This window comes from Anguilla rostrata, chromosome 19, assembly GCF_018555375.3.
Source record: "Anguilla rostrata isolate EN2019 chromosome 19, ASM1855537v3, whole genome shotgun sequence".
NCBI lineage: Eukaryota > Metazoa > Chordata > Actinopteri > Anguilliformes > Anguillidae > Anguilla > Anguilla rostrata.
Window position 1 is genome coordinate 8,738,115 of NC_057951.1, and position 123,717 is coordinate 8,861,831.

The window sequence follows — 123,717 nt, forward strand, 5'->3', positions numbered from 1 at the left end:
TCAAACAGTTTTTGTTTTCTGAGAGTGAATGAATCAGACAATATGAGGGGCCTGTCTCTGCGCCAGCGTCGACCGCGACTGGCGGTTCAGCAGGGGCTGAAATTCAAATGTTTTTAAAATTCAATTCATGGAGTGAAGGCGCCCGTAATGTTCTTACGTTTTCGGCGAACAAACTGAATTTCAATCCATTCCCTGAATCTTAATGGAAGCGACCCCTCGACCTGCCGCACCATCCGAGAGCACAGAACGGAATCGGAAACTTTCTTTCATCCGTTTAGTTTTATATGCGCTTTATTATTCAAGCAGTTTATTTCGCACGCTGTTTTTTTCCTCCAGTCGGCACATTCTTCAGCATCACACATTCGGCCACTGTAAGCACTACAAAGCGCCGCGCAGGAGATAATGCACTCCTGCTTTTCAAGTGAGACGTCTGAGGATGTGCCAAAGAGAGGCAGGGAGAGGGAGAGAGAGAGAGAGAGAGAGAGAGAGAGAGAGAGAGAGGGAGAAAGAGGGAGAGGGAGAGAGAGAGAAAGAGGGAGAGGGAGAAAGGGAGGGGGAGAGAGAGCGATGGCTCGGCCATTAAAATTCGGCAATGGTCTGAAGAGTGGATGTTTTCCGGAGACAGAAGACTAGAGTTGGGACGCAGTGCTAATTTTCCTCACAAGGTTAATTAAGAGCCCGCGGCGACACACCCAAAAGCAGCGGACCGCGGAAGCTCTCCTCTACGGCGGGTTTTTAACCGGCAATGGCGGCGGCGGCGATCAGGCGTGACCTCACCCCTCCCATCACACATTTAAAAAATAAATATAAAAAATCAATCCAAGGCAGCCCAGCTGAACCCAGCGAATTTCCCCAGTGAGAGCTAATTTCACAGAGAGCTCCACACGCTTCCTAACTGCATGCTGAACCGCAGTCAACAGCGAATCTCCCCTTTTTCCCCCACCATTACAAAAAAAAAAACAGCTCAGAGAATCAATTTTCAGAGTAAATTAAATCTTTATTTTCAACCTGGGGACTGACAGACAAACAGGAATGATTTCTGCTGGGCGGTGGGGGGGGGGATGGGGGGCATCTGAGTTGAAGACAAGGTGGATTTAAGCCGGTTTGTATTAAATCAGCAGAACCGGGGAGGGAGAAATTGATCCGGCATCCAGATCAAGACTAGCCTACTTATCATTGCCATTTCTATAAGCTCCCACTCCCCAACCCCGAAAAAGCCTCTTATGAGCCCCGAGACCCCACAAGCCTCACCCCCACCCACCCGCCCACCCCCCCACCTCTAAAATGCACCAAAGGTCACTGCGGTTTGACTGCGGTGGAATTGCAGTGTGGGGCCGAACGCAGGCGGGGGCAAGGGATGAGGAAGCCATAAGAAAACAAGCCTGTGAGAGACGCCTCGGACTTCGAGGACTACATCACCCAGAATGCTCCCCGGGGGGGAAGGCGGCAGGAGGGTTGTAAATGACGGCTCCTCCTCCCTGTACCATCCGCACGCCCCCGGGGGAATCCCCCCGTTCCCCCCCCATCGGGGCCCCCCGCACAGCTCCCCTTATTAAAGCTCATTATCTGAGAGAGGCCTCTCGGGCTGGGAGAAAGCCACTTCATTAAGTGGCGATGGCTCTTAATGCGCCAACGACGCGGCGTCACACGCAAATCCAGGAGGGGGTAATCTGAGGTTAAACACGAGAGCAATTACCCAACTTATCCTGGCCCCCTTGTAGGGGGGCGAGAGAGGGGGGTTTGATTTACGGCGAGACGCCAGGGGTCTGAAAACGTGTCTTCGCTCTGTACCCCGGTGGGACTAAGAGGCAGCGACACGCGTGGGCACGATCTGCAGGATACCCGCCCCCCCGGCAGGAACGAGCCGCGTGTCTGCGCCCCTCCGAGCCGAATAAGGCGAGGGGAGCCTGTCCTGGCCTCTCTGGAATGCGAGGCATTTCCGGTGCCTTCCCAGCTCTCCGTTATGAGCTCGCTCCAACGGAAGAAAGATTACATAACGGCAGGAAAGTGAACTCATGTACCCAGGCTCCCCCGGGAACTGGAGAAGAGCCGCTGAGCGCCGCGGCCTATTCACAGGTTTCACGATGATGTCACGTCCTGGACGTGCCGGCGTGTGAAGTCTTAACAAAGGGACTGGTAAATGAGGCGATGCTGAGGTACAACTTTTTGAGGCTTCTGGTTAAGCAAACACAAGTTTCAACACAATCCTGAGCATTTTTTTTTTTTTCTGGACAATGAAATGTAAAACGTGCGGAGCCTCAGAATGCAGCCTCTCTGATTGGCTGGCTCAAGGGCTTGTGTCTGACTGAGGAACTCCAACAGTGCTCTGCAAGGGCGTGCACCAGAAACCTTGAGATGTTCTCACCCATACTTTCTGAGGGCGGAGATACTCCGTGGAAGGTTAAGCAAGTGGGACTGTGAGAGTTACCGTTAAAACACACAAGAGCAGCACAAAACACAAAAACAAGGTGTCTGCTGTGGGGGGTTTTTCTAGCCACGGAAAAGATTTATATTCACCCCGAGGAGAGGAAAGCTGCTCAGACTGAACCATCGAGACCTCACCGTCAGAAGCCCTCCGTGTCCCCAAGGCAGCATGGGTAATGACTGTGCTAAAGGATCGCCCCCTTCCTCGGCAATGGAAAAAATGAACGGGCCATATCTGGAGATACAAAACATGGGGGGGGGGGGGACCTTCATCTTGGTTTATCCATCATCACAGATAGCACACAGCTTGGCAGAGCCTTTCCACTGCTTCCCCGATATCAGCCTCACTGTGAGATGGTAAGAGGGCCGGGGCATGACGAGCGGTAATGTTGCGCGGATGTCAGGATCGCCACGGAGACGGGACGGGGCCTAAACACTGAGCGCAGCGGGGTACGACTGATTAACCGAGGACTTTCTACAGCGCGAGAGAGAGAATAAAAGCACAAGAGAAGGAGTACAACGGAGAAAGGGACAGGCACAAGGAGACAGAGAGGCTGAGAAACGGAGTGGCAGGGGAGAGAAAAGACAGAAAGAGAGCAAAGAAAAAATGGGTAGAAAGAGATGGAAGGAGCAGAAGCAACAGAGGAAGGCACGAGAGAAATAAATAAGCTGGGTGAACACTTGACTTCTGGAAGCTTCCGGAAGCCCGGAACAGCCGAGGAGCGGGGGCGGGAGCTCGTCCCGTCTGGATTAATTACACAGGGCTCATCTGCGGCGCTCATGTCCGACGGTGGCTCTTAGTCTCAGCTTTCAAAGTGGCGCGCCGGCCCGAGGTGTGATTACGGGCGAACTGGCTGGGGAGGCAGAGCTACAGCCCCATTACGCTCCTCACAACAGACAACAAAATCTCAGAGGCCTCCGGGAGACTCATCAGAGCTGAGAGGGCCGAGGAGGAGCCTCGGGAGGGATCTCCTCTCTGATTACACGCAGTGAGTAGTGTGTGAAATCGCGTACAGCCCCGCAGATGACACTGCATTATTTATACCCACACACACTCTAGTCCCAGCTCCCGCTCCACACACTAACTACATGTACAGGAGCGGGATTCAAACACTCAACCTTCTACTTTTGTGCACCGGTCCGCATTAGCTGCTCCACACGACCGAGACATAATAACCTGCTATTAAGGCCTAAAGCCAAAAGAGAAGGATGCAGAGAGGTAAGCGCAGTTGTCATAATGAGCCACACAGAAGCCTCATACATAAATGATCTGTGCGGGATTCATTTTTTAGAGTCAACTGATGTGCAGAACGGCGTACTTTCACACAAATCACTTTAACAAGAGAGAGGAAAACAACACAACAGAAACTCATTCACCGAAGAGACATTCCAAACAGCTCAATTTACAAAGCTCCCCTCTGCTAAGAACACAGAACAAACTTCCCTGAGGTCCAACCAAACCAAAATAATAATAATAATAATAATAATAATAATAATAATAATAATAATAAATGATGAATAATAATACATTTCACTTATTAAGAGCTTTATTAGAAGCCAGTTTATAATTATCCAAGCAGTAAGACTCAGTGCCTACAGTGCGATAACCGCAGAAGCCACAGAACACTCACAAACTCTGAAAGCAGCAATTAAAAGTCCCAGAGGATCCCAGCTGGTAACAGCCCCACAAGGGGAGGCCTTTCTCAAAACCGCGCCGCGCCGCGTCTCGCTGATGTAAATGGGAATAATTAAAACGCAGCAGAAGGTGGGCGTCTGAACGCACGGCACGGCTACCGGTGCCACAACTGAAACTGCATAAAGAACCCCCCCCCCCCCCCCAAAGACTCAAAAACACGGGCGCTCAACGATGCCAGACAATTAAGGTGAACCGTCTTGACTTCCTCACCGCGAAACGCGCAATGTCAGGATCGTCAAGGGGGGGAAACCACCTGGGCTCGGATGGAGCACGGAAAGACAGGAGGAGCGAGAGGAGGAGGGGGGGAGAGGAGCGAGAGGAGGAGGGGGGGAGAGGACGCCTAACCGCAGACTACCCATGAGCACCGGTGCCTCCTATTCGACCCTCGGCAGCCCGGCTCGGCCGTCAGTTTGGCGGCGACCGATGACAGGGTTGCTCCGAATGACGGGGAAGGATGGACACCGCCCACCCACGCTCCTCAGTCCTGAACGGGTCCAGTAAGCGGCACAGTGCGCTTACGCACAAACCCAGGGAGCGTCCCGGACCGCACCGCGCGTAGCGTCCGCAGACTGTGTCCTGCCAGGGCTGTGTGATTTACTGCTTGTCAGCCGCGCCCAGCTATAGGCCTTGGGTTTCATTAAAAAAAAAATACTCACCCTCAAACTCCAGAAAGTTACAGTTTAAACGATGATTTTCAAAAGTTTGTAACAGTTTTTTTAACAGACTCCCCCCTCCCCCCCAGGTGGCAGACTGGACTACAGCAGAATGGAGCATCAGCAGTGTCTGACGGCCGAGCTCTGATTGGCTGTTGAAATGCCTCAGAGGGACCAGGGGCCTCTTCCATCACTCTAACAGGCCAAGGGCACAGTCCCCCCCCCCCCCCCAGTCCACAAGACACAGGCGAAATATAAATGCAAGCCTCTCGCCGGGCTTCTCCAAATAATGCAGAACAAAGGACCCATTTCCTTCTGCATGAGAACCGGCAGAACTCTGTGTTAATGAGAGGAGGGGACTTGAGAGCCTCAGCCTGAATCTCCACAATGATGAGAAAAGCAATTAAAATGGGGGGGGGGAGAGACCAACTGAAAAGGATTTTTAAAAAGCACACGTTTCAGCAACTCTAATGAGGAGCGTAATGGAAGTGAGAGACCGGGTCCCCTTATGGGAGTTGTCCTTCGTGCTCAGCGAGGTACAGAAGGGGGCACAGAGAAGGCAGCCCTGCCCTGGGCTCACACAGGCAAATCTGCGCAGGCAGGTGCCTCCGCTTTAAAAGCCCACATGCACATCTGTTCCCCAGTCAACAGAGAGCCAAAAATCTCATACACTGAAATCTCTAAGATCAGTCCTTTCCTGTGGTTTTGGGGGCGGGGGGAGTTTGAGTGTCAGTGTGTGTCTGTGTGTGTGTCTGTGTGTATGATTGTGTTTGTGAGTGTGTGTGAGAGAGAGAGAGTATGTGTGTGTGAGGCGCATGTGGGGACGGGAGATTTCCACAGACCACCAGCTCCCCCAACTGAGCATATGGCTGAGAGATAGAAAGGCAGAGGGAGAGAAAGAGACAGAGACAGAGAGAAAGAAAGAGAGGAAGAAAGAGTGTGAAACAGAGAGATAAAGGGAGAGGAAGAAACAGTGGTAGGAGACAGAGCACATCGCCATAGCAACCGCTTCTTCACCCGCTGGGATGGAGAAATGGTCCTTGACAGACGCTTTCTTTTTTTTTTCTTTCTTTCTTTTTTTTCTTCACTTTCTGGAAGTTTTCAAAGAGAAGCGCGACACCTCCCCTCGTGAGTCCACAAAGCCACCGCACCGCCGGAGAAACCCCCCGCACTGGCAAAAGGGCTCATTGCCTGCTGAAACTCCCTTTCACTACTTTACTCACCTGCTCGAGAGGCCACGCTATTCAGGGCAGGCTACAGGGCGAACGGATTCACACACATCCTGTAGCAATCGAGCGGCTGGGTTTTTACTGGGGCCACTCAATTCAAGGCTAACAATGAGGGCAACAGTGTGGGAAGGCCCTTTCCCTTGTGCACAAAGCAAGGTCCACAGTGAAATAGTTTGCTGAGTTTGGTGGGGAAGAACTTGACTGGCCTGCACAGAAGACCTAACCTATATCCCATCAAACACCTTTGGGATGAACTGGAACGCCCAACATCAGCGCCCGACCTCACCAATGCTCTTGTGGCTGAATGTCAGTGAACGTGTGTGTATATATATGAAAAAAAATGCTCTTGTGCTTTGGGCTCCACATAACCCACCACGATAAAGGGCAGTGCTGACACTGGTGATGAGGGCTATTGACCTCCCCTCAGCAGCAGGCAGATTTATGAATGGCGTGGCCCCGCACCCCTGCTTAATAACGCGCCTGTAATTACGTTCATATTTTATCCCGTCGCCCCGTGTCCGGGCGAGTCAGTTTGTATATCCAACAATCCATCAACAGCTAAATTTAGCCGTTGACGTGATGGCCGCACGCTGGTAATGCGAACTGACAGTTTTCGGGATTAATGCCAACACCCCCCCCCCGCCCCCGTGACCCGCGGCGCCTTCCGCGCATCGCTCACCGTGGGAACACGCGTGCGCCCGGTCACGTCTACACGCGGCACGCCGACATCGCCCGACTCCGGGTCAGTGCCGGGTCGGCACCTGTCATCAGGCAATCTGACTCACAGAAACGAATACACGACTCACACGGTCACACAGTCCGACTCAGTCTCTACGCCACTCGCTGAGCGCCCCCTAGAGTAGGGGTGGTGCTTTCGGAAAACTGCAGCGCTGGATCTCCCAAAGGGGACCCAATACAGCTGATAATAAGGACCAAAAAAGATCATCTCCTGATTGGAAATAACAGATGAACCCAAGAATCCACACATGGGTGTTATATGTAGCCAACATTTTAGCAAAGGGTCTCAATCCCACCTCCAGCACTGGAATCCCCCTCCCCCACCCCCCCACATACAGCTGGGACATCTGAAAGCCAAATCAGCTCAGCGGACTGAACGATCAGAATTCCATTTTCGGACTTGCTAAGGGGAAAATCCAGAATCCGCTGCGGTCACGGAGTCGTGTCCTGCACACGGACAGTCCAGTGGACATTCACCCCGGCTGCTGAGGAGGGATTTCATTAAAGCTAGCGCTGGACTGCTTTGGCAGCGGTTTCTGCTGTGAAGACAAAACAAAAGTGAAATGCACATTATGCAAAAAATGGGTCTGGCTGGCCTTCAACCGAACCACTTCCCCGATGCCAAAACACCGAAGGATGCTTCCGTCTCGAGGACTCGGATGCGAAACAGCTAAATTTAACTCCTAAGTGTCGACAGTTAAATCTGCATCTGAACACTTCAGCAACTGTGCGAACGGCAGCTACTCTCAATTCCTCAGCTACTTGTTGCACAGTCGCTGAACTAGCTTTTAAATTAGTCATAGTTTAATAATCAATCGTTATTTAGAGAGTTACGCGTGAATGTATGGGGTTTCTTTTGTTCGTTTCAGGAAGCAGAATCAACATCGACTCCGCTGGATTCGGGAGTGAACACCACAGGTGAACGGGCCTCGCGTCAGACACAGGGAATAAAGGAGGCTAAAAGCAGAACTTATAAACACTTTTAACAAATGACAATTCAGCGAACTCACGTATTCCTTATTGTGTTGTTTGCTTGTGGCATTAGCCGATTAAAACTCAAAACGCAAATGCTGAACTGGACAAAGCCACACTTTTTGCCGCACGCTTTTGTAAGGGCTCCAAATTAAAGGAACATCAATTTACAGACCTTGAAAGCACACACATCTGAAAGAATTAAAAAGAAATGAAACCTACATTCCACAGAGACAACCCACGCTGCTACCCTGTTCTGAGAACTTCCGTGCGGCTTTTAAATTAAAATCAATCACATTTTTTTTTTTAGCTGCTGAATGCCTAACTGTGAAAGAGAGGCACATCTTTTTGAAAAAAATAAATAAATACAGAGCAAATTAGATTAGGCAGTCTTTTCTCTCTTGGCCAATATCTGCAGTATCCTGGCGCATTGAAGCCTGCAAATCAATGGAAAAAAAAAAAAAGTGTTTCGTTCTTTATTCTTTTCAAAATGTTCATTACCATAACAATATAGAAGCAAAGTGTGCATTAGTCTTCAGCAAAACCTTCATTTCATAAAAAAAGTTAAAAAATTCTTTTCTTTTTTTTTTTTTTTTTTTTTTTTTTTAAAGTGGCCTTGCTCCCTCGTATGGAAATTCAATCTCAACCCCCTTTGGAGATCCTCATTGATTGGACCGTTTATCAGACAGTACAATACAAAAAGAAAAAAAGGGGGGAAAAAAAAGTCCTAAAAATATTTCATTTCATATTTAAAAAAAAAAGAAAATCAGTTACATCAAACTACTACTGTGTGGTCTCAGCAAGGCACACAGGAAGTAAATGAAAGGATTTAGTAATTAGTTATCGTGAAAAGTCTGCTGGATGGAACAATCCCCCTGGAACGATGGGGGGGGGGGAGATAAAGAACTGACTGCCTGGGGGGGGGGGGGGTCAGAGCTCATTTCCTGTCTGAATTAACAGGCTCTGCGTGCGGTTCGCTATTCCGAAAGGAACCCCCGGGGTAACGGGCTGGGGTGAAGGAGGCGAGCGTTCGCCATGCCAATGAGCTTTCACAGCGGGCTCAAAACGGCAGAGCTGCTGCCTCTCATCGCCCAGGCGGGCCGGAGAAGATAAAACAGGATCACACGCAACGCTCCCGTCCATATGAGAAGCTGGTGAGAAACAGCATCGTTTTGCTTTGGAATCGAACACCGTTTGTTTCATATGTGACTATTTTTATTTATTTATTTTGTCAAATGTACTACTTAAACATCACAGCATTACATTACTATCACTTATCAGACACATCGTTATTAGTTCACCCTCTGCAATTCTGCCAGAGATTGAATGGCCAGAACAACACTAAAGATGAACTGTCATATAAAAAAGTAATCAAACAATCACATATTAACATGTTCAATGTTGAATAGCGAATCCAACAATGCTGCTAGACAGCTAGTGTGCTACAAACACAAGTAACCATTGTTTTGATTGGTTAGCTCACAAGTGTGTGTCATAGACCTGCCAGTTGCCTTACTACTGCTGTTGGACACTTTCTGCCTATTGTCCTGTATTTTTAATAAAGCAGGGGGAAAAAACAGGCCCTTTAAAGATCAGACGCCCCTCGAAAGTATTCATTTACACCATTTACACTTCCTGCTGATATACATTAGAATGTGAAGATGAGACAATGAGGTGTATTTACCGCTCCAGGATTCAGTCTCACGAACTCTCCAGTTGTACATACGGGTCACGTCCTATTAAAATTTTGATCAAAAGGAATACGAATGTGACACCGCTGCAGCTCACCTGCCATTTGTTTTTACCTGATCAAAGAGGGCCTGAGCAGGAAATATGAATTATTTTTTAATTATCTTTTTTTTTTTTAAACAGGTTTCAAAGAGAACTTAAGATCAAACTGGCTGTGGTGGCACCAGTGCACTTCTGAAAATGTTTGTGAATACCATTGTTTGAGGGACCATATGGCTTATAATTATAGGAGCCATCTGCTTTAGTCAAAAATGACTAATGTTCCTTGCCATAATGGTAGGTTTCCAAATTTTCTTTCAGCATATATTTTCCAAATCAAAAACTATGAATAAAATTGTCAAAGTTGTAAAAACTTTGTTTAGATCACATTTTTAAGCCTTATGTAATACTGCCATTATCATTCTTGAGGGCACAGGGTTCAGCGATTAGTTATAGACCTAATATAATATAATATAACATAATATAATATAATATAATATATATAGGGCATTGATCAATTATGATTTCAGGAGACAAACTGGGCCTTTCCGTGCACATGTTAAATTCTCATTTTACTATGGCTGTTCTTGGCAAATCTGGTACAATCTTGCTGCAAACCTTTTGTTTGTGTTTATTTACCTTTGGTATTTTAATTTATTTGTATTTGCTGTTGTGAAATTCGGAAATTGAGAGCAAAACATTTACTCGGTTTATGCTACCATTTCAAATCATTGAAAATATTCTTATTTGTTGCTTCAGGGCTTGTTTCAACACTCAGCTCTTTTGATCAGCGAAACGAGCCTCCCTTTTAGACGAATCAGCGTAAAGAGATTAGCATACGTCATGACGCCTCACGCCGTGACAGACTGTTCTGTGTGAACTAAGAAAACCGCTACGCAATCTTGAGCATAGCCTCCGGTGAGAAGTGCAACGCTGTCATCAACTGTATATGGCCTCAGGTAGCAGATAAAGTAATCGCAAATAGATCTAAGAATGAGATGACACAACGTTTCGTTCCTTCTTCCGTCCATCGCTGGGACATACTGGTGGAAAAATGGAAAAGCCACCAAGGTTACTGTCGCATCCTCTTTTACTGAAAAACAGGGTCTATGAAGTCACGTTAAACAGTGCGCAACTGACATGGAAGAAGCTCCAGACAAAGAAAAAAAGCGTCTCGAGAAGCTTACACAATTCTCGCAAACTCGGTAAGTGATCGGAGTACAGGGGAACAAATGTAAACGTGTCTGTCATGTGAATTCTGTCTGTGTAGAGTTGAGCTTCTGCGGTAGGATGTTGCACAATGGGCTACAGATGGCTGTATTCAGTTAGCTTCCTCTCTTTGTTAGTGATGACTGCTTTGGAATAAATGCACGAGTGCCATCTATTTTGGCAAAAAGAGAACTCTATTTGCTATTGTAAGATATCAATACGATGCGAATTTGAAACTCGTAGATGCTGCTCATTTCCATGTTCATGTTCTTTATCAGCACGAGCTTTTTGTGATTTTTTTTTCACGTAGCCTACGTCATTTTATCTGAGAAACCCAGAGGGTAAAGTGGTTTTGTCCCTCTAAAGAGCAGCCGGAGGTGTCCTACCAGCTCCAGCGCTGACTAGAATAACTTTAGCGCAGTCCAAATGTGTGGATAAAAAAGATGGTTAATGTTTCCACCATTGTTAAATACTCCGTGGAGAAAAGCACCGTGACGATATGCCTCATATCGCATCTTGCTGTGGCTAATGTGATAGCACAGTAACGTCTGTTGGTGTAATATTGCGTTACACAGCACTTATTCAACTGCCGCTTCACATTGCACACGGCAACTGAATATCCAGCCATGCATATTTTAGACGTGCAGATTTCTCTACAGCGGCTATGCTTTTTTAGATGGCGATCCGGGAACATCAGTATGGCACCGTGTGACTAAAGGATGATGCTATTTATTCTCCGACATTTTTTAATTTGACAGATTGATCTCTGGCATTTCAATGGATTGTCCTCATGGACAGGTCAGAATGGGGTTTTGAATGAAGGCCCACAAAATATGTTAGCCAGAATAAGGCCTCTCCAGATCTTTGTTAACTATTACATTTTTTTTTTAGGAGTTAAAAATCTGGCACCAACAAGTGTTCAGTGTTAGGTCAGGTCTGGGTCAGGGGGTGTGCGTAAATATCTGGTAAGTACTTCACAGACCGGCGGCCCACAATGCAGCTGTTCTGTGCCGTTCTGTGTTTGTGCAGGAGCACTTCTTCAAGGCTACCTGGTCCGTTTTTCAAAAGAGCGTTGCTGTTGCAGAACTGTCGGCAATTACTTGCAACAGCAATTGAAAACATTCCCTGGACAAAGAAGTCTTCTAGAGTGTGCACACAAGCACACACCTGCAGAGGATGGTGGCATTTTTATCAAAAAGCTACAGGTTGAACTCTCACTGTCATCACGCCTTTAAGCAAGCGAGCTAAAATCATTTTGGTAAATGTGTGCACTCTATGCAGCCATGCAAATGGTCAAATCTCAGCCCCCTAACGGGCAACTTGCCAAGTAAAATATACGGATAAAACAGCCTAAATTCTTCAATTAAATAATAATAATAATGATGATGATGATGATGATGATGATGGTGATGATGATGATGAATAAAAACCAAAACAGTGAACGGACAAAGGCCATTGCTGTTGACACGCATGTTTGAGTATGAATGCCTCAGCAAGAATTTTGGAAGGACTGATGAAAGGGAGAGGATGGGGGAAAAACCAAAAAACTGATCTGGCCAACAAATACGGTCTCTTTCAATTGGGCTTTAGCCTTCACTCCATTAGGGGTTTGACGGGCAGACAACCATCCCCTTGTCAGAAGCGTATTATGAGTGAATAAAAGCCAGCGAGATAAGGGCTCCTGCCCTGGAAGGGAACAAGGCTCTCCCTGTTTTCCCCACAGACTTACGGAACGGCGCTAAGCGGACGGCGCACTCAGGCTGCGCGGCTCTGAGCGCGGCACTGCGGGCGGCTGAGTCTCGCCTCGGCGTCCCTATTTGCATTTTAAAGAGCTCTGCCTTGTCTTAAGAGGCGAGGGGAGGCGGCTTCGCTTGGAAGGCAGACAGACTTCATTTGGCAAACTTAATAACATAACACAACATCACCGCCCCGCTCTGAACTTCCTGTAATGTCTTTTTTTGCCCATCAGAGCAAAACATTTTCAGAAAGCTCTGCGTTTTAGTTTTTTTTTTTTTTTCTCAATTAATGTCAATGTCAATGCTATGCAGGAACCCAAAAGACACTACTTGCTTAAGTTCCTAAATTCATTATTGTCCATTTCAGGACGCTGTAATGTGGTTAAAGTGCATCTAATCTATTCGTCCCTATATGATTGGTCCATGCGTACTGACGGATTACTGCTTTGTCAGGGCGAAACACCAAGCAGTGGAAATCAAAACGTGGACAACTGCAGAACAGGGAGGTCACATGACAGGAAGTACGGAATGCACCATTGACTATTACGGAATCCAACACGCAGAAGCCCACTAAAAACCCAATGATTAAGAGCTGTTTACGGTGACTGTTAAACATTTCAAATATATGGTCTGTCAAATTAATATAATGCACCAAGCTATAAAATAATTTGGCCCTTGAATTTTGGCCATTCACCTTTCGCGGAAATCCAAAGCGACCAATCGCATTATCTATAGAAGAAGATGGAGGAGTTTGTTGGCGCAGGCACACAGTGGAGTCATTTATGCCAAAAAAGGTCAGCGGCTGGCCAGCTGAGGACAGAGCTGGTGCTGTTATGTCTCTGAACCCGGAAGGTGGCTGCACACTGTTTACCCTACAGGATGTGTGAAAAAATTCCACCATCGCAGAAGAAAGACCGTCGCCTGTGGAGCGTGAGAACAAAGCTCTCATCTGTTTACGCCCTCGTTTGCTACTGTGCCAATGGCCGCTCTGACCTTGGGCAAGCCTCTTTATGAATATTCATGAGAGGAGTCCATTTGGAAAGTCTCAGCTTCACCGGTCAAGGGAAAATCTTTCATTTTTTGTTAAAAAATACAGAGCTGACCATCTGCTTGATCTACAGTGTATGTGCCAGAACCTCTCAGCATAACCAGGGAGGGACACGGTGTGTAACCATAGCGATAAACATTTGTGCCCGTTTCGTCTGTCTGCGATCCTTTTAGTGAAGAAAGGGGTGAAGATCATTCATACCATAATATAGAACGGCCCGTAAACTTAGCTGCTGGTACCGCTGTGATTCTTTTATTCCCCCCTGCTGCTTGTTAGTAATATATGGGTGCAACACTTGATCTCCAATACCACCACTCTCTCTCTCTTAACTGCCTTTGCTTACTGTTAGCGTGTGTGTGTGTGTATCAGGAGTGATGATACGGGGCGGTCTTTTATCGAACTGTGCTCATGAGCTTGTTACCAGGGTCACTGCACCCACCCTTGAGCAAAGTACCTATCCTGACCTTCCCCTGTAAATTCACGGGCGTACCATATATTACCCGCGTTTAATATTGGAGGCATGTAGGCTGTAAACTGAGATAAGACGGTCTGCTGGGCAGATGTGTGACCTCATCCAGTGCACCTCTGCCTCTTTAACACACCCCCCCCGCACGTCACCGCGAACGTGCCGGAGCCGTTCCCCGGAGCGTTCTCGCGGGCGCGCTGTGGTCGAGGGGCAGTGTTTGTTTGGCCTGGGATATTTTATTTATATATACATTTTATTTATTTTTATTTTATATATGTTGCTAGATTCGTTGCTTGGGTCTTTTTTGAAAGTCACCAATGGGGTCTGAAAAGTCACTAAATCTAGCAACAAAGTCACTAAGCAACAGCGCTCTGGCCTCCTTTATGAAATCCTGCTTGATGAAAAACAGTTAATATCTAATTTTTTTTTTTTAATGTTGTACGCAGGAAGCGTCTGTGTGCCCGTATCCGAAATCCTCGCGGTCAGAGAAGCGGAAGTGGACGGCCGGACCGAGAGCGGCGGGAGGTGGCAGAAGACGTCCCAGAGGCCCGCGGAGGCGTATCCGTACGCATTCACAGGTACGAGTACCTGACGCGCTCAGGGGTCCCTTTTACTCACGGCGGCCGCTCAAAACTAACCTATCGCCATTATCGCTTGCACTGGCCGCAAAAAAAGAAAAAAACCATAACATGGAGGCTCAATTAGATTCTCTGGGCCAAGTGATAAAACATGATCTCAACATGTTTCATCAAAGAACATCAAAAGTCCCCCCCACAATTCAATTAAAATTGATGCTGTTTTAGTAGCAGAACAGCTATAAGCTGTGTTTCACTATTAAGTCACATACTGTATGAAATGTATCTAAGAACTGCCCCCCTCCCCTCTGCATTAGGGGCCCATGAACAATCTGCACGTTTTCAAAGACAGCGAGTTTCTGAGGGAGCAGTGTAACGAACCCAAAAGCAGAGGAATCTACTCTTGTGCAACAGAAAATGCATTTTAATGACTCCAGAACTGATGTATTACTCATTAACGGAATGACTGCAAGCATTTTAAGCTCAGCTTGGTAGTCAGACGCTGCTGTTCCCCTTAACATTTAACTTGTTCTTTTTAACATTTACCATGTTCCCCTCACCATTTAATATGGAACCCCTTAACATTTAAAATGTTCCCCTTACCATTTAACATGAAACCCCTTAACATGAGGAGCTAGATCTTGATCTCCCTGTTTCCTCTCCCTCCCTCTCCTTATATTCTCTCCCTCTCCCCCCACCTCTCTGTCCTCTCTCCTTCTCTCTCACTATCTGTCCACTCCCCCTCTCTCTCTCCCCCCCTCTCAGTGTCCTATGTGTTGAGGGTGAAGAGGCACCGCTGGCGGTGTAGAGACGTCACCTTCCAGTGTGCGGACGCGGCGGTGCGGCAGCAGTGGGTCCAGGCCGTCAGGGATCAGCTCTCAGCGCTGGGTATGTCAGTCACAGGCTCCCTCACTTCACCCCCACATGGCTCTCTCTCGCTCATCACTGGGAAATAAGAGGAGTCCTGTTAAATCCTAATGTCTGCAATTATTTCCATACCATATATCTGACACTCCCCCCCCCCCCCATTAACACAACTGGGCATTTCCTTGTGTGATACCAGTTGAGTATCTTGGTTGTAAAAGGCAGTGTCTTCATTAGTTGTTGTTATTTGTGTGAAGTGTTCTGAATCAGTTCAGCGGTCATGTGACTTTTTTTTTTTTTAACGAGCGCCCGTGGCCTGTCGCTTTCCCCAGCGGGGCGGCCGAAGCACCTGCTGGTGTACATTAATCCCCACGGAGGACGGAAGCAGGGGAAGCAGATTTACGAGGAGAGGGTGGCCCCGCTCTTCTCCCGCGCCGCCGTGTCCACCTGCGTGATTGGTGAGTGCGGCGTTAACATCTAAATAAAAAATGAGCGTTTTTTTTTATTTTACTCGCCGCGGATCGATCTCTGCGCCGGGGCAAGAGGGGCCCTGGCTGCCGAACACGGCCGGGAACGGGACTTTATTTACGGGCTCCATCCGTCACCCACGCGCTATAATGGAGGATCTGATGATCGATAAACACGGGGGGGGGGGGCATCGATCACCCGCCGGCGGCTCTTCAGAGGGGCCGCACCCGTCTCCGGGCCTGGATGGCAGTGCCGCTCCCTCCACACTGAACGGTTAGCTAAAATGGCCGCAGCAGCCAGTGTAAAAAACCTCGTTCGTCTCTCCGGCTGCGGAGACGAAAACATCTGCTGCGGCCGAGAGCCGTAAGGCCGGTCCCATCTCGCGGGCCTGAGAGGAGGCGCTCCACACGCGCATGATAAATGCTGTTTTGTTTCCATAGTTACCGAGCATGCGAATCACGCCAGGGATCACTTGAAGACGGATGCAGACCTAAAGAAGTATGACGGGTAAGCGAGAACACTCCCCCCCCGTCCCCGCCAGGCTGAGGCTGAGCGGGCAGGCGGTCATTCCGGCTCAAGGCTCCGACTGCAGTCGAGGAGCGGCCATTTGTCAGCGATAACGAGTTAATGATCTGCTCTACTCTACCGCGCGGTGGTCTGAGGGAGAGCAGCCATTTGCTGAAGAAGATATTAATGTCGGAGCAGAGACCTCGCTGGGCGAGAGCAGGAAGTTAATATTCCAGTCTGAGTCTTCAACATGGAGTTGGGCCCCGTTTTCCATCCAATGAGGGAGGGGGGGCTATAAATGTGTCCTACTGGGACACTAATGCATAGAAGGAGAATTTACCCCTTTAAGATGAAATTCTAAAAACAATATGTGATTAGAATATTCTGAACTGTGCATTTTAATGCTGATGCCACAATCACTGCTGGTAATTTACAGTAAAGCAGTGGAGTTGGAGAACACTGGCATAGAATAGAAAAAATAAAAGAATAATTCCAAAATCCTGACCCTGATCTAGCGTGGTGTGCGTGGGGGGCGACGGCATGTTCAGCGAGATCGTCCACGGGCTGATTGCGCGGACGCAGAGGGACGCCGGGGTGGACCAGAACCGCCGAGAGGAGAAGCTGGCGCCGTGCGCCATCCGGATCGGCATCATTCCCGCCGGTGAGTCCGGCACCGTGGGTCCGCGTACCTCCCTCTCTGTGTCCAACCCTGGTCCTGGAGAGCTGCAGGGTCTGCTGGTTTTTGTTTTCACCTTAAAATCAGCACCCAGTTGAGACCCAAGACACCAGGTGAGTTGAGTTAACAGTGTGATCAACTGCTCCAATTGAGTCATGAAGTGCAGAGTCACTATGAGAACCAGCAGACCCTGTAGCTCTCCAGGAGCAGGGATGGAGACCAGTGCTTTGGGGGTTTTGGAAGATTTCCATAGTTTCTCCACACATAAGTGCTGAAAGAGTTACGGTTTCACGAGGGCAGAACAGCGCAGAAGCCCGAAAAACATCAAGCGTCGGGGATGATGATGGATCGTGTCTGTTTCTTATCGAGCTTCTGTGGTCTCTACCGAGAACGTTTAAAAAAAGGGTTGAGAAACGCTCGGCGCCAACGTGGACCCCGTCGGTGGGTTCCATGGCAACCGGGCGGGCCGTGGCGACGACGCGGTCCGGGGAAGCACGCGGTTCTCCGCCATTTAAAATTCTATTACGGGGCGCACGCACGCGCGGCGCATTAATTTTTAAACCGCGGGAAAGGTGGCGTGCGTTACGCGGCGTGTCGCGCGCTGCACTTGATTAATGGACGTGCTGCCGTGGCTGGGCAGCGTGTCAGACAGCCTCTGTGCAGTGGAGTGCCTCTCCTCCGGGCCACAGAAAGCCCAGGCTCTAATAGCTACATATTTAGTTGCAATTTGCTGCCTCCCAACCCCCCCCCCCCCGGCTTGTCTGAGATCCTAAACTATTAAAAGGCTGGCAGTTGCTGCTTGTCGCTCCGTGCTTTCAAAGACATTCCATCTGAAATTAGTTTTTCTACCAAACTGAGGTACAAGCGATGACATTGGATTAAAAACACATCTCAAACTGGGAGAAAAAGAAAACAATATCGATTAAAATTATTATTTTTTTTAAATGAATAAAAAATATAAGAATGTCTGCTAAATTGTTTCCATCCATTTGCGCATAGTTCATTGCCACAAAGATTCAGCTCCTCCCTTGCACTGTAACACGGATGGAGGTGGCTGTAGTTCGGACACGTTGCACACCACAGGTGAACTCCAGTAACCCCGAGTATCACTGCACTTTTTAATTGCCGCATAGGCTATGTATCTCCAGAGTGCTGATATCAGAGTGATATTAAGCCTTATCGTAACTGCAATAAACGCGCGGACTCTCCCAGCCTCCCAGGGCTGCCGTTGCCGCCGGCGCTGACTCGTAAATCTTTTGATCTCTGGATCCAGGGTCGACGGACTGCATCTGCTACGCGACCGTGGGCGCCAACGACCCCGTGACCTCTGCCCTGCACATCATCGTGGGTGAGTGCGCTCGCCCCTCCTCCAATCAGAGACGGTTTTGCGCAGACGGAACGCTGGTCTGATTGGCCTGACTGACGACGTGGGCGGTCCTCACAGGGGATTCCCAGCCTCTGGACGTCTGCTCGGTGCACCAGGGCGGCAGGTTCCTGCGGTACTCCGTCTCCTTGCTGGGATACGGTTTCTACGGCGACGTGCTGATGGACAGCGAGAGGAAGCGGTGGATGGGGCCGGTCAGATACGACTTTTCGGGTGAGCTGTGGGTGCGGGGAGGGCGGGGGGAGCAGAAGCTCCTCCTTTTGTCGTGTGCTCCACCGTGGGGCTTCCTCCCCCCCCATTAACAGACTGTGTAAATCGCATGTTGCACTGCCTCTGCCGCAGGTCTGAAGATGTTCCTCACGCACAATTACTACGAGGGAACAGTGTCGTTCCTGCCAGCCACAGACGGGTCGGGGACCCCCAGGGACAAGACTACATGCAGAGCTGGGTAAACACTGTTTTAGCTCTTTCCCTCTACACGCACATTAACATGAGCATTTAACAGACGCTCTCATCCGGAGTGACTCTAACCAGCCTGAAGCAACAGTCTCTCACCCTTTAAGGTGTGTTCGTAACGGAACATTCTAATGCTGATGTAACAATCACCACTCGTAATTGAAAACAATGGTGTTCTAGAACACCGACTTAGAATTTAAAAAACCAACCTTTCAAAGCGTTAAGTTTCAGACAAAACAAAGTAAATTGTAGGCAAATACAAAAACCTGTATTTTTCCTGTATAATCAAGCTAGTAGGGGTGTGCACAGACACCATCCAGCCAACAAATTCACAATGTCTTCGTATCTGGAAATTGCTCATTGCGCACTAAACAATTACCCTCCTTTCATTTTCCATTTAACGATCACCATTTTCTGCTAAGCTCATTTTCTGAATATCACTGGTCAACTTCAAGAACAGAACAAAAATCTGCATGCAAAGCAGTGTCTGTGTACTTCTAAATAGGCTATTGGGATTTAGATGCACGCCTACAAGCTAGTCATCATAAATAGAATAAAGCTTCTGGGTTTTATTTTGAAGTGCTGCCCGTCTGGTATAAAGAAGGCATAACTACTGCTTTTGTTTCTATGAGATCATTTGTATTGTCTGCATTACTGCAGTCATGAAGTGTGAAGGGGTGTTAAGAGAAAGGTTACAGGCTTAAATCCCAGTTTTTTAGTGCTTACTATAACCTGAACCGACCCAGTGAAGGATCCATGCCGATAATTGGACTTAATGATTCTCAGTTACATTTTTTTATTATTTTTTTGCTGTAGAATGGCCGCAGTGTTTTGATTGGTTTGTATCACTCTGTGAGTGACAAGCAGTGAATGGGGGTTTACAAAGCCTCGCTCTCTGTTCATTAGCCAGGACTACTCCCCCTATGGGTTTACAGGCGTGTTCATTATTACTGGATCGATCAGCCCTACACTCTGGCTATCATTTCACACGGCTTGTTTAACTGTGGTGCTGACATCGTCCACCTGCTGACTCCACCCCCTTTGCCCCGCCCGCAGGTGCTCCAGGTGCCGGTGCAGCGGGCCGCTCGGCTCCGAGGACGGACAGGCCAGCGGGACGGGAGAAGACGTCTCCAGCGGGGGTGAGGGAGCAGCCATCTTGGTTCTTACAAAAATGGTGCCATAACAGACGTCTCACGTATGCACTCTCCCTGTATTAATCCCTGCATAATTGTGTCTCAACAATGGCACACCTGTTCCAGAGACAGACGCCCCCTCCCCACCTCTGTCTGTCCTCTCATCTAGAGCCAACATGGAGTCATTCCTTAGTGCATATTGCCATGTGAATTGATCATCTCTCTTGGTTGTGTGTACTAGTATAGATTATAGTCTGATCATCTCTCTCTCTCTCTCTCTCTCTCGCTGCGTGCCGTAGAGCACGGCGGTGACTGGCGGACGATCCGGGGGAGGTTCCTGGCGATAAACGCGGCCAGTATGAGCTGCGCCTGCCCCCGCAGCCCCCAGGGCCTGTCGCCCGCCGCTCACCTGGCCGACGGCACCGCCGACCTCATCCTCGTCCGCACGTGCTCCCGAGCCAACTTCCTGCGTCACCTCATGCGCCACACCAGCAGGGACGACCAGGTACGGTCACTACCGCTCTATACCTGCTGTACAACACACAGTAAACATGACCAGGTACGGTCACTACCGCTCTACACCTGCTGTATAGATGACCAGGTATGGTCACTCACACAGTCTACCTACTGTAGAACATACAGCAAAGACGACCAGGTAAAGTTACTCCCACTCTCTACCTACTATACAGCGAACAGCAAAGCTGACCAGGTAAAGTCACTCTCGCTGCCCAGAGGTATCACAGAAACAAAGCTGACTAGTCTTTATATAAGGAGTGCACATATTTCCCCAGGACAGGTAAGTATAGTGCAAAGACTTACTGAGAAATAGATGCTTATACTAGGCTATATGCTTACAAGCAGTGTAGCTGAGACACTGTGTTCTGTATCCAGGGTTCAGCTGAGGTCAGGCACACACTCAGCACAAATATCTCTGTTCTGTTAAAAAATATAAAATAAAAAAACCACAGATCATTTGATAAGGGCTGCAGGCTGGAAAAGGCAGCCGCTTGTGCACAACCTGGAAGGCCTTAATGAGAAAGTAATGACTACAGCACCCAGAGCAGGGAGAGGAATGGAGGGGAGAGGAACAGAGCAGAGAGGAATACAGCAGAGAGGAACGGAGGTGGTGGGTATTTAGGAAAAACCTAGTAAATAAATGCTTCAGTTTGCCAGAAATGCTTTGGGACAGGGCTTGCAAGCGTATGGACAGGCTGTGCGTACAGACACACAAAAGGGGGATTAAGCACACAATCTCAACAAGCACAGCAGGGAGGAGGAAGAGGAGGAGGAAGAGGAGGAATTATAAGTGGAGTAACGCTGGACACGTTATTCACGGCTCTACTTCCTGTCTAACCCATTTGGCCCTTTCTGATCCCCCCCTCTCGCAGTTTGACCTGTCCTTCGAGTTGACCTGCTCGGCGTGGGGTGCACGCAGCGGGACGTGGCCGCACGCCCGGGCGGCCAGCGAAGGGGGTTCGGCAGTGGCCAGGCCCCAGGGGCGGCCAGCAGCAGTGGCTGCGGGCAGATGTGCCAGCCCGCCAGCTCGACTGGGGCTACAGCCTGACTGGCGCAGACTCCCCGCCCATCGACGTCGGGCTAGTATTGCGCTTCACAAAAATTAAAAAGGTTTCACTAAAAAAATGCATTAAAAAACTAAGCGGCCTGTGCTGGGGGCAGAAATGCTGCAGGGCGGTAACAGTGAACCCCTCCTCCTCCCCCTGTGTCCTCAGGGTGCACCGCCAGCTGATCAGGCTGTTCGCCCGAGGGATCGAGCAGGCATCCCCTCTGGAGGACATCGGCTCGCACTGAACCGCGCGCGCAACAGGAGTCGCCCCTGGAGTACACTGGGGTTCAAAGGTCGCTTCGGTGACATTCTACTGTTGTCTTAGTTACAGAGGAGAGCAACCTGCAGTTTAGTCATCAACCTCAGCTCTGGGTTTACGTGTGTGTGTGTGTGTGTGTGTCTGTGCTTGAAGTCTCAGGTCACTGTGTACAGTGTTGTGCGTCTGGGACCACCGCAATGAATCTCCAAACATTTCATGAAAAACATCTGAGCGGACTACAAATGGCCGTGGAGGTTTTCCAGAACTACGATGAGAACGCCGTGGTGAACGACAGGCAGTGTGCGCATCTGCACGCGCTCATACTGACTGAGATAGACTGTCATACGCTGTGGGCTCTGATAAAATGAAACTGCCCTGGTGTGGCTTCGTCAGCCGACAGAAGGCGTGTCCGTGAATGTTTAGTTGTCCTCACGCCAGACACTGAAAATGAAACTTCTTTTTGTTTGCTTTTCTGTGACAAGCCACCGTTAGAAGTGGAGTTTGCAGTTCCGTGCTTTAATGGATTATGACTGAAGATGAAGGGCCGGGTCCGTTATATCGAGCTCCCTCTTCTTTGGTCATGTCTTATTAGTCATACTGCATCTGCCAGAATGGGCACTCTATTAAATTGGCTGTTAAAATAGCAGATATTAAACTGTGAGGGTTAGCATTCATGGACACGCCATTTAAGGATACGTAGAGATTTTAATCTTGTGCCACGCTCGTAAATGCGAAACAAGAGATACTGATATGGTTCTGACAGGTTAATCAGTGTTTACTGTGAGCAGCTCACTGGTGGAAATGCCAAAAAAAAAACTACCCCCAATATTGTGACAGAATTACATATTCAGTCAAACTCCAGAGCAACTAGTACAACCTACTGGCAGTTATCCTACAGAACAGTGCTGAATGTAGATGGAACATTTACCCAGTGCTCTTAACTGTGATATACAACTCTTCATTGCATTTCATGTGTTCCAGACAAGATGTCACTGTGACATCACTGTGACATCATGTGGAACTGTGGCACACTTGTGTATGGCATGGTTTGGAGTGCTCTATTTAGCCTGTCGTATGAACAGTTCTTCAGATTCTTGTGTTGAAAAAAGTGTGACTGTGTCACGTGGGTGGCAAAGGGACAGAGCAACACATTCAGCGAACAGCAAGCATCGCCTTTTCTGGAGTGTCCGTCCCAGAAGTTTTTTTTTTTTTTTAAATGGACATTTCTAGGTTACCAAAAGTCATATAGTGAATTATGCAGGTGCACTTGTCTTAGAAGCTCTCTTTGAAAGGAAAGCTGCCACAGTTAGAACAGTGACTTCCCCTCTTCAGTCAAACCGGTCTTACTGTCACTGGGGGAAACTGTCCGTGGTCCTTGTTTGTCTCTAAGGTTTTACCCTGGGCCGCTGCTGCATAAAGTTATAAACACATTGCAGTGTCTAACGATATCTGGAAGAATCCGGATGAATCCAGATGTCCAGAAGGGTGGAAATCTAGCTTGAGAAACGTTGTGTCATAAACGGACAAGGCTAACCCCGATGCAGCTCAGGTTTTACCCAGATATAGCCTGGCTACGTCCAAGTCGGCTAGAAGATGTTCACTTCTCAGCCTAATGTAGCCCCCAGCATTCACCGACTTTTCACCACAAACATGTCCACTGTGTATACCAAAGTCTGCCGAAAGGAGTCAATGCAAATAAACACTGATGCTGGCCTTTAAGGACTCAAGCAACACCAAACCCTACATCCATGCTGGCAAAACAGTACGTCTTAACATGCTGAAATGGTTTTGGTTGGACATTTCAAGTATTCAACCAGCAATGGTTGATTATGAAATACAAAAAGAAAAACATTTCAACTAATTTTTTTTTAGATGAAATGCAAGGTAAATGTAAATTGTAAGGTAAACTACTGACTTCTTTTCTTTAGGCCTAATCTGCCTGTGTAAGAAGAATGCTCAAAGGGCTCCCGACCTTGGTGGCATTTTCAAGTAAACTTCACTGATGCAGCTGATATGCAGGATTGTTAATAAGCAATACTTCTGAAATGGCACTTTCTAAATAAGTCCCGTTGGCCTGCGGCGTCTATAAATTTATTCCAACCAGGCCCTCGGTAACCTAATGTAGCAAAAAGAGCCCTCTTGCTTCGACTACTTCAGTTTAGTGCTTCAATAAAGAACTGGAGAAACAGCTGGACTGTGGCCCTCCAGGATCCTGTGCTGTTGGCTCTGTGTTTATTCAATGCATTATGGGAGACTTCTTGCCGCACTTTTGAGTTTCATTATCACTGTAAAGCATGTTAACTCTGCGGCAGCTGTGGCTGCGATTCTGTCCTTCTGTGTGTGTGTGTGTGTGTGTGTGTGTGTGTGTGTTGTCCCCTCTGTATTGAACTGGATGTACTGGATGCATGTTTGACTGTATTTCAGGACTATTGTTATAAAGAGAGAAAGAGGGACGTCATTACTAAAGTGATATATCTTGATTTGTTCTGCTGTGTTCTTTAAATTTATTATTATTATTTTTTTACATTTTACATTTTTAGAAACCCCCTAACTGTGCTTTATTGTTATGGGGCAGGCCCAGAGCTTGGCAGAAGGCTAACTTGCCATCCCAATATATTTTCCAAAATGGAACAGTAGCAGTCACTGCATGTAATAAACAAGATTTAAGCCGGCATCATCCAAGCTGGGATTCTAGATGATGAGGCAATAATTTTGTAGCCTTAAGGAGCATTTTTAATTTTTTCTTTTTTTTTTGAAGACGAAGCCAACTGGAGCTCTGTTTTCTTCTCAAAGTCATAATCATCAGTGAGGACGTGATGAGAGGGGGGCCGGCAGTGGTTTAGGCACATACTCATGTCTACCCTTCATTGGTTTGTTCACTCTTTCCTCCCCAGACCACAGGGGAAGCCCACAGAACTGAAAAGTGGTGCTTTGGCATGACAATACAGATTTGCTGCCTCTGCCCAGGAGCAGCTAATTTAAACACCTTCACTGGAAGTCTGACAGCGATGTAGGTTTAAAGGTCCAGGAAACCGGATTCAAATTATTGCGGTTGTATTTCCCAGGAGTGACAACTGATTGTTTTCTTAATATTAGTTTTTTAACCCAATTATGGCCATTAAATTGTAATAAACACTGTTAGATTATTGTTAGATATTGACCTGTTCGGCAGACAAGGACAGGGTGGGCGTGTATCCTGCGCTCATTAACCTTCATATCCCTAAGACATGCACACGCAAACCATTCCTCATCATCACTAAGTAAGCCGGTTAGACCAGTAACCCTAACTTCCAAACAAAACACACGGAAACAACGTTTACTAGGCTTTACTAGGCTTTATCGTGCAGTTAAACCTGAATGTGATCATTCAATGCGTAATAACATTGTAACACTGAACATTAGAGTCTACAGAAGTCTCAAACTCCGGACATTACACCCAAATAAAGAAAGTCTTTGGTTCTGTCCCTGGGGTGCCATCGTCCCTAAGCACGTCCCAATGCAGAACTGTGGGGACCTTGAGCTTACAGTCACAAGCACTCGCTTTGCATCGTAGCTCATCCGGTTAAAGGGGGCTGTGAAAAGTGGCATTCCCTGCTAGTTTTCAGTGCGAGCCCTGTGGGTCTGGCTTTAGATTCTCACTGTGCTGGGCACTGTCTGTGGCCTGCAGCCCCGCAGGTCAGTGGATAACCGCCCCCCCAGTGTGGCCTCGGGAGGGAGGGTTTTATTCGAATCGACTAATCCCTGTCTCACCGGACGCCTGGACAAAGTGAAAAGACCGGAGGCAAGAGCTCCGCCTCTCCAGCCCCCACTCCCCACTCTCCCCCCCCCCACCCATAAGACAGACATTTCTCCCCTCCTGCAGCCTCTCGTCTCACTCACTGCTTTGATGACGTCCGTGCGTTGCGCCGCGCTAACAAACCCGGCTAACTTTCCAATCCACCCGTCTCCGAGAGGCAATCTCTCTCTCTCTCTCTCCCTAACCCTCTCTCTCCCTCTCTCTCTCGCACACGCGCGCACGCACACGTCACTGCTTATTGATTTACCCCGCCTCTCACGGGCGAAACCATGCGGAGCGCCCAGCCGTAGGCCTCGCCCCTCCCCTCTCTCCAGAGGCAAATAAAGAGACAAAATAAATGAACAAACAGCTGCTGCTGCTGCTGCTGCTGCCGGCTCTTAAAATGACGGAGCAGAAACAGGCTCCACGTAATTACACGCTCTGTACTTTCTCCTAATCGCGCAGCGTTCACCTCCAACCGGCTCCACCAGGAGGGCCCAGAACTCCTCCAGTCCTGGTCTACGGCCTGTTCGCTCTGTCACGCAATGTTGGGGGGAAGGCTGCTCAGACCCACAGTGGCCAAGGGCAGTGCGGTGTGGCACGAACTGGGACCTTCAGTGTTGATTACGCATATGTGATGGTGTGTGTGCAGCAGTGTGTGGTTCGGTGTGTGATACAGAGTGTGATACAGAGTGTGATGCAGTGTGTGGCGGTGTGTGGTGCCGTGTGTGATGCAGTGTGTGGTGCAGTGCGCGGTGTGTGGTTCAGTATCTCTCTCCCTGCCTCTCTCCCTCCCTCCCAGTGTTTCCCATCAGTCTTGCTGAAGACCGCACAGTGGGTCTCAGAGTCGCAGGCAAACAGCCCCAGACACACACGCGCCGGCGGCTCTTCATTCAGCCTCGTTCTCTTCATTATCAGGGAGCTGCAGGGTCAGGGAGCCGAGAGCCACACAGAGCGGCCTCTCCATCACTCAGCGCTCTGACACCGCCAAGAACAAGCCCATCGCCCAGGACAAAACCACCAACGCCGACAAAACCGCTGGGGTAACAGCTCTGCCCAAATGTGTCACCTGGATCTTTTTTTCTTTTTTTGTCGCGAAGCCTGTCCCCCGTCCAGCCACTGATTTAAAAAAGACAGAGTGCCCCTCTAAAAAGCTGTAGTACCGCTCACCTAATGATGCTGAAAGTAATTACACTTCCCAATGTTACCTTTTCCCCCTCTTTTCCCTCCAAAGGACCCATCAGAGCTGATCTCACACACACTGCACATTGTTCCACTAAATGATCCAATTAACCACATTACACTGGCTGACTTGCGGGCAACTGAAATGGGACTCATTTAACAGGGAGTCTATTGAGTGAAGAAAAAGGTCTGTTTGAAATGCGTTTCGACACACACTTCCTTAGCGGATGCCCTTCGCCAGAGCAACTTACCCCGGCTTGTACTTTTTACCCACAATGCAGCAGGATAATTGCAGAAGTGCTGAGGGTGACGGCGGGTGCGCTCCTCGATGGAGCATCAAAATTAACCGGCCTGGGAACATCACCTTCCCTTCCTTCATCAAAGCTTTAAAGGAGTACCATGGTGATTTTCACACTTTCTCTATTTTATGTGCTATTTGCACAAGAGGCATTGAAGAAACACAATGAGCAAAGTATTAAATATGTCCGTTCTGTATTTTTGGAGAAATATGCGTTTTAAATTCATCGTCCCATTTTCAACCGGTTGAGAAAGTTGTCATTTTTCTACGTCACGAATACAGTAACCACTCCTATTTCCACGCCCCGTAAAGCAATCTGACAGGACACACTGTCCTGCTGTTCAGACAATGCAAATATTTGACTAACGTTAGGTTCACTTAAATTAGAGTTCCTTTAGATTATTTCTGGTTATATTCATTTAGCTAGCTAGCTAACGTTAGCTAGCTAGGAGGTTTGCTTTCATAAGGCAATGTTATCGATAACGTTAGCTTGCTAGTTCGCTTTTATGAGGACGTTATAGTTGTGCTTTTATCTTAACTTGGCTAGCTAGATAGCAAAAATTGTAACTGGATACAAGTCAACGTCCTTACCTTAGCTATCTATCGATACTTGATATACTACTAAGCTAGCTAGCTTGTGAAAATTCAGTCTCCCAAAGAGCGCGTATCATGGGGGTAGCTATGGTAACGGGGAACGGTCTGTCAATCATAGCTAACTGACAGTTCTCATTACCACGCCCAGATGGTTCGGGTGAATTTTTATAGTGGGAAATTTAGGCTTAGAAAAATACGTTTTAAAGTACATTGAAATGACTGAAGAATAAAAAAATTATGCACATTTGTTTTGTTGTTGCCTGAAGACAACTGGGAAGTGTCACGTTCAACCACCATGGTACTCCTTTAAAAAAAATAATAAAAATCATTATGCAACACCGCAGCCGCTGCTGACAGGGCCTCTGCCTTGATGGCACTGCATGTGACAGAGAGGGTCGGCTACCGGACCACCGCGCTGTTGCTCCAGATGCATTGTGGGACGCAGCTGGAGGAGCCCCGAGTGAGACCCCAGCAGTGGCCCCCAGTCCGCCCTCCTCCCCACTTTGAGCAGTCAGGGGGACTGCAGTGAAGAGACTGGGATGGGATCACGACGCAGTGTGCGCTGTGGTAGAGCATCGAACCCCAAGCCGTGCGGGGGGATTGGTACATGGGCTGAGAGTCAGCCACCATCCAAGATTCATAATTCCCAAAAGGGGTTCAGGCCCAGGAATACATCTGAGAATATACGCCTGACAGCCAGACCCTATCCGCCAGGACCCACGGCAACATTTGCTGGACCCCGATGTGGAGGATCTCTAAAAAAAAAAAAAATCTATCAAAATAGGGATGAAATACACTTTATAAAAACTAGCCTAGTATTTATCATTATTCATAGAAAACTTCCCCTAAAAATTCACTTCTGTGACGCCCACTGTACAGTAACCTCTTGATTTTCATTTGCGTTCCCACGTTGTGTCGAATCCTCAACGGTTCAAACTGCTCCGGTACATCTTCCGATTGCACCGATTTGGCAAAGAGGCCTTCGGTTCACATTTCAGGCACTGAGCAGGAACGGAGCGAGCGAAGAAAGCCGACGCAGCTCGGTCGAGCGAAAGCTGAAACATTTAGATGTAAAACACACTCAAACGGTTCACATGCTCCGTCACGCTCCGCCGGCGAAAGAGGAGATGCCCGCCGTTATCGGCATCTGCCATTGGCTCCCGCTTGACCGTGACCTCGTTCATCTCGCGTCTCGCAGATCGGCCAATCAAAGCGCCCTATTCCCCCCCGGAGCGGTTTCTTCTGTCAGCCAATAAATCAAGTTTAATCATACTCATGCCCGTACACGGGCTTGCCATGAATAACCTCTGTCCTTAATTTTTGATTACATTCTTGAGCACAAGCTGAATTCAATTGTATTTGTATTGTACTTCCTACAGAGACACTGTCGACAAAGATGCTTTAAAAATAACAGGAAATGGGGAAACGTGACAGACTGAGCCTGAACCTCACCTTCCTGTTTCCTATCATACATACATCAATTTTTAATTGTCCCTGTAACGCATTTTAAAAATGGGCCGGTCATCAAACTAACTCTTCTGTCTTCTCCCATTAGGGACCGTCCATGGGTGGGTCATGACAGGAGAAACACCAGAGAAATCACTGTAAACAGATAAATAGATGAAGAGGCATATAAATACTGGCATTGCGTGACAGGGCTTAACGTGATACGTGATTTGCCTCAAAGAGGTTTTATCGCAGTGCCTTCTGCAGAACCGGGGGGGGGGGCTTGGTTGTCTCAGCAGAACACAGCTGTTCCACCTGCTCTCTGGCACTTTGTCCTACAGCACCCCCTTCTGGTCACCAGAGACAGCCTTTCTCTTTTTTTTTTTTTCTCCCATCTTACCATCGTTCCTCCTCTCTGCGTCTCTCATCCTCATCCCTTTTTCTTTCCCTTCTTCATTCCCCTGTTCTTGGCCTCACTCTTCCTTTCCCCCTTTCTTCTACTTCCTCTCTTTATTTCATTCCCTTTCTTTCTCGGTCTAATTTTTTAAAGCTTTAATTCTTAACTCCATGACATGAAAGCAGTCAGACAGTCCCGTGCACCAGGGGCACAAACGCATCACCCTGAGCAAACCTTCACACCCCTCGCCACAGAGCTCTCTTCCATGAAAGTGCATCCAAACAATTGCACTGTGCCCCTAATTTTTATAAAATGGACATGACAATGTACATGCAGTTATACAGGATATTTGCATTTACCCCCCCCCCCCCGTTCAAAAATAATAATATTTTGAAGAGACTGCCTCACCCTCTCCAACACTCTGAGGAGTGAGGTGGGGGGCGGGCGGGCGCTACAAGGCTCTCAGGCCCTCACCTGTAGCCACCTGCTGCTCAGAAGCAGGGCTTTCCTGTGTCCTGATTAATGCCAGCGCGCCGCGTGGCGCTCATTACCACCACCGGCGGCAGGACAGCTCACTCCCTCCACAGTCCATCTCCCCTTAATTTGTACAATACATTTGAGGGGGGCGGGGCGACCCACTTGAGCCCCGTGAGGAGCGGTAATGACTGCATTGATCATGCCGAAACAGCCCCCCCCTCCCCCCCCCACAGCCCCCACCATAAGACCGAGCAGACAGAGCTCCCGTCTTCCTCCAGCCTCTGCAACATCAAAAATCCATCTTCTTCTTCTTCGTACCACACCCCCCCTACCCCTCCCCACTCCTCCATCCCCCCTGCACCCCAAAGCTAATCAAAATCTCATCTCCTCCACCACTCCCAAAGATACTGGGATAACAAGACATTAATCTCCCCTGCTTCTCAACGGGGGGGGGGGGGGGGGGAGCTGGCGGAGGGTGCGCGTGGCGCCGCATGCACAATCTGTACCCCGCCGTACCCCCTGCCGCCCGCTGCGCTCCCTCTGAAGAAAAAGTAAACTGAAGCATTCGCCCAGCGCCAAACACACAATCCCGCCATTGTGTTTCGACCGTTAAAATAAAAAGTTTCAGACCTGCTCTGAAATCCAGTGTGTTGCTTGAGACGAGCATGAGGACAGTTTAGCTGCAAAATAAATAGGATTTTGGGCCCAGTGAGCGAGCGAGCATCTGTCTCTCTCTCTCTCTCTCTCTCACACAAAAACGGTTTGAATCACTTTTCAGTTGCTCCGGTTCTCTAACCTCTGCACCGCACTCCCACGTCCGCGCGCCGCTAACACCCACGGGTTATTGAAAATAAGCAGTTCCCTCAAACGCACGGCACCGACAGCACAGCCGCATAATGAATAAAACAATGCAGTCCTCTTCACCTCTCCATGTGAACTCTAAAATGTGAAAAATAAATGTTTTTTTATTTTTTTTTTAAAGTCCCTCAGAAAGTCCACTTAGTATGACAACCGACAACCGCGCTGACAATCCGATTCTCACCTTCCCTCTCCCGTGAAATGGAACCCGAAGGCACCCAGGCGCGGCTACAGCACCCCACGGTGAAGGCTGAGGGAATGCTGTGAAAGTGCTGACACAACGCAATCAGAGGACAGAACAGCGGACAGAACAGGTAGGAAAACAGGTGCTCCCCGATCCTGGCTCATAGACCACATAACAAAGGTCCTGGGACTGGACAAAGACTGAAACACTGTCTGCCCTGTAGACCTGGACCCTGGTTCGTGAAGCAGGTGAGTTACCTGGATAACTGTGCTGAGTAAAACCCGGAGCTCTCCATAATATGGAACATTGGACTGAAGTAAAAACAGCTGTTGTGGGTTTTACTCCGTGCAGTTATCCAGCTAGTTCAGTAATCCTGCTTCGTGATACACCACCCCCAAGGCTGCCCAATCCCGTTAAAGACATTAAAAGATCAAAAGATATTATTCTAAGATATACACACACATGCACACGCACACAGACTAACACAAGCGCGCACACACAGAAACAGACAGACAGACAGACACACACACACCATGACTCAGGGCTAAGGAGAGGGCTGTGTGGATGATGAATCTGGAGATGGACCTTTAAATTGGCTGTACCGCCTCAAACCATCCTAAATTTCCCATCGGATACCCTGCAAACCAGACCGCTCTTGCCCAGGGATAGCACTTGAAGAATCTGCTGAAGGATTTAAAATCTCACAGCTATGGACATTCCTAAATGCAGATCCCACTTCTTAATAGTTTGGATTGGGGAGAGGAATAATATTTTATTACGCTATTGGTTGTGAAGGACAGCATTTCGGTCTCCTAAGTGAGCACTACAAAGCCTTGGGCAGAGACTGCATGCCCTTGATAAACTGCATCAAATTCTGAGTTCACCACCAGTACTTATTGTGCACTTAATGCGAATGAATGTGAATCTTCCCTCTGAATTTTCCTCCACATTGCATAGAGCACTTGCACATTTTTTTCTTTGTGTATTTTTTTTAAGATGCCAGGCATTTTGGGAGCAGGGATATCAGCCCGTAAAGGAGGCGTCGCGGTGCTTAACCAGCACAGGAGACGAGCCGATGGCGGCTGGATTCAGCAGCGGCGCGGCGGCGGCGGCACAGAGATTAGCCGGTGATGAATGGGGTGCGGGTCGTTACTTGATGATGCGGCAGGGTGCTTTTTTGATAAATCTGCCCCTCAAGGTGAAGCGCCGGGTTGGGCCACTGCAGTATTTAACATTCCGCCTCTCGCTGGGGCTATCGACCCGGGGTGTGTGTGTGTGTGTGTGTGTGTGTGCGCGCTCGGAAAAAACCAAACCGCACGCTTTTTCCCCGAGGTTCATTTTCAAATACTTATTGGCTTATTGACTGATGAATTTTCATAGAAGGATCCTTGGGGGTCTGTTAAGAGACGGCAGTTTTTTTCTCTCTCTCTCTCTCTCTCTCTCTCTCTCCCCCCCAACCCAAATGCTTCAGGACAAAGAAATAACTTTTAAGAAAATCATTAAGCCATCCCTGTTCCCCCCACAGATCTCCAGGGTATTTTTAGGCGAACTGAACGTGCCTTGCAGATCCAGGGTTGTTAATGAAGCTGATCAGTAACCAGCGCTGCACTGTAGCAGGCAGACTGGATTGGCCACAACAGTGACTGCCAACCAATGGCAGCAGAGCACTAGTGGTATGGGGATTAGTGGGGTGTGAACTTATCGATGGCTTTATCCCCATATTATTATAATTTAATGGAAGCAGTGAAGTAATTTTATCCTGGGCTATACATTATAGTGTGGCCACATGAGGTTTTGTGTGCGATTCTAGAAAAAGCTGGTCAATCATGTCAGAAGTACAGTGAGAAGGCGAGGAGGTCTGACCAAGGGATGAGTTCATCTCCCCTCCATCTCCCCTCTTATCAGTTTCTTTTTCTTTACAACCTTCCTTAAGTACTTCAATGTTTCTCTATGTATGGAAACACACCAGAAGCCCAGAACTTGGTTACAACGAAACTAACAAATGCTAACCCCTCCCAGCATCAGTGAAGGTGGCAAATGTCCCCATCCTATCCTGGCAACAACCCCAAAAAAAAACAAAAAAAACTGTCCTAGAGCCCCAACCCAAGGGCGCTTTGGGATCTCCTCTGACAGTGGAGACCTTGAGCAGAGAGCCTTGGGCACAGCCGGGCTAAACGTGCCATTCTCTCCACATCCACAAGGGGCAGCGGTAAGGCCGCTCCAGCCTGAACCACAGACAGAATAAGTAATCAGCCCCATTATCTGCAGTCCGGGGGACAAACAAGGACAATTACGGTGCTAACGCAGCCCAGACATTCTGCTGCGCACCCCTGCCAAATCCAAAATCACCAAAAGACAAAAAAAGAAACCCATTATTTCGTTGGAGAAGAAAGAAACAGGCCTCCCGCCTGACAGCGTGAGCCAGGCCCTGATTCCACGTTCATTCTCGCTGCGCACGTAAAATTGTTCTCAAAATGGTTCGCCACATTAAAAAAAAAGTGTAAGTGACATATTTTTATATATTTTAAAATTATACTTCACTATTTGTAAATGTATATTAAATTATTTTAGATATTTAGACATTTAACCATTTTTAAATCCAGAAACATACTGCAGTAATACATCCCAGCTTCCTGTAGAGCTTATATAGCTATAATAGTGTTCATATTTGGGCCACCAGAAGTCTGAGAGATCCACTGTCTCAAGGTGTCATTGGTTTTTAAAAATGTGTTCTATTGGCCAAAATAGCATCACATGTGCACATCCTTACACGTGCAAACAGATGGCGTCTGCTGAGTATTCTGCAGCTGGCCACCATGGAGAATAATTATGGGGCGAGTGTGTTTTTGACACACTCTGTGGGGAAGCAGAAGAAGCATTAGAATTAAAAGGAAGAAACACAAAACAATAAAGGTGTGTGAAGTCTTATCTGAATTCTGTGCATTTATGTGAGATCAGAGGGTACAGAAGCTAACGTCTGGAGGCAGAGGGGGCCTGTGGGTACTGTAGTTATTTGCCTGGAAAAGGGCCACACTCGTGGTAGTGTGCGCAGGTTTGGCGAGGTGAACTGGGTCTGAGGGACCGCGTTCCGCTCGACCATGGTGGGCTCCCATCGTTTCCCGGGTAACGGGAGCTGACTGGAGCCAGATTGTGATTTATGGCTTGGACAGTTGTGCTTTGGGGGGGGGGGGGGGATGCTGGGGGAATATGCGGCCCAACTGCAGGAGACAATCTGATTACTGCATGGACAGCCCCTTCCATCCTCCTGCCCGCCGCAGGGCCGCCAAAGGGAGGCCAGGACAGCCGCCTGCCGCCCGCAGCGCCGAAACCTCCGCATCGCACAGCCACGACCCCGTCACTCACAAAAACCCCAAAATGGACTCCGCCGCACACATAGAGGAGGGTCCCGTTATCCCATCATGCTCCACTGCGCTCAGTCGCCGGGCCTCGCAGGCCCACATTCCGTCAAGCTCCGGGATTAAGAGGGTCGCAATCGCGAATCCCCCCCCCCCGCCGCGCCCGGCTGTCTTTGCTAACGGTGCCTCTCGGGCTGCGTGAGCCTTCTTTTGCTACTTCCCATCGGCATGGCAACGCAGACCGGGCCGCAGGCTGCCCTGAATACGGGACGCGGGCCCAAATAAATAACAGTAATTACAGCACCGCGGCCCATTTATCACAGACAGGTCCCGTCATGGGAAAAATGAGGCGCCCCAAACGAGAGGAGCGCCTCTCTCTCTCTCTCTCTCTCCCTCTCTCGCTGTCTCCAGGAGCCCCACTGCCTGATGGGAGGGCTCGGTTCTCACGCTGTAAACTAATGACCAGGGTGCACTGGGGCAGGTAGGCGCCCAGAGCAATAAATTCCGCTCGCCGGCGGTGGCAAGCCCACACTACCTGCGCTACTTGGGTGAACTCTGGGGCACGTTACACGCACCTGCGATGGGTAACGCCCATTTATCACGAAGCAAAAATCTGCTGAATTCACAATTTGGATTTTTTTTTTGTTCTTTTTTTTCAAAAGGGGGGGGAAACTGCGTCAAACCGAAAACCGGCGGTCAGGCTGGAGGCAAAGTTTCCACGGAGACGCAGATCTTACACACAAATGCGGCTGAAAGATAATTTGAACCGCCGTTCAGGAGTCATCTCAAACTGCAGCCGGGTCAACGGGGAACGGCCATGTTGTCTTCTTAAGACGCAACCTCAAACAGAGGACGTCCCGTTCCCCCTCGAAATGAGTATGAATCTACTGTGCATTTCTCTTCGGACTGCCATGTCCTCTTGTGTGTGTGGCTGTGCCTGGCAGGTTTCTCTGTGTGCTGATTTAGCAGAGCAATGATAAGGCCCTCAACTGCTTCTTCAGGAATAGCTTGGGTCCCTGTAATGGGTTTTATGTGAGAAATGCGGGCTCATTTCACTGCAGCTCTGTTTATACGGCAGCCAAGAAAAGGGGGTGGAGGGGCCCTCTGACACACAAACACACGCACGCACGCACATACACACACTGATTCACTCTCAAACATAGTTTCTCTCTCACACATTCTCTCTCTCTCTCTCTCTCACACACACACACACACCCAGACACTCTCTTAGCTGCTGTGGAGAAGCAGGCCTGTCTCCTCCAGCTCTGTTTGAGCCACACAGAGACCTGTGTTCCCTGACAGTCAGGAGTGGGATATAACTGTCCATTTCGTGCACGCTGAGGATCGTTCATTATGGGCAAGCGAATGTTTAGCAAGAGACCATTTTTTTCTACTTGGGTAATTTGGTTAATAGCGTTCTCTGTGTTCGTGTCAAATAATTTAAAAGATCAGTGTCTGTTTAATCATCACAAGGACCACTTAACAATTTTAACGTGAAGCTCTGTATCTTCTCATTAGCATGAGTAAGACGCATTACACGAGTAAACAAAGCAGACGCCTAGGTAAAGCTTGCACAGCTATAATAACCGCAGTATTAATAATCGTTCTGTCATTAGTGGGAGGTAATGCTGACACCGAGCACATGCAGTCCTGAACAGTTCATTTTTGATGGGAATAAAAATGAGTCTCCTTCTGGAACGATGAAAGGGTCAAGAGCACCCCGATGGCAAACTACTCTTGGACCAGCTGAAGCACCCCCACCCAAAAAACGAGGCGACCCATCGCCCACAAATCTACATTCTAGGGCCTCATTTACACACAGCAGAACTCTATAGAAACCAATTTGGGGTGCGAGAGGGACATGGCACAAACACAAAAATATATACACACACACATATGTGAGTGTGTGTGTGTGTGTGCGCGTGTGTGTTTGTCTGTATGAGAGAGAAGGAGTGGCACTGCCCATATGTAGTATTAAGTCATATTACTGAACAAGACCTCCATTAATCTGCATTGTGACATAGTAACGCGATAAATCTTTACGCGCGGTGTTCTGTAAATCAGTGTAATGTCCCTGCTGCACATCAAAGAGGCAGCTTTGTCTGGCACCCCGCAGACAGCTCACACACACACACACACACACACACACACACACACACACACAGCGCTCATTTACTCTGAGCATGGACAGGCAGTCACACACACACCAACCACGACCCTCTCTCTCTCTCATCACACACACACACACCAACCTGAGTCTCTCACAAACACAACAAACACACACACGCTATTTATCTGAGCATGGACAGGCAGTCACACACACACACACACACACACCTGACTCTCTCTCACAAACACACACACACAGCGCTCATTCACTCTGAGCATGGACAGGCAGTCACACACACACCTGACTCTCTCTCACACACACACACACACACACCTGACTCTCTCTCACACACACACACACACACACACACACACACACAGACACACACACCTCTCTGTGTCACGGCTGGCCCTCCTCGATCCCCCGGGAGGCACACAGACACAGTTTCCCGCACCTCTGCCTGTGACCTGGGCCGGGTGAAGTAGGCCAGGTTCTCCTAAAGCACGCTCGCCTGTCCCCCTGACGAGGATGACCAAATGCCACCGAGCATCGCGGCCCCGTTTTAATTATTCAGCAGCCAGGAGAGCTCCGGGCCCGAATCAGAACAACCAGCCACTGCTAAACGGCGAAGGAAAGGGAAAGGCCTTAGCCTCCCGGAGCACAAAGCTGGGACAGAGGGACTTGGCCCCCCAACCTCTACCCTGGCACACGAATGCAGCCGCCTTTTAGGAGGAGTAGTGCGAGCGCCGGGGGAAGGGGGGGGGGGGGGGAGTCACAGCCCCGCGGCATTGTGGGAGCAGAGGTGCCAGCTGTGGGCCCTGAGGCGGCGCTGGCTCGCCCACGCACCCCAACCCTCCACCAGACTGCACCCGCAAATTAGGTCCCTGTGGTGGGGGGTTACTGTGTCATAGACTTGAGCTGACTCTGTCGCCGTGAACAAACTGTGGGTTTTAAATGTCTCGCCTGCAAATGGGTTTTACAGTGTTGATCATTAGCACAGATAAAAATGAACGATGTGTTTTTACAAGTACTCTGATTACACAGCGAACAGACGAATGAATGTCGCCCGGGAATTCTTCACTCTGTACCGTGCAAGGATTCATTCGGCAGGGCGAAGCCTGCACTCTGGAATCGTGGGTAATTGAGTCCGCTGACCTTGGATGCAGGCCATCCCCCAGCAGACCCCAGCAGAACCAAACAGAAGGGAAAACTAAATTGCACAGGTCAAAGAACAACACGTCGTTTGGTTTTTTGCAGACAAGGTGGTGCAGAGGGCGCGGGCGCCTGGGTGGGGGGTGGTGGGGGGGGGGGGGCGGAGGTGGTCTGAGAACTGAAGGGCAAACGGATCCCGTCTCGCTGTGGCAGAATTGGAGATGGCGGTAACGTGAGCCTATTGCGCTCGGAACAGACGCAAGCAGGCGCTGAGCAGGGAGTCTGTGCGCGAACGCCGATGTGAGCGAGACTACGGACCCCATCCCTTGCACAGCTGGAACCTGCCAGCAGGCCGGTTAGGTTGATGCACGCAGAGCAGAACGGTGTTACTTTGGGCCGTGTAAACGCATGGAACACTTTCTTGGAAGGGTGCCTTATAAGTCCAGATTTTAGCCAATGACCCCTCTCAGGACTCAAGGCAGCCTAAAATCCAGCAGGGTACAGTCAGGAACAGTACACTTTACTTCCTAAAGCCAGTAGGTCCCAGTAGGGGACAGTACACTTTACTTCCTAAAGCCAGTAGGTCCCAGTAGGGGACAGTACACTTTACTTCCTAAAGCCAGTAGGTCCCAGTAGGGGACAGTACACTTTACTTCCTAAAGCCAGTAGGTCACAGTAGGGGACAGTACACTTTACTTCCTAAAGCCAGTAGGTCCCAGTAGGGGACAGTACACTTTACTTCCTAAAGCCAGTAGGTCCCAGTAGGGGACAGTACACTTTACTTCCTAAAGCCAGTAGGTCCCAGTAGGGGACAGTACACTTTACTTCCTAAAGCCAGTAGGTCACAGTACACTTTACCTCCTAAAGCCAGTAGGTCACAGTAGGGGACAGTACACTTTACTTCCTAAAGCCAGTAGGTCCCAGTAGGGGACAGTACTTCCTAAACCTGGCACTGACTGGCCGTCCTGCAGGGCCAAAGGCAGTCATCTGTACTTCCTGCGTAGGCACTGGGGACAGCCAACTCATGGAGCTCTGAATAATCAGCGATGTAACAGTCAAACATCCTATTCACACCCGCACGAAAGACCTTCAGTGACACAGAGATGAGGCAGTGACAGCTGTTTTATTGCCTAAATCACAGGAGGGTCCAGTAGGGGACCTGACCCGGAGGTGAAAAGTATAGTTTTATATTGTTTCTTTGCTGCTCCGTTTGGAAGGTGTCGCTCTTTACACAAACTCTGTGACGTTATCGTAGATCAGCCGACACGCCAGGATTTTTATAATTCCAAGAATTTATATTTTACGTTTACGAAGAGAAATTCACTGCACTACGCGTGTGTGAATGATGAAGATGAAAAATGCTCTTTCACTTTCAAAATTAAATCTGCCACCAATATCCAAAGGCACAAGACGACATGGCAAGCAAACACACCACCATCTACAGCAGGACTTTGGAGACAAACAGATCAGGACCGCAGGTAATCCTGAAATGTTGGCCGTGCTTTTGCGGCACAAAGACATGAGGAATCTGCGCTGCTGCTGCTTTCAGTGTACAGAGCTGGCTTCCAGACGCACATCATCACAGGCTGCTCTTATCTTAACAGCTCGGGGGGAAGAAAGGGTAATAATGTGGAAAGAAGGTAGTAAAACGTGGCAGATACCTTCATTTCGCCCGTAGCATGCGACGGTTGCAATGAAACGGCAAGGATTGCGTTCACACGAAGCGCAGTCAGTCCCGCGCAGCCCCACCTGCATTTCAGGTGAATCCCACCGAGCGACATAAGACTGAACGAGCTACGTACGGCTTGTGCTTTTCGCACATACAGTGAAGGACTGAAAACAGCATAAAATTAATTCACAGGAACAAGAACTATGACACACAAGGGCCCGGCTTTCAAAGGGCCCCTAACCGCAGTTCCTGTAGGAAGTGACACAGCTTCGATTTGAGCTGGCAACCCCTAAAAGTCAACGACAGATGAGGTGACACTGCAGTTTCTCTGTTTTTATGCCTCCAGTCAAAAGTGAGAGCAAGCCCCCGTCATTTAAACAGAACTCAATTCAAAAAGCCATTCAAAGCAAATTGATACGGCAATTTCAACTTCAATTGTCAGGCAAAATGTCATTCAGGCGGCTCACTTGTACCGTGAACTGTAAGTGGATATTGCCGTGCTTGATAAAAGCATTGTGCGCTTGCAAATTATATTCCACGCTCTTCACTCATGTGTCCTTTCTCTCTGTGCTTCATGGAACTTCCTGTGAGAGGACGCACGTCGCTGTCTCACTGCTGCACAGGTGCGCACGGTACCTGAGCAACGCACCGCGACTCCGTCGTTGAAAGTGTTCCGTAACATTTCCCCCCCGGTGAGGGCGCGGCGCTAAAATAACATTAGAAACAATCGCGGGCGAGAGAAATGCATTGTGGGACACCAGCGAATAACAACTCCTCCAAGTGAAAGGATGTATTAACCTCAATTACCGCTCCATCTGCGTGCTAAACTGGTTATTAATGACCCCGGAGCTCCTCTATTCTGGGACTGACCTGAGCCACAGGAATACATTAGGCGGCAATTATGGCAAACAGCTGGGGAGCGGGGGGGGGGCTCTGGGCCTAATTGGTTCTGAAATGTCAACAATTTAGCAGCAGGGGGATTGTTTTAGGCCAAACTGGCTGCCCGGCTAGCCTTCAGGGACAGCAGTGGACCACCGCACGCCAAAAAACAAAAAAACAAAAAAAAAGTACAAGAAAAATAAACAACTAAATAAATATTCCCATCACACGGAAGGTGATTTAAGGGGGCAAAACAACCAGACGAAACAAATAGTGGAAATAAGGGGAGGGGCTGTGACATCAGCCAATGCCACATGCCCGATCTTCAGAAAAACCGGCAAATTAATTGCCTGTTTGTCTACAATGAAGGTGCCAAGAAATCATACAGAAAACAGAAACCACGGCAACGATGGGAAAATTCTGAAATTATAATTCATTTATAATGAGCACCCAGCACATGCCAGAAATTCAGCTTATTATCCAGGGTTGCCCTTATGCACGATTCCCCAGCAGCAGAACTGCAGGCTGTCGCGTTAAATTTCCCAAAAAAAACATGCACTAATGCTGAATTTACATTGTCAATGATGACCTGAGAACATACCCCTAACTATGCTTGTACAACCAACAAGTTTTTAGGGGCTCTAGAGTCGTCTGTAGCCGACTTGTGTTCTTATAGTCTCATATAATTTTAAAATCACCAATAAAATTTCACCCACAGATACAGCTGGACAGTTAAAAATCAGCAATTCGGTTTTGCTGCGGGGAATGGTAGACACATTTCCCACTGAGGACTGCAACACTGTAACAAGCTGCGCGTTCATACTGCTAAACCACACTGCCACCCAGTGGACAATGTGCTACATAACAGGCAATTCTGTCCTGAGGGTGAGCAGAGAATTAACCAGGGGAAACACAGGTATAGGGCATCCAACACTTGATTATAGAACTACACACCAGCCCACAGCAATGCAACTTTGCAATTATAACAGTAAAATTGCCACTCCTCCTCCTCAACGGTTTAAAGCCTACTTTAGTAAATTCACTATTGTCTTTATGTAACTACGGTAAGGTACTGATGTTCAGTTAATTCAGCTAGTGTTTCGTTTGACCTACACACTATTAATATACGTAAATGAATTAACTACTGATGTTTGTGTGTATCCCTTGATAATAGACCAGCAAATAGTTTTTTTAGGATTATTCAACAATATTACGCTTTGTGATTAGATAATTACGCTATAAAGTGCAATAAAGTTGTTGAACACAGAAGTAACACATTTCAATGAAACCATCGTGTGAAAATAAAAACACAAATTCATACATTCTGCACTAGACCTATTGAATTATGAAGAAAACAATGTTAAGGAACCTGTCTCCAGGGCAACTCAAAATTACAAATGATTAAAAGTTTTTTGTGTCCTAAGCTAATGAAAATCTTGGAGTCAATCATCATCAGGTTAATAACAATAAGTGAGGGTTGCTACTTCCAAATAACACTCATTTGTTCTTCCTCCACAATTTTGTTTTATTTTTCCCAAACGTTTTGCCCAAATCACTTTTCAAGCAATGGAGACTTAAAGTCAGGCTAATCAAGACCCCAAACAAGTACTAAAATTGCCAGAAAATAGACTCACTCAATAACTACAAGGCAAACTGCACCTGCATACCCAGTTATCTGTGATTGATTACTCATTTTAATTATTAGATAGTTTACTTGTGCAAAGTTGTTCACTCTCGTTTTAAAGCTGTATTTTGATAGTTCCACAGCATAAACTAACGTGACATCTGTTTTCATATATCTAGTCAGCCAGCTTACAACAGCGCTTTATCATTAAGGTTACAGTTTCTGTGTGCTGGCTAGCAATCAACAACGATGACAGATTTAATATCTAGATGTATATCAACAATTACTTTAAACACTAAATAAAAAAATAAAAAAGACAGTACCTTCCCTGTATACCTGTTTTCACGATGTATAGTCATTTGTTTACATTAGACAGGAAACAATTACACTTTTATTTAAAAAAAAAAAAAAATCATTATTGGTATAATTTCTGTGAATGCAAATTTGACTGCATAATGACTTACAATTTGTTGGGGTTTTTTCCCCACAGCATAAATCGATTCCTTTCCTACATGGAGTACTGGCTTCTCCAGACCTTCTGAAGGACTTCTTGATTGACCATGGTTGATATTTTCATTAAATACATTCCAATAAGACAAAGTCTGAAAAATAAAACAAATATATTATTAGGTGTAAGGTAACTAAGCTCGTCATAACTGTACTGATATTACCTAATATAACAGAAGTCAAGAGGTATGTGGTACTATCACAAGTTCTTTAATTATATCTTTTTGAGGCATGTCAGGCATAGCGGTGCCAACCCCCATCGGACAAGGCCCGCGAGATTTAACGGTCCACAGCCCGTCCACCAAGCACTGGCGTCAATAACTTTTATTTATTTAACCTCAAGTAGGCCATTTGCTTTTCAACAAAACGGGATGTTTTACTTGCTATGTTGCAAAACATAGGGAAAGTATCATTCGCTGCACATGGGGGAAGCGTTACACTCATAGACCGTATAAAAATAGGTTACACTGCGTTACCAATTTTCTCACTTCACGAACGTTAACTTTTAAATTAAAGAGGCCTTTTAAATATGCGGCCGGAGCTCGCGCTCCTGGTACAACACAGGGCCTACCTGACGGCATTTTCGAAACAATATTATTAAAGAATTCAGTATAAAGTAAAGCATTTTTAACAGCGCTATACACGAGTGTTAGTTAACAATCACAAACATTCTGTAGACCCTTATGTTGCTATTATCTGCTAGCATGTGAAAATAAATGCTAGTTAAAACCAACAAGAGAGCGAACGAACAACGCGCGTAAAACGCGAACTGGTGGAAACTCCTATGCGACGCCTTTAAGCTATTTTTCTCGGCAGTCTCAGAAGAATTTTCCATTAGTCGGTATATCTATCTTTTCCGGCATACAGTTCGAGCAAAATTATTTATACACACCTGGTTATATATATAAATATATATCAATTATTTGCGAGAAACGTATTAGCCAGTGTACAACACTTGGTAGACTCGAGCGTCACGTGCCAACGCCATCGGCAGCAATCAACTAGTCTCCTCTTCCAGCTGTGCAAAAACTATTTACCAAGGCAGCTCGAATAGTCATAACTCCCCCCAATTAGCTTACAATTGGAGAGAGAGAGAGAGAGAGATATTAAGTGTTTATAGACAATTTACACAGTTTAAAGCATTTTTAATAATGAAAAAACTGGTTTAAGCAGGTGTCTCCAAACTTTTGACTGGTACTGTATATATTACGCTGCATTATTATCCTATTAAATTATTTAATACTAATGGTGAATGTGATTTATTTCAGCAAAATTGCAAAGGTTGTGTTTGTACACCTATATTTGACCTTTAAATAGGTCAAATATAGCAATTTATGGCAACATACAACTACAACATAATGGTAGTGCACTGGTTTTGTCTACATTATGCTGCAGTTCAGGAAGTTTCCAAAAAAAAACAAAAGCCAAAGGTGTTGTACATTTAAAATGATTTAAATAGTACTGAACTACAGTAAGTAATGTGAAATGATTTTCCGAATGTTCATAGTCAGGTGCATCTCCATTTTCAATTATCCAAACCTAATTGCATAATAGGATTAGTCATTGGCCTTAATGAATCTTTGAATGTGTTCAAGAGAGCCTGGAATTCATGTTTACCAATATTATTGATTGAATAAAAACAATGTTGATCATTCTGCCATATGGTATTTAATATGAAAAGTATGTAAATCTTCCATTGTTTTGCGGATCTCTGAAAATCCACGGAATTCACCTACATGTTCTAGGATTAGCCAACGTCATACACGACTTGGTAAAATTGGACCGCAATGTTGATCGACGCGATGTAATGTTACGGTCAACAATGAAAAAAGATATCCAGAGAGCTGCAAATTCACCCAGGTTTGTCTTTCACTGGCGGAAAGGACCGGAAGATGAGGCCATACCAGGCTAGCAAGACGAATAAAGGACAGGGAGATTACGGGAATGCTAGTCTTGACGGACGTAATCCAAGAATACTTTCCTTTGAGGGTTAAACACTAATCCCAAACCCCACAGAATGTTCTGGACCGTTGCTGCTCCAATGAGATTACCCAAACCCTGATCCCAAGGTTAGCCAATCCTTGTAAAAAGATGTCATTTGCTGACCTAATGGCACAGATCAAACTACATTCACATATTTTGGATAGAACAACTGAATCTTGTTTAACTGTAGAGAATAGGCATCTCAAAGTGACTAACTGTGCTTAGAACCAGGTCAACAAGGAGTCAAAACACAAAACATACTGTACACGCCCAATGCAGATACATTATTCCACAGGGAGTGAATGATTCATATTCACACAGACACATACCTACCTGAATCATATGCATATTGATTTGGCTTCGGGATATAAGATCATACAGAACATTTATTCAAAAAAATCTATCCCACCGTAAACCACACCATTTTGGTATAATCAAGTATATTTACATGGAACATTTAGTCCTTGTTAATTAATATATGGGCATGAGTCCACGGACTCAAACATTCCAGAGTTACTGTGCTCCCTTGAAAATGTAATTTTCCTGAATTACAGGACCTAATTTCAATCAAGTAGCCAATGATTCTTCAAGACAGGGCTTTATGAAATTTCACGCAGTGAGACAAACGCGATACAAAATCCAAGATAAGTTAACTGAAAAACGTGGCCCTTCTTACAATAATTATGCCATTAAAATGTATTTCTTCTCAGTTTTATTACATTTAAACTGTTTGCAAATAAAAATGACAAATTCTCTTCAGCAGGTGTATCACATGATAATGTACTGTTTTCCCCTCCCCTGAGAATGTTCGTTTTAGACACATTTAGGACGTAGAAGTGTGGATGGATGTTGTGGTGGAGGTCCTCCACACCACAATGAGTTCTGAAATGTTTGTTGCAGATAGCACCTTTGAAACGCGTGCGTGTGCATATAAAATTTCTCCCTCATAGGTTGGCAAAGTACCGGTCCCGGTTCTGGAATTCCCTGTACGCGAAGTTCGCATCCTTTTTGCTGTGCGGGATTCTGCCGAAGGGGGCGTGGTCGTTGAAGCAGCTGTCGAAAACCTCGTCCACCACCTTCTCCGCCTCCTCTTGGGTGACCTTCCGCACGGCCAGGATGGAGCGCAAGGCCCGGTCCCTCACGCAGGCCTGCCGGACCGAGAAACATATCAGCAGGGCTCCCTCAGCAGGCCCAGCACAAATCTCAAGGACATCGCACAGACTTTCAAGGTCAAATAATTTCAAACCTTTCGATCAGGGCGACTTTCAGATTTAACAGGAAGTACTGAACTTGTGACACTGAATGTCTCCGAGGCCACTAGTAATATCCTTCATTGCTGAACATTCACTCCTGCCATCAGCTGTCAAAAATGCAAAAGCTCTCTATGCAGGTAATGTACGCTTATGACATACCGAAGTAGCCTGCCTCTGGTTGAGATAAGTAAGCTGCGATAATGAACATTAGCCGATTATTCAGGGAAAATCTGGGACACTCCCATCCCTGCTTACTTGTAAATTAATGATCCAAATGATCTTATAAGGCCTCGAAAGAGTGTTTCAATTAGAGAATGTTTGTGTCAGAATCAGGCAAAAAGACAGATTCTCAGGCACTGATTCATCATTACACCCTTATTTGCAGGCTAAAGGAAGGAAACACAGTGAAATGACAGTTAGGCTCTACCTGGTGATGCTGCTTGAGGCCGAAGTTAAACCTGGCCGCTTCGTTGCCGAAGGAACAGTCTCCACTGAGGTTGGCGGCTCGAATCTTAAACACGGCAAAGATCATGTTACACACTGGATATTGTATCAACTTTACAAAACAAGAAAATGCTCAAGATGGCCGCAGGAACCAAAAATAGGTTTTCACCGGCATAAACAGACACTGAACTGGCAGAACAGAACTGAATGATTGGACCCGCACTACACTCCTGGGGGAAAAAGCCATTCTGTTTTGGTCATTAATGTCATAAATACAGACTGTTTAACAAAATGAAGAAAGGCGAAGGATTAATGCAGTTATTTAAAAAGAAAACGTCTGCATCCATAACATCAGTAACGAGTCAGTACAAGAGGCCTATCCAGAACATGTAACAATATGCTTTGGGACAAACTCAAAGAACACATGATCAGAGTTTCCTATGACAGACAACATCCAAACAATTAAGTTTGTGTTATATTGTTTGGGACACCTTACCTCTGAACAGGCCAAGTGCTTGAAATTATTAAACCAGTCAACATGTGCTCTGCAGTGGTCAAAGGCGTGGATAAGTTCATGGGTGACTACCCTGTTCATGTGGGACTGCTGGTGAATGTTATTCTGGCACAACACAATCTGTGATTGGGAAAAAATGTTAGTTTCTTAGAAAAACTGCACAATGTGAAATTGTATGCATTATCCTATATTTACCACAAGAGATCCCATATCATCTAGTGCTACTTGAATTACCAGTAGGCTGAACTCACGAGCCTTTTAATTGCATTGCAATAATCAATACAATGATTACAAAAATCATTGCAATTATAACAATCTGTATAAATGCAATCACCAAAAGCGTTTTAAATATAGCCACCATTTTGTTGAAAACGTATGTCGTATGGTAACCTGAAATGACCCCAGGGCAAATAATCTCTAGCAGCCTAGGATAGTGTTTTACCTGGGATGATGTTGCATCGAAACCACCACTGACAATTCCATCACAGTCTTCACACGAAAAATGACGATCTTTATAAACAGTGCTGAAGAAATGAGACGTTAAAAAATGTCAACAAAGTGTGCAACGTAAGATACTTCAGCTATTACATGAATAATAAAGAAGTCAGTGAATCAGTCTATATAGTCGTAACACTATCCAGATTTTTATACCTCTCGATATCGATATCGTTGTAACAATAATACATACCATCCTGACTGTTTCATTGCACCAAGAAGGAGTTTTGCATAAGGACCTGGAAAACAAAGTTGCTTCATTATTTTAGTTTAGTAACCTTACTTTGACAGCATGCCGGCCACAGCCCTGATGTCTATAGTTACGATGGCATCTTATGTAGACTGAATGCAGCTTGTTGGCTAGGTAGCAAAGTCAGCGTGCCAACGTTATTGAAGTGGCTACATTATTTTCAGAGCACAGCAGCTAGTTAGCTTGCTAGGTATAGAAATTTTTCGACCCTAACGTTAGCCAGCTAGGTTTCTGCATGTCAGATTACTCCAAAATGAACTCACTTGTTTCCAGTGCAAAGTGCAACATGACTTGACATTTATGATTGAAAGTAAATAAGCTTTCAGAGACTGATCCTTTTTTGAATTTCCTCGTATGCCTGTCCGGGAACAGGTTGTAGCCAAAGTCCTCTTCTTGCTGCTTGCTCTGGTCCATTTCACAGAAAAAACAGCTAATGTTAAGCACTAGTCTATCTGCCTGGTTAGCAGCTCCTTTCAACTCCCTTCAACTCCTGAACTTCGCTAACGAGATAGCAAGCTAGCTAGCTTGCTATCAAATCACAAACTGCCTTGCTAGCCAAAACGGAGAGCAACAACGAGACTTTAATTGCAGGAGCTAAGTTGGCGAGCTAGCAAATGATACCATCCAGAGGTCATTCTCTTTGTCGCACACTAAGGTCGTAAAACGTTCCGGATAACCCCTTACATCCGGAATAGAATTCTTTAAATTAATTAGACTATTATTTTACATTAATTATCTAGGCTGCGATCAGAGACCTAGTAGCATGTACATGTTGAAAAACAAGCTGCACATACAGGTTACAAACATATAATGTTTTAGGCTACGGTGTGTTTTATGAATATGGAGACATTAAGTCTGCTCAAGCCTAGTCTAATCTTAGCTATCAAACAAGGATTGTTGGTATTACTGGTAGCTAGGTGCTAGCTAGTTAACTGCTTATAATCACTGAATATTATTATTATTATTATTATTTTCTTAAATATATATGTATTGTGGTTCCTTTAAATATGTCTACGATTTGCGCAGACTCAGAAGCCTTCTCTGGTTGCTGGGATATGTTTCTGTCATGGCGCGGTGCACAAACGAAACAGGACAACGTACTGGAAGTTTCTAGTTTCTGTATCTTAATAGGTACTTTTACAATTGATCGTACAATTATTGATCTCTGTATGTGACGGGAGTGGACTGGTACCACGTACAAGAAATATTAAATCCAGATTCTGCTTGTTGGGTAATGTTAACGTAATACTTCGTAGCTAATATTAGCTAGATTAGCAAACGTGTGTGCTTTCTGCCAGTTTATCCAGTTGGTAAACTAATAGGTAACGCTCGATTTATTTTCTAGAAATGTTAGTCTAAGTGAGCTACGTTAGCTGTGTCTGACGGGCTGGTACGCTAAAAGTAGATAACCTGGCATATCAGCCGACAACTGTCAAATTAGGAAACAACGTTAGTAAACTAGCTAGTTGCTAGCAGCTCATTTCACTCATGATGTATATAATGAGCCATGCGTCTCCTCACATTTTCTGTTTTGGCATATTTAACATTGCTTTTTCCAATTTAGGATCTTTCCATTCAGCTGATTTCAGACTTCACAAAGCTGGTCATAGCTCTCTCCATACACATTAAAATCCTCATTCACACATTTTATCCTTTATACCCAGCCATACAATGTCCGGAGGAAATAAAGCCATCGAACTGCAGTTACAAATGCGGCAAAATGCGGAGGAGCTGCAAGATTTTATGAAAGAACTTGACAGCTGGGAGACAGACATCAAGAAGAAAGACGAACAGTTAAGAGGAGGAGGCGCTGGCGAACCGCAGCAAGTAAACAAAAAACTGCAACATTTACTTAATTTCCGACCTTTATATAACGGGATAATAACCGGTTTATTCATATTTTATTACTCCTTACTTTCATAATAATTCGTCGTATGTCATTTACAGTGGTAGTGATTACATATTTAGCTGCAGTGCAAATACACAGGCCTACTGTAAATACACGTGGTTTTTTTTTTTTTTTAACCTTTCCTGGTTTAGAATTCAAATGTCTCATTTAATGACTGATATGATCTTTTTATCTTCCAGCAAAATTTACCACCCATTCGAAATAAGGATTTTCGACAGAAGAAGAAAGAAAAGAGTAAAGTGTTGACCAAGAACGCAAAGAACCAACTGAAGCAGTCTAGAATAAAGTCGTATGACTACCAGTCCTGGGACAAATTTGATGTGGTAAATCATTCTTCCCCCCCCCCCCAATCCATAATTATTATATGAAGATGTAAGACACATCTCCTCCATTAAAATAAAGACATTGAGGGAAATGCTGCTCAGAGTATGTTTCCAGTTTATTGGACAAACCTCTGGAAATGTCCTGAAGTCATTTTATTTTTTTGTTCATAATTTTATTTGTGGGGTCGCTCTGAGAACTTGTCCTTTCCTGCTACCATTTTGTGTTGAAACCCAGTGACGATACACGTTTCCTTTGCTGGAACAGTACCCAAATCAATGTAATAATCTTTTGTTTCTATTTTTTACATTCAGCTTCTTTGCCGCTTTACTGCATATGACACAAGGCTTACTGACGTTTTAGTCACGTTCCACGTGTTAAGCTGTCTATGACTTTTACACTGGTACTGCAGGATAAGGCACTGGAATCCATGGACAAGGACGAAAGCCCAGATTCTGAGTCTGACACCGAGGAGACCGGAGTGCCTATCGATCGAGACCGTGCACTTTCAGAGAAAGAGAAAGTATGTTTTACTCACAAGTGAAGACTCTCTTAACTGGTCGTCGTAAACCTTCATGCGCTCCAAATGACAAAAATGTGTCCGTATGTGTGGGGGATGGGGGGGGGGGGGGGGGGGTGAGGGATGAATCAGTTAAAAATTTACGGGAGAAAAAAGATTTTACCTGCAATATTGTGAAAATTGGAAGGATCTTTTTTATATTATGCATTAAATATGTAAAGTAAAACAAAGTATTGAGTTTCTCCTCTTTTAGTTTCCAAAATGAATGCTATAACTTTGATGACTGAATAGGTACTTGGGAATATATCCTTTATGGTGTTTGATCTTGATTAATCGATTAATTTGTTTCCATTCCTTTAAACATTTGTGTGCCGGTAGTCCTTAGTATATTTCTATTTACTTTATTTTTGTTTTTTTCCCCACTTTTTTCAGGGCAATCGGTTCTTTAAGGAAGGCAAATACGACGATGCAGTAGAATGTTACACCAGGGGCATGGATGCTGATCCCTATAACCCGGTCCTGCCAACAAATCGAGCAACGTGTTTCTTCAGACTCAAAAAGTACGTACTGCGTCTCTGTCCTTTAAACAGAACAGAAGCGGCTGTGGCCTTGGCTGTCCAGGTCCAGAGCTGAGGCCATATTCATATTTAGACACCAGTACTTCTGCCACCTTTCCTCTGGCTGTTTTAACCAGCACAGGCTTTTTTGTGGTCTTGCTAGGTACGCTGTCGCGGAGTCCGACTGCAACCTGGCCATCATTCTGGACAGAAACTACGCCAAAGCTTACGCCAGACGAGGGGCTGCTCGCTTCGCCCTCTGCAATTTGGAGTCCGCTCTAGAGGGTGAGTCTGAGCAGGGGTAGATTGCCATGGTTACTATCAGCCTCATGAAAGTCACATAAAACAGTGCTTCTAAAGGTTTTGCTGGAGCCCAGACCCCTGGGCATTACGGATATTTAGCAGACGCTCTTATCCAGAGTGACTTTTAATCTTATTAAAATGTCACGTCTGCTTCGTCTCACATAATCAGATTATGAGATGGTCCTGAAGCTGGACCCTGAAAACCTGGAGGCTAAGAACGAAGTGAGGAAAATAAAAGAGGTGAGTACTGAAGGCTGGTCCCTGTAGCATTATTTACTAGTTAAATTGATGTTTCTCTCATTCTCTCATTCTTGGTTTGCTAAGCCAAGACTTTGGCACGTTCGTATGGCTTTTATTATGACATGGAAGGACATTGTGTGTGTCTTTTTAAGATCACATGTCGTCCTGTATTCCTCTCGACAGGCTCTGTCCCAGCAGGGAGCAAAAACAGACAGAAAGGAAATTGCTGAAAAGAAGCTTCCGGAAGCAGTTGACAACCAAGAGGGGAAAGTCAGAGAGCAGCAAGTCAGACAGCAGGCGGTCGTGCAGAAAGACCTCGTACGTGCTTTTCATGACCCCGTACACTCACGCCCAAAAATATAATTCTCGTCAGCCGCGACCACACTTACGCGCACATAGAATTCTTTGTTAGCGCTTATCCTGGTTAAGGCCGTGTTCTGAATGAGCTCTTGCAGAAATTTGATAAAGCTGGGTTTTATGTACGAAATGCAAAATCGGCAACCAGAAGAAGACCGATTCATAAACTGTCTGGATACCACACCAGGCATCCCCTGGGCTTTTCTCACAAACCGTTTCAAGTGAGCTGAAGTGGAAGTTTAATGTCAGCTGAGTGCTGCAGTTTGTTCACAGTTCTCCTGGTAGACTGTGGTATACCTCCTGTACAAACAGACATCAGTTTGTTGGTGCACGCCCGTTGGTCATCCCAAGCTGGGGTTGTGTTTCAGGGCAACGCCTACTTCAAAGAGGGGAAGTACGAGGCGGCCGCAGAGTGCTACTCCAGGGGCATGGAGGCAGACGCCACGAACGCCCTCCTACCTGCAAACAGGGCCATGGCTTACCTGAAGCTCCAGAGGTAAGCACAGCTTCTTTAGCGATTGGGAAGGGCTTACTGCAGGGGGTGAGATCAGGCAGGGGGGCCGCTCTTTCGCTCGGTGGGCCCGTTCGTTGCTTTTAACTGCACTGCTGTCACCGTGTTTACAGCACGCCTGCCACGCGAGGCAAAGCCATGACTGAGCACTGCAGTTAAGCAGCAAAGGATTCTAATGTGAGGCTGAGGTTCAGATTGTTCTGGCAGACTAAACTCTGAACCCGAGCCTCACAGTGTACTGAGGTCTCTACTGATTGGTTGGCTGGGTTTTGTGAGAGATCTCCTGATTGGTTGACTGGGTTTTGCGCAGGTACGCTGAGGCGGAGGAGGACTGCAGCAGGGCCATAGCCCTGGATGCCACCTACGCCAAGGCTTTCGCCAGGAGGGGGAGTGCCAGAGCAGCTCTGGGGAAACCGAGGGAGGCCAGGGAGGGTAAAGAATCGTGATCCCAAAACCCGTGTCCCATCAAGTTTCAGCCAAGATATTCTGCCCTTTTCATTTACTTAGGCTTTCTTATTTTTTCCATGATTAATTAGGACCTCAAATGTTTCCACTAGTACTTGGCTTTGCTACTGGAACATTTTCTCCTGCCAACGGAGTGCAAATGTCCTCTGTCTCTGGTAAAGACATTTAGCGTCTCAGTATTTCCTGAATAAACAAAAAGAAATCACATTAGTTGCCCCTACTACATGTGTCTACATGGACTACATTCTAGAGTATTGTTATGCTTGTTGATATGATTGTTGACGTGATAACCGGTACTTATGAATGATCATTTGTATGTGGAAGTAGATGTTTGCATTTTTGCACCAGTAACCGCGCTGATTGATTTCCGTTACACTTCCAGATTTTGAGCAAGTTTTGAAACTTGAGCCTGGAAACAAGCAAGCAATGGACGAACTCAAGAAAATCTCAGCCGTATGTATTATAATGCATTATAACGCCCAACAACAACAACAACAAAAATAAAGCCTGCACCTGTCATTTAGGACAGATCTTAGTTTCTTCTCATTTCTGTTTGAGGACGCTGCTGCCAGTGGTTTGACGTCTGAACAATCAGCACTGGACCAGCAGACTCGGAGAAGAACTGTGCAGCCTGTCCATAAGCCCCCGCCTCTCAGATCAACTGTACGTTGGACCGCAATTTAAGCCGTAAATTAACATGCTCCAGCTCTTTAGTCCATTTTTTAAAATCTATTTACTGAATATGAACTGTGTCCTGTTTTTACATTTCGGAAGAGAAAGCTAACACTGAGGTAATGAGTCTTGAACGTTGCTTCCGTGGCAGTCTGTAAGCGTCTTTCTCTATGCGTGTGCTGCAGAAGCCTTTAAGAAGAATTGAGATTGAAGAAGTCGGAGGGGAGCCCCCCGTTTCTGAGAAACCCCTTGGGGCCCCTTCCTGTTCTACCAACGAGGGGACGGCTCCGCCCATCGACGGCGAGGGAGACGACGGAAAAGGGGCGTCGCCCCCGATTGGATCCCCCTGCGCAAAGATCCAAAAAATAGAAGAGATCTCCGACTCCCCCACACAACGCCCGGACGAGTAAGAGCCACACTGCCTGTGACAGTGTTTCCATTCACTTTGGGTGCCAGGCTTAGACCGCAGCACTCCACAGGCTCGTCAGGACAGAGTCACGCAGTGCCTTGAGTTAGGTGCCTCCCTCAGAATGGATAAATAACAGAAGTTTGTGTTTATTCCATCCCGTAACCCAGGAAACCTGAGAGCAGAAATGAGAAAGCTGAACAAACGAAGCGCAAGGAAGACCTCGCCAGTCGACAAGCCCTGCCCCCCTCCGTGTCTGAACCAGTCAGCATTCCCGCCCTCCCAATGAACAGCTTCCAGTTGGAGGCGGACATGAGGAAGCTGAAAAATCACCCTGAGATGATGTACAAGTACTTAAAGGTGCACTGTGGCTACTAATGGAGGGATTTAAAATGTTTCCTCGTTTGGCGTACATCACAGTGCTCCTTCATTACTGGCCAAATCTGACTCTCACATTCTTCCATTCCAGCAAATCGAACCGGACAAGTACCCAAAGGTCTTCCAGAACTCTCTGGAACCAGACATTCTCAATCAGATCCTGTGGATATTTAAAAGCTTCTACATCAAGTATGTATAGCACAGCCACATTACCTTAGAGTAACTGCCAAAACTTGATAACGCAGAGACGTTGTGCCACACCTTAATATCGGTTAAAAGTGGGTCTCTAAAGAGATTAAGAGATACAAGTGACAGTTTGTTTGAGTTAACGCCCTAACCACCCAACACCTTGCCTTTTAATCCACAAGGTACGAAGCCCCGTCTCTCATGCTGGAGGTTCTGAGAAACCTGGCGACTGTGAGGAGATTTGACATGGCTGTCATGTTCATGTCCGCTGCTGAAAAGAAAGGTACGGTACACTGATTAAAGAGGGAACAGTGTATGCGGCATTAAAGCTCTCCTGTCCAACTGCCAGTTCCACAGCCGCAGCTCATAACTATAAACTGTCTTATCAAACACATGATTGGAGCTCATTAAATAATCAAAGGCAGAAGCTGCACCGCTGGATTAAAATATATATGGGGTCCCTTTCCCTGGTCCTGGAAAGCCAAAGGTCTTAAATTTACACATTATTTAAAGTGTAATTGATCGATTAAAGCAGTAATTGATCTAGAGTTAAGTCACCTCACCTGAGTTCTTGGGTCTAAACTGATTGCTTATTTAAATTAAAACAAAAACTGTGAGGCCCAAAAAACTCTTGAGGTCCTGCTCTTCAGGACCAGGGACAGGTACCCCTGGGATATAGTACTGCCCCTCTTGTCGTAAAGGAAAACAAACGTAGCTCTCGATGACTGCCTTTTCCCTTTTCTTCAAATTTCAGTTTTACACGAATTGTTCGATTGTCTCCGTCACGCTGGCTTGGAGGACGAATCCGTCAAAGCTCTGCAGAAGAAGTACGAAGTGTGACTCTCGTGTTTGTGATGAACCCCAACGACCCCCCTGCCCCGCCGCCCCCCACTGGCCTTTCTGGGAGGCCTGCAGACAGGAGCAGCTGGGAACTTCAACACGTTAGCTGCTTAAACTAAAGGGGGGGGGGGAAGAAATAAAATGTTTCGTTGCTGGGACACGGTGCCGACAGCCTAGTGCGCTGTGGTTGAATTCTCAAGATGAGGAATACCTAGTTTCCCTGAACTCCTCCATGGAGAACTGCTGAACTGGGAGCGGAAAAACGTTTTGACTTTGTCGTGGTCAGTGCTGCCTCGTTTCTGTAAGGGGTCGCACGGTTACCGTTTCGAAAGCAGCAGCCCTCCGTAGCTGTCAGGCCTGTGCGAGATTCTGTCTTCAGAGTTTAAGTTACGTCTCGTTGCAGAGATGTTCTTGTTATATAGAGCTCTGTCCTGAATGGAAAAGACATCATCTCGTCGTCTGAATGATGATTCAATTATGTGACCGCGGAGTTCTGCAAACCCTCATTTGTCAAGTCTGCAGGAATGCTATTGTCTGGAAATCGAAATACGCATAAAACTTTTGCCAATATTGCCTGGTAGCTTCTTGTTTCTGATAAATGATGTTTTTATTAGTTTAATTTTATTTTTCTTCACTCTGTTTTCCCAGAAACATTTGTCATGAGTAACTAGTGCTTAAGCATTACATCTTAATTGATGGCAGAAAAACTATTTTAAGACCAGTGATCACTTCCAGTAAGCATGCACACTTATGAGCTTATTAATTAATTAGGTCATTAGAATTAATTGGTTGTAGATTTCCAGTAATACCCAATTTCAGCTTGTACTTTGCATCCCGACTTAAACCGTGTCTCTGCTTGTGAAAAGGGGTGAAACGATAAAAACTAAATCTGTAGGGGGCACCTAATACACATTTTCTGTTCATTTGTTGTTTTTTTTATTTCTCCTTACAATCTTATTTCAAAATGCATGGGATTTATTCCAAAATCAGTTTCATCCTTCTACCCTCCATTGGAAATATATGGTACTGCATGTGGTGAAAATGGTGTAGGAATATATCCCTGGAATACGTTCCGACTTTAACCTATGGCGGATCAGATAACCATAAATTAAAGTCGGAACGTATCTTAAGCCAGGGTTCTAGAATGCATTTAGCCCAGATTTAAGTGCAGTGTGAAAAGCTCTTTAGATTCTTATAAATAGCCTAGGCTACAACAATTCAACCGCTGCAGCTGTAACATTAATCAACCCCATATACTTTTCAAACCTCTCGTACTCGACGGCAAAAAAGTGAAAGTGAAAGAAGAAAAAATACAAATCCTCACTGCAGAGTCGGCAGAACTGCACGTTCTGATCCCCTCGTGCATGCATGGGACCTGCATTTATGAGATTCTGTGGGAGATATAACCGTATTATGTCCGGTAATGTTACCCGTTTATTTTTCATGCTGCTATCTCTCGCAAAGATTCGTCACTATGGGATTTTGTGTGACAGGGGTAAGTTCATACTTTCTATGTTTTGTCCAATAGGCTACCGTAGGCTATTCTAAGAACATGGGAAATTCACGGAGCTATTTCACGCAAATAATTGAAAAAAAGTTTCCAGGAATCACACTTTCAGTCTTCCGTGTTTAAGTCTGTTACTCCGAAAACGTAACTTTGAAAACCAAACATTAAAACCGGGTAAAGTTCCCCCGAATTGAGGCTTAATGCAATTTTGACTGATGAAGTGCGTATTGCCTCCAGTTAAACATGGTCCGTTTAAAATGTCGCATTTAGGTAAGAGTAGCCGAGTAGCTCACAAAATTTGTTACTGGTGCGTTTTTATTTTATTGTGATATTAGCCTATATTTTATTTGAAACCGAAACTAAGATATTTGTGTTAGTTAATGGAACACCTTGCTGAACAGCGAAAGTTAGATGTTAGAAAGTTAGAGGCAGATAAGACAGTGGTTCCCAACCTCAGTCCTGGAGTACCCCTGTGTATGCTGGTTTTCGTTCCAACCACAATTGCAATACCAGAATTTTAACAAGTTGTTTCTTAATTAGGTGCTTTTCATGTTTATAGGGATTATTAACCCACTTAAGCCACACCATGTCACATTGTGAACATGGGAATTTTATTCTTCATGGAATGCTTACCTATTTCTGACATAAAGAGGTGAGGACATGCCCAAGCTAGATATGTAGTTAGCCATGTTTTACTCATGACACGTTTAGGATATGACTAATCCCAGGAACATAATCGCTATTTGCTGATCCCCGGCTGTATATGTAACGCTACGTTGCACCGTGGATCTGGATGTTTTCGTGCTTCTTCTGAGCTGTGCGCCCTCATTGAAATGCATTGAGGCTTGAGGACAGTGCCAGTCGGAATTTGGAGCAAGCCCATACAATTCCTTCAGGAATTGTAACCTTTCTAGTTCTTCAAGGAATGCTTAGGTAAATAATCCCTCTAAACACGAAGAGCACCTAATTAAGAAAAATGTATAACTTGTTATAATTCTGGAATTGCATTTGTGGTTTGGAACGAAAACCAGCACACACAGGAGTACTCCAGGAACGAGGTTGGGACCCACTGAGATAAGGTACAATTCTCTTTAAGTTTCAGTGATCCATACTCAAGAACATCAAGTCCAGTTCACCCAGTAAGCATATGGCAAGTCATAAACTAGAAGTGATGCACGATTAACAAGAGATGATAAAGAGCTACAACAAGATGAAGATACAAGTGCAACATGAAAGTGGTAGAAGACACAAGTGAGACATGAGTGATACTAGATTTGGGGTAACCCAAGAAAGGTGTTGCAGTAATCTAGACTGGAGATTACTGTACCATGGTCTGGACGAGTAGCTGGGTGGAGTGTGGTCAGGGATGGTCAAATCCTCCTGATGTTACACAGAAGAAACCAGCAGGACCGTGGCGTTGCTGTGATGTGACCCTTGAAGTCCAGCTGGTCATCTAGGACCACCCCAGTATTACCCTGTTATGCAGCTATTGGCTAAAAAGTGGTTTTATACAAGTGTCACTCATACTGTTTGTCGTTGCACAAGCATTATGATGAGACCAAATTGAAACTGACTAGTCACAGAAAATTACATTATAAATTATATTAATGAAAAAATACAGGAAGTGGCTGGAATAGCTGTGATTGGCTGGTGCTGTGCAGAGTAGCTTTGGAGAAAAGTGTTTTTGAATAATTAGAGTAATTTCAGCCTGGCTCAGCCTCCTACTGGACGGAGCCAAGGTGTGCATCTCATTTGCACTGTAAGTATTCTATTATACAAATATTCTATTATACAAATGAATTTGTACAGCATAATTGCACATGACTCGTGAAAGCTGGATCAAACTAGGGGTTGCAGATCAAATATGAATCAAGATTCAGCAGTTTCATGGCCTATTTTTCTCCTTAAATGTCTTAAACGTATGACTGTTTAGGTTGAATATGAGAGTTTATGAACAGGCTGCCATTTTTATCCGGTTTAAAAAATGCTGGGCCTAAATGTTTCATTGTATTAAAAAGTAAATGGATGAATTTGTGGAAACATTTTAATCCATGCTGTTATTTCAACATTTCTGAAATAATATCATTTGACAGAAAAAAAAAAAACTGTCAGAAAACATCTTGGTGCTGCCCAGTAACATTTCAAACATGCTTTCTACATTCCACTCTGCCCCCGCCCTATTCATGTCATAGTACGTCATGTAGATGTCAATCAAGACATCGAGTGGGAAAATAGTGTTCAAATACTATTTCAGAAATGTTGAAATACCGGCATGGAATAAAATGTTTCATTATAAAGTATGCATACAAACACGTTTGCCTAGGGTTTTACCCTTTAAATATAATAATAACAACAGCAATAATAATAATAATAATAATAACGCTATTTTTGAGTTCCTAATTTTTATTTTTGTGAGAGTGTAGAACTATATACTGCAAATATGAAGACAGTCTATAACGAGACAGCAGGCGGGTCGAGGTCGAGTCTGACACGTTGCGTCCTTTTCCGTTATTGCAGAATCCTGCCCCGCCCCACCGCATAAAAACCACACCAAGCCCTTCCAAACGCAGACTTATCAGGAGGATGAGAAGCACCGCTACGCCTGCGCCGAGGGCTTCGTCCGGAAAGCCGGAACGTCCGCGCAGATCAGATGCAGCCGGAGCGGGAACGCCTTGAAGTGGGATGACGACGGCAGGCCCACCGCGCTCGTGTGCATACGTGAGTCAGCTTTCCCTCAAGCCCACAGACCGACAGGGGGAGACACACGCACAGTATGAGCACGCACACAAAGATGAGTCAACGTCTGCAAGCACGTGACCATGCAAGGCGGACGCACTGAAACTCGCTGGCGCAGACAATCGTTCAACAACACTAATTTCTTTCCATTTCTCACATCTAGGTGATCCAAGGCTGAAGCCATCAGAAGGTAAATGATACATATTATAGCTCACTCTTTGCCACTGGCACATTACTTTTTGACTCCAGTCACCTCTCTCTCTCTCACTCATTCACTCACTCACTCACTCACATTTCAACCCATTTAAGCCTGCGGGCAACTCTTATTCCATCTGTGAATATTTGACCTTTGTGCTGCTAAAGCGATAAAGGGTCGCCTTGTCTCTCACTGGAGCGCACGCCCGCACACAGAATGTGAATAAAAGAATATTTATATTTGTAGTTGTTGACAGTAGTGTGGGCAGAGAATCTGGGGAAGAATTTGCCCATGTTAGGTCCTTAAAAAACAAGGGCTTCCATCTCTACTGCTGCCAGGACAATTCAGTTTCTTCCCTTTGCACTCTTAAGGTCAGGAGCGCTACACAGAATCACTGACATTGCCCTTCTTTAACTGGACCTTTAGCAAGCCACCTTAGCCAACATCAGCTGGGTTAGCTAAAATGGACAAAAGCCAGCTAAACCATTATCCAAGATGGCTACTCACCGACTCCTAGCAAACACTGACAAATAGCTATCCATCAGAATGCACTGAAACATGGCTGGTCACATTTATCAGGCCAGTAGCCAACTTGGCAGCACATTCAGTAATGTACTGCCACTGTGTCGGTCTTAACGAGCTGAACAACGGCTAGCATCGAACAGTGTGTTCAAGACTTCATCACAGGCAGGTTGTGGCACACCAACCATCAATCATCCTGTGGGAGGGGTGTGGTGGAAATTACCGTAATTTCCCCCCCGTCGGTGAGAAGAGTCCAACAGACTTGCACTCAATATTCAGTTCAGATACCTATATTCGGCCGAATAGAAGAATCCACACAGTGCAACAACGCCTCCGTGTGAGAGCTCTTCGAACAGGTGAAAAGTCCTTCGTTTTGTAAAAGTAAAAAAGTAGGTGAAAGGCGGGTTCTGGAATTTTCCCAAAACCTGTCTGTCTCAAACTGCGCGTAGTGCAGCTCGGCAGTGCCGTTGCGGAGGCACAAAAACAAATGATACAGTACAGAGACAGGTTTCTATGGAAAACAGAAACACGCGTGGGAGGGGCTATGCACTCCCAATACTTCTCAGTTAGACAGAAAAGCAATTTAAATGATTTCCTAAGGTTATATAAAATCGAGTAAATATATGTAAACAGTAATATTTTATTTTTCCCTTACAGGGTCCAGCTGCAACCAAATATTTTCACAAGGTTGCTGTAACTTGTGTGTGTGTGTGTTTGTGTACATGTGTGTGTGCAAGTGAATGTATGTTTGTGCGAGTGTGTGTACGCATGTGTGTGTGTGTCTGCGTGTGTGTGTACATTTTAGAGCTTTTTTTTCTTGGCCACAGTTTCCAATAGTGACCACATACACAGTGGATGCATGTGCATACACACACACTACTTTGGCCGCAGATCTAAAACAAGTAACGCCATTCATTCAATGTCCTTCATCATCAGCCAGCTAACTTCCTCTGTGGCTCTGCAGCATCTCTGCACTGACGCACAGCAGCCATTTTGCACCAGAACGCTAACACAAGTCAATCAGAAACGTCTACAAAAACACCCACGTGCAAAAATGAAAACACACAACCATAATTCCTTATGTTTTTGGTATTTTTACCTTTAAAAAAAAAAAAATTGAGGGCCAACTGTCATTGAGGGAAATAAAATGCACTCCCCGCCATCTGATTGGGGTGAGCTTATTGGCAAGCTCAGTCTTCAAGCCACTGCCAAGGGTAAGACCGTTAAAGGCAGGTTTGGTTTTTAAGGACACAAGATACACAAGACAACCCCCTCCCCCCAACGGCAGAAGGCCAGTTTCTTCCCCCTCAGTGGTGTTTTTCCATCTGCTGTCTCGGGTGTGAGGCACTTCCATATTCGGCAGGTGCCAAACAGGGGTCGATCCTGACAGTAACACCATTCGGCATTCACGGACAAAATTCCCATATTGCATTCCCAAAAGCACCTAAAAATTTTGGCGCTTTCTTAGACACTCAAAAATATCAAAGCTGGCCTTCAAGCAAATAAACTCGAATGTGAGCTTTGACCTGGGACCTTTAGGCCCTTAACAGCTGGCTTTGCCATAGTGCAGGGGAACCCCATGGTAGCACTGTGGCTTTCCGTCCTCTGCTCTCTGTCATTGTTTTTTTTTTCTTTTTCCCCTCCATTCCTGTGTTTTATTTCGAATCAGCACCGCAATCTACGCCCACCGCGTTAGAACCCAAAAGCACCATAGCGACCACCACGATGTCAGTAACTGCAGTGACCGTAACCACGGAGGAGTCAACACCCCGGACGACCCCTGTCGTGACGGCGAACACCATCGCGTCAACTCCACAGAACACGGCACCCACACTAACCCCCACAACGCCTTCCCACAAACTAACCCCCACAGGAACATCCCCTTCCCACACACTAACCCCCACAAGAACATCCCCTTCCCACACACTAACCCCAAGAACATCCCCTTCCCACACACTAACCCCCACAAGAACATCCACTTCCCACACACTAACCCCAAGAACATCCCCTTCCCACACACTAACCCCCACAACATCACCCCGTTCCCCAAAACGAACGTCCTTCACGCAGAAGACCACCACCAAAGTGCAGCACTCACCTCCGGACACAACTGGTAAAATACCTGTTTTCTGCTAGCAGACGGACAGGATCCAGGCTATTAGGGCTAATATGCAACAGACAGACTTACATACAGGCACTGAGATTATTATTATTATAACTCCAGACGTGAGCATCACAGAGACTTGAAAAATGGCTTAAATGAAGCAAGGCACTTAGACCATTTACAATTAAATTAGTTTATTTACCTAATCGATGAATGTAAAGTGGCACAAATGCAATTATCTCAGAGAAAATGAAAAAATGAAGTTGCTCTCCTTTAGTTTTAAATTAAATACTGAGACACAGCACATGTAAACCAGGTAAAACTATATATAAGGTTCAATAACATCCATGAGTCCATAGGCTGCAGTAAATGTCTGTGGATCGACAGGTGCTGCAGTGTAATGATGTGCTTGGCTTCTCTGTCAGCTTGTGTGGATCAGTAGCTGAAATCAGCATCTCACTTTTGCAGAACCCAATAACCAAGGACCTGGGCAAGTCGCACAGAACAAGACTACCACTGTATCTCTTGGTAAGCACTGCGTTCAGATAACTAATCGACTGCTTTGTCCTGACATGGCACAATTGCCTTGTTTTTTTTTTTGTGTTTTTTTTAGTGCACTGCATGTGTGATTGAAAGATGAGTGCTCTTTAAAGAAGTTATTTTGTTATTCTTAACAGAACACCCTGTTAAGGTGCCTTGTGGTCCAGCGAATTACTGCCTATAGCTGGGAGCCATAGCCAATTATAGCCAAAATGGGCTATCGCTCAGCATGGTTCACCTCTCCTTTGGTCAGCTGGCTGTCTGACGGAGAAAGTGTCAGTCTAAAGAGGGTGCAAACCGGGTTGTCCTAGACACCGAATCACCAAGTGAGGCGAGTCTGTCACGCTGATAGAGCGTATCGACTGCGAGAGTGAACGTGCCGCAGCGTAGCATTTACCTATAAAGTCACTGTTGTTTTCCATGTGCTCCTTCAGGTGTGATTGCAGTGATCTTTCTCCTCATCGCACTAATACTGGTGGCACTCCGAAAGATGAGAAATCGCCGGTAAGGAACGCCTGTGGTTTCTTCAGGCTAGTGGGGTGTTAGCGAATTAAAAATAATAAAAAATCATAATGCTACTAGAGAAAGGTACCTGTTAAGGACCAAGTAATTTTGATACAGCCTCAACTGAGACAAGAGGCCAGCTAAAATGGGCCCAGCGCTCATAGGGTGTGTATCTGGACCTTGTTATAGCTCCCCAGTGGTGGAACAAACTCCCTGTCCCTCTTTGAACCTCTCCCTCACTATCCATCTTCCGCCGTGGTCTGAAGACTCAACGCTTCAGACTATATCTGGACTAACTACCACCACTCTGTATATTTCATTCTAAATCCCCCCCCTTTCATGACACTCGTTACATGTTCCCCCATCCCAGCACTTTTTGGCAATTTGTATTTGTCCTAATACTGTAGCTTGTTCTTCTGCCTAGTTGGCTTGGCAGAGGTTAGGTCAGAACAGTGTTCACTGAGTGAACTAAACTGTGTTCTTGGCTAGAATTAGCTGTACAAAATAAGTATTGTATCTTACTGAACCAGTGTTTTGTAGTTGTCCATGACCGTGAAATGCACTTTTGTACGTTGCTTTGGATAACAGCGTCTGCCAAATAAATGTAATGTAATGTTATAAAATGGTACTCTTTCCCACTGAAGTTCTCTCCTTCTTCCTCTCTCCCCGCCAACTTCTCAAGAGGGTTCAGATTACCACCGGCTGAACAAAGACAACAGATTCCCATGGGACCCATAGAACCACAAGACCAGAGATACATCCCTGTTGCGCTACAAGACCAGTGAAGACTAGTCCCAAATACGTACGCAAAAGTAATGTACATATACAGGTGTGTGTGTGTGTGTGTGTGTCTGTACAAAGTGTGAATGAAAACTGCACGATGTGAGGACAAAGGTCAGTTTAGTGCGGAGCAGAGGAATTCTGCAGTTGCTGTGCTCCAGACTATTCATGTGGGAATAATAACACTCATGTCACACAGCCAGGAAAACTTGACCGGCTGCCCCCCAGCTAGGGAACTGCGGCCTCCACGCTGGCCGTCCCACGGAATTTGGGACGGACCCGTCTCCACACTCCAGTCCCGCTCTCTGAGACACCATTTTACACTCGGCTCCTTCACAGCGGGGTGACCGCCAGCTCCTGAGCAGCTCCACGACCACGACTCCGCACAACCGCACCGGCCCAGGGGCTCGAAAGCATTTTAAAGACCAAGGCCAAGCCGCGGGGCCGACAGCGTCGCAGTCCGTCTCCATTCACACGCGCAAAGGTTCAACGGTCAGGCTGCGCTCGGAAGCCGGGCCAGATACCACAGGGAGGTTTCAACGCACTCAACCCCTTACCGCCAACGGACGAGGACTTACCGCGGGCTGTGACGGGCGCTCCAGGGACGCGGGGCCGCTAGACGCCGCTCAGAATCTCACGGGCGGCGTTCCGCAGAGCCGTTTTCCGCCTTCGATCGCCACATGGACCTTGAACTCGCCCTCACCGATCGGCTGCTGCTGCTGCCCCGAAATGGACGTCTGGTGAACTGCACTCCTTTGGCCAGGCTAACCGACCCGGCACGCAAGGGCCACCGAGCGGCTAACACACTGTCAAACTGTGGACGTGTATGATGTCACTTCCTGCACAAACTCCAGTGTAAACACACAGCGGGCGAGAACAGTGAGCTGCGAAATGAGTGTGTCTAAATGTGTGAGCATTCACCAGAACGCGTGTTAAATGTCCTAAACGTTAAACGCGTGCGAGTGCATGCATGTGGGCTTTGTGCACATGTACTAGAGTGTGTGTGTGTTGTGCGTTTGTTGTGTGTGTTGTGCGTTTGTTGTGTGGGTGTGTGTGTGTACGCATACATGCATGTATATATGAATATGATTATGCACTCCATTGGTACACTGCCATAACATATTGGAGAAGCCCCCTACAAATGGACTGGGCATTTGGCTTTCTCCATTTTCCTTCTTACCAGCAAAATTTGGTGCAATTTTGAATGACCACCATGGAACACAGTGGCAGAAGGACTATAATGAAGATTAAATATGCATACGGTACACGCTTAAACCAATAAATCCTTTTATACCCATGAATATATTAATATATGTCATATAACGAAATGTATAGAAAGAGTCAGAATAATAAAGATACAGATTAAGGTGTTTGTGGGTTTTACTGGGTGATGTGATATTCTTCAGTTTTTCCCAGTCGTTTTCCCCCCGTTTTGCTCTGGAAAACGTCCATCGTGTGAATGCTGTGCGGTAGGCGATGGTTCTACACGCAGCAGAGCGGCGGTAACAAGTGGACAAACCGGGCGCAGCGGCGGACTAGACAGAGGGGGTGAGCGGAGCCTGCGAGAGTAGGCAAACAGTGGGGAGGTGAGCAAACTGAGCTAAGGGTAGAGACCAGACATGAGCTAACAGAGGGGCACCTGAGAAATGAGCTAACAGTGAGAGTGAAGCTAAACCTGAGAGCTAAGCTAAGCCTGAGACATGAGCTAACAGAGGTGAGCGAAGCCTGAGAGATAAACTAACAGTGAGAGGTGAGCTAAACCTGAGAGCTAAGCTAAGCCTGAGACAGACGCACAGGTGAGTGTGAGCGAAGCCTGAGAGATAAACTAACAGTGAGAGGTGAGCTAAACCTGAGAGCTAAGCTAAGCCTGAGACATGAGCTAACAGAGGTGAGCTAAGCCTGAGAGATAAACTAACAGTGAGAGGTGAGCTAAACCTGAGAGCTAAGCAGCGAAGCCTGAGAGATGAGCTAACTGAGAGGTGAGCGAAGCCTGAGAGATAAACTAAGCCTGAGAGATAAGTTAAACCTGAGAGATAAACTAAGCCTGAGAGATGAGCTAACTAAGAGGTGAGCGAAGCCTGAGAGATAAACTAACAGTGAGAGGTGAGCTAAACCTGAGAGCTAAGCTAAGCCTGAGACATGAGCGAAGCCTGAGAGATGAGCTAACAGAGGTGAGCGAAGCCTGAGAGATAAACTAACAGTGAGAGGTGAGCTAAACCTGAGAGCTAAGCTAAGCCTGAGACATGAGCTAACAGAGGTGAGCTAAGCCTGAGAGATAAACTAACAGTGAGAGGTGAGCTAAACCTGAGAGCTAAGCTAAGCCTGAGACATGAGCTAACAGAGGTGAGCGAAGCCTGAGAGATAAACTAACAGTGAGAGGTGAGCTAAACCTGAGAGCTAAGCTAAGCCTGAGACATGAGCTAACAGAGGTGAGCGAAGCCTGAGAGATAAACTAACAGTGAGAGGTGAGCTAAACCTGAGAGCTAAGCTAAGCCTGAGACATGAGTAACGATGAGAAGCCTGAGAGATAAACTAACGTGAGAGGTGAGCTAAACCTGAGAGCTAAGCAAGCCTGAAGCAGGACTGAGAGTAACTAAGAGTTAACCTGGAAGCTACCTGAGAGATAGAGGTTAAAGAACTAAGCACCTGAAGAGGAGCTAAGCCTGAGAGTGGAAGCGAGAAAGCCTGAGAATAAATAAGCTGAGAGAGTGAAGCTTAAACCGAGAGAATAACCGGATAGCGCCTGAGAGATGAGCTAACAGTGAGAGGTGAGCTAAGCATGCAAAATCAGCCAACTGTGTTATCCACATGTTTTAATTGAATGAGGGAAAGCAGCAGGCCCTGCTGCTCTCCAGGACCTGTGATGCTATAGAAGCCTTGTATAATAAAGCCTCATCAGAAAAGATGCAAACTATTTCACACATGAAAAGACACAAGAAAAAAAAGAAGCAATGTGCAAAGACCCTTAGTTCTGTTATTATAAATCACAAACTTTGAATATAAATCTCAGCAACACAAGTTTTTTTTTTTTTCATAGTTTAGAAAAAAATATGTTCGTAGGGATTTTGAGTATTTTTTAAAAAATTTCAACATTTTTAAAATTAAAAATACAATGTATGTACACATATTTAAAATAAAGCTAGCTGTCACCAGGGTTATTCTTATTGGCAACTCCGAGAAGGCCATCATTACCTGTACAGGTAAGCTCAGAACAGTGCCATTAACATGGCAACGTTGATGGGGAATTCCACCCTCTCCAGTGTGTAGGGCGTGGCCTTCACCTGCTCAGGTGAGGCGATCAGGTAGGCCATGTGACCCACGCGCTGCTCCACGCAGGTCACACACAAAGGCCCTCCCGCCTCTGCAGAGTCACTCTGCAACACACACACACACACACACTGCGTTAGACAGTCTCCTATGCACTCACTCACACACACACACACAAAACAAACATACACACCTCACATTACACACAGTCAGCCACACACACATACACAAAACATGCTCGCGCACACAGAAAACACACACACACACACACAAAATGTGACTTTTGCTCGCTCACACGCATGCACCTCACCAGCCTCTGATCGAATACTTTCTTTCGCTGGGTCCGACTCACGTATCTGATGGGGACCTTGCACATGGTGAGGGCGGAGTCCTCCAGGATGCGGTTATGACACTCCTGCACGGAGCAGCAGGGCGGCTGCCCGTCTCCGAGCAGCGTGCTGGTCAGCACGGGCCGCAGGAAGTACTCCTGCGGGAGGCAAAGGAAGAGTGGGGAGAGACCGCTGAAACAGGAAGCAGGAAGCAGACGCCAAGTCAAGGGACCCGCCCGAATGGTCCGTATGGTCCCCCCAAACCAAACATCCTGCCGCGCAGAAACCAAGGGCGCACCGGGACACGGTCCTCACAAGGGAAACAAGCCGCGTGGCATGCTTATCGTTCACTCGCAAGACGACGGACAAAGGTCACTCGCGTGTGGTCGCGCGACTCAGGACTCTTGCTCACCTTGGCCATGGTCAGGATGTTCCCGATGGTTTTGGTGATCACCAGTTTCTTCTTGGCGCGGGTCACAGCCACATACAGCAGGTTCCACTCGTCTTCTGGGACGTTAATGGATCCATCTGCGCACGGCAGTTTTCAAATATAAAGCCTCAGAACTGGAGAAGCCCCATAACATAGGCCCCATGTAGCAGTGTTCAGCAGTAAACCCCTCTCACAGGTGTTAGCCCCATGTAGCAGTGTTCAGCAGTAAACCCCTCTCACAGGTGTTAGCCCCATGTAGCAGTGTTCAGCAGTAAACCCCTCTCACAGGTGTTAGCCCCATGTAGCAGTGTTCAGCAGTAAACCCCTCTCACAGGTGTTAGCCCCATGTAGCAGTGTTCAGCAGTAAACCCCTCTCACAGGTGTTAGCCCCATGTAGCAGTGTTCAGCAGTAAACCCCTCTCTCACAGGTGTTAGCCCCATGTAGCAGTGTTCAGCAGTAAACCCCTCTCACAGGTGTTAGCCCCATGTAGCAGTGTTCAGCAGTAAACCCCTCTCACAGGTGTTAGCCCCATGTAGCAGTGTTCAGCAGTAAACCCCTCTCACAGGTGTTAGCCCCATGTAGCAGTGTTCAGCAGTAAACCCCTCTCACAGGTGTTAGACCCATGTAGCAGTGTTCAGCAGTAAACCCCTCTCACAGGTGTTAGCCCCATGTAGCAGTGTTCAGCAGTAAACCCCTCTCACAGGTGTTAGCCCCATGTAGCAGTGTTCAGCAGTAAACCCCTCTCTCACAGGTGTTAGCCCCATGTAGCAGTGTTCAGCAGTAAACCTCTCTCACAGGTGTTAGCCCCATGTAGCAGTGTTCAGCAGTAAACCCCTCTCACAGGTGTTAGCCCCATGTAGCAGTGTTCAGCAGTAAACCCTCTCACAGGTGTTAGCCCCATGTAGCAGGTTCAGCAGTAAACCTCTCTCACAGGTTAGCCCCATGTAGCAGTGTTCAGCAGTAAACCCCTCTCACAGGTGTTAGCCCCATGTAGCAGTGTTCAGCAGTAAACCCTCTCACAGGTGTTAGCCCCATGTAGCAGTGTTCAGCAGTAAACCTCTCTCACAGGTGTTAGCCCATGTAGCAGTGTTCAGCAGTAAACCCTCTCACAGGTGTTAGCCCATGTAGCAGTGTTCAGCAGTAAACCCCTCTCACAGGTGTTAGCCCCATGTAGCAGTGTTCAGCAGTAAACCCTCTCACAGGTGTTAGCCACATGTAGCAGTGTTCAGCAGTAAACCCCTCTCACAGGTGTTAGCCCCATGTAGCAGTGTTCAGTAGTAAACCCTCTCACAGGTTTAGCCCATGTAGCAGTGTTCAGCAGTAAACCCCTCTCCACAGGTGTTAGCCCCATGTAGCAGTGTTCAGCAGTAAACCCTCTCACAGGTGTTAGCCCCATGTAGCAGTGTTCAGCAGTAAACCCTCTCACAGGTGTTAGCCCCATGTAGCAGTGTTCAGCAGTAAACCCTCTCACAGGTGTTAGCCCCATGTAGCAGTGTTCAGCAAAACCCTCTCACAGGTGTTAGCCCCATGTAGCAGTGTTCAGCAGTAAACCCCTCTCTCACAGGTGTTAGCCCCATGTAGCAGTGTTCAGCAGTAAACCCCTCTCACAGGTGTTAGCCCCATGTAGCAGTGTTCAGCATAACCCTCTCACAGGTGTTAGCCCCATGTAGCAGTGTTCAGCAGTAAACCCCTCTCACAGGTGTTAGCCCCATGTAGCAGTGTTCAGCAGTAAACCCCTCTCACAGGTGTTAGCCCCATGTAGCAGTGCACTCCTCTCCTCACCTTCCCTTCTGGCAGTGCCGAACAGTCTCTGACGGGTGTGTCCGGCGCAGTGCACTTTGGCAAAGTCGTCGGTGATGAAGACCGTGTCAAACTCCTGCCCTTTGGCCTTGTGCACGGTGCCCAAAACGTAATCTGGAACGGAAGAGAGGTAACTGACAAAACCTACCAAAAAAACGTACAAGCTTCAAATATTTGTACAGACATTTTGTGAAAACGGCCTCTGCCGACCAATCTCTCGGACCCGTGCTGCGTGGGGTGTATACCACACACACATCTGACCTGTGGAGTGTGTGCGATGTGCATCACACACACATCTGACCTGTGGAGTGTGGGGTGTATATCACACACACACATCTGACCTGCGGAGTGTGGGGTGTATATCACACACATATCTAACCTGCGGAGTGTGGGGTGTGTATCACACACATATCTGACCTGCGGAGTGTGTGGGGTGTGTATCACACATATCTGACCTGCGGAGTGTGGGGTGTATATCACACACACATATCTAACCTGCGGAGTGTGGGGTGTATATCACACACACATATCTGACCTGCGGAGTGTGGGGTGTATATCACACACACATATCTGACCTGCGGAGTGTGGGGTGTATATCACACGCATATCTGACCTGTGGAGAGTGTGGGGTGTATATCACACACACATATCTGACCTGCGGAGTGTGGGGTGTATATCACACACACACATCTGACCTGCGGAGTGTGGGGTGTATATCACACACACACATCTGACCTGCGGAGTGTGGGGTGTATATCACACACACATATCTGACCTGCGGAGTGTGGGGTGTATATCACACACACATATCTGACCTGCGGAGTGTGGGGTGTGTATCACACACACGTATCTGACCTGCGGAGTGTGGGGTGTATATCACACACACACATCTGACCTGCGGAGTGTGGGGTGTGTATCACACACACACATCTGACCTGCGGAGTGTGGGGTGCTCACAGAGCAGCTGCATATGCGGTCCACCAGCTCAGGGATGCGGTGGCCGTACTTCTCCACCACGGCCAGCTTGGCCTCCAGCTCGCGGTCCTCGGTGTTGCAGGCGTACCTCTTCAGCCCGGCGTAGCCGCCCAGGCTCTGGCTGCAGAACCTCCTGATGAAGTAGTCTCCGATGCTCAGGTTCTCTGTTCCCCGAAAAAACACACACGCTAACCCTTTAAGGTGCAGGACCACAAACGCGCGAATAGACTGCTTGTTAACTGAACGTTCTAATGCCGATGTAACAGCCTCTACCGGTAACTTAAGGCAAGCGAGTTCTAGAACACTGACTTAGGATTTTTGGGGGAAACAAAAAAAAACATTGGAAAAAAAAAAGAAAAAAAAACTCTCAAAAGGGTTAAAGCGTCCCGGAGCAGCTTTTGTAGAGTGACTGATGCCTCCAGGTGTACCCGTGTGAAACGAGGCTTCCTGGTTTTTAAAAGAAACTCTGCAGCGGCTGTTCAAGGTGACCGCAGCCGGCGGGCGCACGCCGCAGCACTGGGCTGGCGTTGCCATAGACAACGGAGGCCTTACTCTGTATCCGGTCGCTCTCCGGCTGCATCAGCACCCAGATGTCCAAGATCTTCTTCAGTCCGAAATTCTCCACGCCCTGAAAGGCACATAAACACAGGCGGATGACGTAACGGTAGTGTTAAAGAGTCGGGAATCTCTGGCAGCACGGAGGGGGGGAAGCAGGAAACCGTCCAAAACCAAAAAATTAATTTCCCATCTGTGTGTCCTCCCATGCACCCATCTTTATCCTCTACATTTGTTCCGTGATTTCTTGTATTAGTCTGGTAATGTCCTGTATCGATTCTGTAATAGACCGTAATGATGTGCATTATCTGCGCTGATATATTTTCCCTGAGAATGTCTCCCTTTGATGTTCAGGCGCTCCTGCTAGTGAACGCTGTGCTGGGGCGGCACGGTGGGGGCTGCTTAGAGCCGAGTGCCCAGCTCAGGCACGTCGGCACGGCGATGCAGGCACACTCACGCCCACGATGTGGATTTTCGGGGGGCTGGTGGGGGAGGTGAGCCTGACGGCCTGGTCGAACACGGTCACGTTGCAGCGGGAGAGGATGGCGACCGTTCCCTCCCTGTGTGCCCGGGCCTGCCCCTGTCCCAGCGCCTCGCTGGGGTCCTCCTCTCCTCTCACACTGCCTGCCACACACACGCGCAGTAACACACACGTTACACAAATAGGCACAGTTACACACACATTACACACGTTACACAAATACACACACACAGTTACACAAATACATACACGCTGTTGCACACACGTTACACAAATATGCAGTTACACACACAGTTACACATTGCACACACGTTACACAAATACATACACACTCAATTCAGTTTCAGTTACCTTCCTGACTCCCACCAACCAGCATCTTCGTCACTCCTTTGAAAAACCACAGAATCGTAGCTCCAATGTAGGAGATTTCAGAGCCAAATCTGAAGCTCTTAAAATAAACATTGTATTATTTAGCACAACAACACATACTCTGTGAAAAACACTGAAGCACTTACACCTTACAGGTAATACTGTAAAAACAAACAAAACGCGTACCCTTTAAATCATGTCACTGTTACTGTATAATCTTTAAATGTAAACATGAGTGACTTACAGGTGCGAGTAACAGTGGTACGGTGTACCTGGGTGAGATAGTACAGGTGAGTGTGTGGGGCTGTACCTGGGTGAGATAGTACAGGTGAGTGTGTGGGGCTGTACCTGGGTGAGATAGTACAGGTGAGTGTGTGGGGCTGTACCTGGGTGAGATAGTACAGGTGAGTGTGTGGGGCTGTACCTGGGTGAGATAGTACAGGTGAGTGTGTGGGGCTGTACCTGGGTGAGATAGTACAGGTGAGTGTGTGGGGCTGTACCTGGGTGAGATAGTACAGGTGAGTGTGGGGCTGTACCTGGGTGAGATAGTACAGGTGAGTGTATGGGGCTGTACCTGGGTGAGATAGTACAGGTGAGTGTATGGGGCTGTACCTGGGTGAGATAGTACAGGTGAGTGTGTGGGGCTGTACCTGGGTGAGATAGTACAGGTGAGTGTATGGGGCTGTACCTGGGTGAGATAGTACAGGTGAGTGTGTGGGGCTGTACCTGGGTGAGATAGTACAGGTGAGTGTGTGGGGCTGTACCTGGGTGAGATAGTACAGGTGAGTGTGTGGGGCTGTACCTGGGTGAGATAGTACAGGTGAGTGTATGGGGCTGTACCTGGGTGAGATAGTACAGGTGAGTGTATGGGGCTGTACCTGGGTGAGATAGTACAGGTGAGTGTGTGGGGCTGTACCTGGGTGAGATAGTACAGGTGAGTGTGTGGGGCTGTACCTGGGTGAGATAGTACAGGTGAGTGTATGGGGCTGTACCTGGGTGAGATAGTACAGGTGAGTGTATGGGGCTGTACCTGGGTGAGATAGTACAGGTGAGTGTGGGATGCCTCCTGCAGGGCATTGACAGCCCCTCTGAAGGTGTAAATCTGCTGGTGAGGATCTCCCACCAGGATCTTTCCACAGCTCTGGTGTAGCAGGATGTCCATGACCGCTGGAGAGACATTACTTTGAGTCACCCAAACGCCCTCCTCCGGGACACAGCCTAGCCTGTGCTCCCACCACAAACACACCCACGCTATCAAGCACAACAGCAGAGTAGTGACAACTGAATTCCAATTGGCTGAATGGCAACATAAGTAATACATTAACCCAGAGAAAACATGTGACATCAGAGAGACATTCAGACAGCCTATTTGAACAGTAACTCATTAACCCAGATATCCGCTTCAGTTATGACTGTTATCAACTGCAACGTTTCTATTAAGCCAATAACGATCATGGTCAGGTATGAGCTGAAGTGGGATGAATCACAGGTGAAGTGGTCAGTAGATGTGCAGGTAAGAGCTGATAGGACAGGTGGTCTGCACCTGGTGTGCAGTCCTGGGCCTCATCAATGAAAATGGCATCATAGTTGTAGAGACGCGGGTTCTGTAGCTGCCAGAGTTTGAGGTAACCTATAGGGACAGACACAGTTTGAGGTAACCAATAGGGGCACATACACAGTTTGAGGTAACCTATAGGGGCACAGACATAGTTTGAAATAATCTATAGGGGCACAGACACCGTTTGAGGTAACCTATAGGGGCAATAGATAAACTGAGGTATAGAGAAACAGATGGAGAGTGAAGTACCAAGAGGGCCCATATACGAAACTTAAAGTATGACTGAATATTCGCCTTTTGCCCCCAGCACTTACCATCATGGGTCATGTGATACGCAGTTTCCTTTGTCTTTGTTAACTCGGTCATTCTATCCCATATCTTCTGGGCTTCATACACAAATGCCTGCATCAGAGAGAGAGAGAGAGGAGTGTTTTTTTTAATTCAAGATTTTAAAAGCCTCTCCCCCCTTTACTCCCCAACTTGGATTGCCCAATCAGGGTCAAGCTCAAACGGCATGCTCCAGCTTCACTGGGGCGGGGGGGAGGCTGTACCTGCTTCTCCGTGTGGTCCGGCCTCTTCATCTGCCCGTTGGTGTTCTTGTACTCCTGAGGGACGTGGTCGACGGTGATGTGCCGGTCGGCGGAGGCGAAGAAGGCCCCGATGGTCTGGGTGACCACCTTGGCGTTGACGAAGCCGCCCATGCCTTTGGGAAGCACCCAAGCCACACAGAAGGGCCGAAGGTTGGAGGAAAGCTTCTTCAGATTCTGGTAACTGCAAGGGAGAGACACACAAAGGCCCGTTTAACCGCAGAGCCTATAGACCGCCTCACTCCATTTCTCCCTACTGATATGCTTTCTGAGTACAGGCCCTGAATGAGAGTGATTTCATTGGACACAGTGCCGTCTGCTGGCCAGTTCTGGACTGCAAGTCACACACAGGCATGTGTGCCATCGACTAAAAGAAGAACAGCCGATTCCAATAGGAGGATCACGTACCGCTTTCCGATGGCTGCAAAGGCCATAGAGTGGACCGTCCTGCAGTCCACGTTCCTAGAGAAGCGGCCCCGGGCCTCCGTTGCGGTGGACTTGTTGAAGGCCACGTACAGGAAGCGGAGGTGCGGCCTCTGCTGGGCGTACTGCACCAGCGTGGACGTCTTCCCCGTGCCTGAGGGGGGAGCCAGAGGAAAAGAAGGGGGCGTTTCCACGCGGTGCGACAGCTCGGGTCTGCCTCTCTCACCCGCTGCCAGGAACGAGCGGGGGCTTCAAATAAGAGCTCCCTCTGACTTGGATCCGCACCCTGACTGGAACTGCGACCGTCAGCCGAGCTCGTATTACAGTGAGCCGTATAACTGCCTGTCATTTCCCTCCGACAACACAGATGTCTTGTATCTCTACGTGACGCAGAAACGCACAAGTTTTTGCCATGTGCGGCGGTGAGACAGGCCGGTGTGTGTCAGACTCACCTGCGAAGGCCATGACCTTGACTATCTGGCCAGGCTGGATGTCATGATTGAGTATCTGCTGCTGTTCGTGCGTCACCTGGATGGCCAAACTGAAAAAAAAAAATAATAAACGCACAGGTTAAGGGTAATCACATCCATTTTAACAGACTAAAAAAGGGCTGTGGGGCTAGGTGAGCTCACCCGCTCTGTGCAGCCACTGCAGGACGAGGGGCATTCTCCATCAGGTGCAGGACGTAAAAGACGTTGTAGTGGCACCTGGAGAGAAAATATCACGTGAACAGGCCGCAGCGACGATGACCTAACGTGAAGCGATCGCATTGGGAGGGTCTGCCATGCTGCCACCGACAGCCTGGTCATAAAGGCCCCACCCTTCTGGCTCAGGCTCCACCCCTCAGCATCAGGCCCCTCCCCCCTCTGCCTCAGGTCCCTCCCCTCTGTCCCAGGCCCCACCCTTCTGGCTCAGGCCCCACCCCTATGCCACAGGCCCCTCCCCCCTCTGATCCCAGGCCTCACCGGCTGCTCATCTTGATGCCGTGTCTCCGCATGGCCAGTAGCAGCACGGCTACGCAGCAGAGGTACTCCGATACGCCCCCCGGGGACTGCAGGCAGCCCGACCTCCTCAGCCGGATCACCAGATCCTGAACGTCCTTCACCCCGTTTGCCAGGATCAGTATCAGCGCCATGGCAGACCACGGGTTCGGACCCTGCACACCAACCATTCAATAAGACCCTACCGATCAATCAAGCATTCAAGGCCAACGCGAAGCAATCAATCAAACAGCGGCACGGATAGTGAATTGCAGTTATGAGCAATGAGATTCGGCGTGCTTATTCGATCTTATAAGAAACCCCTGGAATCAAAACGACTTTTCGCAAAATCATTTATTGAGGGAGATATGGGCTAACAAAGTTTGGGGAAATCAGCACAACTCCATGACTTCGACTTGCCATATCTACATTACTATAGCCCTTTAGATACATACTGCGATGCAATGACATATACATCCCTCTAGAGATACATACAGTGATGCAGGGATATATATATAGCCATTAAGGACACAGCCCTTTCGGAGGCTTCACTCACCCCCTGGATCTCGGGCAGCTCCGGGAGGCGGTGCTTCAGGCAGGCGTGCACCGCGGGGAAGAGCGGATGCTCCCTGACGCAGCGCAGGACCTCCTCGGGCTGCACCGTGCGGCTGTGCTTAAACTGGGACACGTACCTGCAACCACGGCGACACAGCAGTGAGGAGGGAGGCCCCCGAGCACAGGTGAGACAGAGACACGCACACGCCTGCGCTCAGAGGGAACCTCGTTTCTCCTGTCCAACGGGGACGCGTGCTAGTGATCTGTACATCAGCTGATTGGTAAAAGCTGTGCTTCATGGCAAAAGGTGTAAATCGGTAATAGAGCTTTGAGAATGGCAGAAGGTACAGTTTGTGACTATAAATCCCAGGCAAAGCCGTGTTAACTCAAAAGCGCTAAACTAAAATGTCCGGAAATAAGAACTACCATAAGAGTACCTTCCCTGTTCATTACAAAAAAGCAGATAAAGACTTTTGGTTGCTGAAGACAGTGGTTTGCCAACTGTATTTGCAGTCTATTCATGGTTTCCCTAAAACAAACAGTTGCGTCTGCGCAGCCTTTCCTGCGCAGGCGCGCTGAGACTCACTTGACCATGTTGAGAATGCACAGCTCTTCTCGGGCAGTGATGCAGTTGTCCTCCAGGATGGAGTCAACGAACTGCACTGCAGACGGCTCTTCCCTCTGGTACTGATAGTACAGCTTCTTCCAGGGCACAAACTGCAGAGGCAGCGAGAAGCAAGCTTATTTCAGACGACGAAACGCTGATTCAGACATCGTTGCGGCTGCATTTACAGAAGCACAGGATGCATCACAATATGACAATCGGTTCAACTGGTAAACCATGACTCAGAATACGGCCCATGGGTCCCACACTAGCACAGTCTTTAAAAAAGAAGCCAGAGTAGCTGGTTGGGACATTAAGCATCACACCCAGCAGGTCTCCAGGAATTGACTTGTGCACTTCCTGCTCTCACCGCCCCTTAAAACATAAACATTAGGCAAGACGGTCTCATGTCCAGTAGGGCCTTGAAAAGGCCTGGTCATGTTTAAGACAGTACGCGCTTACTGGACAGGCAGAAGCTAGTTTTGACACCGCGCTCTCACCTCCGCCATATGACCAGCGGCACACGTCAGGCTGGGAGTCGCATAAAGAACTGCCAGACACAGCGACATTACCTGGATCACGCTGGGACGTGGACGCTACGAGCGACTGTCGCCTTCAGCCGCCCTTGAGTACCACGGTGCGCATGTCCTCCAGCGCACCAGGCCGAGTGCCTGACAGGTCCGGAACGACAGCACCCAGGATCTCCTCGGGCAGGTCTCCCAGCTGCCCCTGTGGCTCCGCCCACCCGCCGCGGCTGCCCAGGAGGCCGTAGTGGGCGTCGGGGAGGGGGTCCACTGGGTACTCATCGTCATCCTCCTTTTCCACCTTCACGCAGACCGGCCCAGCGGGGTTCGGAGGGGGTTGGTAGTCCCAGCTACTGCAACCGGCAGTCCCACCTTGCCTCACTTCCATGGAAAATGAGCCTGGAAACTCCTGCTTCACAGAAAAAGGGCCTGGCAACTCCTCCTGCTTCACAGAAAATGAGCCTGGCATCCCCTCCTGCTTCACAGAAAAAGGGCCTGGAAACTCCTCCTGCTTTACGGCCAGTTCCTCATCGTCCATGAACATGCTCTCAGTCAGGCCCGCAAACGGGTCGTCGTCGGCCTCCTGGAGCTCCGCCTCTCTGTTTGGCTCCTCCTCCTTCACGGCTTTCTGGGGACTGGTGCTGAGGATGCCCTTCACAGGGAAGAACTGGGTAATGGGCTTCTGCGGCGAGCTGTTCTCCACACCTGAAAGAGAGAGAGAGAGATAGAGAGCGAGAGAGAGAGAGAGAGAGAAGAAGGATAGAATGGGATGAAAGGGGAGGAGAAGGACAACTGGCATTTTGGGACAGACTAGAAAAGCTTCACAAGTTGTATGCATCCAGGATCTGACTCTGCCCTGAAAATAACTTTACCCTGGGAGAAAGCACTGGGCATTCAGAGCCAAAGAACCCTGAAGATTCACCAAGAATCCCTGAGTCAATGGAGTTCATGTATGGTACCACAGATAATAGTGGCCTAAGACCATATGCTGAGGGTTACAGTTACAATAGTGCAAACTATGCAAGACCTAATAAGAAACACACTTCACACTTAGGCTAATACATCAATCAAAAGTAACAGGTATAAAGCGGGACCTCTATTCTTCACATTGAACTTGAAAAGCTGCTGTGTATTCCATGTGCTACCCTACAACTAGTAACAACTAGACTTTGTGTGAGCGTGTGACTTCCAAGCTCCGATTCAAAACAACCCCCCTGGCCCCCTCCTTCTAAATTCCCATTGTGGCAGTACCTTTCCGGCCTCTTTTAGAGGGGCTCCTGGGGTAGAGGCCACGGCTGGGGTCCAGACTTCTGCGGGCTGCACCGAAGGGTTGCACCAGAGGACCCCCCAAATTCTGCCCCAGCTCAGAACATTCTCCGGCACACAGGTGCCTCCGCTTGGCCTTACCTGTAACCAGAAGCGCAGGGAACTGGAGTTATCGCATTTTACATGACGTGCTTTTTGTAAAGTTGCACATTTAAATTAATAGTGGTCACGTCAGTAAAGCCTAATGAATTCGCCTAAACTAATACAGTGGTAGGAAGAACTCAGATAATGCACAGTTCAAAACACAGTGCAGTGCATGACTTAAAGACCCACCACATACAAACACAGCATTATCAGCTCTGCGAATCGAAAAGAGCAAATTCTGCAAAGCTAACTGTACCTTTAGCTGCCATTTCCATTGTCGTTATTTCGCGGGGCTTGCGGCGAATTGCAGAACTCAAATCATCTGAACATTTAGACCGTCCCAATACATATTAAAACGCATATATAAATGCAACTTACATTAACTGTTAGCTAACGTTAACAGAAATACTGCCACGGCATCCCAATGAACCAAGTAAGCTAAACATGCACAGCTCGGCTACGGACCCAGTCAACAAACACGAAAATTTCTAAAGCTGGCTATTTCTTCTCATGCAATATATTTTGAGGCTGGGGAGATACCGAGGTTGGCCTAACTTGCTAACTAAACTAACTCACGTCTAAGAAAAACAAACTAGCCAAACAAAGCCATTATGTTTCGCGTCGCATTGTAATGATGTCACAGCAGACTGACCAATAAAGAATTACGATAGAAAAACAGGTTGAAGCTACCATAGACATACAAGCTACCACTCAGCTATCCACGATAAAAGACAAAATAAGGAACTATTTCTGGTAACGCCAAGAGCGGTAAATTCACAATAAACGTTAAAACTGATTATTTTGTATTTGTAATTGTTGTATTAAAAAAACACACAAAAGACATCTGCACATTCAATCCTGCAATTATAACATGATTTGATTATTGAACACATAAATTAATCTCCATTAATGAATTTCATCAACCAAATTTGTTACTGTCAAATTTGGCAATAGTCTGTGGGCCAGCAGAAAATAGGCAGAGAAATTAGTGGATATTAACTCTAATAAAAGAGAACAGGAACAGGTTTCCCTGGATATCCACTAATATCTAAAGTCAGATGAGTGTCAGGTAACAAATTTTTGGAATTTGTTAGGAATTTAGGCTGGGGTTTAAGGCTGCACATCCACCCTTGTTTGCATTTTGGGGATTACAAATCTGGCTACCCTGTGAAGCAAAGCCACCCATTTGGCAGTTGGCCTGTGTTGCTCCCACGTCGTCCACATGGTAATTTCTGACATAATGTGATATTAATTAGGTAAATCATTGTTGAATAATTAAAAAAGCAATTAATTGCTCTTTACTAAAAATAAAAACGAGCATGAACAGTGGGTCCCCAGGATCAAACCTGAAAACCTGTGCCTTACAATGTTTGGTTTGGTGCCTTGCTCTTCCACCGGGGGTCACCAGCACCCAGGAACCGCTGCCCACAAGTACAGTACAGCCATTGGAGGGGGTTCAACTAACTCTAGCCATCTAGACGGGGTTGACAAGAGAGAGACATCTTATTCAGGCTTGGGCTGGCAACCAATCCGCAAACCCCAATTTTAAAGAATAAAACTCTTGGGTTTCGCATTTTTATCATATCATTATTACATATTACTTGAATATGTATTTAACACAACCTAGCAAATGTCACGAGACGCTGGCCTAACATCCATCCAGCATATTAGGAATGTTAAGGAAGAGGAATTTAATTAGCGATTACAAATTTAACAGCATTCATGTTAGAAATCAGGGTTCATCCAGGTGAGTGTTCTAAGAACATACACAGTGGTCGAATGACATGCTTTTAAAAAATTTTTATTGCCATGGCGACACTTTCAATTAGGGACCATAAAAGTAACTTTGGAAAAATGACAATGCAATCCCTGTGTCCGGGTGCTTATTTTCTCTGTAGTTCTTTCTCAAGGGCGAGGCCGTGCAGACAAAAACCCGCCGGGCGGTCATGGCTGAGACATCCCCGTCTCACGACCGCACAGCAACTTCTCCCAGGAAACGTGTCTGTGACTCCCATCAGAACGAATCTCCAAACGAAAAGCAAAGCGCGCAGGATTCATTTGCAAATAATCTCACAAATATTGAGCAATACAACCTTTTTTTTTTTTTTTTGCAACGTTTAACGAACTGGGTCAGCGGTAAATTGTGGAATTGCAATTTTGAACCAGCAGTTAGATGCACATTTTTTGAACCGCAGGAAGTTTGGGGTGTGATGCATCAGCACAAAAATAAGCACAAAAAGACGAGACACAACTCACATCAAGCATATATTTTATTCATAAGACCAGATCCATGACAAGGCAGTGTGAATAAACTTTTTGTCCGTTTTTTTTTTGTTTGTTTGTTTGTTAGTTAGTTTTGTTTTTGTTTTTTGACAAGTCCTTATTTTAAAGATACAAGATAGTTGATCACACACTGATGTGTTCAAAGTTACACTTTAATTGATAAATACGGGCTAAAGGATCCACAGGAGGCTCTGTTCCTACTGCGAAAGATGTGGGGTTAAAAGTAGCCATAGTCAAGACCAGGGATTGCTGAACACCTCTCCTGTATCAAAAAGAGAAGCTGGGAGCATGTCTGCAGGAGTACAAAGCAGAGAGATACATTTTTATTTTGTACAGAGTATATTGGCAAGATGCAATAGGTTTCTTTATGAAAGGTAAGTCTGTACACTTCCTGCTTGAAATACGTCCGTTTTCCACCCCGCTCTGTTATGGTCGTCTACTGCAGCGGAGCTGGAAGAGTGGGTGTCTTGTTTGACATGCGCAAATGCTCAAAATGTTAAAATTTTACGCTCGCAGTTGAGAACGCAATATCACGCGCAAGAGACATCACCGCACCGACTGCTGCCCCCTGCTGGAATGACAGCGCAAAAGATGGACACAAAACAAGGGTGACTTAAAATAAAATAAAAAGTAAATAAATATGTACATCCTTTCGTAATATTTTTCCAATGACTGTAGTCATTTTTAAGTTGTATTTTTACATTTGAATTTCAATAACATACTGAACATAAACGACACGGCAAAAGCATGTAGACTTTCTAATCAGTTACAATGATCTAACTTACAACAGTAAATATTTTTGTTCTTGCCACCATCACCAATCCACTACCCCCCACCCCACCCCACCCCACCCTACCCACACCATTAATATCTTGTTCATAAATGAACTTCCATGCATAACTACTGGTTACCATGGAAATGACATCAAAATCTTACGCTTATGAGCAATGCTGATATTGATGCTTCTTTCCCACAGGCTCTTTCAGTGTACCTTTGAATGCGGTGTTAAATCTGCTAGGCTATTTCACAGAGGAATGGTGGGAGCACCTGGGCACCACATAATACCTAATACAGTATATTTCTGTTGTCCAAGTCTGTGATTGGTTAAAGGCAGCCTTCACTGTGTTTATGTTCATGATGTCATCACACTGAATCTGGGTCCTAAAGCCGAAGTTTGAAGCCTGTAAATTCTGGGCTCGGGTAATTCAATTGGTCTCATTTGGAGGGTTGGGGGGGGGGTCACCACGCGCATCAGCAATGCGCTGTGGAGACAGATGGAAAGATTAACTGCCGTAATGTAAACGTAAAGTGTATGATTTCCTCCAATGGGCTCCTCCACACTGCCATGTTACCACATAAGGGAATTATCCCTCTGACACTTTAAAGAACTTTCCTCTGCTTTTTCTTAGAACTGCACACCAACGATTCACATTTACACATTTTTTACGGACGTGTCTCTGAATTCTGGACCTTGAGAGTTATATAAATTGAGAATTTACCTGCTCTGCTTCCATCAGGGGCAATTCTATACTATTATTCCATGACCACTTCTAATATAATAAAACTCAGACACATTTTTTTATACGTAGGAAACTTTTATCTCCATGAGTATTATTTTACTTAAGTATATATATATATATATATATATAATTATGTAAAATACAACTCTTCTTCTGTTGCCTTATAGTTTTTCAGGGTCATGCAACACTGACCCCTGCTGTAAGTAGGGAGTAATTGTCAGGAACGGTTTATGTGGCATCGCAGCCTTCTGGGAGTGGTCAGCCAACCTCTCTCTCTCTTCATTTACCCTCGATCACATCGTCATAGCAACCTGGGGCTTTTCAAAGAGAAGACCAACCCGTTCTACCAGGGGTTATGATGCAGCTACAGATATCGAAACTGCTCAACAATATAGAAGAATATTGAAAGAGTGTAGGATATTTATTCATTTATTCAAACGGAGGAGAGCCTCTTGCCCTTACTACGATCAAAGTCTTTTAAAAGTCTCTTCATAATTATTATTTTTTTCCCCACGTTACAACATGCAGTACAGAATCTACACTGAAGCCACATTATGACAAGGATGAAGTCACGCCACCTAAAAATGCACCCCTCTCTTTACACAGAAACAGCTGAGGAACAGGACAGGGATGTCCCAGAATGCACCTGGCCAGGAAAGAGCATCGATGGCCCGGAAGAAGTGATGTAGTAAAAATGGCAGGGATGTTTATCATACAGTTATCTACATGATTTCACTCTTTTCCCTGTGTTCATATGACTCGTGGCTATGCTGGTACTGAGGGTGTTGATTTAACTATTTTATGTATATGTCCACCAATAGTAATTGGCAGAATTTGCCATAAATGAGATTCTGTAAAACATAAGACTGAGTAAAAGTTAAGCCATTTTCAAAAATTTTTTTTAGACTGACATATTTCCCTGTCAATGGAAAGGGTTGATTTATACACTAGGGATATTCCATTATCCAAAATGACATTGAACAGGAGAGCGCAAAGGCCTTACTTCTTGGGGGTGGGGGGGGGTGGGGGGTCAAAACGGACCCCCCAGCTCCACGCCCAAACCCTGCTTCAACAGCACTGTCTAGAGAATTCAGAGAGAAATTATCAGAGAACCATCAACACTTGCAGTTATACCCCTAACCCGCACTTACAAGTGCTGTGCTTTTGCACAGCTGTGTTTTGTCTTTGAAAGGGGCTGTGACAGGAGTGTGTTCCTACCTGGAGTTAAACTGCTGGACCCTCATTGCCACTGTGTCTAGCACTAAGCGTAGGTAGACTGACAAACTGTCATCCACTGCATCCATCGGTCTGTGCAACAATCACTTCGGATGCTACTTTCATTACCGTGTCAGCTGTCTCCGTTCTGCCCTGCCTGTACATGTACAGGGTTTACATCGGGAAGTCCGTGGAGCACACTGCCCATCCCATTCCCAGGAGTCTACCCCATTTTCCGGATCCCACCCCATTCCCAGAATTCCCAGGATCGTTCAGTCATTTTTATTGATTTGGGAGAGCTGGACTCGTAATCCACTTCAGCCAGACGTCGGTCTCGGCAGAGTTAAAACAGCCATTTTGCTTGGAAAATTCATATGTACACACTCCACCAACATTAGTAATGCTCTGTAAATCCACTAAATATACAAATCCTTTTCCAAACCCATAGTCCTTATGAATCACATATCTTTGTTTCTTGTATTATGTTCTTCGTGTGTTTGCGTGTGTGTGTGTGTGCATGTGTGTGACTGAGAGTGCGTGCAAGTTACCCTTATAGCCATGCATGGGTGTCAAACGTGTTGTATGCTGTCATTACTTTCTTCCACGTTTAAAACCAAGAGAATCAAGTTCCTCTTTAAAAAACAAAAAAAACAAAAACAGCTCCTTGTACACATTCCCCAGTCACATTCCAAGCCATCTTGTAGAAAAAAGAAGCCGAAGGAACAGGCATTCCGTCTGAGGAGCCCCCAGACAGAGAGGAGAAGGAAAGGGTGGGAAAATGGAGAAGTCTCAGATGAGAGAGAGAGAGTCTCAGTTGGGAAAGAAAGTATTTCACAGGGCGGGACAGCCGGCCAGAGTCCCCAGGAGGAGCGTGGAAGAACGTACGCAATCGCAGGAGGGACGGCCGGTTTGGGGGGGGGCGGGGTCCTCCCCCCCTCCTCGGTCCCCCTACTCCAGGTAGATGTCCTCCGTGGGACAGGCGTACTCCAGGTGCTCCTGATAATACTCTTGGAAAGCCCGTCTGAAACAAGATAAAAACACACGGTGTTAAAGAGAGGGTGTAGGGAGAGAGAGGGAGAGGGAGGGTAAGAGGGGGGACAGGAGGAGAGAGGGAGAGAGAAGGAGGTACGGGGGAGGGAAGGGGAGACAGGAGAAAGGCGAGGGAAGAGGAGGAGAGTGTAGAAAAGGGAGAGTAGAGGGAGGAGTCGGAAGAGGAGTGCTGAAGCTTTGCAGAGTATTAATTTACACTGACACAAGGAAGGCTTGATTTGACCTTGTCCTCTCAAAATGCATAATATGGATTTTTTTAAACCAAATTTTATAATAAAAAGCTAAAGTTCCCTGCAGCAAGCTTGGGGGGAATGAATACTTATTGCTTGCGGTGCTAATAACCCAACATGGCTCATCATCAACAAAATCCAGAGGGAGGGATCACACGCAAAGAATAGATTTCGGGGTGTAGTGGAAACATTATGCGGTTCAATCATATTCCTCTAACAGCAAACAGCAACATACGCTGGTCCATCTCTACCAGAAAAATATGAAGCATTAAAATAAAAAATTTCATTTTCCCTGCACACTGGACTCAATATGTGCATGTGATATCATTTAACCCCTCGAAGAGTAGATTTATCAGAATGTCTTTTTTTTTCCTCAAAAATTTTAAGCCAGTGTTCCAGAACTCTGTTACCAGTAGTGATTGTTACATCAGCATTAGAATGTTAGCTCGGCTCTGACCAAGCCAGCGTCTACACATTTTTCTCATTATTGAGTTGCTAATGGGGACATACTCTCCTGGTATTAATATTAATATTAAAATGATGATCACTCTTCCCTACTGAAGGGCTTGAACTGAATCATCCCTGCTGAAAATGAAAATTTTGGCATCAATAATTCAGATCCAATATGTCTGAAAGCGTCTGATCAACTGGAGCAAGGCTGAGACGGGCACAGATCGACCTACCCCACGCACTCTGCCACGCGCCGCATGGAATCCTGGGATACGAACACGTGACAGGCGAAACGGTTCAGCATCGGGTGCTTGGTGATGAACCCAAAGTAGCTGGAGGAGGAGAAAGCAGATTAAAACTACAACATAATCCTTCACATAAACACACAAAAGGACAAGCGTTACCTAGTACCAAGGTTATACATTCTCATAAAAAATTCATTTCGAAGACACAGAAAAGCAAACATCCTGAATGCACTACACGCTCATTTCCGTTTAATTCAATTCATTTCTGCCAACTGTCCAGATGACAGTTCCAATCATGACTTTATATTAAGAGAACGTCAGTAAAACACATAAGAAAGCTTCCAAGATAAAACTCTAAAACGAATAACTGAATGAGTCTTTCCGACGCAGATGAGCATGGGACAGCTCTCACTGCAGAGACGGTATGGGGGAAGATGGCTCTCACTGAGCGCGCTCACCAGTTGTTCTTCGGATGGCACCCGCAGAAGGAGATGTTCTTCATCTGGAAGAAGTGACTGCACCTGTCAAACTGAGCGCATACAGGAAGGTTCAGTGCTCTTCTGAACCAATCAGCTCACAGTGAAATGCAGAGTCATAACCTAACTGTCATAACAGAAACATAAGGTGAGCAAGCGAAAGAAAGGACTTGTCAAAACAAAGGATTTGTCAGAAGCTCTGCCAGCAGAAAGCCAAGAAACTACCAGTGGCTTTAGCTAACTGGTACTTAGCGTGTTGTGTGCTATGACCTACAAATGAAATAAATCTAATCACAGCTTTGAAAGAGAACAGGGTATGGAAAACAGCTATAGGGGGCTTCATTATTTTTACATTACATTATAGGCGAGTTTGCTGCTCTATGACCTACAACAGTGTAAAAAAGGATCAAGTCACATTAAGTCCATTGAAATGGATAAGCCACTAGATGTCATAAGGAGAAACAAGATAGCTGACGCAATTCATTTAAAGCAAACACAAGGAGAGTTTCGCGCAGCTCCCAGTGTGATGATAAAAAAAACGCACATTTACAGCCAGTATGCCAGCTAATTTGTTCACTGCCGAGCACGATCGCGACGCGCCCGCCATGACACGCGCGAGGAGGCCCCGCCCCCTCCCGCTCACCTCGTCGGCGGCTCCGAACTCGTCCTCCAGGCTCATGACCAGCTTGACGCCCTGCGGGCTGACCTCCAGGTCGCACAGCGCGGCGGGGCGCAGGTGCACCGTCTGCTTCCGCGACACCGCGATCTACGAGCACACGCGCGCGGACCAGGCACGCCGGTGAGTGTGTGAACACGGAGGGCTGATGTGTGTGTGAATATGCTGTGTGTGTGTGTGTGTGTGAAAATGGTGAATTGGTGTGTGTGTGTGTGTGTGTTTGTGTGTGTGTGGGTGAAGATGGTGAATTGGTGTGTGTGTGTGTGTGCAGATGGTGGATTGGTGTGTGTATGTGTGTGTGTGTGTGTGTGTGCAGATGGTGGATTGGTGTGTGTATGTGTTTGTGTGTGTGTGTGCAGGTGGTGGATTGGTGTGTGTATGTGTGTGTGTGTATGTGTGTGCAGATCGTGGATTGGTGTGTCTGTATAAATATATAGCTGTCCTCCCCACAGAGGTGGGCGTGTCCATACCTTCTGCATAGCAGCACAAAGGATCCCGTTGCCTTGGTGATAGGGCACTTCCACCGAGCCGAGAAACTGAACACCGAAGCTTTCCATCCAGACTGTGTTCCTCTTCATCCCTGCAATACCACAGTCATCCTCGCCTTACAACATCTTAACAAAATACATAATAAGAAAATGAGTCTGCACGTAAAAAAGCCCACAGTGGGTATAGAGCAGCCAATGGCGATCTGGTACTCCTGAGTTCTTACCAATCATCTCTCTGGCCTGCCCGACGACCTCGTGGGCGTAGTAGGCGGGGAAGATGCCCCTCTCGCCCGTGCGCATGTTGTAGCCGCGGTACCAGTAGTCATCCTCCTCCTCCTCCACGAACAGCGGGTCGTCCACGTCCAGCTCCAGCTCGTCCGCGTGCCGAGGGATGAACCTGGAGCGGGCGGCACGGGACCGGGATCAGCCGGCACGCTCGCGCTCGCCTGGGAATGCCGGCGTTGCCCTGGCAACGCTACGCTCGCTCGGGCATATAGTTCAACAGCACTCTAAACACCTGATTAGATCTGTCTAGTCGTGCTTTCTCATCTGTTTCACGGAAACCGTTGCTGCGTCACAAAGCTGCGTTCCCTCAACACTGAATAGGCCGGTGAAATCCCGACCCTGTTCCTGCAGATCTACCGTCCTGTGGGCTTTCTCTCCAACCCTAACAAAGCCACACCTCATTCAGCAGCTAGAGCTCTTGTAGAGCTGCTAAATCAGTAGAGTCAGGTGTGCCAAATCAGGGTTGAAATGAAAACCTGTACGACAGCAGATCTCCAGTGGTTGGAATCTACTGAATACACGTCACAATGCAAGCAGCAAAAGTAATACAGCCATCACAGTGTAGTAAATGCCAAACAGCACACAAAGCCACATAAACCCACAGACAAGCTCCTACCCATCACCCCCGATAACAGCACAAAGCCCCATTAGTGCACTTAGGACTTTTCTAATGGCTGCATGGGGGGGGTGGAGGCTGATGAATCCTTCATATCCGATATACCAGTTTCATTTTAATTCCACATGATTGATTTTTACGTTTACCGCACGTGTTGCAATATGCTCAGGTCAGGCATCTCAAAGGCTTATGGCATTAGCCTTCATATATGTGACCCACGTTCCTAAATCACCCGGCACTTAAGTGATCTTCTGCTGCCCCGTCTATTTGTTCAGTTCTACTTTATATGCTTACAGTCAGACTTGGTTACTGTCACTTTTGATATCCAACTCACCGTATTTTCTTTGGCCATTAGCGATGTCTTACACTGTATCCCTGTGCATGCGAGCGCGCGCGTGTGTGTATGCCCGTGTACACACGCACGCATACACACGCGCGCGACCCGCGGCTCAAAATACCTCCGGGGCTATCCGTCACTGTCTCCGTGACAACATTAGCAAGACAAAAGAGAGCAGTTCATCACAGACCACTCGCCTGCTTTTACCTCTCCATCCATCTTCTGTATCATCAGCCCTTTCAATCTTTAATGCTCGTGTCACATCCTGAGACGTCGGGGGGGGTGGGGGGGGTCACAGAGGCCCTTTTTGGTCGCAGATGAAGTGGATTTTTCTGGCGGTCGGGGCTGTTATACGGTGGGGGCTAACAGAACCGCACAAAGCGCTCCCGCTGCGACTCTATTGCCCCTGAGAGCGTGCAGGTACCCCCTCACCTGCACCGGGCACCCCCTCACCCTCGAGAGACTGTGAAACCTGAACCCCCGACCAATGAGGTCTCTCGTTATACCTGAGCAACCGGCCCCACCAAGTACTCTCCCCTCCCCCCTCCCCACAGACTAGAGAAGAGCACATTTGGAGCAAAAACACAGCAAATGTAATGAGGAGACAGGTGGTCTAGCCTTTCTAATTTCCCAGCAGCCCTTGCCCTGTCTCCGCCGGCAACAGGGACACTGCTGTCTGCAGAACGCCTGCTGCCTCGGTGCCTGCGCCCGGGCAGCACACTCACCCCCGCCCAAAAAAAAAAAACCGAAAAAAAACCCCAGGATGATCCAAATGATAAGACATGGGCTTCCACTAATTATGTGAGCTCGGGGTAAAGTGTTTCCTGTAATGTCTCTCGCTCTTGCGAAGCGCACGATTGGCCTGCTGCCCAAGCGTATCCCCTGCCCTCGTTCTGCCTCTCTCGTCCGCAGTGCGAGCTCATTGGTCCACCCCGCGGATTAATCCCCCCCCTCGTGATTGGTCGAACTCGGCCTTGAGGTGATTCTGGCTTCGCGCCGCACCGCTGTCTGCAGAACGCCTCATTATCGCAGGCGAGGCTTCGCTGGAAGCGGTGGGACTGAGCATGCTCAGTGCTGGGAGACAGGGTCCCCCCCGCCTCATGCATTTTTCATGCGTCGCCCGCCGAGCGCTGCTGTCCTGCAGCGCTGTCATACTGAGGCGGTCAGGCCACGCCCATTACAGCTGGCAGAGGCAGCAGAACCCACTTCCTATCTGCACAATATTCACATCACAGAGTGGGCGGGGCCGTATCTGCTTCTGGGTTTCAGTAAAATGAATCACCAAGCATTTAATTATAATTAATTTATTATTTACTTACTAACGGTTTTATCCCTAAATAGATTAAAATAAATTCATTATGTAAGCTGTCCATTTATTTCTACTACCTTGTTGTTTTAGGAACATTTGTCGCTTAGTTAATGAATGACAATTGAAGACAGTGTTCACTTATGAAATGTTTAGACGGTGGTCTAATATAGGAGAGAGCTGGCACTGGTGTGTGGAGCTAATTAGACAAGTGAGACAGGGTAGTCTGAGGAAACAGTAACGTGCTGACACAGCAGCCCTCCAGGACAGGAACTGCCCCGCCCTGATCCCTGACCTCCAGATGAATTCTGATTGGACCCAGAAGAACAAAAGCCACTCAGCCAAATGAACACATTCGGTCTCAAACCCACTGTTTGTTCAAACCTACAGGGACTAAGAACATCCCTGGGTAAAAAACCCGGACACAGAGTTATTCCTTTATAACATATAGTTGCGCAGAATATTCCCATTCTGAGGGACACATTCAGAGTACAGTTAACCTGTAATGGACTTCACGCAAACAATGGATGTTTCAGATGCAATTAGTACACCTCAGTAGGACGTCAATATACAAAAGAAAGCTGCTACAGTAATGGACTTACCTTGCGCAAGACAAATGAGCCTTGAGGGTCTGTTCAATAACTGCTTTCCCTTACTTACTTCCCTCGCAAACCACCAAGTCATTTTCATTCTGAACGGCTGCATTTTTCGTCTGTCAGACCCAGCCGGCTCTCCATGGTCTTCTGAGGCTCAGTCGCTCTCAGGCTAATCACATTCAGTCACAGCCATCAGGTCCGTCAGCCCTGCCTTGTGCCACCCAGTGCAGTGCAGACCTGTCAGATCTGACGGCAGCGGATTAAGACTGCGGGGTTCATATGGAAGCTCATTCTTTTTTAAAATGGCCGAAAGGGACGGCCGCGAAAGGGAGCGGTTCGCTGGGAGGGGCCGACTGACCTGAACACCGCCCTGTGCGTCTGCTCTCTCTCCTCCCCCTCCACCGTGCAGGAGAAAAGGCCGAACGAGTCCGTACCTGCGCGACAAAACAAAATGGCCGTCACACCCGGCGCAGACCGGCGGGGCATGGCACCCAAAACAAAACGTTGGAAATAAAATCCACACGCAATTAGTGACGGTGATAGACAGCGATATCAGCACTTTTTAAACGTGTTAATTTCTAATGACAAATCTCACCCATACTGCTCAAGGAGCTTCACTGCCTTTTATAAAGCAAAATCTCAAAATTTCAGAACATTTTAGAATACAGTCTCTTAATTGGGTCAGTGTAATAGTTTAATCTGGCTCCAAAATCAAGAATCTGATATGCAGAAATCCTTAGCTTTAATGATTTTTTTTTTGTTGATGTATTTTTATGCATGCAATTGCTAGCAAATAGAAGCACCCAGTAAAGACACAGAAACTAAGCAAACAAAACAAGTTCCCTGTCTTTGAATACCAGCCAGTCTGATTTGCATCGCTTCTATTCTCCAAGCTGAAATTACGTAAATTAAATACAATTTAATTACACGGGGCCTCTGAAGCAGATCTTAATTAGCGAGGGCAGTCTTCTCCCAGTTAAACCACCAAGCAATGCTCTGACACCCAGTAATTTCCTCATCTACGCTAACGAGATGCTATCGGCAGATACAAACAGAACAGCCTCACCAAGCGCGTCTGTGACATTATTTTTGCAATCCCAAGGTATTTTAATGAATGTCAGGGGGTAATTGAATATTAATCCCTTATTTTCAGAGAAACGGGCCAGAAAGCTGCTCCCAAATATAGAGTGAATGACATTTACGGATGCATTCATTTAATCTCATGCATATTGCATGAGCGAGATCCCAAGCCACAACTGGGCTCCGATCTCTAAAAAAAAGAAGAAGAAGAAGAAGCTTTGCAGCTCAATAAGGAAGGCATATCTGTAACCGGTCCATGCTGGGAGGTCTAATGATTTTGAATGAAGGACCGCCATTAGATGAGTAATTATAGTTAAAAAAAAGAATCAAGAAGAACATTTGGCGAATCGAGAAGAACAAATTTCATAATTATTTTGATCTCCACTATAAAAGCTGCAGACATTCTCTTTGGCAAGCGCTGTTCATGGAAACACTTTAACTGAGATTCACTTAAATAAAGCAAATTTAAATTATGTGAAAGAGGCTTGGCACAGTTCTGTGCTTATTGCCTATAAGGGGCCTTTCAGCATTAGTATAATTTCGTACTCACTGGAAGAGCGGGAGGTGCTGTTGACGAAGACGTTGAGGAACTTCTTGGAGAAGTGAGCATCGGCCTCGGGGGTGGAGTCCTCCGAGGAGCTGAGGAGCTCCTCCTCCGCCCGCACCCCGCCCCACCCGAAATGGCGGTCGGTCTCCGGGGCGGCGTCGTCGTCGTCGTCGTAGTCGCCGAGGGCGGAGTTCTCGCTGTCCTCGCTCAGGACGGACGTGCAGCGCTTCAGGCTGACCAGCTCCAGCGTGGTGTTCTCGTCCACCACCAGCGTGTACTTGACCGAGTCGTAGGCCAGGGACTCGTCCAGGGGGCGGGGCCTCGGCGGCGGCGTCTCGGCGGGCGGGACGCTCTCGTCGATGGGCGGGGAGCTGTCCAGGTAGTCGTCGCAGAACGAGCCGGAGTCCTCGTCGTTGTCGGGGGAGTAGGCGAGGCCGAAGCGGCGGTCGGTCTGGGCGGTGGGGACGGCGATGTCCAGGGTCAGGCAGTGCTTCGCCAGGCTGCTCTTCGCCTCCGCGACGTGCTCCAGCGCGCTCGAGTCCCCCTCCTGCTCGCACCCGCCGTTTCCGACGTCACCCACGCTCTCCCCGAGACGCGGAGTCCCAGGCCCCTCCGTTAAAGGTAACCGGTCGTTGTCGGGCTCCGCTTCGTCCGCTCTCGGCTCTGCGGCCGCCCCGTGAGCTCGAGAGGCTTCGGAGTCTTCGGGAAGAGCTGCGTCTCCGCCTGGGGCTCGGAGCGTGGCTCGGCTCGGCGTTCTACCGCCATACCGGTCAATGAAAAAGGGTGTGATCGTGTCATTAGTGGGATTGCTTAGATACAGAGAAGGGCTAGATGTCTGGCTGCTGTCACCTGGGTCCGTTTTGCATTCAAAATTCACCTTCTCGTCTTTGGTGACAGGGACTTCTCTACCGTCATCTCCCGGGCTCAGGTTTGAGTCTTTACTGGTCTCCTCCGAAATCCTGACCTGCAGGCCGTCCTCTGTATTCACAAATTGCGGCTGGCTCTCTAAAGGCTTGACAGATGTATCTGACTCGAGGTCTGAGGATGGTGAGATGGTGTCTGCAGAGATTGAAGCAGACCTCTTGAAGAGGTCTTCCGGGCAGCTGATGGGGGTCGAGCCCTCCGAGATCATCTTGTTGACCAGGTTGCAGAGGAGCCAGGGGGAGTCGGAATTCTCGCTAAGCTCGTCTTCCGACTCGGACTCAGAGTCGCCCTCGCTGTTGCTGTCGTCGCAGTCGTCTGGGGCAGACAAAAGCCTGGGTCCCACGGGCAGGTAGAAGGACCTCTGGAAGCTCTCCAGGCCGTGATCCGGCTCTATCTTCAGGACCAGCGGTCTGAGGAGCCCATTCTCACAGCCTTCAGAGGGGGGCAGGGTCTCATCAGGGTCAGCAGTGTGCTCCTCATGCACTCGGCCTTCAATGCTAATCGGCGACTGCCTGTCGTCCAGCTGTTCTGGCAAGGCAGGGGGTGGAGGTTCATCATTCCCAGGATCCAACTGGTTGAGGAGAACAGAGGCCTTCACTTCCCCAATCACATTGTCCTGCTCCAGCTCCAGCTCAGGATCCAGTTCCTGGTCAGAGGTTGGGGAACTGGCCTCCTCGATGGAGTTGGTGAGGTGGGAGGAGTGGTCACTGCTACTGTCGTCACTGGTGAGATCCAACTCAGTCTCAGAGATGGAGGAGATCATGTGACCAGCTAGGGGGCCGCCGCATACAAAGGCGGCCTCCAGCTCCCCCTCGATGTCTGAGTCCGAGCTCGGGGAGCTGAGCTCGCTGTTGGGGTCAGACTCCGTGTACGGCCGCTCTCCAACCTTGCCGTTCATGTCAGCGATGCCAGGGTCAGAAGACGGGGAGTTCGAGCTGGTGGAGGCAGTGGTGGACGGGTGACTGTGAGCGACCGAATGGCGTCTGTTGTGGATGACATCCAAGTCTGTTTCAGACTGGGTGGTTGAGGTCGAGGAGGAGTCATATCTGGAGAAAGCGGCCGAGTCACACGGCTCGATGGGAGGGAACTCGACGTAGGACGAACACCCGTGGTAAGCTAGGTCATAGCTCTCCTTGCTCATGACGTCTATCTCGAACTCTTTGTCCAGCTCCTCGTCGGACAGCGGGGTCTCGGCATCGCCATCTGCTGGAGCGGTGGAGGAGAGGCATCTGCTGGTGCCATCGAACGTGGTGTCGTTCTCTAGCTCGGGGTCGAGGGCCGAATCGGTGGTGACGGTGTACGTGTCGTTAGCCTGCCTAGACCGGCACCTTTTGGCATAGTCGCTGTTCAGGTCATGGTCAACCTCCGTATCGGAGCACTGGGACACCTCGTCCGCAGTCTGGGTGGCTGCACCCGGACTGCCAGCCTCAGCGCTGGGCTCGGCGAGTCCAGCGTCTGAGCTGCACAACGTTTTGTGTTGACCGAAAGACCCTGTCGAAGAGAGACGCGGTTTAGGAGCCATCCAGCGGTCAGAGAATGGCGAATAGAGTGGGGATGGCGGTGAAGAGAGGATGTTCATGTTATGGTCTTCCATGGGAGGGTCAGACGTCTTTTTACCGTATTCCGGTCTTTCCCGCCTGTTGCCCTCAAAGTCGTACAGGAGGGGCCTGAGCGGCGACTGGGAGTGCCCAGTGTCCTCGGGCTGTTTTTGGGGTGTACCTTTGCTTTGCAAACCGGTGCCCGTTGTGGCTGTACACTGCCCGTTTGAATGGGTGCTATCCTCATGGCAAGAATGGGTAGGAGACGAACGACCTACGGAGGCGAAAAGAAAACACAATCCCCCCCGTCCCACAACCAGATGTTACATAAGCCATAATCAACCAAGCTTCAATGCGTCAAAGAACAGCGATGTCTTTCCTTTCCTCTTCTGAAATAATCAGCATTTTCTCACTACATGCTGTTCCAGGGCAGCCTACAGTAACGATAATTAACTCAGAGGTAATGACTACAGCAGGGAAACAAGGAAATCTTTTTTATTATTTCAGCATTGGCTTCAAAAGCGATGACCTAATCCCAGTTCCCCTTAAGGTTAGCACTATTCGCTCAATTAATGAGCAAATTGCTTATGTAAAGAATAATAATGCTGTAGCTTGATGTTAATGACACACATTAACCACTGAGGGACACAGGGAAGATCTATTTCACAAAGACTGCACACACTACCTTCCGCAGAGCCAGCATTTGGCTACAGTATAAGGAAGTATTCTCGGTACAGAAATTCTGACTGCCAACACGCTGAACTCTTTGATTTCCAGGGCATTGATCAGTGCGCATGGATTGTCGCGTTTCTCCGGAGAGCATTCGAACCAGATAATGACTCCGAACTGCACGCGTCAGCTGCGCTCACCGTGTGACGAAGTGTTGCGCAGAGAATCTTGCCAACTGCCTTTCCGTGGAGAGAAACTGCCATTGTTGTTCAAAGAGTCCTGGGGGCACAAGCGAGAGAGAGGCGAAGCGTCAATCACAGCCTCCGCTGACAGGTGCTGTACAGACAGGCCATTCCTACTCAGAGACTGAATGTAATTCAACAGCTACGGTGAATGAGATGACTTCAGCCCTTGAGTCCAGGCCATGACAGGTTGGTCCAGTGGATTATGCGCGGGAGAGGATGATGATTGGTTGGGATGTCAGGTGCGGTTACCTGGGAGACGGCGTTGGTGAGATTCAGGGTGGTGGGACGGCTCTTCTGCAGCGTTCCCAAATTCGGCGAGGGGGGCGGTGAGGCCGATGGGGAGGGAGGGCCCTCAGGGTCCACCCCGTCCTCCTCATCCACATCTTCTTCATCGTCATCATCGTCGTCGATCATCTCAAACTCCTGGAAGTCGTCCTGGAAGGAGCAGATTGGTTGGTGCACATCGTTCTTCTCCAGAATCAGACAGTCCTAAAGGGGGAAAAGGGGAGGAGGAGAGAGACAGAGAGACAGATCAGTGAATCTGGACAGATACCGACTCCTCAACCAGCCAGGTTCCTTAGCCCAGCTGTCACCATGAAACCAAACAGATTCATATAAATTTCACCAGAAATGGACCTGTTTTCAAGAATCTACCCCTAATTTAATTTAGAAATAGCCAGGATCACTCCTGACTGCACTCAGGTCATTTCTATGAATGCTTCAAAGAGTACACAACACAATACACGTCGGTGGCGTGGAAACTACATTGCTCAACAGCATCACTAACCAGTCACGCGTTAGTTGTAAACATGAACGCTCTAACAGCACCAGCAGTGATGGCTCACGTGACCCGGAGCGCATTGTCCGGGAGAGTGAACACTGCGCCTTTGAACGAGCCCCCCTGCAATCAGAGCATTACGGTGGGCTCGGGTGGCCCTCCACGGGCCATTGGCTCCGTGCTCTGGCATGAAAGTGATCTGGCCACATTTTTTTCCGCCAGCTCACTTTATTTAAGGTAAACACACTCAGGCTCCGGGTTGGCTGCGGCCACTTGCCTGGCTTGCGCTGTGGCCAACCGTACCACACACCTCAAACCCTTCCTCAGAGCTATTCAAAAGCCAGCTTGCACATTCACACCCAAACAGAAAAACCAGGAAGAAAAGCAAAGGCAGTGGTTGGACACTGACATTGGTGGAACCTTGAGGCCTTTCAGTATTCCACTCACAACCAAGAGGACGCTTCCTTCAGCCTACACCAGTCTCCGGTATGAAGGCATCTGCTAGCGAATAAAGAGCAGTGTACTCGTGAAATATTAAAGAGACATGGAGTACACCAGTATCCAGACAACGGGAAGTAAGTCAATAAAAAGATTTTTTTTTTTTTAAGTCAGCGACTGTCCTTGATTGTCAACATAGCCTGCATGTTCTAGGCTACGGTCGAACGACATTGAAACGAACACCTCGTTCTAATAGACTGGTGGGTTACAGAGCAGATGGAGCAGGAGCACGCAGGCCAGTCTTACCCTATTACGCTGAGCACGTCTACTTTACAGAGAGGATAAACCCCCTATACATCCGGTGATAGGACATCAGACAAGACAGGGTGTTGGGAAGAACCGTACTATAAATTTAGGAATAAAGCCAGCCTCCTGGGTGAAGGACGAACTCCCAAACAGGTTGATATTTCATACGAAGCTCTCCAGAAGGAGAAGGGGGGGTGAGAAGGAGTGGGAGAGGGAGAGAATAGTAAAGATGGGGAGGTCGGAGGAGCAGAGGGCAAATCGATTGTGGAGGCTCGGGTTTCATCAGGTTTACAGGAACATGGAACATGCGAAGGATGGAGATCGAAGGGGGATGGGGTGATTGGAGAAGGGGGGGGGGGGCACCTGATGAGCATACGCCAGCCGCCAGCTGCCCACCCTTCCTCCCCATGCCCTCTAATCCTGTGTGCCACTGTCAGGTATGACACAGAGACAGATGGGCACCATTCACACAAACCCCTTACTGCAGTCCCAGACTGAACAGTGTACCTACCGACTCATTCAATTGCAACTGTTATTAACAGAAACAGCATCGTTAACAGGGATACACTTTGGGCAATCTTAATTTAAAGTTTAAAAACAAATCCTTGGCCTTGTGTGCCAGGAGAGTCAGCACTTTAAATCCTTAAACTTGTGGAAATGAGGGTAAATGCGCAGCCTTGTCCTGTTCTGTCCTGTCATGCTTTGTAAGTCTGTTCGGTAGCAGTCTCCAGAGTCCTCCATCGCCCTGAGGACGGGCCGCTTGGACAGCGCCGTGACAAATTCACAGAAACGCACTGCCGCAGACGGCCCTTACGCCAGCACCCTGCTTCTGCTGGAGCTGGGAGAAGGGCCGTCGTCTTGAAAACAGCAGCGATTATCAAATGCAGTAATGGTGTTCGCCACCATATGGTGCGTTGTCACTCTTTTCATCTTTTTCTCTTTAATTATACCTGACGCAGTAATAGACAACCACACTTCAAAGGCCGCGTGCAGTGCTTCCGGAGGAAAAAAACTGTTGACAACGGGAGGGCATTCCGAAGCACTCTGAATCCCGGAAAACTGAGGGGTGTGGCCAGACGCTAATGGCGCTCCGGAATGATTGAAGACTACAGTCTAAATGAACGGGAATAAAGCCTTCGCGTACAAGACGTGACACAGAGACGTCCAATATCAAAAACAAGATGAAAAAAATAAATGACACTTTGAGCCGTATGAAGAATGACGTGTGCGTGTGTGTGTGTGTGTGTGTGTGTGTGTGTGTGTGTGTGTGTGTGTGTGTGTGTGTGTGCGTGCGTGCGTGCGTGCGTGCGTGCGTGCGTGTGTGCGTGTGTATGTGTGTGTGTGTGTGTGTGTGTGTGTGTGTGGCGTGCTTGTTTTCCGGCAGTGAAACGATGACTCATGTGTTGCAGGAGATGAGTGACTTACGGCTGGAGAGTTATGTCACTGGCCTTTCTCGTATGGTCAGCTGATCTGTAAGTCCTCTCACGTAAAGGTGGGGACCAAGAATAATGGATAAACATTAATCAAACACAAGGTGAGCTCTTCTTCAGTGGCAGCTCTGCTAGGGGACCAAGTACAGATAACGACGCTCACCTTCCTCTTGGGATGGGCAGTGCCTATATGAAGCATGTATATGCATGAATGTACTTTGCGTATAATTCAGGCTGCTTTCTTTTTTGAGCCACTGGCAAGGAAACACACACCTCCGCTTTTTTGATATTTATCATTTTAAAGAGCAGTGATATATTTCTTTCAACCGGTCACTCTGATCTTTTAATACCTGAATGCTCTATTTATTCACCCATTTATTTCTATTCATTCATCCGTCTTCTTGTCTCAGTCCCTAATTTTTGAGCTGGGAAAAACTGTGCATTCTTTAGCAGCGTTAAAGGGTTGATCCAGAAACAGAATGTGATTGGTTAAGGGTTATGCCAGGAGCAGAACGTGACTGGTTAAGGGTTAACCCAGAAGCAGAACGTGACTGGTTAAGGGTTAAGCCAGAAGCAGAACGTGACTGGTTAAGGGTTAAGCCAGAAGCAGAATGTGATTGGTTGACGGGCGGGCTGTTGCATCTTCTCTGCCTTATGTTCTGGGCGTAGGCTTGAAGGCTTAATCCAGGCTGACTGGGCTGACAGGAAGGAGCGCGCTCAGTAGCGAGCTCCTCTCAGCTCTGTCCCCATAGCGCGCGTGACATCAGCTCTCTGTCATATCTCCCATACCTCCTCAGCGTGCGGGACGCTGTCCCACGGTGCCAGGCCGCCGTCTCTGTCAATCACACGGGGCAGGCGGAGCCCTCCCTGCGTTAGCGTTACTATAGCAACGGCAAACTAGAACGGCTTATGTGCTCATCTTTACACAGGGGCAAAAAAAAAAGAAAGAAAAAAAAACAGAAACTCGAGATTTAAAAATTGTTTTCAAACATTTCCCGTTTCTACCACGAGCCTGTGTGCTGTGGGGCTTTAGACTGGGAGATTGAGAGCTCAAAACTGAACATAATCAGCTTACAGAGATGTGCGTTAGGGAAGGGGTGGGGCAGTCCAAGGGTGCAGCAGGAGGATGAAGACATCCACACCGCCCCCCAACCTCCCCGCATCCCTTAAAGACAGCCCTGAAATGGCTTACCGCCAATCCCTGAGAGAAACAGGAGAGTGGCGAGCGATCTCTGCAGAGAGGGAAAGCAGATCAAATAAAAAGCGCTTTCATTTCGCAGGGAATGGGGACACTCATTCTGCCCCGTTTAGCGTTCGTTTTGGCAAAATTTGGAGAGGGAAACGCATCAGACGCGGTCACGCCGAGCGCAGTGCGACAACAAAACGTACTCAAGCTGAGGGTGAAAAAATAAATTATCCACACACTGTTACAGCTGCCTCAGTAGATTTCATTTAAAAAGAGATGCTTAGAGCAACTTGGCCTTAAACTGGTGACTTGACGGAGACGTGCGTAGGCGCGAACATTGTTCCTTTGTAAATAAGGCAGTGGGGGGGAGGTTAAACCATGTCTGAGTGCATTACTCTCCCTCAAACAGGAGGGTCAGAGATGGGCTAAAACAAAAAATGTGCTTCCTCACAAACAGAGAATCCTTTCCAAATAAACATATTTAGGAAGTACAATCAAAATGGCGGAGGCGTAGTCTTGCTTTGCAGCTGGAACAGACAAAAAACCACACAAAATAATCGGCAGGCAAACCCTACTGCACATGAAACGCATACGCGAATATTTATACACGTATGTAATATAACGGCCATTCCTGAACAGAGTTCATACCTCTGACCTTGTGGTAGCCAATGGGAGCATTGTGAAAAGCGTCACGCGCCGCACCCCCCCCCTCACCTTATACAGCCCCACCTGTTCCCTGCGGAGGGAACGGCGTGCCTGTCTGCGCACCCCAGCCAGCGTACCCAAACGCTCCTATTTTTAGAGCGAGAGCGGCAGTTTCTCTGCGTCTCAGGAGAACAGGCTCGCTGCAGACACAAAGAGAAGCCCATCTGCATGGGCAGGGCCTGCAGTGCAGTCTGCACTCTATTTTATACTATACAGTGGCATAATATTAGGACACTATGATAACTGTGCTAACATATGATCTCTCATATACTCATATACATATCTCTGAAGTGGGAGTGTTCTTGGCGGGTTTGCGTGACTGTTTCCCAAGACTTAGCTCTGGATAAGAGAATCTCCATGAATGAATGTGACACGATATATTTATATAACCATATGTGTATTGTATCCACAGTTTCATTAAAACATATTCATATATATATATTCAGTGTCCTCACACTCAGACCAGACAAAGTGAATAAAGGATGAAGGGAAGGGCAGCGTTTCATCATGCGCATTCAGCCAGACATGAGCACGGCTCCAGGTCCCGCAGGCAGGAGGCAGGAGAATGTGGGAATGCGGGAATGTGGGAATGTTGGAATGTGGGAATATTGGAATGGGAGTGAAAGCTTTAAGGCTGCAACCACAGTGCTCCTTCTGCAAGTGCTGTTGGCAAAGAGGTAACTGGAGATGCACAACTGCCCAGAAAATGAAAAAGGGGAAATAAATAGCTTGATGTAAATAGTCACCTCATTAAAAATGCAGGAGTTATTCGCTGCAAGCATTCAGCATTATTTTGGTCTTGAGTCAGCAGTGTCGGGTTCCAGGTGTAGTGTTCCGGGCCATCAGCTGCACCTGTGACCTCTCAGCGACCCGCGATGAGCTAAGCCGCACGCAGACTGTGCGTAACACTGAGGCGGCGCTGCTCTGTCCTCCACACAGCCAGGGCCAGAGCGTGTGCACTGCCATGTCTCATTCATCCAATCTACCGAGGGTCAGATTGCATCCTGCTCAGGAAGCGCAGAGAGCGCCCGGGGCCCCCGACAGGAAGTGACACGTCTGGACCGGCGCGTGGGTAGACCAGGAACCCAGATGCTCAGATCTGAAGATCTCAGCTCTCGACCTTGCCATCTGGGAAGCGCGCTTATCATACCAGAGACAGGCGCGGCGGGGACGAGCCGGCCTAGAATGTTCAGCAAAGAACATTCTAAACACACACTTGTGACCTCACACCTCAAAGGGTGAAAGGACCACATTACCAGGGCAAGAACAATGGCTGAGTTTGACTGAAGAACTCAATAAGGTAGCGCTAAGGGCACGGTGACCAGAAAGCAACGGTAGCCGCAGCTGACAGTTGCCATGGCTGCGCTGTAAAACTGGGGAAAGGATCCACCGGCACAGGAAGCAGGAGCTGGCACTCAACTGGCCGTAACTTAGCAACCCCTCGGAACGGCAAGCAACCGCAGACCCTGGTGCAGATTATTCAGGGCAGCCAGGCAGGAAACAGGGCTTTTCCTCCCACCGCCCCTGCAGTGCGGATGCAGAACAACCGCTGTCACACAGGAGAGAAGAACTGCCTGAGACAGCCGGTGTGCGTCTGTGCAGGGGGCAGGCCGTGGATCCAGGAGGGATGGAGGGATGGAAGTTATAAAAAGGAGAAACAGAGGGATGGATGTTAGGAAAAGGTGAGATGGAGGGACGGAAGTGGAAAAAGGGGAGATGGGGGGATGAAAGTTGGAAGAAGCAGGCTTTAGACAGGCGCGCTACTTCAGAAGCTACTTTCAAATGTGTATGAAGAGAAAATCCTTACAGCAGGCAGAGAGATATACCGCTACCCATAATCCCCTGCTCTCAGAGAGGATAGATTCTTTCCTAGCCCGCTCACTAAAGTCTTATAAAAATGTGAATTACAGGAGGGAGCTGAAAGCAGAGGGTTTAATGCAAAGCGCACGCTTCCTGTGATCAGACGGTACAAATATAACTCATTTAGCCGCTTACATAACGGGTGCGGCAGAGTGCAGACAGCCCGACGGCCTCCAGCAGAGACGCAGCGCAACCTTCTCACAGCCAGACTGAAGGACATCGCTCCAGACCGGCTGCTATCAGTGCACGTGTGGGAGTTCCTCACGCGCAGAACTTATTATGCACATTATATAACACCGACCACACCGACTGGTCACTATTTGCATCCATGAAACTGGCGAAATTGATATGTTTTACCCTTAGGCGGGTTTATAAGACCTGCCACCAGCGTGTCCGGGTGGTAAAGCGTGAAAATGCAGCGGTTGACACGCCAGCCGTTAGTGACCGCACGCATCGCAGGTGTGCTGGACAGAGAACGTTCCGCTCTGGCGTCGTGGTAACCGATTAGCGCCGTTGCAGGCAGCAGTGAGCGAGGTGCAGGTCAGGTGGAGAATGTTTAACCTCCGTCACCACCGTCCGTCCTGCGTGTCCGATTACTGGCTTTCCCAGCTTTAGAATTCTGCAGATTTCCTCTGTGAGTGTGCATTATGACACACGCGTGATATCATAAAGAGACAACGGACAGATTTTAACATAAAAGCTTGATTATTTTTGGATTCGTTCCAAAAAATAGAAAGTGCGTTTGTTCAGAAACGAAAAGCTCTCACAGATTAGAGGCTCACTTTGAGACAGGAAAGCAATTACAGAAAATGTGCATCTTTGTGCGATTCATCGCTGCCTATCATCTTGCTCACGAGCGGGGATGACTGAGTGGTTGTGTGAGTCAGACACCAGCACATCACAGGCTGGAATCTTCCGGCTCCTACCGGCCCTGAACAAAACAACAAAAGGGAGTGTGCAGCTGGAAGCTAAGCTTTTCTACCTAATGAGGAGGGGGTTCCTGGGTACTGACATGCACACGGGTGCACAGACTCTCTGGGGAGTGTAAAGGATGGCTGTAAATATTGATTTTTTTTGTACGGTGTTGACTTTGTCAGCAGAAATAAACACCCAAATGATTGGATCTACAGTGAAGTGTTTTACTGACTGGATCGCCTCTTTATTACAAGGCAAAGCGGTGGATTTTTCCTTCCCAGCCCGAACGCAGCAGTACAATGAGCTCCTATAACCGGCTGAAAGGGGATGATCACCGAGCGCAGCAGAAGTGCTTACGAAGCACAGCCGCGCTGCGCTGTCTCACATATCCTGCATCCTGCCTCCCCGTGCACACACTGCCATCGACCCGCAGGCTACACGGAGCGGTGCGTCATCACCAAAAACCAAAAACTCTGCAACCGTTTTGGGTCCACATTGACTTCCTCCGTGTGACAGGATCTGCAGCCCGTGACAGGGCGGGGTTGGGCTGGGCTGGGCGGGGCAGGGCGGGGCTGGGCGGGGCAGGGCGGGAGGAGGGGACGGGACCCACCTTCTCGTAAGGGTCGGACTCGTAGTTGAGGCCGATCCCGCAGTCGTCCGTGATCTCCGACAGATCCTCGTCGTCAAACTCCTCCAGGCTGATGTCATGAGCAGGCCTGTAAGGGGGGAGAGAGGGTCAGCTAATGTCTTCACTCACATAGAGGAAATTACTCCTTTAGAAAGAGGGTGCAATTACTTTAACTAACCGAATTAGAGCTAAACTTGCAGTCAATCGTTTACTGAAACTAAAACCATGTGTGGAAAATGAATTCAAAGATTTGATTTATTTGCAGAAAAATACAATTAAAGACACAAATGGATACAAACGTAATTAATAAAATACAAGACCACTGTGCAGGACCGGATAAAAATCCTTGGGGGATTATAAGGGTCCTCCCCTAAATTATGACACAATGCACCCTGCACGAGGAGTGAAATACATAAAAGAAAAAATAAACAACAAGCCCAAACTACACTGTGTTAAAAAGGTTCAAGGAAGAAATCATGCGAAACTTAAACAGGTATTTTCAACAACTGCACGATTTGCTGTAACAAAATCCAGTGTACACAGGCCTGCATGTGCTGTTGTGGTTTTCTACATGGCTAAAATCGACAAGAAATGCATTCTGCATCTATCATAACGATTTTTATGAAATAAAGTAAACGCATTTTCTTACGGTAACAGGGTAGCGTAGAGATGCCTTCCCCATTACTGACCTTGAACATTGCACTTCCATTCACCCCCTTACCCACTTCCTGCCGCTTATCTCATATAATCACATTGGCTGGATTTTGACTGCACAAACAATGATTAGGATTCACAGGAACGCTAAGTGCGAGCGAAAACATTGTTTCCATTAGCCCTTACGAATAACTGCATATAAAGTTTGTATCCTGCTATTTAAAATGAAAGATGTAATCTCATTTATCCATCAGAGAAGAAGACGTGTGTTACAAACATAAACTGAAAAACTGATAGTTTTCACACATTTAGAGAATACCTTTTTTCTTTTTCATAAGACATAAGCAATGCCATAAAATCTAGTCTCAATCCTGCTAAGAGAAGTTTTGTTGGAATGATTTTTTTCAAAAATCAAAAATTCCAAGTCAGTGTTCTAGAACTTTCGATTACCAGCAGTTGCATCAGCATTCAAATGCTCAGTTAAGCGCATTCTAATCACACAGTTGTGACATCACACCTTAAATGGTTAATGGCTCAGGCTGCACAGCTGGAACTGGTAGCCGCTGGCATTGTGGAAGGATAACAATCCTTCCATTGTGTGACACAAAACCTCTGCAATCCTTGAAAGGGTCGGCCAGATCTGTCCCGAAGTGCAGTATTCACCCACACACGTACAACGCCAGAATAAAAAAAGAATAAAATCTGCACATTCATGAAAAATATTACTGAACTGGCTAATATTTTGCATATTTTTGGATTTTTATCAAAACTCTTATTTTGCCCTTGGTACCTGCCCGTTTTTGAATATCTTTAAGTCATATTTCTCGGAGCAGTTAGCTCGGCTATAAAATGGCCAGGTTTCACACTATTTCCCTGATTTGGTCTTCCTGCTACTAGGGTAATAACACATTATCATAACATTAGTTGTAGAGAAATTAACTCTAATTGAAGGGCACCTAGGGCCATTGGCTGACTAATTACCAGTAATTAACCCTGGAATCTGTAATTAAATGTGGATCTAATAGAAGCCAGCATTCAATTGAAATATGTCTATTAAATTTAATAAGCAACTGGGCGGTAAATACAGACAAATATACAAATATTTATACATATATATATATATATATATATATATATATATATATATATATATACAGAAAGAACATGTGCATTAGAGTATATTGTTTAGCATGACACAGCAGTTTTCTATGTACAATTATGTTGATATTCCTTGAATAATCTACAATAAAGTACCATATAATCACTGCGATAAGATAAATCTAATTTGTTTTCCCATGGCAAAAAGGTTACCTTCACGATAGAAGTGATTACATTCAACATCCAGGGCTTTTCCACCGCTTATCTTAAATAACCAACTGCCTTTCTTTAACTACTGAATGAAGCGAGTAAAATTAAACTAATTAAATAACTTCTAAAGTATTGAACAGATGGCTGATGTTAGTACATACACAGCTTCACGGGATCAAGAAAAAGATAAAACCATGCACTGCATCTCTAACGCTTAATTGTAAGTTCAACATTTTCGTTACCCCCAAGCATGATAAAAGTATTTTTGATTTTATTTCTCAGCCCTAACCCAGTCTCTAACTCCATTTGGGGCGGCAGTGTAGCATAATAAGTAAGGAACTAGCCTAATAACCTAAATGGCACAGGTTGGATACCTGGGGAGAAAACACTGTCGTTGTACCCTTGAGCAAGGTACTTAACATGCATTGCTTTAGTATGTATCCAGCTGTATAAATGGATGCAAATGCTATGTGAAAGTTGTGTACAGTAAGTCGCTCTGGATAAGAGCGTCAGCTAAATGCCTGTAATGTAATGTAATGTTGACCAGCATACCTGCAAAGCAGCGGTGTGCTCTTTGTTTACGGCAATGGGAAACGTGCTGACACGGGACTTACTAACCACAACATTAACGTGCGACACAACGTCCTTTGTGTACACACAAAGTGCTAAAAGTGTACGATAAAGCAATCTCTCTTTTTTTGGGATCGCTATCGGACGTTATCAGGCACGGTGGCACACCGTTATCGGCACTAACGGCTCTGGCCCTTCTCCCTGGTCGCGTCGGCAGAGCCAATGGGAGCCGCGGGACCGTGGAAAGGGGCGAGATTGGAGCCCGGGGGCTCTGGGCCGATAATGTATATAAGAAGGGGTCCGCGCTGGGGACGGGCCATCCTCCACAGGTGACGAGTAGAGCAGGAAGGACCATGAAGTGGCTCGTTGTGTTGCTGGCGTGCGCTGCGCTCTCCGAGGGGCTCCACAGGTAAAGCAGGGCCGCTCTTCACCTGTCTGACACTGTGCTGGTGTGTGGACTGAGACTGCTCTCCGTCCGATTGACACTCTACTTCTGTGTTGACTGGGACTGCTCTCTGTCCGATTGACATTGATGCTTATTTCAAAACATGAATTCAAAACTTATTTCCTAATATTCGTATTTCCGTATGATGCACGATAACACCCTTTCCCCTCCATCCCAGAATCCCTCTGATGAGATTCAAGTCCATCAGGGAACATCTGAGGGAGAAGGGGATCGTCATCCCCTACAGCGACCCCGCCCTCAAGTACGAGCCCTACCGCTCCTTCGCCACGTCCGGCGCCGAGTACATCAACAACTACGCCGACGTGAGTGCACCACCTCGCCCCCGTGGGACAGGGGTGGGGGCGGCCGTGGGACAGCGGGAGGGGGGACTGGGGTAGCACTGGGGTCTGGGGTCTCTCCTCTCCAGCCGAACCTCACAGAGGCCTGTAATCTCCTCCGCAGACCACCTACTACGGGGCGATCAGCATCGGGACGCCTCCCCAGTCCTTCCAGGTGCTCTTCGACACTGGCTCCTCCAACCTGTGGGTGGACTCCACGTACTGCAACGACCAGGCCTGCAGTAAGTCCTTTGTCCGACTTTCCTGACGATGTGAGGACATCTGCGTTCCACAATTTCCTCAAAGGCTAGCCCACAATAATAAAAAAAAAAACGCTCTCAGATAATGCGCTTAGCTTCCCTAATTTTGTTCCTGCTTTTCAAAAGCTATTGTCCCCTCTCCCTTTTCAGTGCTGATGCAGCACGCTGGCCTTCTAACACCATGGCCTTGCTCTTGTAGAATCTTGTAGGAGATTCAATGTTAGACTTCTTTCACCACTTGACCCCGCTGGGGTTTCAGTCAGCGTGCATTGCCTCATCTAAACACACTAGACAAACACAGTTGGGTAAAACAGACGTGCTGCAGAACGTGTGAGGTCCCAATCACCCCTGAAGAAAGGTAAATCTCCTCAACAAAGTAACAACCAACAATGAAACTGATTTTAAAAATTCACGAATGCAATTCCACATTATGTAAGAAAATCTGAAATGAAATAACAATTCATAGACCTGAGTTTGTAAAAACAACCTGAACAGTGTTTACAAACGTATCAAAATTCGTAAGCCCGAGTTGATTTTCTCCACTTCATTTTTCAGCCGCTCACACGCAGTACAACCCCCAAAGCTCATCCACCTTCTCCAGCACTAGCCAGACCATCTACCTGGGCTACGGCGCTGGCAGCCTGTATGCTGTCCTCGGCTACGACACGCTCAACGTGAGTCCGTCTTTCAGACGCCACCGGTCTGCGACTTCTGCGTTGGCCGGCTACACCCATCCTGAAGCACAGGGGTTTCGAGTTCGTATCCATCAGTGAAACATAAGCAACATTTTAAATCCGCGAGCAAAAATCTGGAAAGGAGGCACAGACCTTCAAAGCGGTTCAGCGCAGTTCTCTATAAGAGAGATTTTTCGGTTTGCTTAAAGGTGCAGGGTCACAAATATGTGATTAGAATGCTCTTAACCGAACATTCTAATGCTGATGTAACACTCACTGCTGATAAGCGAAAGCAGTGGGAGTTGTAGTTCTAAACATTCCTAAAAACCTGCCCTTCAAAGGGTTAACTGTACTGTACTGCACTTCACAGGTTGCGGGCATCACCGTCACCAACCAGGAGTTTGCCCTGAGCACCCAGGAACCCAGCCAGCCCTTCCTCTCCGCGCAGTTCGACGGCATTCTGGGTCTGGCCTACCCCGCCATCGCCAGCGGCCAGGCCGTGCCTGTGATGGACACCATGATGCAGCAGAACCTGCTTGGGTCCAACATCTTCGCCTTCTACCTGTCCAGGTACTGTCCCCACCCCCAGTACTCCGCCAGTGTCTTATTGAGCCACACTGATCACGAACAATGGTCCATTCAGCTGTCAATCGCGGTCAGGTTTGCACCCTCAACCAATAGCGGAGGCAAAATGAGCACTGGTTACACCTCTGCAGGGCGCGCCCCATTACAAAAATGGACTGATATTAAGGCCTTACAATAAACTGTAAGGGCTTTGAAAACAGAGATTCCCACTTTTCCTGAAACATCATTATATATCAATCAGCTTATGAAAAAAAAAAAGATAAACTACACCATTTTAACCTTTGATTTGTTCTGTGGAGGAGCTTGATCAACATGTAGACAAGTAGCGGGGGTGAAAAAAAAGAAACGGGTACAGGTGCGGTCGCACAGGTGTACAGGTCACGTGTCTGTCTGCGTGACAGGGATGCTCAGCAGGGCAGCGAGCTGGCTTTCGGAGAGGTTGACCAAAGCCTGTACCAAGGCCAGATCTACTGGACCCCCGTCACTGCCCAGACCTACTGGCAAATTGGTATCGATGGGTACGTATCATTTTGAAAATTTTTTGACTTTAATTTTTGATTTTGCCTACTCATTTGTATTTACATATCATAACTGATTTTTTTTCCCCCCACTTGTTTTTAATGAAATCTCGTAATACCCCTGTGATACTCCTTAGTCTCTAGAACTGTCTGTAATTCATTACATCAGTCAGTCTTCGCCTGTCTGGTGCGCTGAGGCACACAGCGTTCGACTCGCAGCCCTGTCTGTGAGTGTGCCTCAGCTCTGCTCTGCCACCCTGCAGGTTCCAGGTGAACGGCCAGGAGTCCGGCTGGTGCAGCCAGGGCTGCCAGGCTATCGTGGACACCGGCACCTCCCAGCTCACCGCCCCCAGCCAGTTCATGGGCAGCCTGATGCAGAGCATTGGCGCTCAGCAGAACCAGTATGGAGAGGTAAGACAGGGCCCAAGCCGACCACCCCACACCCCCTCACCCCCCCCCCCCCACCTCAGAGCGCCAGCAGTACAAACACGCAACTCAACGCACCAACCGACAGCCAACGCAACCACCATTACCATTATCACTTTATATCTCCTTAATAATCACCGCTCAGGTGTGGTCAGATTCACCTGCGGCTTGAGCCTCTTGAGGGATGTGTTTTTGGGGAGCGTGATGGTCCACTGAGTCACCCCGTCCTGTTGTCTTCCTGTGCCCTTGCAGTACGTGGTCGACTGCAGCCAAGTGCAGAGCCTGCCCCCCATCTCCTTCACCATGAGCGGAGTGAACTTCCCCCTGCCCGCGTCCGCCTACATCTCCGTGGTGAGTTTCCCGTCAAAACATTTCCGCTAATCGCCCAACGGTGTGGTTTCACAGGAAAATATTATGGGCTGTAGACGTCGTGCTTTTAAATCAACTCGCCACACAGCTTCGTATGGTCTGTGTTTACCTCCGACTTCACAGAGAAAAAAAAGTGATTCCAACCAATGCAGATGAATAAGATCTTCAATAAGCCTCCCAAACCTACAGAAAACCCCATAGCCTGAAAACATTCTGCTTCAAGTGTTTCCTACTCTGCAAGTTGATTGGCTCGCCAATGCAACCAATCGCCCTTTACAAAACAGCTGACTGGTTGTAATTCCATCGCGATTCCCGCGCTCATCCCTCACTTCAACCGTCTGTCCCCTCCAGCAAAACCAGGGTGGATACCAGGTCTGCGCGGTGGCCATCAGCTCCACCTACCTGCCCTCTCAGAACGGACAGCCCCTGTGGATCCTGGGAGATGTGTTCCTGAGGGAGTACTACTCCGTCTACGACCGCGCCAACAACCGCGTGGGATTCGCCACCGCCGCCTAAAGCCGACCCGGTTCCGCCCGCCGACCCCGTCCCGACCCACCCGTCTGCGGGACAGCGCCCTCTCCTTCACCCCGTTTCATCTCTTATTGCAACGGTTCAGAGATTTGGCTCAATGGCTTAGAGGTTTTAGAACAATTATATTCACAAATAAACTGAACTTCCCCTGCTTCTACATCGAGTGATGCCTGTTATTAATCTAAAAAAAAGGTTCGCTGGTTGCATTCTGATTATGCAGAAATCATTTTAACCTTGGTGCACTGATTGAGCTAATTACCACAGATTGGAAGGTATTATGAAGGTTAGTTCTGTTTTCCCTAGAGCTTAAGGGTACAGAATTACTATTATACTTGTTATTGCACAACAGCACTAATATACCTGGCCTCACATCAACTCAAAGGGAGGTGCTGATATAATATTAGAGACAAAAACCCTCATTCTTTGAGGCAGGATCGCAGCAGCCTACATGCTAGTTGTCCAAATAGCACTAGCCAGAGTGGCGGGGGGGCCCCCCACGAGATTAACCAACCACAAGGGAAATCTATTTGTGTTTGGCCAATGGGGTGTGAAATTAAGTGAGAAGTGGCGACTGAAGGGGAGGGAGCGCGTTTAAGCTGTCCTTCAAAGCCCAGTGTAGCTCTATGTCATCAGCCTGACCTTCCTGAAAAAGCAAAGGCCAAGGAGGTTCATAGGAACCCGATAAACCAATGAGAATGTCCCAAGAGAAGTTCGGCTGAGGGAACACAGGGATTGAGAGATTGGGCCAACAGATATAAAACTTTAATTAACTTTACTTTAATTCATAGTGTTTATTCAGTTCAGAATAAATCCTCCCCCAAAGATTTTTTTCTATGGAGTAGAGTCAGTATATATTACCCAAGGTCACTGGGGAAAATGTTAACACAAATGTCATGGAGAATACAGGAATACATTGAGCAGATTTTTCTGAAATTTCTCTCATTATTTTCGCTCTTTACACCAAAGCTTCAGGCAATCCCTTTGAAGAGGAAAATCTCTTTTCCAATTAACCTTCTGGAATGGACAATTTAGGGCTAAATAGCAGAAATCATTCATCATTATTTATTTTCTGACAGTGAATTAATAATGCTTGCAGACGACCAAGCATCATTACCATGGTTTATAAGTCACGGATGCATAGTGTTTGCGTGTGGGTCTTTTCTGATCAAAGCATTACTCATAACTACCCGTATAAGAACACAAGGAAAGGCGACCATTCCTCCAAAGCAGGGAATTAGTGTCATACCCTAATCTTCAGCTAGATGTACGTGACACATCTAGCTGAACTGCATTCATGTGCCAGAACCTTTCCAGAATACTGGAAAAAATGGATGCTGCTTTTAAAAACCATCACTAACCTGCATGAACTTCACTGGTATCTAAAAATATTTCAAATAATTGCTTGGCCCAGGCTTGATACCTGATAACACAGCATCTGCTGAATACATATGTACTGCAAGGCAGTCTGATTCACAACAGAGTTTATACTCAATGTAACATCAAAAAGCGTATGCTTTCCTCTAAAAGCAATGTTTCAGGCAATAAATTGCTCTCAAGATATGGGTCTTTCAGTCAATCAGGAATTCATTTCCTCAGCTGACTGAGTTGAAATGCTACCCATCCCAACTCTGACTGCTACACAGAGCACGTACAGTGAAACACAAACATTTGATTGTATAAGAGACATTTTATTTTCTCAATAGCCACCTGTTCTTCTTCGCCCAGTCAGAATACCCATTCGCTGATAAGAGAAACAGACCAAACTGTACCAAAGCATGGGAAAACAGGGGAATTCATTTCCGGCTGGCAATAAACCGAGCAATAAGCATTCAAAATTCACCTATTGTACGCATATTTTCCAGGCATCCGTCTCTCAGTTTATGACGGGGCAGATGACACTGATGCACTCGCGGCGATGAGGAGCCGTGTCACGGCGCGGACGTAACACCGCCACACGGAGCGCGCTTTAAATGCCACGCGTTTAATTCCGAAAGGCCACGCGGTGGCCTAATGACCCGCGGTTTTACGCCTCAGCGGAAGCGGCATTCGGATCCTCGGGCCTGCGCCTCTTCCTCACATTCGGACTGGGAGAGTGACGCAACGGCACAGCCGGGGGTTCTCTCCGGTTTTGGGGCCGTCCCGCCGAAATCCACCGAAAATCCGCCAAACCTGAAAAATCACCGCGAACCTTTCCATGCGTTCAGCTCCTTCGCCCCGCCCACCCACTCCTGTTAACTCAGCCCTGAGGCCAAACTCAAGAATTTATTCACGTCTGAACGCCAGGAAGGAGTGTTTGTCTCCGACGGGAAAGGCCAGGGCCTGAAAGCGAGGGCCGGTCGTAAAAGTCACGCGGTCACGCGGAGCTTCACCCGCTACAGTCGACTCATTTCGCTTTCACGCGACAGATTAATCACGTCTATGCAAATACACCTCACTGTTGCTGAGGGTGAAAGGCACTGAATTACGACGCACTGTTTATTCAAGCTAGAGCTTCACACACAGTGCCTGTTGGACCACGATTCGCCTGACAAACATTTAAGATTCTATAACAATACAAGCCATTTTTTGACTTTACAGCAAATAGCCAATGAGCAGCGCCTAAGTACACCTCTACATAGATTAACCAGCTTTAGATTAAAATGGATTAAAGTTTCCATGGCGAACAACAGGCTATTACCCACAGCCCGTTCAATCGTTCCTCTGGTTACACGGTAACCACGGTAATGCACAGTTGCTTGTTTAGGTTGAGGACGCACAGGGGCCACCTACGCTGTTTGAGTACTGAGCAGGATGAGTGCTGAAGGATGCTGGCAGCATTGGTGCTCGTTTTGCCTCTGAGCCAATCAAAGCTCTGCTTCAGAATCGAATCAGACATCAAAGCACCGTGACGGCCTGAGCTTTTAGCTGCTGCTCTCAAAGCCACAGGCTCAGGACAAACATTCAGCTGCATACACACACACACTCACACACAAACACGCACGCACACACACACATACACACACACACACACACACACACACACACACACACACACACTCACACTCACGCACACTCTCACACACACACACACAGTCACACACACACACACACACGCACACTCTCTCACACACACACACACACACACACACACACACTCACACTCACGCACACTCTCACACACACACACACATACGTTTGTGGCCATTGATAAATCATATCATATGCAAAGTGAGAGCTCTGTGGAGCTCAGCTGAAAGGTAAAAGTTGAGATTGTGTTCATTCGTTCACAGCGGTCTTAAGGCATCTGCCATCCTGCGGCTAAGCGCTACTGTTTTAATGCCTCGATTCACAAAGGCTGCGCGCAGAGTGCACACCTGACTTCCTTCGAGCACATTACATCCACGCTCAGCACACAATGCGCATCCAGTAACTCCACAACATGAGTATCCTGTTACAGACGCCACCATCTCAAACAGGTTTGCTCTACGCACACGGCCATTAAGGTACGGTCGCTCTGGCAACGTTTGCCATTCTGTACTGGAGGCAGCTAGTTAGCGGGAAAGGGCGTGATCACGCACGTTCTTCATGAATCCCTCTTTGCTTTGCGAATGATACGTAGGCTACATGAAGTCCCAAAAAAGTCTTGGTAATTAATCAGGTCGAGGAAAATCTACTTTGATTGCCGCCAAAGAGCTGTCAAAATGAATCCCCAATTATAAGCACTGCCAGCTCACCCATTTCCATCTGCACTGCCCCCTCCCCTAGTGTAGCCAATCAGTGGCTGAGTACACGCATGTCATTTACATATTTTATGAAGGCCAAGGGGCGTCCTGCGCATTATGTTAACCGTAAGCTCATGATGGAGGGCTAGGAGGGGTGAGAATAAGCTCGGGTTCCTGATTTCACCTCGGGGGGGGGCTGTCTGTTCCACCTGAGAGCACGGCGTCACGGCGACTGACAGCCAGGGGAAGGGCCCCGCTTCACATAGCAAGAAAATCACTTCAGCTGCCTCTCCTGTTGCTATGGCAGCTGAATTCATTTAGGGGGAAACGCAGAGCGCGCACCAATAAATAAGAGAGGCTCCTCTCACCACAGGCTCTGATTGGGCCAGGTCAGCTGACCTGTGCCTCACACTATTGGCCATTAATGATGTCGGTGGGTGTCTACTGTGTGCTCTTGTTTTTACATTATCAATTTGTATCACATCTATTAGCAAGGGGGGCAGATTCCAATGGGGTCAGTAACCCGCCCAAACTGTACACATCAAACTCTGGACCTGCCTCTCGAGCTTCATCTCCCGTGCACGCCAGTGAAAATTAAAAAGCGTTATTGGTGACAGAATTTTCTCGGCCTTTGACAAGCGTTAAATATTTGTTGATACAGAACGTCCTTTTGTCTGGCAGACGAGGAGATGACTGACTCACAGAGCTGTCATGACTGATTAAAGTCACAGCAAAACTCTCCTCTCCACAGAATGTCAATGAAGCAGCAGTAAAACGGCTACGTACCATCAGACAGCTCACAGAACCGTCTCACAATACTGAAAATTACACAGAACAGCTGATGGAACATTACAGGCAAGTAGACAAGCGGAAATATCCAATCATTTTTGAATTTTTAAATGCTTTTGGAGTCAGTTCCACATCTTCAAAAGACTCCTTGCAAAGGAAAAAAACAACAACATTTTTGCATTTAAGTCACCCTATCGATCTTGCTCCAGCTGGTCGAGTGTACACTAAATTTGATTTCACAGGAAAACTCATTTCCTGCAAGCTGAATTTAACTCATGGCAAGGGGAAACCGGAAAACGTGCAGCTGGAGCTGGCTCTAATTACTGATGGAATCAGAACGCCAAAAAAAAAACCCAAAAAAACAACGCACCTGCTTAGGAAGACGCGCGGATAATTGCAAACGTAATGCCCCAAATACATTATTTAGCAAGGAGGGAAGCAACAACAAAAGCCAGGAGACATGCTGATTACCATGCGAATGTATAAGCGCTCGGCTTACGCGCTGCGTGATTAGACTCATTAACCGGAGCGCCTCGACATCGATCAGCGCCCCGTTCGGCCCGAGAGGCCGCGCGCAATCAACGAGTTCGGTTTGGAGACGAAGCCCAATCGAGCCTCCGCGTCTCCCTCCCGCCCCGTAGACCTCCGCCGCACGCGCTCCCGCATTAATTACGGAATAATCACCAACCTAAGCGCCGCCAATTAAAACCATTTTATCCCCCCGTTAAAGCTGTGGCGAAACATGCCAAAAACATAAACAGAAGGACGCCCCCCCCCACCTCCCCCCCGTCCTGCTATGGTGATTGCAACTCTGCAGCCGACGAGGTAATTTCATAGGCGGCTAAAGGGATTAATTGCATCTGCATAGAATCTGTTCTCACCAAGCCAGTTGATTTCATTTGGGGCACGCCACATGCTGTTTACACCACTGCTGTGCTTTTCCCAGTCTCTCTCTGCCTCAACCAATCCTCTTCTCTGAAGAGCCTCAGGCACCATCACACGAAGCTTATTGTTGGAGACTCAACAGACTGTCAGTTCATTAGAGGAATTAGAATTTGAGCACCAATGCAGATGGACATATTACATCTACCTGCAAAGTCCCAAGGGGGACCCTCTGTACAGGGCATGGCAGCAAAATAAATTAAAACTCTGGGACACAAAGTTTCTTTTCATTAGAGCTAACGGTGACGTCATGTTATGTTCGGATCATAACTATGAGGAATGCATTATGCATTGTATAACGCAGGGATTGTCCTTCGCCTTCTTTTTCCAGAACTTTCTTTTGGTGTCTCAACATCTTTTGGTGTCTCAAAAGAGGAGCACGGGATGAATAACAAGACAAAAAACAGAACTGGCATTTTAGGCACTGGACTTGATCACGCATATATTCAACAGTTTTTTTACAGGTTCCCATAGCAACTATCATTTTTGGGGATGTTACAGATAGTGCTATTTTTAGACACAGTAAAGTCCCAAATATTTAGAAGAACTGTTCCCTGCGTCTTAATCGTACCGATTTTCTTTTGTAATGGTGGCCAAAGCAATGACCGCCCCCCACTGCAGATCCTGACCTGAGATGCTAAAACTCAAACCTCAGCTGTCGAACGCGCGGTTACGTGCGCTGTCGCTGTCGCTGTGCTGTAGAGACGGCGGCTCAAAGCCTCCAGAAACCGCGCGCGACTCTGACGACCCGCCATTCAACTTCATTCTGCCGCCCGCTCTTATCTGTCCGGCCACACAGAGAATTCAGCAGAGAGCAGGAAATTACAGCCGAACGCCGGCCTTCGATCTGATAGCAGAGCAGCCCCAGTGTGATTTAACATGACGTTTCACACACTGATTGTGTTACTGAGGCATTATGCAGCTGAACGGAAAGCACACACACACCATCCGCTCAAACAGAGAATTAATACCACACCCCACACGTGTGGGATAAGAGTGTGGTGATAATTTTGTTTGTATGTGTACACACACGTGTATGCATGTATGTGTGCATGTGGAGACACACACACACACACAGACACAGACTTGTATGCACTGTGACAGATACTATTTAGTACATGCGGAGTGTTAGCCTGCATCTAGGGATTAAGTGAAAACCCATCAATAATTTATTAACCTTTGGAAAATCAGAGCTATTTCACATATTGAGGACAAAGAGTGTTCTAGAACTCCACTGCATTCAATTAGCAGTAATGATTGTGGCATCGGCATTAGAATGTTCAGTTAAGAACATTCTAATCATGTATTTGTGACCTCACACCTTAAGGGGTTAGCGCAGCCGGTGTGGCGCATGCTATCCATGCAGTACTGCAACAACCCTTCCAGGTACATCACATGGCCTGTGTGTGAGCTTCACGGCTGGGTACAGGGATCTAGTCCACGGTTACGCAACACAGATTATTTAGTCAGGCTTAACTCTAAGGTCCTAAGCCCCTATTGTCAGAAGCCGTAACAGCCTCTGCATTGCCAAGTATAAAAATAGGAGCGATCATCTTTCAAACATGATGACAGAAGGTTATTTCGTCTCATATTAGCTTAATCTTCACTGCAGTCCCCAATGATATTTTGAAATATTTTTATATAATATTTTCTGATCCATCTTCTTCAGAGGGAGAAAGGGGCAGTGCTATACTGAGGAGACATCGCCGCTTAGGGTGGGGTTCTACACATTTTCTTTGCTGGAGGATAAAGTACATTATATGGCACATTAAAAGTAAGATACATTATTCTTAGGGTAAGAGAATTATTTTTTGTCTGGAATCCCCCTTTGAAAGCTGATATTAGTTAGCTGGCGTATACAGCGATAGCGCTGATGCTGCAGCAGCATGCCGTCCCTGCACTCCGATCCTGGCGGTTCCAGGCGGTGCCGGGGAGCCCCGCAGCGCGCGACGGTCGCCGTGTCAACGCCCGTCCAGCCGCGCTGAGCTCAGACACGGCGGGCGGGCGGGCGGGCAGGAGCAGGCAGGGGCAGCACCGGGCACGTGCGCTTTAGAGGGAGCGTGTGCCACCCTGTGCTGCCCTCAACCAACAGAGAACAAGACTGGCAGGAGGGGCCCGGGGATACGAAGCAGGACTCTGAACCGGGACCAGAGAAAAACAACGAGGGAATAAATCTGTAGTCCCAAAAACGCAGGCAGAACGTAACCGCAGTAAATTTGTAGGGAAAAAAATGGCCCAAGTATTTCACACTAGAAATTACAATTAATTATGTTTGCTAATTGCTAACCAGCTAAACCTAAAAAAAAATTGAAGGTTGTGTATTTATCAACACTCTCCACTGACATGAATACACCCTCAAAATAAAGTGACAGATTTTACCAACAAAGAAGCAGACAGGGTCCATTTGTGATTGATGAGTGCATTATTCATGTGCCAGCTGCATCATCAGGGAACGTTCTGTCGCCTCCATTAGCAAAAGTCCCGCGAAGCGCGGCGCAGATTGGGGGTGGGGGGTGGGGGGGGTGGCTGGTGAAGGCCGACGACAATCTATTGTTGAATTTTCCCCCCGATCATTGCCCAGGTGGCAGTGCGGTGCAGCGGGTAGGGGAACCAGAATGGGGTAAGAGTTTGAAAGGGGGCTGAGGGTCACGGGCGATGTGAGCGTAGCACACTTCTGATACCAACATCATCTACAGTTCTACGGCTGACTGTTACCCGCCTGTTTCTCGTTCCTCCGTCTCAGCGGCTGGGGAGAGAACGCTTACAGAAATAGCAGGCGGGGGGGGCGGGGGGGGGGGTCACGCCACCTCGCTCTCAGATGTATTTACGCGCTAAATGAAATGAGCAACCCGCCGCACCGCGCGAGTCTCTGTGGCTAACGCCTTCGACGCAGAGCGGCGTGGCACACGGCACGCAGTAAACGATCGCAGCACGCGGCCGGGCGGCTCCAGACCTCCGGGAGTTAGAGCCGCAATGGCTCACTTTTCCCACAGTTTCACTTAAAATTGGGGGATGAAAATTCCTGGGCAATGTACCAGACCTCCGGGAGTTTGAGCCGCAATGGCTCACTTTTCCTACGGTTTCACTTAAAACGGGCAGTGTACTACCCGGACTGTTTGCGCGACACTAATTGAGCACCGCCCTCGTCAACTTCCTTTCCAGTTCTCTCTCTCCCGAGGTGAAATCCCGGCTCAGTGGCTCCACGTAATCAGAGGAGAAGAATGCAAAAGCACAAGAAGGCGTATTGCGCCAGGGACTGGAAGGACTTACAAGTGGAAGCAGAATCCTCAGGTGCCCAGCACTGCTACAGTTCTCATTTGAATACATGACAGCATGAACAACTGACTATACAGATGCACTGATGGTAAAAATGCTGCTAGATTGTGGATTCATTTTTTTCACGGTGAAGACAACACATCATTATCTACCTAAAATATAAGCCAAAAACTCACCATTACCACCATGTGCCACACAGTGCAGAAAGGCTAATCTGGCCTAAATCACTGGCACTCGTCCAGGATGTTTATGCCACAATACAAACATAGGCATGCACACAAAATGAAGTTGCACTGGTTTGCCAAACCTTTGATGATCCGACACTTTTGTCAGACAAATTCATTCAATAGGGACTTCTGGGCACAGATATTTGCAATGTTGCAATGGTGAAACCCAATAAAGGGCCAAGCAGGCCTTCAAACTGCACGCACCGTGACCTCCGACCAAAAATACATTAAAATCGAACCAGCCAAACGCACAGCTGGACAGCGATATGATCGAGCGAGGCCAAAAGTGAGACAACCCCCCCAGCTCTATCTGCCGTTATTTCCAGCAATGGCACGGGCCGTACCTGACATCAGCAAAGAGGGACAGAGAAACCCATACAAATCCCCTGCCTCTGACCTGCTCAGCCACTTACATTTACATCCTGGGGCATTGCGAACGAAAGGACAATAGGCTGTTTATATCCTTTAACGGCCCTCGTCAATTCAGCGCCTCGGCTTCTCCAACCTATCCACGCATCGTCACACTCCGGTGGTTTTGGCTCTTCGCTTCTTTCTCTCTCTCGTGGCCCCAAGGTCATTTCCAATGTTATTTAAATGAAGCCGTTCACCTTATCGGGAGAGGGAATGGGACTAGGTAGAACGGTGGAGCCAGGGCTGAAATGTAATTTAATTTTTAAGATCTCACGCCGGGAACGTCACGCATCAGTGCCTCTGCGAGCGCCTCCGATTTATACAGCCGATGTGACCGACGCACATTTCTCCACCCAAGCCCCCTCTGGGGTAAGAAAAGCCATGCCATTAAACGGATAGTAGAAGCACCAACACAGGCATCAGCCACAGGTCCCAGCGTTGAATAATGGAAGTAGGTACTTCAGGAAATTGGCACCATAACAATGCGCTACAGTACTACGACAGTACAGAACAGAATCAGACAGAATAGTGAACAAGCTCATTGCTACTGTCAGTATTAGCAAACTAGGTCTATATTTGATTGTCCCGACAGAACACTTTCTGTCAGTGTGATTACGTGTAGCCTTTTACAACTAGACGCATGTAAAATGTCCTTTCCACTGTCTTCCTATATTACACGTGCATTTAATAAACTATATTCAGTCACCACACATGGACGAATCTGTTCCGACCGCAATTCATCGAAAATATGACGCAATTGCAAATGTTTGCAGAAACGCCATGTGTTCTATTTCGAGAATGTTCTCCATAGTCCCTGTTTATACACATTTTAACATATTGTGTGTGGGTTTCATAAGGAGTTTGTCAATGAGGCGAAATGTGCATCTTTGCGTAACGGTCAGAAAGTGGAAATAACAATGCCCAGTAAACAGAGTAAAACCCCAGAAAGACAATAATCACAGATTTGTTTTTTTTCCCCTGAGGCTAATAAAATGAAACGCGTGCATGTGCGGCCCCATCAGAGCGTCGGGTGAGGTTTGTTTGGCTGGAACAGGGCGTGGGCCCGAATGAAGGCCGGTACTGTGTCAGTCTCAAGGAACGGCGATCAGGAACCTCGCCTACAGATCGGCTAAAACGCCGTCAGCATTTTCAGCAGCACAACACATAAACAAATCACTTCAGAGGAGGCGACGTCATCTCATTGTATAGCCCATCTGATATGACAATCGCCACTTCGCCAAGCTTAATAGCGTAACATGTAGATCTAGCGCAAAACCCCCATGCAGCAGTATCAACAGGGCGCAGACATAACGCTGTCCCGCTGGACATCAACACAACCTGACATTCTACTATCCCTGCCTGGTAACGCTGCCCTCTGCAGCGCGCGGTCGCGCAGCTCGGTCGCCCGCCTGTGCCGCGAGGAAAACAGGGATGCATTTGCGAGACGCTCCTACCTGCAGCCCGGAGGAGAGAGGGAATGGAAAGTAGAGAGTGAAAACATCTCAGCCCTGTCCGCCATCTTCTTCCAGCAATGACTCTAAAGTGACTGCAGATAATCACAAAGCACAGCCCATTCGCAGCCAGAGAGAGTGCAGACAAACAAGATCAAGGGATGAGGAGGATCAGCGTGGTTTTCTCCCCTCTTCAGTGGTCACACTGCAGATGTCGCCGACACGACGCGTAAAAAGAGGGACTCCTTTCAACCATTAATTCGGACAATCCACATAATCAATAAAAAGAAACGCCAGGCTGCGTGGTAAAATGTTCGTTTTTCTGGTTCCGCAAAGGGCACCCTGCCATACACCTGCAAAGACCCGACGCCACAATAAAGAATTTCGTCTATGGCACGCTCTGAGGAAACTGCGAGGTGGGAAAGCGAGCGCTGTCTCGTCAGCTCCAAAGGACGCGCAATGAGCTCTCGAGCTCTGCTCCATGCACTACGTAAACCGAACAGCATGATGCTGCGCGTGGGCAGTGCCAAAAGCGAAAAGCGGGAAACAGCACTGCGGATAATCCTATTACAGTCTGCTTTTAAGCGATATTCGCCCGCAGGCACACGTTTTGCTGTTAAATTCGTTTGAATAATAAAAGAAATTGCAAACGTTTATTCTATTTAAATGCTTTACCGATATCACTATGTCACATGACCATGTCAATCACTTCGGGATGGTTGTACTGACTCAGAATGATGCCATCGAATTAACAATTTACTTTAATAATTGATTGAGATTTAAATGCATATTTAAGGGGTCAATATATATATATATATATCTAATTCACAATGATCTTTTAAATATTTTTTCACAGAACAAAAATCCCTGCTCTCATAAGCGTTTCTGCGGTTTTATGCAAAATAAAACCAGAACAGAGCGACGAAAAAGGCCAGCACGGTAACATATACATATATATAAATAACAACACGGTCATATAAAGCTGAGAGCAGGCCCAGTTGATATTAATGGAACGGTGGCGCTGTTCAGTGAATTGGGTGCTGAATTCCTTTAAAGGGCTAGGCTACAGTGCCACCTGCGGTTAAATTAGGCACCGAAATACACATTTAACCAGCGCACAGGAGTAATACAAAGCCTTTTGAACGTATACACCAAACACAGCCTTCCCCAAGTCGGCTTTCCGAACAATTTATCTCCTTTTCAGTGACGCGCTACTTCCGACCTTTTAAGCGAATTGTCTAATCCTGTTCTCCGAGTTATTTACACCAAACACTGTTGATTTACTGTTGTTTTTTTATTTAATTTTGAGCAATTTAAGTGTTTTAACCAACTGAAAATGTGACTTTCCCTTTAAACTTTCAATTTATTTTTACTTCAGTGAAAATAATAAGCGTGATATGTGTAATTTGCGTAAGCTTTCAGCATCATATCCCTTCGATCGCCCTAGAACTCCGAGGTTACGCATTTCAACTGTGAAGAACAAGCGCGAGCATCCACCACAACTGTCACTGCAATTTCATTCTGACATGCATATAATTTACGGTCTCTGGTACTCTGAACGCGCTGTGTCTTTACCTATAATAGTCTCTGACGTACCATAATTACACCAGGAGCATGAGGTTACATAAGCAATCCAGTAGATGCGCGTTTTTCTAATGCGAATCATTGCCACAGTTCCTCTCCTCCAAGGGACGTTTATTTGCAAAGATATGTCTGGAAACGACCGTGAAAAAAATGACATAAATGCTGTACAAATTGCTTTCCTCGCGCAGATACTTCAGAGAAGGTGCTACTGTAGGCTTGTGTTTTTTCTTACATGGTCACCTGATGATAATCAGATAGACAAGACTAAAGAAACCAGCAAGCATACGACACTCTGAGTTCCAAAGCATGTCTCTTTTAATGTGGCTTCAACAATAAAGAATTGCTGCGGACAGAATGGTGGGTCCAGCTCTAGCCTTTCTTGTCAGCCAGCAGAAGATCCATGTATGCCCCAACAATTAGGTCTTCCTTCTTCACCCCAAGCTCTTCCATCAGTTTGTGGGCAATGGCCTCCCCCTCTTCTGCACTCTGTCCTTCCTTCATAACGACCTGCGTCAAACACACAAAGTCAGCCAAACCCCACACATCACACCATCCCCACTGCTCACACTCTTACTGTAGAATGGCAATGCCTTTTTACAGACTCTCTCTGGGACAGTTAAAGAGTACCTCAACCCAAAAATCATAATCTACTATGTTCTGTCTCAACCTCAAAATAACTGGTGTGACCTGCATTTCATATGACAAAATCACATTAAATATCAAGCAAGTATAATGAAGAATACTGTAAAACCATGATATATCTGTTGTTGTCTCTGTGTTTGACATAACTGAAGAGCTATAGTCCTGCTTCGGTTTAATCTAAATTGCAGAGTCCAATAAATTTTCAGAATCCACTCTTTAAAATGAAGGAAAGGGGCGGAGCTAAACCCAGGGGCATCGTTCTTTTTCATTTCTGGATCTGCACATATTCCTGGCTGTGGCCTAAATTATTGTATTTGACACATTCGAAATGAGAGCGATACATTATTTCTAAGGTGAGGA

At 47.4% G+C, this 123,717-nt stretch overlaps 7 protein-coding genes and 2 long non-coding RNA genes across 11 annotated transcripts; 6 read left to right on the forward strand and 3 right to left on the reverse strand.

Moving 5' to 3' along the window:
* Positions 1-10,309: 10,309 nt before the first annotated feature.
* LOC135246042 (ceramide kinase-like) lies at positions 10,310-21,584 on the forward strand. Its single transcript, XM_064319534.1, has 12 exons — positions 10,310-10,645; positions 14,346-14,477; positions 15,240-15,362; positions 15,671-15,796; positions 16,247-16,313; positions 16,829-16,974; positions 18,263-18,337; positions 18,434-18,586; positions 18,716-18,821; positions 19,886-19,968; positions 20,262-20,467; positions 21,351-21,584. Exons 1-12 carry the CDS (start codon positions 10,495-10,497, stop codon positions 21,582-21,584), a joined length of 1,602 nt encoding a protein of 533 aa, XP_064175604.1. The 5' UTR covers positions 10,310-10,494.
* A 24-nt stretch (positions 21,585-21,608) lies between these two features.
* On the forward strand, positions 21,609-24,265 carry LOC135246113 (uncharacterized). The gene is made up of 2 exons (XR_010327506.1): positions 21,609-22,883; positions 23,283-24,265. It is a non-coding gene; the product is annotated as an uncharacterized LOC135246113 (long non-coding RNA).
* Positions 24,266-44,858: 20,593 nt separating this feature from the next.
* Positions 44,859-47,890, reverse strand: atp23 (ATP23 metallopeptidase and ATP synthase assembly factor homolog). The gene is made up of 6 exons (XM_064319644.1): positions 47,496-47,890; positions 47,176-47,221; positions 46,930-47,011; positions 46,470-46,607; positions 45,957-46,040; positions 44,859-45,424 (listed from the first exon to the last, which is right to left on the reverse strand). Exons 1-6 carry the CDS (start codon positions 47,644-47,646, stop codon positions 45,221-45,223), a joined length of 705 nt encoding a protein of 234 aa, XP_064175714.1. The 5' UTR covers positions 47,647-47,890; the 3' UTR covers positions 44,859-45,220.
* Positions 47,891-48,204: 314 nt separating this feature from the next.
* Positions 48,205-55,467, forward strand: rpap3 (RNA polymerase II associated protein 3). Of its 2 annotated transcripts, none has more exons than XM_064319641.1 (17): positions 48,205-48,363; positions 48,897-49,059; positions 49,321-49,464; positions 49,875-49,985; positions 50,415-50,542; positions 50,703-50,824; positions 51,012-51,082; positions 51,266-51,400; positions 51,808-51,935; positions 52,261-52,382; positions 52,798-52,868; positions 52,974-53,078; positions 53,273-53,493; positions 53,664-53,853; positions 53,963-54,060; positions 54,240-54,340; positions 54,812-55,467. In XM_064319641.1, the coding sequence occupies exons 2-17, from the start codon at positions 48,904-48,906 to the stop codon at positions 54,895-54,897; spliced, it is 1,989 nt and encodes a 662-aa protein (XP_064175711.1). In that variant the 5' UTR covers positions 48,205-48,363; positions 48,897-48,903; the 3' UTR covers positions 54,898-55,467. The 2 variants fall into 2 exon arrangements, with proteins under 2 accessions (XP_064175711.1, XP_064175710.1); XM_064319640.1 differs by having other exon boundaries at positions 48,271-48,463.
* Positions 55,468-55,607: 140 nt separating this feature from the next.
* LOC135246111 (interleukin-15 receptor subunit alpha-like) lies at positions 55,608-65,158 on the forward strand. 2 transcript variants are annotated; one of them, XM_064319643.1, is made up of 8 exons: positions 55,608-56,392; positions 58,922-59,122; positions 59,304-59,330; positions 61,528-61,971; positions 62,431-62,490; positions 62,937-63,006; positions 63,689-63,808; positions 63,986-65,158. In XM_064319643.1, exons 1-7 carry the CDS (start codon positions 56,266-56,268, stop codon positions 63,789-63,791), a joined length of 1,032 nt encoding a protein of 343 aa, XP_064175713.1. In that variant the 5' UTR covers positions 55,608-56,265; the 3' UTR covers positions 63,792-63,808; positions 63,986-65,158. The 2 variants fall into 2 exon arrangements, with proteins under 2 accessions (XP_064175713.1, XP_064175712.1); XM_064319642.1 differs by having other exon boundaries at positions 63,689-65,158.
* Positions 65,159-65,597: 439 nt separating this feature from the next.
* LOC135245990 (uncharacterized) lies at positions 65,598-66,650 on the forward strand. Its single transcript, XR_010327481.1, has 3 exons — positions 65,598-65,710; positions 65,784-65,853; positions 66,553-66,650. It is a non-coding gene; the product is annotated as an uncharacterized LOC135245990 (long non-coding RNA).
* A 90-nt stretch (positions 66,651-66,740) lies between these two features.
* On the reverse strand, positions 66,741-79,288 carry fbxo18 (F-box DNA helicase 1). Its single transcript, XM_064319535.1, has 22 exons — positions 78,891-79,288; positions 78,476-78,631; positions 77,334-77,929; positions 77,201-77,231; positions 76,683-76,836; positions 76,098-76,233; positions 75,527-75,717; positions 75,194-75,268; positions 75,014-75,102; positions 74,547-74,715; positions 74,103-74,322; positions 73,866-73,953; positions 73,537-73,623; positions 73,024-73,160; positions 71,976-72,072; positions 71,601-71,767; positions 71,141-71,216; positions 70,549-70,752; positions 69,596-69,727; positions 67,795-67,910; positions 67,406-67,540; positions 66,741-67,160 (listed from the first exon to the last, which is right to left on the reverse strand). The coding sequence occupies exons 1-22, from the start codon at positions 78,907-78,909 to the stop codon at positions 66,993-66,995; spliced, it is 3,243 nt and encodes a 1,080-aa protein (XP_064175605.1). The 5' UTR covers positions 78,910-79,288; the 3' UTR covers positions 66,741-66,992.
* Positions 79,289-80,886: 1,598 nt separating this feature from the next.
* On the reverse strand, positions 80,887-121,604 carry LOC135245980 (C-Jun-amino-terminal kinase-interacting protein 2-like). The gene is made up of 12 exons (XM_064319440.1): positions 121,135-121,604; positions 103,639-103,744; positions 95,660-95,899; positions 95,366-95,444; positions 92,038-94,770; positions 90,766-90,841; positions 87,492-87,664; positions 87,250-87,359; positions 86,747-86,869; positions 86,086-86,156; positions 85,616-85,714; positions 80,887-84,673 (listed from the first exon to the last, which is right to left on the reverse strand). Exons 1-12 carry the CDS (start codon positions 121,197-121,199, stop codon positions 84,601-84,603), a joined length of 3,948 nt encoding a protein of 1,315 aa, XP_064175510.1. The 5' UTR covers positions 121,200-121,604; the 3' UTR covers positions 80,887-84,600.
* LOC135245987 (gastricsin-like) lies at positions 106,458-110,491 on the forward strand. The gene is made up of 9 exons (XM_064319459.1): positions 106,458-106,597; positions 106,812-106,956; positions 107,096-107,213; positions 107,787-107,905; positions 108,276-108,475; positions 108,892-109,008; positions 109,272-109,419; positions 109,687-109,785; positions 110,155-110,491. Exons 1-9 carry the CDS (start codon positions 106,542-106,544, stop codon positions 110,317-110,319), a joined length of 1,167 nt encoding a protein of 388 aa, XP_064175529.1. The 5' UTR covers positions 106,458-106,541; the 3' UTR covers positions 110,320-110,491.
* Positions 121,605-123,717: the final 2,113 nt, after the last annotated feature.

What these genes read in the sequence shown, in the direction of transcription:
- LOC135246042 (XM_064319534.1), top strand. Translation starts at nt 10,495, where the DNA reads ATGGAAAAGCCACCAAGGTTACTGTCGCATCCTCTTTTACTGAAAAAC. An exon ending in GACCTAAAGAAGTATGACGG is followed by an intron (nt 16,314 to 16,828) that starts GTAAGCGAGAAC and finishes ACCCTGATCTAG; the next exon opens with CGTGGTGTGCGTGGGGGGCG. An exon ending in GATCGGCATCATTCCCGCCG is followed by an intron (nt 16,975 to 18,262) that starts GTGAGTCCGGCA and finishes CTCTGGATCCAG; the next exon opens with GGTCGACGGACTGCATCTGC.
- atp23 (XM_064319644.1), bottom strand. Translation starts at nt 47,646, where the DNA reads ATGGACCAGAGCAAGCAGCAAGAAGAGGACTTTGGCTACAACCTGTTC. An exon ending in GCAATGAAACAGTCAGGATG is followed by an intron (nt 47,012 to 47,175) that starts GTATGTATTATT and finishes TCATTTCTTCAG; the next exon opens with CACTGTTTATAAAGATCGTC. An exon ending in GCCTCAAGCAGCATCACCAG is followed by an intron (nt 45,425 to 45,956) that starts GTAGAGCCTAAC and finishes TCGGTCCGGCAG; the next exon opens with GCCTGCGTGAGGGACCGGGC.
- rpap3 (XM_064319641.1), top strand. Translation starts at nt 48,904, where the DNA reads ATGTCCGGAGGAAATAAAGCCATCGAACTGCAGTTACAAATGCGGCAA. An exon ending in TGATGTACAAGTACTTAAAG is followed by an intron (nt 53,854 to 53,962) that starts GTGCACTGTGGC and finishes CTTCCATTCCAG; the next exon opens with CAAATCGAACCGGACAAGTA. An exon ending in GTCCGCTGCTGAAAAGAAAG is followed by an intron (nt 54,341 to 54,811) that starts GTACGGTACACT and finishes TTCAAATTTCAG; the next exon opens with TTTTACACGAATTGTTCGAT.
- LOC135246111 (XM_064319642.1), top strand. Translation starts at nt 56,266, where the DNA reads ATGGGACCTGCATTTATGAGATTCTGTGGGAGATATAACCGTATTATG. An exon ending in CACCGCGCTCGTGTGCATAC is followed by an intron (nt 59,123 to 59,303) that starts GTGAGTCAGCTT and finishes TCTCACATCTAG; the next exon opens with GTGATCCAAGGCTGAAGCCA. An exon ending in GACTACCACTGTATCTCTTG is followed by an intron (nt 62,491 to 62,936) that starts GTAAGCACTGCG and finishes GTGCTCCTTCAG; the next exon opens with GTGTGATTGCAGTGATCTTT.
- fbxo18 (XM_064319535.1), bottom strand. An exon ending in CAAGGTCATGGCCTTCGCAG is followed by an intron (nt 74,716 to 75,013) that starts GTGAGTCTGACA and finishes CTCCCCCCTCAG; the next exon opens with GCACGGGGAAGACGTCCACG. An exon ending in GGTTGGTGGGAGTCAGGAAG is followed by an intron (nt 71,768 to 71,975) that starts GTAACTGAAACT and finishes TGTGTGTGGCAG; the next exon opens with GCAGTGTGAGAGGAGAGGAG.
- LOC135245987 (XM_064319459.1), top strand. Translation starts at nt 106,542, where the DNA reads ATGAAGTGGCTCGTTGTGTTGCTGGCGTGCGCTGCGCTCTCCGAGGGG. An exon ending in CTGCAACGACCAGGCCTGCA is followed by an intron (nt 107,214 to 107,786) that starts GTAAGTCCTTTG and finishes TTCATTTTTCAG; the next exon opens with CCGCTCACACGCAGTACAAC. An exon ending in TCGGCTACGACACGCTCAAC is followed by an intron (nt 107,906 to 108,275) that starts GTGAGTCCGTCT and finishes TGCACTTCACAG; the next exon opens with GTTGCGGGCATCACCGTCAC.
- LOC135245980 (XM_064319440.1), bottom strand. Translation starts at nt 121,199, where the DNA reads ATGGCGGACAGGGCTGAGATGTTTTCACTCTCTACTTTCCATTCCCTC. An exon ending in AGTCCGACCCTTACGAGAAG is followed by an intron (nt 95,900 to 103,638) that starts GTGGGTCCCGTC and finishes TTCCCCCTTTAG; the next exon opens with GACTGTCTGATTCTGGAGAA. An exon ending in CGCGTGGCAGAGTGCGTGGG is followed by an intron (nt 84,674 to 85,615) that starts GTAGGTCGATCT and finishes ATCTTGTTTCAG; the next exon opens with ACGGGCTTTCCAAGAGTATT.